The sequence below is a fragment of the Vulpes lagopus genome, chromosome 7, assembly GCF_018345385.1.
Source record: "Vulpes lagopus strain Blue_001 chromosome 7, ASM1834538v1, whole genome shotgun sequence".
Classification (NCBI taxonomy): domain Eukaryota; kingdom Metazoa; phylum Chordata; class Mammalia; order Carnivora; family Canidae; genus Vulpes; species Vulpes lagopus.
Window position 1 is genome coordinate 10,190,328 of NC_054830.1, and position 119,830 is coordinate 10,310,157.

A 119,830-nucleotide genomic window follows, 5' to 3' on the forward strand; every position below is an offset into this window, starting at 1 on the left:
TATTCAAATTTTATTTTCTTATAAGGACACCAGTCATATTGGATTAGGGCCCACCCAACTGACCTCATTTTAATTACCTCTTTAAAGACCTCATGTCCGGGGCAACCCTGGTGGTGCAGCGGTTTAGCGCCGCCTGCAGCCCAGGGCATGATCCTGGAGATCCTGGATTGAGTCCCATGTCAGGCTCTCTGTATGATTCCTGCTTCTCCCTCTGCCTGTGTCTCTGCCTCTCTCTCTCTCTCTCTCTCTCTCTCTCTCTCTCTGTGTGTCTATGAATAAATAAATAAAATCTTTAGAAAAAATAAAGATCTCATGTCCAAATATGTTTGTATTCTGAGGTATTGGGTGTTAATTAGGACTTCATTCTATGAATTTTTTAGAGGGACACAATCAAGCCCATAAAAGCCCCTAGTCATGACAGCTGAAAATGTCTCCAGAAGTTGTGGCTGGTCCCTGCCTGCATCCCTTCCCCGCCAAGATCATATACTGAAGTCCTATTCTCCCATGTGACCGTGTTGGATGGATGCTGGGCCTTTAAGAAAGTGGTTAAGGTTGCACGAGGTCACAAGAGTGGGGTCCCAGTCCCATAGAACTGGTGTCCTTACAAGAAGAGGGAGAAACATCAGAGCTCTCTCTGCCATGTGAGGACACAGTGAAAAGGCTTTTGCATGCAAGCCAGGAAGACAGCTCTCACCAGCTCAACTGTGCTGGCACCCTGCTTTCAGACTTCCAGCCTCCAGAACTGTGAGAAGTAAATTTCTACCATTTGAGCTGCCCTATTGATGGTATTTCGTTATGTAGTGGAGCTGACTGAGATACCAGACTTTGCCACATGTGCCCTGGGGAATGAGTATTGGCTTAGACCCTGATAATTCCTGTATCATTTAGCTTGACAAGGTGTTGAGTTGTTTGGAGAAGGTTTGGGGGGAGGATTTCAGGCCAAGGAATGACATGTGTAAAATTACTCGGGGTGGGAGGCAGGCGGAGAGCCTGGTGTACCCAGGGTGCCCACAGAAGGCTCTTTGAAGGCAGCATAGGGAAGGGGAGAGTGGTGTGAGCTGACTGGAGAGGATTGGGCTCTGAATCATTCAGGGGCTACATGCCTAGGCTTCCAGGAGCCAGGGATGTGTTTGGGTGAGTTGTTCCATGCATCTGCAGTTTTAGTAGAACCCTCCAGCACCTGGGAGGTGGTGGAGCCTCAGGGAGGATCCGAGCATTGGTTGGAAGCAGTGAGGAATAGAGTGGTAGTGGCCTAGGTCAGTGGTGAGTGCAGAGTGGGTGTGGCAGGGTCTCTGAGACCACGACTGGTTGTAGCCATTTGCTAGGACTCTTAGCCTCAGCCCACAGTTGTACTCATGGTGGTGATTTATCACAATGAAGGGGTGCAGAGCTGAGTCCACTGGAGCATTAGGTGAGGTCTGGGGGAGTCCAGGCACAAGCTTTGGAGTCCTCGGCCAATGGAGTCACTCAGGACTTGCTTAATACCCCCAGCAACAAGCTGTGACAACACATGTGAGGTGATGTTTACAGGGAAGCTGAGTAGGGACTTGGTGCCCAGGGTTTTCACTTGGGGGCTGGTCATGTCACCACCCTCTGCCCAGCAAGAACTTGACTCCTGTCAGCATGTACCAGACTCCTGGAAGGAAAGCAAGTGTTCAGCACAAACCACAGTGTTTGTAGAAACAGTTTAAGCAGACTGAGACCCTCTTACCAGTTAGGGTGGTGGGAACCCTTTGGAAATCCTTGTTCCCAGGGGCCAGCAGTCAGGCCTGTTGTGTTAATTCTTGTCTACATGGTAGGGAGCTATGCAGTGATTTAAGACATATGCAGGAGGTTGGTTGAGTTAATTCGGTGAATCCTGTATGCTTTCATTTACCAGACAATCCAGAGCATTCATGTGCCAAGCACAGTGTGGGGTGGGGGTGTGAAAGGGAAGGGACCCAGGCTTGTCCTTCTGAAGCTTCCAATCCCATGAGGGTAGCAGAAGATACACACCCAAGGAAGCCAATAACCATATGATTACAAATAGGTAGGGGCTGTGAGGAGAGGGGGAGGGTCCTTCTAGAGAAAAGGATACTGGGGAGGGGAGGCACTCTGAGGGAGTGACCTTTCTGTAGATTCAAAAGGGGAAGGCCTGGTGTGGCATTAGCGATGGTGGGGACAGGGGTAGGAGGAAGGGGTGTGGCGTGGGAGTGGGGGGGAGGTGGATGTTCCCTGTAGAGATGCCATCATCTCATCATCAGAGTTGGGTTTTTTTTGGATTAATTGTTGGGGTCAGCAGAGTATCAAGGGTGAGATTTCCCATCTGAGGCAGGGATGTTCCTTCCTGAGATCAGAGACATTGGAAGGAGAATAGGCTTTGAGAATGAGATTATGGGAGGTCGGGGGTGGGGGGTCGGGGGTGGAGGGATGAGACAACAGAAATGCGTATCTCACATTTCTAGAGGCCAGAATTCTCAAATCAGGGCATTGGCAGGGCCATGCTTCTGTGAAGCCTGTAAGGAGTCTCCTTCTTTGCATCTGGTGGCAGGTGGCAATCCGTGGTGTTCCTTGGCTTGTAGCTACATCACTTGGATCTCTGACTATTGTCATGTTGCCCCCTGCCCTTGCATTGTCCCTGCTTCTGTCTTTTCTCTTCTTCGGACACCAGTCATACTGGGTTTGGGGCTCATTCCATTCCACTGTGACTTTGTCTTAGCTCATCATATCAGCAAAGACCTTGTTTCCAAATAAGATCACATTTTGAGGTACTGGGGGGTTATGACTTCATAGTTTTTTGGGGGACACAACTCAACCCATTACGCTCTGCCCTCTGGTCCTCCTACCCCCAAATTTGTGTCCTCCCCACATACGAAATACATTCAGATGATCTCGATCCCCCCAAAGTTTTTACCCATTCCAGCATCAGCTGTAAGTCTCAAATCACATCAACTCAAAAGCCCCCAAATCCTCATATGAATCATGTAAATTAGGCATGGTGGAGACTCAGGGTGTGGTCTCTCCCAGGGGCAAAATTCTTCTTTATCTATGAACCTGTGAAATGAGAAAACAAGTCCTCTGCTTCCAAAAGACATTGGTGAGACATGCACAGTGTACACATTCCCTCTCTCAAAGGGAGAGAAGGAAGGGGTCATGTCCCAAGCAATCTTGAAACCCAGCAGGTCAAGTTCAAGGCCTAACAGCAGCCTCTGTCTGCGATGGCAGCCACCCTGCCTCCCAGCTCATGGTGGATGAATCCCCTGGAAAGATGAGTGGGGACATGAGCTGGTGGTGTGGAGGTGGGGCCAGAGTTCAGGGGAGAGAATCAGTCTGGGGGCTTGGGCCTGGTCAGGCTGGGTTGGGAACTGATGCCCAGAGTGGGCGAGATGGCCTGCTAAGGTAGAGGCTGAGGGAACTGAGAAGGGTGAGGGTCTCGTACAGGAGACGGAGCTGGGGGCGTGGTCACTGAAGCCTGGGGAGGGTGGGCTTCAAGGTGGAGGAATTGGATGACCAGAAACATAGACTAGACCCTCATCAGGAATGGGGGTCACTGGTGGCCCAAGTGAGGTGCCTGTCCTTGGAGTGGTGATCGTGAGTGAGCAGGAGGTGAGGAAATAGACAGTGGTTGGTTGCAAATGGACAACCATTTGTACCCCCGCCCCCCCAAACCAGTGGGTAGGGAACAAAAACAGTATGTAGAAGGAAGAGCAGAGTGTTTTGTCTTAAAATGTGGGGCCCCGAAAAGGTATATGTATGTCCTAACCATCAGCACCTGGGACTGGGACCTTACTTAGAATAGGTCTCTGTGGCTGCCATCGTGTTAAGGTGAGGTCGGGATGGGCAGAGGCAGGGGGGCTCATCCAATGTGACTGGTGTCCTGTGAAGAAGAGAAAGTGTCAGGAGGAGATAGGAACAGGCAGGGGAGAAGATGGCCATATGACAATGGACGCAGAGGTTGTAGGGACACAGCTGAGGCCAAGGAGCACCCAGGATTCCGGAATCACCGCCAGAAGCCAGGGAGAGGCGAGGAGGGATTCTGCTCAGTCTCAGAGGGAGCACGGCCCTGCTGACACCTTGGTCTTAGACTTCTGGCCTCTAGAACCGAGAGACAGTCTGTGGCTTTCAGCCTCTCAGTTTGCGGTACTTTGTTACAGCAGTCCCTGGGCAGGAATACGTGGGGTCAGAGATTGGACGTGGTTTAGGTTTTCTTTTTTTATTATCTGCAATTTATTTTATTTATTTGTGTGATATGCATTATATTTTAGTGAGGGTTAATTTCTGACGGGGAGGTTCCCATCATGGGAGGTGAGGGTGCAGGGAGGTAAGGGATGGTGTGTGTGTGCAGGGTCACTTGCTCATCTGTAATAGGCCGGAGCCAGGGGCCCCGTGGGGATGGAGGAGTTGAAGGCAGGAAGGGGAGACAATGCCTTCTCACCGACAGACTTGGGGTGGTGGCAGCTCCTCTGTCCCCTACTTGTGGTACGTCTTGGGGTGCTCCTGGCCCTGCAGAGTGGAGCAGAGGAAGGGGCCAAGCAGCTAGGGAGGAAATGCTGCCCCAGGGCTGAATCAAGGGGCGGGGGGGGGTGCCCCAGAAACTCCAGAGTCTGTTGGTGAATTGAGACTGTGACTCCAGAGATTTGGAATAGAAGAAATATGTGTGTGTGTGTGTGTGTGCGTGCGCGTACCTGTGTATCTGTGTGTCTGTTGCTGTGTGCATGTGCCTGTTTGTATGTGTATGTGCATGCACATGTATGTTTTGTGTCTGTGTGTGGATTCTGTGTGTGTACTTGTGTGTGTGTGCGAACGTGTGCCTAAGCATGTAAGTGCATGTGAATGCGTGTGTGTCTCCCATACATGTGTGGTCCCTGTGAGTATGTGCATATGTGTGTGCATGTGTCACTTGCGCTCGGGGTGGGCAGCACTTGGTCCTGTGAGTATACTCACTAGACCACGTGGCTTCCATCTTCTGTAGTTCTGCTTGCGCAGGACCCCGCCTGGCTCCAGAAGGAGAGCACAGAGGAGGAAGCTGTGGCTCCTGGGGTACTGATCACCTGTCTGCAGGTAAGTAAGAAATCCCTCTTCCTCTTCTTTCTTGCTTGGGCCCATGTCTTCCTCCCTTGGCCTGGATCTTCTCAATCCCACAGGACTGGTCTCCAGGCCTCCAGGCCTCCAGGTACTGGACCTCTTGTAGCAAAGGGGGAGGTGTGTGGGACAATGCAGGCAATGTTCTCACTGTTTCATTCAGACCTTCCCTCATTGTGGAGTGCCTCATTCTGCTGAGTGTCAGGAGGGAAAACAGAGCAAGGATGTGAACCTCCTAGGTAATTGTCCTTACCTCCTAGTCTTCATGGTCTCTCAGGGCAAACAGTTGTCATTTACCAAATACTTCTCTCTTTCCTGTTACATGCTCAGGTCTGCTGGACCCTGGAGCCAGAAGGGAATAAAACTGCCATGGCTTCCTGGCTAGTTGCCTTTGATGCCACACCTCTGGATGCTGTCCCTCAGGGAGAAAAGAGTAGATAGAGGAGAGTTCTAGTTCTGGGGCCTGAGCCAAAGGGAATATTCTGAGAAACCTCAGAACTCCGTCTGAGAATCCATGGGTCTCCTTTCCCTAGGCTGGCTGGCCCCTCTTCAGCCCCTTGACTGTTCGTAGTGGTGGCCACTGGCTGACCCGTAATGGATATGTGTTTCAGGAACCAGTCACCTTTGCAGATGTGGTTGTGTTGTTCACCCCAGAAGAATGGATGTTTCTGGACTCTGCCCAGAGAAACCTGTACAGAGATGTGATGCTGGAGAATTATAGGAACCTGGCCTCTGTGGGTAAGGCCAGGCTCGTTACTTCATCTACACACTCCTGCAGCACCTACAGGTTCCCGGAGTATGCTGGTTTGGGAAATCAAGAGGTGAAAAAAGAGACAAATCCTGCTCTCATGGTGTTTGCAGTCTAGGGGCTTCCCTGTGGAAATGAAGATCTCTCTGCTGCTCTGTTTCTCCATGGTTAAAAGTTTCTGGGATTTTCACATGTGTCTCTGAGTGAGGCCCTGGGTTTTGGGTATTGGAGAATCCCATTGTACTTTGGGACCCAGTGAGGGAGCTTGTACTTCGGTTCCTTAGTGAAAGAGCTCTGCTATGCCTGTGAGAATGTAGGCGTGCTCATTTTGCTCTTCCCATCCCCAGTGGTCCTAAAGACCTAAGAATATTGACCTTGGTTAATGGCAGGCATGGTCTGCTCACATCCTGCATCTTTCCCCATGAGCAGGCGATCAGCTAGGCAAACCTAGTATGTTTTTCCATTTGGAGCCAGGAGAAGAGCTGTGGCCTACTGAGAGAAGAATCTTCCCAGGAACCCATCCAGGTGAGCAGCAGGCAGATCATCTGAGCATCAGCTCGGATGAGTGTTAGGTTTGGAAATTGTCAGTAAGGGAAACACTTTCAGTGCCCTTGATGGAATCTTTCCTGGAGTCCATCTCCTTTCCTTTTTATCTCTAATACTTTACTTTGGCACCCTAGAACGACTTGTCCTACTTACTCTTCATATTTATCATTTCCACGTGCATATTTCATCACATGTGTCTTTTAGATGTACATAGCACGTGTATGCTTTATCCAGGGCCTCCGCACCATATGTTCTTGCTAATACTTTCTCTCAATTTCAGTCTCAATCGTCACAGAACTCTCTCGTAACCTATCTACCATCTCCATTCCTTGTTCCTATGGTTATGTGACTCCTTACATAGCCAAATACCTTAAAATTTCCTTTACTCTTTGATACATTCCTCTTCACAATTTCCTCCCATAGTTAGAACCAGTTTTTATTTATTTATTTTTTTAAAATTGTATTTGTGAGAGAGAGCCCATGTACATGAGTGGGAGGAGGGGCTGAGAGGGAGGGAGAGAGACTCTCATGTAGACTCCCCACTGAGTGCAGAGCCTGATGCAGTGCTTGAAACGGCCCTGAGATCATGACCTGAGTGGAAATCAAGAGTCAGACACTTAACTGACTGAGCCACCCAGGTGCCCCCAGAAACAGTTTTTAAAAAAGAAAACCTACACGTGTCCTGCTTACTTGTTTGGTTGCTTTGACCCCACAGTTACCTTCCCTGTGCACTGAGTTTTTCTTTTCTTATTCATTCCAGAACCTCTAATCCAACCCCAAGATTCAATTTCCAACCAGGATATTTTTGCAGAGATTTCATCCATTGGCATGAAAAGGGTAAGCTGCCCAAGGATTTTTATTGGTCTTCTGTTGTAGGACAAGTCTGGGGTTGCTGTAGTTTAGAAAAGTAGCACAAGAGGTCAGAGAGAGAGAGAGAGAGAGAGAGAGAGATTGATTCAAGGTGAGTAGTGCTCACCCGGGGAAAGCAGGTTCTTGAGTCTGTGAATGTCATGAGTTGGGGAGAACCTTCTACGTAGACAAGGCATGTATCTTCCCAGAGTTCCCCCAAGCAGCCATGTTCATACATGTGAATAGATATCAATTTTTTTTATTGGAGTTCAATTTGCCAACATACAGCATAACACCCAGTGCTCATCCTGCCAAATGCCCCCCTCAGTGCCCATCACCCAGTCACCCCAACCCCCCGCCCACTTCCCCTTCCACTACCCCTTGTTCATTTCCCAGAATTAGGTGTCCCTCGTGTTGTCACCCTCACTGATATTTTCACTCATTTTCTCTCCTTTACCTTTATTCCCTTTCACTAATTTTTATATTCCCCAAATGAATGAGACCATATGTTTGTCCTTTTCCGATTGACTTATTTCACTCAGCACAATACCCTCCAGGTCCCTCCACGTCGAAGCAAATAGTGGGCATTTGTCGTTTCTAATGGCTAATATTCCATTGTATATATATACCACATCTTCTTTATCCATTCATCTTTTGATGGACACCGAGGCTCCTTCCAGTGTGGCTATTGTGGACATTGCTGCTATAAACATTGGGGTGCAAGTGTCCCAGAGTCTCACTGCATCTGTATCTTTGGGGTAAATCCCCAGCAGTGCAATTGCTGGGTGGTAGGGCAGGTCTATTTTTATTTCTTTGAGGAACGTCCGCACAGTTTTCCAGAGTGGCTGTGTACCAGTTCACATTCCCACCAACAGTGCAAGAGGGTTCCCCTTTCTCCACATCCTCTCCAACATTTGTTGTTTCCTGCCTTGTTAATTTTCCCCATTCTCACCAATGGGGATGGTATACCAATGAGGTGGTATCTCATTGTGGTTTTGATTTGTATTTCCCTGGCCAGTGATATCAAATGTTTAAAACTTAATTTGCCCTTAACTCAGCAAAACTCTGCATCTTAGAGACCACATGAAAGTAATGAAAATGAGCTCTTTGTGGGAGAGTGTCCACTTGAAGGGACTCAAGGTAGAAATGATCTAGACTCACTAAAATGGTAAAAGCTTCAGTGACAGAAATGCCCTTTCCCTACCCATAATTCAGCTGGGGGAGAGTGTCCATGAATGTAATAAAGCCTTTGGTCTTCCTTTTTTCCTCAATTGACAGGAGCAACCTCAGACTGGACAAAAACTCTATAAATACAGTGAATTTGGGGAAGCCTTTCATGGCATCAAACCATTCTTCCAGTACCAGAGAATTCACGCTGGGGGAGACCACTATGAATGCCCTGAGAATGGAAAATCCTTCTTCCAGCCCACTCACCTAATCGTGCCTGAGAAAATCCATCGTGGGGACAAAACCTACGCGTGTAACAAATGTGAGAAATCCTTCAGATACAGCTCCGACCTAATCAGGCACGAGAAGACTCACACTGCGGAGAAGTGCTTTGAATGTCAGGAGTGTCGGCAAGCCTTCAAGTATTCCTCCAATCTGCGGCGCCACCTGAGGACTCACACTGGAGAGAAGCCCTTCGAATGTGCCCAGTGTGGGAAAACCTTCACGAGGAATTTTAACCTCATTCTGCACCAGCGAAACCACACTGGTGAGAAGCCCTATGAATGTAAGGACTGTGGGAAAGCATTTAATCAGCCATCGTCTCTGAGGAGTCATGTGAGGACTCACACTGGAGAGAAGCCCTTTGGATGCAGTCAATGTGGGAAAGCCTTCAGGGAGCACTCGTCGCTGAAGACACACCTGCGCACTCACACCAGAGAGAAGCCATATGCGTGTAACCAGTGTGGGAAGCCCTTCCGGACAAGCACTCATCTGAATGTGCACAAGAGGATACACACTGGGGAGAAACTGTATGAGTGTGCTACCTGTGGGCAGGTCTTGAGTCGCCTCTCAACGCTCAAAAGTCACATGCGAACCCACACTGGAGAGAAGCCCTATGTGTGCCAGGAATGCGGGCGTGCCTTCAGTGAACCTTCCTCCCTCAGGAAGCACGCAAGGACCCACACCGGCAAGAAGCCCTATGCCTGTCAGGAGTGTGGGCGAGCCTTTGGTCAGTCTTCACACCTTATTGTGCATGTGAGAACCCACACTGCAGGGAAACCCTATGAATGCAACCAGTGTGAGAAGGCCTTCAGGCACAGCTCTTCACTGACTGTGCATAAAAGGATTCACGCTGGGAGAGAGAAGGTTAGGAATGGTGGCCTGCCTTTAACAGTGTCCCATCCGTTTGATGGGCCTCTTGCTGATTGACTTCCAAGTTTTAAAAATATATACGTTCCAGGCTATAATCATCTGCCATAGTACTTGTTTCACCACATCACATGTTTTGATGTATAATATTTTCATTTTGGTTGAAATCTGAATATTGTCTTAGTTTCTATTATCACTTATTCTTTGGCCCATGAGTTATTTGTAATTAGATTTTAAAATAACAGGACATGAGTATATTTTTATAGAGGTATCATTACTTACAGTGAAGTGCATAAATCTTAAGTATACAGTTGGAGGACTCTGACAGGTGTACATATGTATATGTAGCCAACACGCCACTTAAGATCTAGAAATTTCTATCCTTCTGGAAAGTTCCTGCTTGTATATGTATATGGGTAATTTTTTTTTTTTAGTTACCTTTTTATTGTTGGTTTCTAATTTAATTATATTATGAGCAGAGAATATGGTCTTTATGTTATTGAATGTTAGGTATCTGTTTTGTTTTAGAGCGGCATATCTTCCTAGTTGCCTACCAAAATTGCCCCTCTTCCTTACAAAAGCACTTATGTTTTTTGTTCAGATTGGTAACATGAACTATTAAACCTCTATCTCCTGGTCCTTGCAGCCAGGGGAGGCCATGTCCCCCAGACCTGGCCATTCTAAGTATAAGTCACTGGGTGTGACTCTTTGGGAAGATGTTGCAAAGGAACATTTAGCCAGATCCTCCACTTCTTGCCCTTTGTATAAACAGATATGATGTCCTGTGCTTGAGGAGCCATCCCATGGCCATGAGGGTAAAAGCTACAGGCTAAAGAGAGTGTGGCCAGAAGTCACAACCAACCTGGTTCCCCAGTTGATATTTTTGTGTGGCTGCCCTGGACTGTTTGTTTCTGGACATCTTCTTACATGAAAAAGATGCACTTCTTTTTTTTTTTTAATTTATTTTATTTTTTAATTTATTTTTATTTTTTTTATTTTAATAACAAATGTATTTTTTATTGTTGTTCAGTTTGCCAACATACAGAATAGCACCCAGTGCTCATCCTGTCAAGTGCACCCCTCAGTGCCCGTCACCCAGTCACCCTCACCCCCTGCCCTCCTCCCCTTCCACCACTCCTAGTTCGTTTCCCAGAGTTAGGAGTCTTTATGTTCTGTCTCCCTTTCTGATATTTCCTACCCATTTCTTCTCCCTTCCCTTCTATTCCCTTTCACTATTATTTATATTCTCCAAATGAATGAGAACATATAATGTTTGTCCTTCTCTGATTGACTTATTTCACTCAGCATAATACCCTACATGACATTGCTATTTTGGGGAAGGGGTGGGGGAGGGTAGGGGTTTGGCTTATTATGGCTGAATGCAGTATCTAACTGATGGACTTAGTATAGGGTCAGTTTTCATAAGTGCTTCACTGATGGTTGAAATCAGTGCATTGTATTTTACATATGTCCACTAAATTGAGCATATTATTTGTGTTTCAAAATCTATACATTTATACATATTGATCAATATCTTAATCTGTTTGGGCTGTATAACAAAAATACTGTAGACTGGGGGCTTATAAACAACAGAGACTTTTTCTCATAGTTCTGGAGTCTGGAGTCCAAAATCAAGATGCTGGCAGATTTGATGTCTAGTGAGGCCTGCTTCATGATTTATAGGTGGCCATCATTTTGCCTGTTCCTCATGGCAGAAAGAGAGCAGGGAAACACTGTGAGGTGTCTTTTATAAGGGCACTAATCCCATTCATGAGGGTTCCACCTTTATAACCTAATCACCTTGAAGTCCTTACTTCCTAATACCATCACTGAGTGGGACCTAGGCTTCAGAATGTGAATTCGGGTGGGGGTGGGTGGGAGGCACAAACATTTAGTCCATATCTGTCTTTGACTGTACTGAGACAGCTACGTTAAGCTCTCCCACCATGATTGCTGAATGAATCTTGTAATTCTGTCAATCTTTAAATTTAAATATTTTGAAGCAGTAAATTGAGAGGGTTTTTGATATTTGATGTTTCCAGCAAATTGTCCCTTTTATTCTTAGAGTGACCATCTTTCTCCCTACTGATGAATATTCAACCATTCATTTTCATAACAGCCAGTTGTCATTTGGAGCTCACTGTTACCAAGATAGTAGATGCTACTCTAAGCTTTGAATCTTCTAAGTTACTTATTCCCACAATTTGAGGTAGATACCATTATTATCCCCAGTTTACAGATGAGGACACTGAGGCCCAGCCAGTCAAGGTGAGTTAACCAAGTCACACAGGTGGTAAGTGATGGAGTCTGGCTCCAAAATCCAGGGGCTATACACAGTGCTTTATCCTAGGGGACTTTTCTTCCTTTGTACCTGTTCTCACAGTCTCGCAGGGGTCTGTTTTTGTTTTTTTGGTTTTGGTTTTTGTTTTATAGGAAGAGAGAGAGAGGAAGAGGGAGGAGCAGAAGTACAGGGAGAGAGTTTTAGGCAGGCTCCATATCCAGTGTGGAGCCTGACACAGGGCTTGATCTCACTACCCTGAGATCATGACCTGAGCCAAAATCTAGTCAGATGCTTAGCTAACTTAGCCACCCAGGGGCCCTGTTGTATTTTAGAATTCTAGGGCACCCTGGGTGGTTCAGTTGGTTAAACATCTGCCTTTGGCTCAGGTCATGATCTGAGCATTTTGGGTCCCTGGGGTCCAGCTCTGCATTGGGCTCCCTGCTCAGTGGGTGAGTCTGCTTCTCCCTCTCTCTCTAACCCCCTCCCCTATTTGTGCTCTCTTTCTCTCAAATAAATAAAATCTTTAAAAAATTTAACAAGTATAATTTGTGTAAAAGTTCATAAATCCTAGTGTACATTAGTGAATTTTATATGTCTATATCACCATATCAAGATATTAAATATTTTATCTCCCCAGAAGCTTCCTTTGGGCCCTACCTTGGCCAATAAGCCCCATACGCAGGTAATAAGTATTCTGACTTCTGTCACCATAGATTTGTTTTTTCTTTTCTTTTTTTTTTTTTTTTTGTTTTTTCTATTCATAGAAGTGGAACCACACACTCTGCCCTCTTGTGGCTAGTTTTTCTTTTTCTTTCTATTTTTTTAATAATAAATTTATTTTTTATTGGTGTTCAATTTGCCAACATACAGAATAGCACCCAGTGCTCATCCTGTCAAGTGCCACCCTCAGTGCCCGTCACACATTCACCCCCCCCCGCCCTCCTCCCCTTCCACCACCCTTAGTTTGTTTCCCAGAGTTAGGAGTCTTTATGTTCTGTCTCCCTTTCTGATATTTCCCACACATTTCTTCTCCCTTCTCTTCTATTCCCTTTCACTATTATTTATATTTCCCAAATGAATGAGAACATATAATGTTTGTCCTTTTCTGATTGACTCATTTCACTCAGCATAATACCCTCCAGTTCCATCCACGTTGAAGCAAATGGTGGGTATTTGTCGTTTCTAATGGCTGAGTAATATTGCATTGTATACATAGACCACATCTTTATCCATTCATCTTTCGATGGACACCGAGGCTTCTTCCACAGTTTGGCTATTGTGGACATTGCCTCTAGAAACATCGGGGTGCAAGTGTCCCGGCATTTCATTGCATCTGTATCTTTGGGGTAAATCCCCAGCAGTGCAATTGCTGGGTGGTAGGGCAGATCTATTTTTAACTCTTTGAGGAACCTCTGCACAGTTTTCCAGAGTGGCTGTACCAGTTCACATTCCCACCAACAGTGCAGGAGGGTTCCCTTTTCTCCGCATCCTGTCTAACATTTGTTGTTTCCTGCCTTGTTAATTTTCCCCATTCTCACTGGTGTTAGGTGGTATCTCATTGTTGTTTCTTTTTTTTTTTTTTAAGATTTTATTTACTTTTTCATGAGAGTCACAGAAGGAGACAGAGACACAGGCAGAGGGAGAAGCAGGCTCCATGCAAGGAGCCCGATGCCGGACTCAATCCCGTTACTCCAGAATCATGCCCTGGGCCAAAGACAGGAGCTAAACTGCTGAGCCAATAAGGCATCCCAATCATATGGTTTTACTCATATGGGAACTATAAGAAATAGTGAAAGGGATTATTAGGGAAAGGAGGGGAACTGAGTGGGAAAAATTAGGGAGACCAACCATGAGAGACTCCTAACTCTGGGAAATGAACAAAGGGTAGTGGAAGGGAAGGTGGGCGGGGGGTTGGGGTAACTGGGTGATGAGCACTGAGGAGAGCACTTGATGGAATGAGCACTGGGTGTTATGCTATATGTTGGCAAATCTTACTTCAATAAAAACAAATGAAAAGAAAAAAGAAAAGCAGTCAATCACCATTGTCTTCCTGGTAATTGCCCGCACTCAGTGTTCACCCAGCCTATATCTGAGTGTTTTTATCTCAGGCATGTGACCCTATGTTGCATCTCCATACTTTACAGATTACTGCAGCACACATCTGTGCTGCTTTTCCCTGGGGAGAGAGGAGATGCCTCACCCCAGTTCAGCCTCTTGCTGGGCCTCTGCTTGGAGTTTGGTCGCCTGATGCCTGGGTTTGAGGTTTATGGCCACACCTAGCAGAAAGCCAGAATGGGTTCACTGTTTGCTGCTGGCTTCCCTGATACAATGCCTGGGAACTTTGCTGCACTCAGGCATGTCCATTTTTTTCTTTCTTTATTTTTTTTGTGATCCTAGGGATCGTGAGACCATGCTGTCACACTTGAGACTGCTCTGCTTCACCACCTGAGCATCAGGCAGGGACATCCCCCACTGGAGCAGACTTCTAAAAGTTCTGATTTTGTGCTCTGCTGCTTTTGACACTTTCTGGTACCCAGATTACAGAAGCCCCCTGCCCCTGCGGTTTATCTTCTGATATATCACCTTGGATTCACATCTCCACACCTCCTACCTTGAAAAAAGGTGGTTGCTTTTCTATTTGAAGAATTACAGTAATTCTTTTCTCAGTTCTCTGGTTGATTTTGTAGGTGTTCAGAATGATTTGATAGCTATCTAGCTGAATTCCAGGGACCAGACAAAATTAGGGTCCCCTACTCTTCCACCATCTTAACTCCTCCTGTTAGTTTAATTTTAGCTATGTTAGTGGATGTGTAAGTGGTTTCTTGTGTTTTAGTTTGCATGTGTGTGTGTGTGTGTAATGATGTAGTGGATGATTGCTGCAGTAATTCCTCCTATCCCTCAAGGACTTTGCTGCTCCTCCCATCAAGAGGTTATATTTCTCTACTTCATGAAGATAAGCTGGATTGTGGGACTTTGGCTAATGGAACATTATCAAACATGGCAGGAGCAGATGCTTGAAAAACCCACACTGAGGTTTTCCCTCTTTTAGTTATGGTTAGAGTCTTTTTTTTAAAAAATATTTTTATATATATATAGAGGGAGCAGGAGGGAGAGAGAAAGCACTCTTATGGGAGGGGGAGAGGGAGAGAACCTTAAGCAGTATCTCCATTGACTGTGTAGCCTAACCCAGGGCTTCCTCTCACAACCCTGAGATCATGATCTGAGCTGAAATCAAGAGCCAGGCACTTAACTGACTAAGCCACCCAGTCACTCCAAATTATGGTTAGTCTTAAGAGCAAAATGTGAAGAAGCCTCAGCCAACCTCTCCTCTAGGATGAGAGACCACATGAAGAGGGCCTTGCTGATGGTTGGCACTAATCAGCAGGCATATAAGTGAGGCCATCTAGGACCAGATGGCCCCTTGCAAGCCTCCAGGTGACAGTGGTTGCATGAGTGACTCTAGGTGAGACTATCAGTAGAACTGCCCAGCTGAGTTCAGCCTAGATTGAATTTCACAGAATTATGAGCACATAATGTAATGGACACAGAAGTTAGTATCAGAAATAGGATGCTGCTGTAACAAAAACTTAAAATGTGGAGTTGACTTTGGAATTTGGCAGCAAGAAAGCAGCTGTAGAGAGGTGAAGAAATTTCAGCTGGAAACATGGTGAGAGACCCGGTGCCAGGCATTAGAAAAAGCCTATGTGGTTACATGGTATAAGAACCATTGACAAAAATGTGGTGGTAACTTGGGAGACAAACCATGAACTTGTGGATCTGGTTGAGGAGGAGAGCTTCCCCAATCTCTGTCCCTATCCCCAACCTTCCTCCTGACTGCTTGATGATGGTCCCAGAAGAGAAGTGGGTGAGAAGTCCTTGTGTCCAATGCTCCCAAATTCTCCACCCTCACACCAGCCCACCCTTGCCTTTAGCAATCTGTTAAAACTTCTAGCAGAAATCTCCCCCTCTTGTCTGGTGGCACTGTATTCATCCCATGCTATAGGTGAGCCAGTGCTCTTGTCCATTTCTCTTCTAGATTTCTGGCTAGTGGTTTGCCTGTGACCTCAGCTCTCTGATGGGTTCAAGGAAATTATGTTTTTGTTGTTTATTCAGCCTTTTCTTGTTGCTTTGGTGGCAGCAGTGTCTGGCAGGTTTCTACATCCAAGGCGGAAGCCAGAAACCGGGTTCTTTCCTAAATTGCATGTCTTTTTGGAACTGATCACTTAAGACATTACCTTCCTCTTTTCTGTAAGTTTCCTGAAAGCAAAGATCATGCTGGAGCTTGTTGGGTGTGACTGCTTTTAAACCCAGCACTGCCTTGGGCAGAAAATAAGTCCTTGGCATGCTTGCTGAGTCTGTGAATTCATACTGGAAATACCAGCAGGCTTCAGGATTCTGTGTGGGCTGCTTCCTTTCATCAACACAGAGTCAAAGCTGTGGCCTCTGAAAGTTGCTAACACCCAGCAGTCTCCCGAGGAGTGCAGACAGTGTGGTGCCTAGCATTGGTGGAAAATTTACTATCAGGCATCTGAGTCAGTCTGAGGCTGTATTTGTAAATTTAGGAGATGCTCCCTCCTCAAATCCCTCTCCTATGTGTTGCCAGGCGTCCAGTGAGGCTCTCCATCCAAGTCATTGTCTCTGCACCCTCTCTGGTTACACAAGAGAGTGATTATATGATTTAAGTCATATGTGGAATTTAAGAAATAAAACAGATGAACATAGAGCAAGGGAAAGAAAAATAAAATAAGAGGAAAACAGAGAGTGTAGGAAATCATGAGACTCTCAATTCTAGAGAAAAAAACTGAAAGTTCCTGGAGGAGGGGTGGGTGGGGTGATGGGGTACCTGGGTGATGGGCAATAAGGAGGGCATGTGATGTGATGAACACTCAGTGTAGTATGCAACTGATGAATCACTGAATTCTACCTCTGAAACTAATGCTATCATATATATTAACTAAGTTGAATTTAAATAAAAAATTAAAAAAAAATAAAGAGCGACTTAGTAGAAAGAGCATAGGCTTTGCCAGTAAAGAACCCAGAATGTGTTTCTTGGTCTTGCTCATTCCTGGTTTTGGGATATCACGCATGTTTTCCTCTTGAAAGAGTGGTAGATTGATGCTCATCTCACAGAGTTGTAGGAACCCTTTCATAAGCTAGTCAGGAAGCTTCCTTGTGGGGGCCGTTCTTATATTCTTTGCTCCCTCATCAATAGGAAATCTGAAGCACCACCAAGTGGTCTGACTGTACAGTTGCTGGTAATGCTAAGGAAAGAAAAAAGTAGGGATGCCTGGGTGGCTCAGTGGTTGGGTCTGCCTTTGGGTGAGGGTGTGATCCTGCAGTCCTGGGATCGAGTACTGCATCAGGCTCTCTTCACAGAGCCTGTTTCTTCCTTTGCCTCTGTCTCTGCCTCTCTCTGTGTCTATCATGAAGAAATAAATAAAATCTTTTAAAAAATACATAAACAACTTTTGCTGTATCTTTGCCAATGCCTGTTATTTCTTGTGTTGTTGATTTTAGCCATTCTGACTGGTGTGAAGTGATATCTAATAGTAGTTTTGATTTGTATTTACTTGATGATTGGTGACATTGAGGATCTTTTCATGTGTCTATTGGCCATCTATGTTTTCTTTTTATTTATTTATTTATTTATTTATTATTACTTTATTTTATTTTTTAATAATAAATTTATTTTTTATTGGTGTTCAATTTGCCAACATACAGCATAACACCCAGTGCTCATCCCATCAAGTGCCCCCCTCAGTGCCCGTCACCCAGTCACCCTCACCCCCCGCCCTCCTCCCCTTCCACCACCCCTAGGTCGTTTCCCAGAGTCAGGAGTCTTTATGTTCTGTCTCCCTTTCTGATATTTCCCACACATCTCTTCTCCCTTCTCTTCTATTCCCTTTCACTATTATTTATATTCCCCAAATGAATGAGACCATATAATGTTTGTCCTTCTCCGACTGACTTATTTCACTCAGCATAATACCCTCCAGTTCCATCCATGTTGAAGCAAATGGTGGGTATTTGTCATTTCTAATGGCTGAGTAATATTCCATTGTATACATAAACCACATCTTCTTCTTTTTAATAAATTAATTTTTATTGGTGTTCAATTTACCAACATACAGAATAACACCCAGTGCTCATCCCATCAAGTGTCCCCCTCAGTACCCGTCACACATTCGCCCCCACCCCCTGCCCTCCTCCCCTTCCACCACCCCTAGTTCATTTCCCAGAGTCAGGAGTCTTTATGTTCTGTCTCCCTTTCTGATATTTCCCACACATTTCTTCCCCCTTCCTTTATATTCCCTTTCACTATTATTTATATTCCCCAAATGAATGAGGACATACACTGTTTGTCCTTCTCCGATTGACTTACTGCACTCAGCATAATACCCTCCAGTTCCATCCACGTTGAAGCAAATGGTGGGTATTTGTCGTTTCTAATGGCTGAGGAATATTCCATTGTATACATAAACCACCTCTTCTTTATCCATTCATCTTTCAATGGACACCGAGGCTCCTTCCACAGTTTGGCTATTGTGGACATTGCTTCTATCCATTTTTTTTTTCTGGTTTTGTTTTCTTTTTCTTTTTATTAACTTTTATTGGTGTTCAATTTACCAACATTTTTTATTTTGTATTTTTTGATATATATATTTTTTATTGAAGTTTGATTTGCCAACATATAGTCTAACACCCAGTGCTCATCCTGTCAAGTGCTCCCCTCAGTGTCCATCACCCTGTCACCCCATCCTCCCACCCGCCTCCCCTTCCACTACCCTTTGTTCATTTCCCAGAGTTAGGAGTCTCTCATGGTTTGTCTCTCTCTCTAATTTTTCCCACTCAGTTCCCCTCCTTTCCCTTATAATCCCTTTCACTATTTTTTATATTCCCTGTATGAGTGAAACCATATGTCTTTTTCCAATTGACTTACTTCACTCAGCATAATACCCTCCAGTTCCATCCACATTGAAGGAAATGGTGGGTATTCATCATTTTTAGTGGCTGAGTAATATTACATTGTACATATAGACCACATATTATTTATCCCTTCATCTTTCGATGGACAGGCTATTGTGGACATTGCTGCTATAAACACTGGGGAGCAGGTGTCCCAGTTTTTCACTGCATCTGTATATTTGGGGTAAATCCCCAGTAGTGAAATTGCTAGGTCATAGGGTAGCTCTATTTTTAACTCTTTGAGGAACCTTCACACTGTTTTCCAGAGTGGCTGCACCAGTTCACATTACCATCAACGGTGCAAGAGGGTTCCCCTTTCTCCACATCCTCTCCAACATTTGTTATTTCCTATCTTGTTAACTGTTGGTGGGAATACAGAGTGGTGCCGCCACTCTGGGAGGCAGTATAGAGGTTCCTCAAAAAGTTAAAAATAGAACTACTGTACAATCCAGCAATTGCAGGACCATTTACCAAAAGAATACAAAAATACTAATTCAAAGGGGTATGTGAACCCTGATATTTGTAGCAGCATTATCTACAATAGCCAAATTATGAAAACAGCCTAAATATCCAAGTGAATTGGTAAAGAAGATGTGGAATATACATACAATGGAATATCAGCCATCAAAAAGAATGAAATCTTGCCATTTGCAGTGACATGGGTGGAGCTAGGAAGTCTTATGCTAAGCAAAATAAGTCAGTCTGAGAAAGACAAATACCACAGGATTTCACTGATAAGTGGAATTTAAGAAACAAAACAGGGATCCCTGGGTGGCGCAGCGGTTTGGCGCCTGCCTTTGGCCCAGGGCGCGATCCTGGAGACCCGGGATCGAATCCCACATCAGGCTCCCGGTGCATGGAGCCTGCTTCTCCCTCCGCCTGTGTCTCTGCCTCTCTCTCTCTCTCTGTGACTATCATAAATAAATAAAAAATTAAAAAAAAAAACAAATCATTTGGGGAATATAAATAATAGTGAAAGGGAATAGAAGGGAAGGGAGAAGAAATGGGTAGGAAATATCAGAAAGGGAGACAGAACATAAAGACTCCTAATTCTGGGAAATGAACTAGGGGAGGTGGAAGGGGAGGAGGGCGGGGGGTGGGGGGGAATGGGTGACGGGCACTGAGGGGGCCACTTGACGGGATGAGCACTGGGTGTTATTCTGTATGTTCGCAAATTGAACACCAATAAAAAATAAATTTATTATTAAAAAAAAGAAACAAAACAAATGAGCAAGGAGGGTAAGGGGCAGGGGACAAACTAAGGAGCAGAGTCTTAGCTATAGAGAACAAACTGAGTGTTACCAGAAGAAAGATGAGTGCGTGGCTGGAGGGAGAGTGAAATAGGTGTTGGGGATGAAGGAGTGCACTTGTGAATTATATGTAAGCGCGGAATCACTATATTTTACTCCTCAAACTAATAATATATTGTATGTTAACTAGCCGGAATTTAAATATTTTTTTTAAATTAAAAAAGTTTTACCCTTCAAAAAAATACATAAACACATAAAATATTATCTTTTGCAGGAAGTCAGGTGAAGGATTTCTGTTTATTGTTTTTGAAACTTCCTGTCAACTTACATTTATTTCCAAATAAAGACTTAAACATAAAGATGTCTGTGAATAGATAATAAATAGATAAAAACTGTTCACTCTGAACTACAGACCTCGTAGGGGCCAAGACACCAGGGGATTGAGTCTCCGTGTTTGAGAGGTCTTCCTATTTCACAAAGATGGTAAAACTAACCAAGAGGCTTTAGTAGGAATACTAGTAATATTAAGAAAATACTTAAAAAAGGGATGTGTGAGTGTCAGAGATGTTCTTCTTGGGGGAAGAAGCATCCAGACCAGCAGTTTACTAAGTCAGCTCATCTATATTCAACCAATGATGAAGTATGTTTTAAGTCAGACTTAAAACACAGGAAGTAAAAAAAAAAAAAAACAAAACAAAAACACAGGAAGTGTTTTTAGCACACACGGACCAAGACCAGATGGCATCCCCTGTGGCTGGGCTCACCGGTGTCTGCACTATGAGACATGGGCACCCAAGGTTGCTGCCAGGTAGGCAGATTATCTGCAATCATGATAGACAACTAAAGCTACCCGGGAACTCTAGTTTAATACTTTTTCTGTTCTTTGCTTTATTTCTGGTTTTTGCTTTATTTCTGGTTTTCTCACTACCTCTTTAAGGGAGAACAGGGAGGAATTTAAAGAAAGGTATTAAGTCAGTTTTATTAAGTTTTTACAAGAGAAAGTGGGTGAAAATTTTTTTCTAGGCATGCTTGGGGACTTATCAGAGCGTTCGCATTGTACGGCCTGTTTTAGACCAGGTTCTCCAAAGAAACAGAACCAAGTTTCTGTGTATGTATACGTGTATATGTACGCATATGTATAGAGGTGTAAATTTGTGTGTAGATATATATGTATATGTGTGCGTGTAGAGAGAGAATGTGTTAGTTTAAGAAATTGGTTTATGAGATTGTTAAAGTTGGAAAGTCCAAAGTCTGTAGGACAGGTTGGAAACCCAGGCATGTTTTCAGGGACACTGATGTTGGATCTCGAGTCTGAAGTCAGTCTGGAAGCAGAATTCTCTCTTCTTTGGAGGAGGTCAGTCTTTTTTCCTCCTAAGGTCTGTAACTGAGTGGGTGAGGCCCACCCACATGATGGAGGGTAATCCACTTGACTCAGAGTCTACTAACTTCAGTGTTAATCTCATTTAAAAAACCACCTTCACAGCAACATCATGCCTCCCATGAATGGAAAGACAGACTCTAACAGCTGGCCATGTGATGATTGCCTGTGGGGTAGATTCCTTCCCACCTGCAACGGTTTTCATACCACGAGGCCTGTCCAGTGACCCATTGCTCAGGACCAGCCTGGGAGAGAAAGGGAAAGGCTGTGTCCTCAGTGTGCTGTAGGAGGGCTAGGAGCTCACTAGGAAGGAACCATAGAAGCCATGGGTGCTCCACGTGGAGAGTCCACTTAACCAAGAGATGGTGTCTTGACCTGTCAGTGCAATAGTTCTCTACCCCTCCCCTGTCATTAGCTCCCCTTCTCATGATTTCTGGGCTCCCTCCATTGGGAGAGGCTGGCATTTCTAAGGTATGTCCCGTACGTCAGCTGTCTGCACATAATTTGCCCCCTTTCCTGTAGCACCAAGGCTCCAGAGGAGTGTCCGTTAGTGACTGACTCCTTGAGGAGTCCAGGGGGAGGGAGAGAAGAGGACTGCGTTTACAATCTTCGTAAATGACAAGAGCTTTGGGAGAGCCATGGACTGCAGCATCAGAGCCACCACCCATGACGCAATGGCCATGAGGATAAGGGTTGAAACTGGAGCTCCGTCTCTTCTCTCTGTCACATCTCTGTTTTTTGGTTTTGTTTTTGTTTTTGTTTTTGGTTTTGCCCCAGGACTCTTGATGCTGCTGCTGTTGCCATTGGGAGCTGCAGCCCAGAAAACTAGTGGTGAGTCTGTCCAGCCAGCCCCCCTGATGACATAAGCTGGGGAGTGCATGCTGGGGCCTTGGTACTGCCACCCATAAAGGGGAAGTGGGGGCATATTCTTGAGGTAAGGCTCTGGTCCTCTGGAGAAACTGCTCTACCTCCCCAGATGTCCAGAGCTTTCTGTCTTTTTCCTCTTCCAATGGCAGCTATCCCTCTCTTCTTCCTCCACTTCCCCTCTTCTGCTCCTGGACACCCAGCTGGCAGCAGGCTTCCTCCATTTCTTGAGCTTTCTGACTGTGGTCTCTGTTCCCACACCCTTTGCCCCCACAGGCTGTGCTCGCTGGTGCCCTCCGAAATCCACATGTGTCAATGCCACCACTTGTCGCTGCTCTCCAGGATTCAGTTCTTTGTCTGGGGAGATCTTCAGCAGCCCCTTGGAGAGTTGTAATGGTACAACTTGTGACTTGGGTGGTGGAGGGGCATGGAGATGGTGGCGGGAGGTATTGGGGGGAAGGTGTTCTACTCTATGCCTCATGTTGCTTGTCTGTAAATTGGAGATAATCTTTGTACCTACCCTCCACCAATGGAGTGAGATTTAAAATTTATGTGTGTGAAGAACAGAAAGAGACCACTACAGAGCAGAGTGTCAAATACAAGTTATTATCATAGTCACTGCTGTTATTACTGTGATAATTCTCATAGCACAAGGAAAGGAGAGAGTAGTCGAAGCAACAGAAGGAAAGAAACATCTAGGACCTGGAAGCTCAGGCTCTCATCCTAATGTGAGCTCACCAGGAACACCAGGCCTCTTACTATTATGTTTTCCCACCTGACTTGTCACAGCAATCCCATGAAGCAAGCAGAGCTACATGGTTTTTTAAATGATCAAATTTGGACTCAAAGAGATTGAGTGACTTGTCACTCAATCCTAGGTGGAAGAACCTAGGTCTGGTTTGAAAACAGATTTTATTCTTCACCCATACAGGGTTACAAAAGGAGATTATATTACTTAAAAATAATTAAGGTGGTTAATTTTGTATTATGTGAATTTTACACTAAAAATAAGGAAAAATGAAATTATAGTGTTTTTACACCAATTTCATTAATTAAAATTGTGTTAGATGGATATTTTCTTATAACAAAGGAAAGTATTCCTAATGTTAGAAAAGAAAAAAATACTCTTAAAATTTCCCAGTAGTCTGTGTAGTGTACTTATGGGTGATTTTCTTAGCTTTCATTCTTATTTTACTTTTTCTTTGTTCTTCTAAATATCCGTGTGTCATCTGATATTTGGGGGAAAGTAAATTTTATCATGGAAAAAAAGGTGATGTTACTCTCGCCATGCCCCTCCATGTTGTAGAGGTATCCCTACAGATCCCCCATGTATTTGCATGTGTATCTTGTGGAAACTCTTGGCTGGGTGAGCATGGCAAGGAGACATGGCTGGTGTGATTGGATCCCAGGTCCCTTCTGGGAGCACACCTGTCAGGTTGAGGATTTCTCATCATTGTGTCTTCCCCTCCTGCACACCTTATTCTCACCTGTCTCCCACCCCACCCCACCCCACCCCACCCAACAACCTTGAAGGCAGATGTCCAGCCATTGCCACCATCTGAGAGAAGAGGTCAGTCCCATCCACCAGGTGGGGGTGAACATGAATGTGTCAGGTGTGTCTTCCCACATCCTGCCATGTCCTGGTGTTGACACCCAAGTCTGGACCTGGGACCTTAGAAGGGAAGTCTAGGAGTTCTGGTGGGAAACTGCTCTGGGGGAGACAAGTTGCCTGCCCTGACTCAGCGTGATGCCAGGAGTCCTTTCAGGCTCTGAAAGTCTTTGGTTTCCTGATTGGAACGTACAGAAGAAACATTCTGTCTCTGCATTTTGATACATTCCTGTCTTGTAGATGCTTATTGAACAGTTATTTTTAGCCAGTGATGTGTAGCCCCAGCTCTGTGGGTCCTGAAGCTACTCAAAGAAAACCTTGCTGGAGGGAATCTTTGCTCTCATGTTTAGAGAACAGACAGAGATAAGATTCCAGAAATGCCCACAGTGACTCAGCTGTGAGAACTGCATGCTGCTTCCTCATTTCATGTCTGCCATGCGCTCTGATAAGAGGAACTTCCTCCAGGGTTGGAGGTAGCAAGTCTCCTCCAGAAACGTCCTCAGGCTTCTTGAAAATGTCTGATGTTGAGAGCTTGGGGGAGCAGGTGATGAGTACTCTGAGGTGTACTAAGGTCACCATGAGTAATTGGAGGTGGAAACTATCAACGGGCAGGGGCCTGACCACCTGGCTTTATCTTCAGGTGTGAATGGTAAGTTTTAACAGTCAATGACTCCTTTCACTGACTTAGCATCGAGAGTGGGCTTCAGTGCCACTGTCACCTTGACTGGAGCCCAACTCCACATCCCCAATAGTGTAAGCAGACTTATAGTGCTTTTCATCCACCTCACAAGGCCTGCAGAAGGGGATGCAGACCTCCTCGTAGCTCCCATTCTAAAACAACAGAGTATCTGAATCTAGGTGCCCTCAGACCCAACCAGAGAGTAGAGATGAGCAGAGCAGGTAGCAGGCTTTCTAGAGCAGCTGGCTCCAGCTCAGACCTGCTCCAGGAACGCCACCTGCAAGCTGAGTTCTCTCCAGTCCCTTTGGCAGAGTCAGGCTGGAGGTCAGGCCTCTGCCCTGCAGGAACTCACACCTTTGGGAGGTGACCCTTTGCTCCGTTGTCTTCCAGACATCAATGAGTGTGGACCACCGCCGTTGGTGTCCTGTGGACGGTTAGCAGACTGTCAGAACACAGAGGGGAGCTACCACTGCATGTGCAGCCCGGGATATGCACTTGCTTCTGGGGCAACGACGTTCATGAATGAGAGTGAGAACACATGTCAAGGTAGGAACCTCTCTACATCTTCTATCTCTGCATCCATGAGATTTGGGATCACTCACCCCACTTTCTCCAGGCTCAGAGAACACTCTGGACATCTACTCGGCATAACGTTTTTTCCAAACTCCAAGACTCAGAACCCTCTGCAGAGGGTCACTTCTGTAATTTTGGAATATCCTCCATGCCCACCTGGCATTTTCTTTTTCTTTTTCTTTTTTTTCTTTTCTTTTATCTATTTATTTTCAATTTTCATTTATTTATTTATTTTTTAGAGACTTTATTTATTTATCTATTCATCACACACACACACACACACACACACACACACACACACAGAGGCAGAGATACAGGCAGAGGGAGAAGCAGGCCCCATGCTAGGAGCCTGATATAGGACTCGATCCCGGGACTCCAGGAACACGCCCCTGGCCGAAGGCCAGAGCCAAACCACTGAGTCATCCAGGGATCTTCTATTTTCAAATTTTATTTAAATTCCAGTTAGTTAACATATAGTGTAATAATAATAATTATTATTTTTTAATTTTTATTTATTTATGATAGTCACAGAGAGAGAGAGAGAGAGAGGCAGAGACACAAGCAGAGGGAGAAGCAGGCTCCATGCACCGGAAGCCCGACGTGGGATTCGATCCCAGGTCTCCAGGATCGCGCCCTGGGCCAAAGGCAAGCGCCAAACCGCTACGCCACCCAGGGATCCCTAGTGTAATAATTAGTTTCAGGTATAGAATTTAGTGATTCATCACCTCCATACAACATCCACTGCTCATCAGGACAAGTTCCCTCCTTTGTCCCCATCACCTACTTAGCCCATCGCCCACTCACCTCCTGTCTGGTAACCAGCAGTTTATTTTCTATAGTTAAGAGTCTAATTTCCTGGTTTGCCTCCCTCCACTGCTACTCATCTGTTTTGTTTCTTAAATTCCATATATGAGGGCCATCATATAATATTCGTCTTTCTCTGATTGATATATTTCACTTAGCATAATATGTGGTAGCTCTATCCACATCATTGTTAATGGCAAGATTTCATTATTTTTGATGGCTGAGTAATATTCTATTGGATATGTACACCACATCTTCCTTGATCATTCATTAGCTGATGGACATTTGGGCTCTTTCTGTAGTCTGGCTATTGTTCGTAATACTGCTATAAATACTGGGGTGCATGAATCTCTTTGAATCAGTTTTGTGTCCTTTGAGAAAATATCTAGTTGGCATCTTATTTTCATAAAATAAGCAAAATAAGCTTTATTTTCATAAAGCAAAAGAGAGAGATGGCATCAAGACACTTCACAATTGGAAGCATGTGTGTTCCAACACAATATCCATCTTGTTCACCATCATCAATGACTGCCATGATGAGTCCTGCCCCCACTGTAGTCCACATGGGCTTGGCCACATTAGGAGCCCTGTCATACCCCTGGGCCCTGAAGGATCAGGGATACTGTCCAGAAACATGGGAGGAGGGATATTTGAGTCAATGCTCGTTGTCCCCTGCTGGCCCTGCTCCTGGCCAACAACTCCATCTGGAGAAGAGGCTTCCTGGCATATTGACATGGCTTTTCATGCTTGGCCTATATCTATTACCCCATACAAGGTTCTGTCTGACTGTCCCTAATAATTTCAATTCACTGAACTGTGGCAAATATGATCAGCATCTGGGATGTTGTTGTGTTGGTGGTGGGTAGGGTCATGTGGACCAGCCCTCAATACTCAGAGATTAAAGTGAATGGAAGAGGCTGCCATCTGGACCAAATGGCAAGAGAGGGCATACTGGGGACCACTGCCCCAGACTGATGGTCTTCCAAGGGGGTCAACACAAGTCCCAGGATGACTCAGACCAGTTGGGGACAGAAGATGAAGGCTGAGCCCATTCATAGGGCCCACAGGTCCATGTCCTTTGTAGAGACACAGGGCCAAGAAGACAGAAACATCTTCCACCCCTCACTATCAGCACATGACCCCATTCCAGCTACTCAGCCCCTGCTTAGTGCTGGCCTTACTCAGGTGTGGATTCTCACCACTTCCTGCCAGTCAGGGAAGGTCTTCTTGGGAATCAGAAAAAGTCACCTTCATCACCTGAAGGTCACTTGGCTGAACATAACCTCCTTGTCCACCTCAGCTTGGTGCCCACTGTCTAGGTGGCCCTGGACTGTCTGGCATCATCTTTATTCTCCCTTCCCCTGTAAAAAGTTTTCTTCTGAGGAGCCTGGCCCAGGTTTGGTCTTGGTCCATTTCCACAGAGCTGGAGTCTCAGAGACATAGTGGATGAGGGAGGGCTGTCTTGCTGGGTCACCAGGATTCCAAGGGGAAGTTAGGCAGCAAGAAGTTGCCCTGGAAAATTAGGAAAAAACCATCGCTGGGATCTCAGATAGTCCTGCTTGGGGGACACAGCATTTGCCCTGCACTTGGTTCTGAGGAAGGTCCACCCTGGACTTGTCTAAGTCCTCAAAATGGGACTAGATGGCCATGAGGTCCCTACCTCAGCTGGGAGCTGCCACGAGAGGCCAAGGGAACCAGAGCTGGCAGATAGGGAGGACTTAGGCTGATTCCTGCCACATCTGGACAACAGAACATCAGGGCCAACATACTGGCCCATAGGATGCCTCTGTGTAAATTAGAAAAGGCACACACTCATTGAAGTCAAGAAAGCAGGGGCTTCCAGATGTTTCTATCCCAGAAAACAGGTGTAGGCATCCATCACCCTCTCCTTTCTCCTGAAGATGTGGATGAATGTCAGCTGAAACCCAGAGTGTGTAAAAGCCGTGGCATCTGCACCAACACCAAAGGCAGCTATACCTGCAAGTGCCCGCCTGGCTTTGAGCTCAATCTGGGCGACCTGAATCTGTGCACAGGTAGAGGCCCTGGAAGATGCTGTGAGGCTGTGCTGGAGCTGGGGAGAGGCCGAGGCAGATCCCATAGCCCCAGGAGGAGAGAGAAGACCCTCAGTTTCCAGAAACACCGGGGGTTTGCTCTGCCCAAGGATTCACCTCCCCAGAAGATATCATCACAGAGCAGGGAGGCAGCAGGGCCTTTCAGGCCTGGGGTTCCCTTGTGGAGGCTCCAGAAGCTATTTGGGTCCCCCACTTGCCCCTGTTCATCTGTAACATTCAAGCAGGAAGTATCTCTATATCTCTGAGAAGAGAGCCTCAATTTTGAGCTGAGGAGGAAATGAGTAAGAGCCTTGATTGGGAGGTCCAGTTCCCATGACTCTGTTTCCCTCTTTGCCATAGCTATTGCCTGAAAATGGGGGATGGTGTCCCTGCTGAGCTCATCTTGAAGGAAGCTTCCATGAGGAGGTTTGGCAGTGGAGAGGCAGCCATACTTTCAGGAATGGTGCGTGCTCAGTGCAGGCAGTGAGGAGACAGGAAACCTGGCCTGGGTAGGGCAGGGCTGACCCTCTGGGATATGTTCTAATAAGGACAGGGATGCAGCTTGGGACAGCACTGGTGCCATTCCCGAGCCCCCATCAGTCAACACAAGGGCATCTCAGTGTCACAACCTCCCTGGTTAGAGGCCCATCACAGCCTCCCCCCTTTATCCACCCCCACAATCCGCACCATATGTGAAGAGACTCAGCTCTGTCTGGAATGACACATATTCCTGGTTCTCCCCTGTCTACTTTGCAGGGAAATTATGCAGTTTTTACAGAGGAAAATGCTATCATTACATTTATATTGACAGGCTAGGTGGCTGGTACATGGTGTGTGTGTGTGTGTGTGTGTGTGTGTGTGTGTGTGTGTGTGTGTGTGTGGTATTCTTGATGTAAAGAGCTAAGGAGTCTGAGAGTAGGGAAGGAAGGATGGCCAGCGAGGGGAGGAGACTCTGACCGTCTGGCTTTGTCCTCAGATGTGAATGAATGTACCTCGGGGCAGAACCCATGCCACAACTCCACCCACTGCCTCAACAACATCGGTGGCTATGAGTGCCGCTGCCGCCCTGGATGGAAGCCGGTTCCTGGATCCCCCAATGGCCCAAGCAACACCGTCTGTGAAGGTCCAGAGCTTAGACGCCACATCCTGGAGACCCACACTCAGAACATCTGATCACATATTCAGTGACACCCACACAAACCAAGCAGCATGAACCCTGGGGGCGTCCTGCCCTACCAGGCATTAATTCCTTTGAGGCTGGATGGGAAAAGATCTGGGGTTTCCCGGGGAAGGAGCTGAGGTACCGAGGAGCAGGCTCCTTGGAGACCCCAGGCAGCAGCTAATTACTAACTGGGACAAAGGTATTTCTATATTCACAACCTGCACATCAGTACAGGGATCACATGCTAGGTGTCAGGCTTCTGCACACTTCCCATAAGCCCTGCATCACCAGGATGTGGGGTCAGCAGGTGATATCACCTCCCATCAGTGGGAGACACTAACACAGGAAACAGGAGCAGGGCACGGAGAGGAAAGGTGTTCTGATTCCCATCTTTGTGCCCCCAGATGTGGACGAGTGCAGCTCCGGGAAGCATACGTGCCATTACTCCACCGTCTGCGTCAACACTGTGGGCTCCTACAAGTGCCGCTGCCGCCGGGGCTGGAAGCCCAAACCTGGATTCCAGGATAAGCAACTGAACACCACCTGTGAAGGTACCTGGTCTCACTTGACCCCAGACCCCACCCCGACACAGACACACTCTTTTTTTTTTTTTTAAGATTTATTTATTTATTTATTCGAGAGAGAGAGAGAGAGAGAGAGAGAGAGAGGCAGAGACACAGGCAGAGGGAGAAGCAGGCTCCATGCCGGGAGCCCGACGCGGGACTCGATCCCAGGATCCCATGAACGCGCCCTGGGCCAAAGGCAGGCGCTAAACCGCCGAGCCACCCAGGGATCCCCAGACACACTCTTTTCTCTTGTATATATTTTTTTTTAAATTTTTTTTATTTATTTATGATAGTCACACAGAGAGAGAGAGAGAGAGAGAGAGGCAGAGACACAGGCAGAGGGAGAAGCAGGCTCCATGCACCGGGGGCCCGACGTGGGACTCGATCCCGGGTCTCCAGGACCGCGCCCTGGGCCAAAGGCAGGCGCCAAACCGCTGTGCCACCCAGGGATCCCTCTCTTGTATATTTTTTAATTGAAGTTTGTTTTGCCAACATATGGTATGACACCCAGTGCTCATCCTGTCAAGTGCCCCCTCAGTGCCCGTCACCTAGTCACCGCATCCCCCTGCCCACCTCCCCTTCCACTACCCCTTGTTCATTTCCCAGAGTTAGGAGTCTCTCATGTTCTGTCATCCTCACTGATATTTCCCACTCATTTTGTCTCCTTTCCCCTTTCATCCCTTTCACTGTTTTTTTTATATTCCCCATATGAATGAGACCATATAATGATTGTCCTTCTCCTATTGACTTGTTTCACTCAGCATAATACCCTCCAGTTCCATCCATGTCAAAGCAAATGGTGGGTATTTGTCATTTCTAATGGCTGAGTAATATTCAAATGTATATATACACATCTTCTTAATCCATTCATCTTTCAATGGACACTGAGGCTCTTTCCACATTTTGGCTATTGTGGACATTGCTGCTATAAGCATTGTGGTGAGACAGACACAGACACTCTTACAAGTAATGAAAATCTGTTCTAGTCCCTGCAGAGATGTCCTTCCCCAACTGGAACCCACCCCCTGGAATCAAGAGCCAGGTGAGTGGCCCCAGTAGGGACCAGGAGGCAGGCATCCCTCTGTGCAGCCTGCCTGATCCACCCATTTCCCCCAAGCTCCCACATCCACATGTGAGGATCTCTGACCTCTCTCATCTCTATTCTAGAGACTCTCTAATTTCTTTGAAAGAGTCCAAGAACTGCACAGAGACTTCAAGCCAGCCTTGGCTCAGGAAACCATCCAGGTAAGGGCACACCCCAGGAGAGGCAAGGTGGAGGCATCCCATAGAGGCCTGGGAGCAGGAAGCCCCAACACAATGCCGCCTCTCTGAGGCCCTGTTTCTCCCAGGGTGGATGGGAGGAGCAGACATGCAGACATTGGTACGCATTGTTAACACCCATCTGAGCCCATAAATGACTTTTCTTCCTGCTGTTTGTGGACATTGGGCTAATTTCATTCTTGGTATTTGTGAAAAAGGGTTGACTATGTGTGGCTGGATTGTAGAGGCAAAGACCCAGGGACTCTGAATCAGTAACACCTTTATCTACCAATGAGTCTCCAGGGTCTGTTTCTGGGGTTGAGTGGGCAGGGTCTTCATGGCTCACTAGCTCTGTGTCCTCATTCCTCTAGGACCTAACACAGGAGGTAGATGAGCTGCTGGAGACTCCCGGGGATCTGGAGGCCCTGCCCCACTCAAAGCAGCATTGTGTGGCCACTAACCTGCTTGTTGGCCTGGAAGGTGTCCTCAGAAATGTAAGCCAGGCCCTGCCCAATGGGCCATGGACCTTCAATGCATCTGCAGGCACAGGTAAATTCTGGAGTCTGCCCCAGGCTCCTGCCTGCTCTGTCTGTTCCCCACCTCATTTGTCCCCCGAATTCACTGGAGGGAGTGAATATATGTATCCCTCAGTGTTACATCCATAAACCAGTCAGTAAGAGATTAAATGAATAAAACTAAATCATACACATTTTTATTGTAATATAAGTTAGCAGCAGATGATATAATTATAAAGAATTTAAGATAAAATAGAAACATCTTCATGAGAAGACAATTTGCTAAATTTTTAAGAAAAAATTGATATTATTTGATAACTAAGTATGATTTATTTTATTGAGGTAAAACTCATGTATCATAAAATTCAACATTTTGAACAAAACATACAGTTCAGTTGCACTTGTACACTCACAGAGTTGTACAACTATCACCTCCATTTCTAGAATATTTTCATCACCCCAAAGTAATCAGTGTACCCCTTACACAGTCATTTCTCATCTCTCTGTCACCAGCCCCTGGCAGCCACCAGGCTGTTTTCTGTGTCTGCAGATTTGCCTATTCTGGACATTTCGTATCTATAGAATCTTGTAATAAATTACTTTATAGTTTGGCTTCTTTCACACAGCATCATGGTTTCAAGGTGAATCCATGTTGTAGCATTTGGCAGTATTTCTTTCCTTTTTACAGTTGAATAATATTGTATCATTGTGAATAGAACACCTTTTGTGAATCCATTCGTCTGCTGACTGACCTTTGGGTTGTTGCCAACATTTCATGATTTTTGAATAGTGTTACTATGATATTGGTGGACAAGTTTTTGTTTTAGTAACTGTTCTCAGCTCTTTACATACATACATAGGAGTGGAATTTATTTTCTTTTTTGAAATTTTTTTTATTGGAGTTCAATTTGCCAATATATAGCATGACACCCAGTGCTCATCCCGCCAAGTGCCCACCTCAGTGCCCATCACCCAGTCACCTCAATCCCCCACCCACTTCCCCTTCCACTACTCCTTGTTCATTTCCCAGACTTAGGTGTCTCTCATGTTTTCTCACCCTCACTGGTATTTTCACTCATTGTCTCTCCTTTCCCTTTACTCCCTTTCACTATTTTTTGTATTCCCCAAATGAATGAGACCATATAATGTTTGTCTTTATCCGATTGACTTATTTCACTCAGCATAATACCCTCCAGTTCCATCCACATCAAAGCAAATGGTGGGTATTTGTCGTTTCTAATGGCTGAGTAATATTCCATTGTATACATAAACCACATCTTCTTTATCCATTCATCTTTCGATGGACACCGAGGCTCCTTCCACAGTTTGGCTATTGTGGACATTGCTGCTAGAAACATCAGGGTGCAGGTGTCCCGGCATTTCACTGCATCTGTATCTTTAGGGTAAATCCCCAACAGTGCAATTGCTGGGTCGTAGGGCAGGTCTATTTTTAACTCTTTGAGGAACCTCCACAGAGTTTTCCAGATGGTGCACCATTTCACATTCCCACCAACAGTGTAAGATGGTTCCCTTTTCTCCACATCCTCTCCAACATTTGTGGTTTCCTGCCTTGTTAATTTTCCCCATTCTCACTGGTGACGTGGTATCTCATTGTGGTTTTGATTTGTATTTTCCTGATGGCAAGTGATGCAGAGCATTTTCTCATGTGCGTGTTGGCCATGTCTATGTCTTCCTTTGTGAGATTTCTGTTCATGTCTTTTGCCCATTTTTTTTTTGTGGGATCAATGGTGGAGTTTATTTTGTTATTTTTTATTTTTAACAATACATTTATTTTTTATTGGTGTTCAATTTACCAACATACAGAATAACAAGCAGTGCTCATCCCATCAAGTGCCCCCCTCAGTGCCGGTCACCCACTCACCCCCACCCCCCGCCCTCCTCCCCTTCCACCACCCATAGTTCCTTTCCCAGAGTTAGGAGTCTTTACGTTCTGTCTCCCTTTCTGATATTTCCTACCCATTTCTTCTCCCTTCCCTTCTATTCCCTTTCACTATTATTTATATTCTTAAAGGGGAATTTTAAGAGTCCCCCTCAAAATTTCTTGCAGAGCTGGTTTGGAGGTCACATATTCTTTCAGTTCCTGCCTGTCTTGGAAGCTCTTTATCTCTCCTTCCATTCTGAATGAGAGCCTTGCTGGATAAAGTATTCTTGGTTGTATGTTTTTCTCATTTAGGACCCTGAATATATCCTGCCAGTCCTTTCTGGCCTGCCAGGTCTCTGTGGAGAGGTCTGCTGTTACCCTAATACTCCTCCCCATAAAAGTCAGGGATTTCTTGTCTCTTGCTGCTTTAAGGATCTTCTCTTTATCTTTGGAATTTGCAAGCTTAACTATTAAATGTCGAGGTGTTGAACGGTGCTTATTGTTTTTAGGGGGGATCTCTCTATTTCCTGGATCTGAATCCATGTTTCCCTTCCCTGATTAGGAAAGTTTTCAGCTATGATTTCTTCAAATAGATATTCTGGCCCTCTGTCCCTTTCAGCGCCCTTGGGAACCCCAAGTAAAGTAGGTTTTTCTTCCTCAGGCTGTCGTTTATTTCCCTTAATGTATCCTCATGGTCTTTCAATTGCCTGTCTCTTTTTTCCTCAGTTTCCCTCTTTGCCATCAACTTGTCTTCTATGTCACTCACTCGTTCTTCCACTTCGTTAAGCCTCGTTGTTAGGACTTCTAGTTTGGATTGCATCTCATTCAATTGATTTGTAATTTCTGCCTGATTAGATCTACGTTCTGCAGTCATGAGTCCCTTGAGTCCTATGCTTTTTTCTAGAGCCACCAGGAGCTGTATAATAGTGCTTCTGAATTGGCTTTCTGACATTGAATTGTAATCCAGATTTTGTAACTCTGTGGGAGAGAGGACTGTTTCTGATTCTTTCTTTTGAGGTGAGGTTTTCCTTCTAGTCATTTTGCTCAGTGCAGAGTGGCCAAAAACAAGTTGTATTGGGAAAAGGAGAAAAAGAGAGGAGAGAAAGAAGGAAAGAAAAGAGAAAAAGAAAAAAGAAAAAAGGAAGAAAAAAAGGAAAAAAGAGAAGAAAAAGAGAAAGAAAAAGAAAGGAAAAAAAGGGTGGGGAAAGCAAACAGAAATCAAAAAGCAAAACAAACAAACAAACAAACAAAAAGCAAAAAGGAAAAAACAAAAAACAAAAAAACACGGGGGAGTATCTTCCGATTCTGTATACTTTAAGTCCCTTGACTTTCCCTGGAACTGGTCCGTCTAGCTGGTCTTCTGGGGGAGGGGCCTGTTGTGCTGATTTTCAGGTGTTAGCACTTGGGGGAGCTGCTCTGCCCCCTGCCTGGTGCAGGGCTCAGTGGGGGCTTGTTTACCCCGTGAGGCCCCAGGAGGAACAGCCACAGTGGCGGGGGCAGCTCTGGAAACCTGGAGTCAGCTCCCGCAGTAACTCCGGGGCTCTCCGTCTGCAGGGCCTGGAGGCTCCGGGGCGGGGCCGCTGATCTGCTCAGCTCGGAGCAGGAGCGTGTTTGCGGTCTTGAGCCCTCCGGGCCTCTGCCTGTCCCTGGGGGAGGCCGGATCCTGGGCTGTGTCCCGGCGCCCTGTGCTCTGGGGCCTGCGCTGTTGGATTCGCGCTCCCCGCCGTGCAGACCCCTCCGCGGAGCCGCCCGAGCCCCTGCGAGCTGCTCCCGGGTCAATGTGTGCACGCTGCAGCCCTTCAGGGAGCTCCGCCGCGGGGTGTGGCACACTCTCCCCGGGGCGCAGGTGCCTGTTAGTGTCCCCGGGAGCCCGAGGGCATCCCCGCCCTCCTGGGTCCTGCTCTAACTCCCTGCGAGGCCTTTCCGCCCGGGAAGGTTGGTGCAGCTCCTGCTCCTCCGGGACGGGGCTCTCCTGTCCTGGGGACACTCGCCCCGGCCTCAGCCCGGCTCCTCGCGGGGTCCCTCCCCCTTGGATGCCTTTTGTTTCTTTATTTTTTTTTTCCCCGTCTTCCTACCTTGATAGATGTGTGAACTCTTCTCACTGTAGCATTCCAGCTGGTCTCTCTTTAAATCTCAGGCCAAATTCGTAGATTTTCAGGATGATTTGAAGGTTATCTAGGTAATTTGGTGGGGACAGGTGACTTGGAGACCCTACTCTTCCACCATCTTATTATCTTCTATTATTTTGTAGTTTGTATGTCTCTAGGAATTTTTCACTTTCATCTAGGTTATCCGTTTGTTGGTGTCCAGTTGCTCAAAGTATTTTTGCATAAACCTTTATAAATTCAGTGTGTGTGTTTTCGTGTGTTTGTGTGTATGGAAACACACATATAAAATAATGATATTATAGCAGCTACTATAGGCAGAATTACTAACCTACTTCTCTTATATAACTCCTACGACTCATAGACTTGTCCCTGGAGGTGCAGGAGGAAGGATACAGAAATGTTACTTTGAGTCAGAATCTGGCAAAGATGATGCTGAAATGGGATGTGGTGCACAAATCTGGTGACTCAGGTAATGGCTGAGATGGGAGGAAGGTCACAAGTTGCTCCAGGATGTGACAGGCAGGGAACTGAAGGATAAAGGGAAAGGGGATGTTTAGTAGGCCACAAAGAGTGCATCTGAGGAGGGCTCTGTTGTGCACCCCAAGGTTTCAACATGGTCTTGTCCTTCAGGTCCTTCTGTGGTGGGCCTCCTCTCTACTCCAGGAATGGGCAAGTTGCTGGCGGAGGCTTCCCTGGTCCTGGAGCCTGAGAAGCAGGCAGTTATGCATGGGGCACCCAAAGGCTTGCTGCAGGGAGTCTCCCCTGTCCTGCTCTCAGAGGTCATCTCTGCATTTATGAGCAACAAGGTCACCCAGAAGCTCAGCTCCCCTGTCACTTTCATCTTCTCTCACCATGTGAGTGCTGGTGCATGGGGCTGTGGATATGGAAGGAGCCTGGAAGGAGCCTGGGTCCTGGGCACAGCTTCGCTGCCTAGCTCAACCTTGAGGTTCTGCAGGGAGGTCCCCCATGAGTGCATCATTCCCCCAGGAAAGCCCTTTGCTAGCCAGCTTTGGATAAGCGTTTCTGAGCACCAGAACCACTGGCTCCCACCTATGCTCTTCCTACAGTCAGTGACCCACGAGCCAAAACTAAAGGTGTTCTGTGTCTTCTGGGAGCACACTCAAGATGAATGCGGTCATTGGTCCACCAGAGGCTGCACAATGGTGGACAGTGGAGACACCAGCACCACCTGCCAGTGCACTCACCTCAGCAGCTTTGCCGTCCTCATGGCCCACTATGATGTGCAGGTGAGAGCCCTGAGAGGGACTGCATCCCTTGTCTATTGCTTTGTAACATATTTCCTCCATGTAGGGGCTTTAGAAAAATAGAAATTTATATCCTGTGGTTTCTTCAGAGCAGCAGTCAGGCATGGTGTGGCTCAGTTGCTGTTCAGGGTCTTATAAGCCTGAAATAAGCCAGAGCTGCATTCTCCTCTAAGGCTCAGATTCCTCCTTGAGCTCCCTAGTTACTGGTAGGTTTCAGTTCCTTGCAGTTGTAGGACTGGGGTTCCACTTTCTAGCAATCTCTGAGCAGGAGATCATGCTCAGCAACTAGGGGCTACCTGCATTCCTTCTCTCATGGGCTCTTAGAGTGTATCGGCATTTCTTTTTTTTTTAAATTTTATTTATATTGAATTTAGTTAACATTCACTGTATTTTCAGTTTCAGGGATAGAATTTTTTGATAGTATTTAATTAATTAATTAATTTATTTTTAATAATAAATTTATTTTTTATTGGTGTTCAATTTGCCAACATACAGAATAACACCCAGTGCTCATCCTGTCAAGTGCCCCCCTCAGTGCCCGCCACCCAGTCACCCCCACCCCCCCACCCTCCTCCCCTTCCACCACTCCTAGTTCGTTTCCCAGAGTTAGGAGTCTTTATGTTCTGTCTCCCTTTCTGATATTTCTTACCCATTTCTTCTCCCTTCCCCTCTATTCCCTTTCACTATTATTTATATTCCCCAAATGAATGAGACCATATAATGTTTGTCCTTCTCTGATTGACTTCACTCAGCATAATTCCCTCTAGTTCCATCCACGTTGAAGCAAATGGTGGGTATTTGTAATTTCTAATGGCTGAGTAATATTCCATTGTATACATAAACCACATCTTCTTTATCCATTCATCTTTCGATGGACACTGAGACTCCTTCCACAGTTTGGCTATTGTGGACATTGCTGCTATAAACATCGGGGTGCAGGTCTCCTGGCGTTTCATGATCAGGGTTAGAATTTAGTGATTCATCAACTGTATATAACACCTAGTCCTCATTATATCAAGTGCCCTCCTTAATGCCCATCACTCAGTTACCCCATTCCCTTATACATCTCCCCTCCAGCAACCCTGTTTGTTTCCTATAGTTAAGAGTCTCTTGCTGTTTGCCTCCCTATTTTCCTCTTATTTTATTTTTCCTTCACTTCGCCTATGTTCATCTGTTTTGTATCTTAAATTCCAGATATTAGTGAAATCACATGGTATTGATCTTTCTCTGAGTGACTTATTTTGTTTAGCCTAATACCCTCTAGTTCCCTCTATGTTGTTGCAAATGACAAAATTTCATTCTTTTTGACGGCTGGGTAAACATTACATTGCTTATATAACCCTCCTCTTCCTTATCCATTTATCTGTTGATGGACATCTGGGTTCTTTCCATATTCTGGCTATTTTGGCCATTACTGCTATAACCATTGGGGTGTATGTGACCCTTTGAATCATTATTTTTGTATACTTTTTTTTTAAGATTTATTTATTTATTTATGATAGACATAGAGAGAGAGGCAGAGACACAGGAGGAGGGAGAAGCAGGCTCCATGCTGGGAGCCCGACGCGGGACTCGATCCCGGGACTCCAGGATTGCACCCTGGGCCAAAGTCAGGCACTAAACCACTGAGCCACCCAGGGATCCCCTATTTTTGTATACTTTTGATAATATCTAGAGGTGCCATAGCTGGGTGGTAGTATAACTTTAACTTTTTGAGGAACCTCCACACTGTTTTTGAAAGTGGCTGCACCAATTTCCATAACCACTATAGTGTAAGAGGGTTCCCCCTTCTCCACATCTTTGTCAACATCTGTTGTTTCCTGAGTCGTTAATTGTAGCCATTCTGACAGGCATGAGGTGGTATCTCCTTGTGGTTTTGATTTGTATTTCCTTGATGGCGAGTGATGTGGAACATTTTTTCAGGTGCTTGTTGGCCATATATGTCTTCTTTGGAGAAATGTCTCTTCATGTGTTCTGCCCATTTCTTGACTGGATTGTTTGTTTTTCAGGTGTGGAGTTTGATATGTTCATTATAGATTTTGGATATTAGCCCTCTATCTGAGAAGTCTTTTGCAAATATTTTCTCCCATTCTGTAGGTTGTCTTTTAATTTTGTTGACTGTTTCCTTGGCTGTGCAATAGCTTTTTATTCTGATGAAGTACCAAAGGTTCATTTTTGGTATTTTTTTTCCTCTTGCCTTTGGAGACTGTCTAGCAACAAGTTGCTGCAGCAAGATCCAGGAGGTAGTTTCTTGTGTTTTCTAGAATTGATGGATTCCTGTCTCACATTGAGGTCTTTCATCCTTTTTGAGTTTATTTTTGCATATGGTGTAAGAAAGTGGTCCAGTTTCATTCTCCTGCATGTGGCTATCCATGTATCCCAACACATTTTGTTGAAGAGAATATTTTTTTCCATTGGATATTGTTTCCTGTTTTGTCAAAATAAGTTGGCCATAGAGTCGAGAATCCATTTTTGGGTTCTGTATTCTGTTTCAGCATATTAGCATTTGTAACCTGTAGCCAGGAGGAGAAGCTCTCTCACCTCAAATGCTCTCATACTTTGAGTCTTTTTCTTCAGGAGAGCTCAGAGCTTTTGAGGGCTCACTGATTTGGCCATCCTTCCCAGGATAAAATGCCTCCCTAAAGTCAACTGACATAGGACCCAAATTCCACCTGCAAAATCCTTTCACCACAGGACCCAATCTGGCATTAACTGAAAATCTGGAAGAAAGTGTATGTACACATTCTATCATTCATTGCCAAATTAGAGTTCTGCTTATCACAGGAGACTTTAGGGCTGGAAATCTGTAGACAAGGGCTCTCAGGGGCTGCAGAAGGATGATTTTGTGGTGGCAGAGGTCCAAGGGGGCCAGGAATGCCAGTGAGTGTAGGTGGGTTAGGAACTATGTTTGCCTGCTCCCCTGGTTAGGTAAGCTGGTTACTTCCTCTGGATTACCATAACGAAAGACTTACTTAGGTGATCTGTAAAGTAAAATAAACTGTTGTGAGTTCTGGGGCTTTGTCTTGAGTGAGGACCCTCCTATCCCTCAATTCTTGTAGGCTCTGAATTAATCATGTCAGAATCCCATAGAGTTGTAGCATTCTGAACCCAAAGGAACTACTCTCAATAACATAACAATTTTACCTGGTTCCTCCATTCTTGACGTTGCTATGTCAATAAATAAAATTAAAAATGATGGAAGAGTCATTCCCCCATATAGGGAAAATATAAGTATAATGTCTTCATTGCTTCTCTTGGCTGGGTCCCAGGAAGAGGATCTTGTGCTGCCTGTGATCACCTATGTGGGGCTGGGCCTCTCTCTGCTGTGCCTCCTCCTGGCAGCCCTCACCTTCCTGCTGTGCAAAGCCATCCAGAACACCAGCACCTCCCTCCACCTGCATCTCTCGATCTGCCTCTTCTTAGCCCACCTGCTCTTCCTCATGGCCATCGACCGGACCGAGATCAAGGTAGTGTCATGTTCACAGAGGAGACCCTGTCCCGCCCCAAGGATCGCTCAGTTCACAGTACCATACTATATTGGTACCTTAATAAAATGGCCTTGGGTTCTGGGGAGGTTAGAGGGGGTAAGTAGCCTATTCCACATTGACTAATGAACTAGAAGACAAACCTTCTGCTGAGAACTCTACCATATATAGGAGCACTCACTTCAATGGCAAGGTATGGCACAGGTCCTGGGCCCACCTCCTCTCTGAAAAATCCCTCCTGATGGCACTTTTCTCCTCCCCCAGGTGCTGTGCCTTACACTATCTCTACCTGGCCTCCTTCACCTGGATGCTGCTGGAGGGTCTACACCTCTTCCTCACTGCACGCAACCTGATGGTGGTCAACTACTCCAGTGTGAGCACGCTTATGAAGAAGCTCATGTACCCTGTGGGATACGGAGTCCCAACTTTAATTGTGGCTATTTCTGCTGCATCCAGGCCTCACCTCTATAGAACACCCACCCGGTAAATGCAGATTCTCTATGTGATCATGACCACCACTGGAATCAAAGTAGCACTTTTTATTATGCCAGAGAATAATGCAGAGAAGGCATAGGAAGTAAGAATTCTTAGGAAATCTTTTTAGTGGAAAATGATAAGAGTTAAGGAGAATGTCTTTAAAGCTCTGTCATTTGAATAGCAAAACTGAAGCTGAAAGAAGTGCTTAGGACATCAGTTAAAAAAATTGAATCTACTCTTTGTCCAAATCTTTCAGGATATTACAGTGTTTTTATTTCAAAAGTAGAGTTGATTTAAATAATCATATAATAGATTATATTATAGTTAAGATTTATGAGGTACTTCCTTTATGCCATGCATTTTTCCAACCATTTCTGTATGTGGTAACTATCTTAATCCTTACACTAATACTATGAAGTAGGTACAGTCCTTTGCCCCCTTTTACAGATGAATAAAATGAGCCACAGATAGTTTAATTAAATGCCCCAGGTGCATGGCTAGTAAGTGGCAGAGGTGGGTTTCAAATCTAGAGAGTCAAGCTGTAGAACTTGTACTCTCTTATCTTCACCTTTAACGCTCAGTTTTGTGTTTTTACTCTTATTGACACACACAATAAAATAGACTCTTTATTCTTACTCTTATTGACACACACAATAAAATACTCTTTATTTTTTACTCTTATTTACTCTTATTTACTCTTATTTAGTTTTTACTCTTATTGACACACACAATAAAATAGACTCTTTAGAGGCATACAAGTTAGTGTTTTTAGAATAATCACAGATAGATAGGGAGTGTGCAAGCATGAGTAGCAGTGGGCAGAGGGAGAGAAACAAAGATTCCCAAGCAGGCATCATACTTATTCCAACATGGGGCTCCATCCCATGACCCCAAGATCATGACCTGAGCCAAAATCTAGAGTTGGATACTTAACTGACTGAGCCACATGGTGCCCCTTCCTTTAGTGTTTTAGACATTTAGTGTTTTTAATATATTCACAACAATCGATATAAAGACTTCATCTACAAAGTTTCTAATCAGTGCTTCCTTAGAGACATTTTCTTTTTTTTTTATATTTTCAAAAAGATTTATTCATCCATCTGACAGAGATAGAGAGAGAGCACAAGCAAGGGAATCAGTGGGCCCAATGTGGGGACTGATCTCATGACCGTGGGATCATGACCTGAGCTTAAGGCAGATACTTAACTGATGGAGCCATCCAGGTGCCTCTTGCTTACATTCTTCTTAGCCTATACTTTAGTTGTCCTGAAACGGCCTTTCACACTCTCCATTGTTCTGAAGTGCCTTGCTCACTCTCTACTTTACCGGAATGTTGGATCAAAAGTAGATTCTGTCACTGTGTGTCAGTAATACCTTCAACAATAGACTTAAGATTTTTATACATTAATTACCAATCTGTGATCATAAGAGAACATCTGTTTTGCGCTGTTGTTAAAACTAAATCAAACAACTCAACAACAAAAGACAAATAATTCAGTTTAAAAAAGGGGGTGCTTGGCTGGCTCAGTTGGAGCACATGACTCGTGATATCGGGGTCATGAGTTTGAGCCCCATGTGGGGTGTAGAGATTAAATAAATAAAAAATGAAAAAATGGACAAAATATGTTAGTACCCATTCCTCCAAAGATGATATGTAAATGACTAATAATCACATGAGAAGATGCTCAACAACCATAGTCATCAGGAAAATCAAGTCAAAAACCACAAATAAGATGTTACTTCATACCCATTAGTTAAAATGGTTAAAAAAGACAGGCAGTAAAAAGTGTTTGTAACAATGTGGAAAATTTGGAACACTTATACATTGGTGGTTGGAATGTAAAATGGTGCAGCCACTTTGGAACTTGGTTGGACAGTTTGTCACAGGGTTCAAAGTATAGCTACCACATGCTAGGATATCTACCCAAAACAAATGGAATCGTATGTTCACACAAAAACTTGTACCTGAGCACTGAGGGGGGCACTTGATGGGATGAGCACTGGATGTTATACTATATGTTGGCAAATCAAACTCCAATAAAAAATTTAAGAAATATACAAAAAAACTTGTACCTGAATACTAATAGCATACTCTTCAAAATTGGAAATAATTGGAATGTCCGTGAAGTGAAGAATAGATAACCAAGATGCAGCTGGATATCCATCCAGCAGAATATTATTTAGCTATGAAGAAAAGTCAGGAGTATAACCTATCCATAAAAACGTGCTGCAATTCAGATAACATTGAAAGCATGATGCTAAATGAAAGGATCCAGTCATAAAAGACCACATATTGGATGATACCACTTATGTAAAATGTTCAGAACAGGCAAATCTGTTGAATGAGAAAGCAGAGTAATGGTGCCCTGAGGGGAGGGGAGGAATGGAGTGTGTGGAGGTGGGGAACACATGAAGTGAATGAAGTTTCTCTTTGAAGAGCTGAAATTATCTTAAGGTACTAATCTAACCTGAAGTTAGATTTTGGTGCAGGCACGCAACACTGTGGATATTCTAAAGATGACTGAACTGGATAGTTTAGATGGGTGAACTTATGGTATGTAAAATAATGCCATGAAATAATACAAAACTGAATAATGCCATGAAAAAAATACAAAACTAAGTGGATGGGTTTTGCAGAGGTGGGGTTCAAGGTGGGGCTTTTGCTGATGGAAAAAAATTATATTGAACAGTACAAAAAAGGCCATTAAAACCATGTTAGATTCACAGGACTCTCTAAATCTGTTAACAGGTGTGTGGGCTTCTCCTTGGCTTCAACACTGTTTATCTCAGTGACAGCATTCACTCTTCATATCTCAACCAAAAATATAATTTCCTTATTGAATCATCCTTAGCCATCCTAATCCTTTAGACTTCCATCTAATCATGATGTCCAATGATACATTCTCACAGCCTCACATTTTATTTATTTATTTATTTATTTATTTATTTATTTATTTATTTATTCTATTTTTTATTTTTTTGATTTTTTAAGAATAAATTTATTTTTTATTGGTGTTCAATTTGCCAACATACAGAATAACACCCAGTGCTCATCCTGTCAAGCGCCCCCCCTAAGTGCCCGCCACCGTCACCCCCACTCCCCGCCCTCCTCCCCTTCCACCACCCCTAGTTCGTTTCCCAGAGTTAGGAGTCTCTCATGTTCTGTCTCCCTTTTTGATATTTCCTACCCATTTCTTCTCCCTTCCCTTCTATTCCCTTTCACTATTTTTTATATTCCCCAAATGAATGAGACCATATAATGTTTGTCCTTCTCTGATTGACTTATTTCACTCAGCAAAATACCCTCCAGTTCCATCCATGTCGAAGTAAATGGTGGGTATTTGTCGTTTCTAATGGCTGAGGAATATTCCATTGTATACATAAACACAGCTTCTTTATCCATTCATTTTTTGATGGACACCGAGGCTCCTTCCACAGTTTGGCTATTGTGGACATTACAGCCTCACATTTTTGTTTTATTGTTGCAGTATGTCAAATTGTGTGTCTCTGCTCCATGTGAGATTTGTGGGTTTTAAGACCGTATTTACTTTCTTTATCATGTATCTTCAGAGCTAACCACAGAGCCTGTCACAAAAGAATCACTCAGTATTTGTTGATGAATGAATGAATGTTGGTGAGTGAATGAATTTACATAATAGTTCTACATTCCTAAGGACCAATGCATTTTTGTGCTCTCTTGCTCAGCTGCTGGCTCAACCCAGAAGAGAGATTTATATGGAGCTTCCTTGGGCCAATCTGCACCATCTTCTCTGTGAGTGATGACATCAAAGCATCCTTAATGCTCAGCTGGGGGTCATTAGAGGAGCAGAATTTTAAGGGAGGGTGACAGAGGCAGGCATGTCACTGGATTTGCTTAGTTTTCTAAGACTATTCTTAAAACTACAAACTCTACCATTGATAGTTAATATGAAAATGACTTAAATATGGAACTGATGTTGGACAGGCTAGGATGCAGAGAACAGATCGAAATTTTATTCAGTAAACCTTCTGTGGTTTTCTGAAGGTCAATTTAGGTTTCTTTCTGATGACCCTCTGGATTTTGAAAAGCAAGCTGTCTTCCCTCAACAGCGAAGTATCTACCCTCCAGAACACAAGGTAAGATGGAGAAGAGAGTGACAATCCAAGAGACATGTGCGATCCTAAGGGCAAAGCTGTGTACCTCAGCAGTCCCTGATGCTTCTTCTCAGGGTCTTCTGAGGGGACCTGAGTAGAGAGATGAAGCTATTCTTCTATGGAAGATAGCTCAGATTCACTGGTGTGATGCTGACAACCTGGGCAAATGTGCTATGCTTTTTCTTTTCAGAGAGAGAGAGAGAGAGAGAGAGAGAGAGAGAGAGGTGGAGGGGATAGAAGAGGGAAAGGGAGGGGGAGAATCTTTTGCAGGCTCCACATTCAGTGGGAAGCTTGACTTGGGGATCCATCCCAAGACCCTAAGATCATGATCTAGCTGAAATCAAGAGTCAGACATGTAACTGACTGAGTCACCAAGTTGCCTCTGTTCTATTTCTAACCCCAGTTTGTGACTCCCTCAGAAACAGGAAGAATTGGCATTTGTTAATAAACATTCTTTGGACTTTTGCCATCAGTCCTATGACTAATGTGCAGAGACCATTTATTTTTCTATGAAGCACTTAGAAAAGCCTGTGACTAATTCCACATCCTAGCTTACACTTCCACACCCCACCCTCGATTCAGGCTCCTACTGACCCCTCTTCCATTCCTCTCTCTGGAGAAAATCCTATTCCATGTCAAATCTTCTGGGAGGCTTGGGCAGTCCTTTGCTCCAGCAACGTTTGTGCAAATTTAATGTTGTTCTTTCATTTTCCTATCATTATCCTTTCCAAATGAAAATAGAAATATTGCCTTTGTTATTTTTAATGCCCAGGTCCCAGCACAGAACCTGATGCAAAATGCCTTCTCCATAGTGTTGGATGAAATTCAGGATCTCTATATAGCATCATAAAACCTTTGAAAATTACTTTAGGAAATGTCCCTCTCCTCCCAATCCAAATCAAAATGCCATCCTTGTCAAAGTGGCATGTTTTATAGGAAATCATTGATAATGAATTTCAAGCTGATCACCAGTCAGAGAACTCATCACCAGCAGGGGAAGACAAAGCATCGATGAACTGAAGACGTGAGAAATGGCTTTCATTGTGTTGCCCTGGGTGAATCATGAACCTTCTTTCTCTTCCTACCCAGGATGCTGACATTTAAAGCCATAGCTCAGCTCCTCATCCTGGGCTGCACGTGGTGCCTGGGCATCCTGCAGGTGGGTCCAGCTGCCCACGTCATGGCTTACCTGTTCACCATCATCAACAGCCTGCAGGGTGTCTTCATCTTCCTGGTGTACTGCCTCCTCAGCCAGCAGGTACTACTGCCCAGCTCCCACCTGGGATGCTTCCTATCCTCACTCATCTCAGTGAACTGATCCAGAGCATACTTTGCCTCTGCAGGTGCGGGAGGAATATGGAAAATGGTTCAAAGGAATCAGGAAAACAAGAGCTGAGTCAGAGAAATACACACTTTCCAGCAAGGCCATGTCTGGTGTCAACAAACCCATGATGGTAAGTAAGATCAGGCATTGCTCCCAGAGCACTTCATTAAGTGATCTGCTTGAGTACCATATGCTCACTCCACTTAGCAATGTTAGTGTGCAGCAAAATATGCCTTAGAGTGCTCTCACTTACTTTGTTTTTGACTCATTAACTATTTTAAAAAATTTTTATTTATTGCTTTTTAATTTGAATTCAATTAGCCAATATATGGTGACTCATAAACTGTTAACAATGACATATTTTTAAAGGGTTGTTTTAGACAAATACCCACTATTTGCTTCGATGTGGATGGAACTGGAGGTTATTATGCTGAGTGAAATAAGTCAATTGGAGAAGGACAAACATTATATGGTGTCATTCATTTGGGGAATATAAAAATTAGTGAAGGAGAATAAAGGGAAAGGAGAGAAAATGAGTGAAAATATCAGTGAGGGTGACAAAACATGAGAGACACCTAACTCTGGGAAATGAACAAGAGGTAGTGGAAGGGGAAGTGGGTAGGGGATTGGGGTGCCTGGGTGATGGGCACTGAGGGAGGCACTTGGTGGGATGAGCACTGGGTGTTATGCTATATGTTAGCAAATTAAACTCCAATAAAAAATTAAAAAAAGATAAAAGGATTGATTATATGTTGGACCACAAGCTAGTCTTAATAAATTTAAAAAGATTAAAATTAAAAAAATAAAGGGTTGTTTTAGAATATTTTTTGTTCTTAGGGAGCTGTGTTCATGTTAACACTTACACATCAACACTCTAATGAAGCACCTGCTGTATGCCAGACATGCCCACTCGGTAAACAAGACTCAGTGATCTGAAGCAGTGACGCACATTCTACTTAAAGCCATGTTATCCTATCCTTTTTCTCTACCTCCACCTATATCTCTTTTTTTTTCTCCACCTATATCTCACTGAGCAGCAAGTCACATAAATGCAAGCATGGGGGAAGTTGATGTACATATTTATAAATTAAACAGAAAAAGTGTTATCTGGCATTTTGAAACCTTGTCAGAGAGCTTGATATTTTCAGTACCCTGTGGCCACCAGGAAAGCAGGAAGATAAACAATAATACCATAGGATAATTCATGGCTATGGTTATTAGGAACCAACACTTACTAGTTTAGATTTAACTGAGTATTTACCTATTGTTTCTGAACTCTTCTATTGTCTGTAAAAGACTCCCATGAGTCTCCCTTCCCATCTAAAGGAACTTACTCTCCTGCCAGGAAGTCTTCCTGTATTTCTCTCATTACCTTGTTCTCCCAGCCTCCACTGGCACTGGTTCTGCCGCTGAATCTTCTGTCTCCTCCCCCTTCCTCAGTAAATGTCTTACCACCTATTTCATAGAGAATTCAGAGTCATCTGATGACACCCGGTGAAGTCTATGTCGTTGGCCATACCAACCAAACGTCAGCATGCATCCTGTCCACAGTCCCTTATCATTGGTGCAATTTCTCTCCACCTCTACGTCGAGTGCTTCCACCTACTCTTTAATCCCATTCTTCATGGCTTAAAGGTAATTATCTTTAAGTTATTCTTCACACATTCTCCCTCTCTCTTGCTCTCCTTATGTCACAGTCTTAAAGTATTCTTTCACAGTTCTGCAAACATGTTTGGTTCTGTCCCATCTTAAAATCATGCACTACTTGTTTCCTTTTTAGCTATCAGCCAAGAGTTGACTTCTTTCTCTGTCTCCATTTCCTTGCCTTATACTCACTTCCTCCTCCTGCACCTCTTGCAAATATGGTTTCTTTACCCTATCATGCCACCCAAACAAACATCTCTTAGATCTACAATGATCTCCATGTTCCTAAAAAGTTTTTTCAGAAACTTGGGACAATATTCATCTTTTCTTTTCTTTTTTTAAAAAATATTTTATTTATTTATCCATCACACACACACATACACACACACACACACACACACACACAGAGAGAGAGAGAGAGAGAGAGAGAGAGAGAGAGAGCCAGAGACACAGGCAGAGGGAGAAGCAGGCTCCACCCAGGGAGCCCGATGCGGGACTCCACCCCGGGACTCCAGGATCGCGCCCCCGGCCAAAGGCAGGTGCTAAACCGCTGAGCCACCCAGGGATCCCCTGCCCTCATCTTTTCTGATGAAACACTCCATCATTATCTCCTCTAGATTCTACTCACATACATTTATTTCTATGTCTTTCTTCCATTCTCCCTACCTTTTACCTCTTTGTTCCGTTTATGGCTCCATCCAATGGATCAGTTCCAGAATGACTTCAGGTCTCACTAGGTCCTTTCCACCTAGACAATAGCATCTATTTTTTAGGTTCAGTTACCACCTAGATACAAATGACAGCAATATATATTTCTCCATTTGATCTCTGAGATCTAGATGAGTATTTATAGCTTATTTCCTATATCGTGAAGACACCTCTAACTCAGTTTTATTAACTCTCTTCTTCTGTTTGGTGTAAGTTTTATTTGCTGTTCTTTCTTCCAGTTCCTTTAGGTGCCAGGTTAGCTTGTGTATTTGAGTTTTTTCCAGTTTTGTGAGGGATGCTTGTATTGCGAGGTATTTCCCTCTTAGGACTCCTTTTGCTGTATCCCAAAGATTTTGAGTGGTTGCATTTTCATTTTCATTAGTTTCCATGAATCTTTTTTTAAAAAATAAATTTATTTTTATTGGTGTTCAATTTGTCAACATACAGAATAACACCCAGTGCTCATCCCGTCAAGTGCTCACCTCAGTGCCCACCACCCAGTCACCCCCACCCCCCGCCCACCTCCCCTTCCACCACCCCTAGTTCATTTCCCAGAGTTAGGAGTCTTTCGTGTTCTGTACCCCTTTCTGATATTTCCCATTTATTTTTTCTCCTTTCCCCTTTATTCCCTTTCACTATTTTTTATATTCCCCAAATGAATGAGACCATATAATGTTTGTCCTTCTCCAACTGACTTATTTCACTCAGCATAATACCCTCCAGTTCCATCCACGTCGAAGCAAATGGTGGGTATCTGTCGTTTCTAATGGCTGAGTAATATTCCATTGTATACATAAACCACATCTTCTTTATCCATTCATCTTTCATTTTTTTTGCCATTCATCTTTTGATGGACACCAAGGCTCCTTCCACAGTTTGGCTATTGTGGACATTGCTGCTATACACATTGGGGTGCAGGTATCCTGGCGTTTCATTGCATCTGTATCTTTGGGGTAAATCCCCAGCAGTGCAATTGCTGGATCATAGGGCAGGTCTATTTTTAACTCTTTGAGGAACCTCCACACAGTTTTCCAGAGTGGCTGCACCAGTTCACATTCCCACCAATAGCGTAAGAGGGTTCCCCTTTCTCCGCATCCTCTCCAACATTTGTGGTTTCCTGCCTTGTTAATTTTCACCATTCTCACTGGTGTGAGGTGGTATCTAATTGTGGTTTTGATTTGTATTTCCCTGATGGCAAGTGATGCAGAGCATTTTCTCATGTGTGTGTTGGCCATGTCTATGTCTTCCTCTGTGAGATTTCTGTTCATGTCTTTTGCCCATTTCATGACTGGATTGTTTGTTTCTTTGCTGTTGAGTTTAATAAGTTCTTTATAGATTTGGAAACTAGCCCTTTATAGTTTCCATGAATCTTTTCAATTCTTCTCTTATTTCCTTTTAATTACCCATTCACCAAAGCAGGATGCTCTTTAACCTCCACATGTTTGCGTTTTTCCAAATTTCTTCCTGTGATTGAGTTCTAGTTTCAAAGCATTATGTTCTAAAAATATGCAGGGGACAATACCAATCTTTTGGTATCAGTTGAGACCTGATTTGTGACCCATTATGTGGTCTATTCTGGAGAAAGTTCCCTGTGTGCTTGAGAAGAATGTGTATTCAGTTGCGTTTGGATGCAAAGTTCTGTAAATATCTGTGAAATCCATCTGGTCCAGTGTATCATTTAAAAGCTCTTGTTTTGGGCAGTCTGGGTGGCTCAGCAGTTTAGCACAACCTTAAGCTCAGGGTGTGATCCTGGAGACCCTGGATCGAGTCCCATGTCGGGCTCCCTGCGTGGGGCCTGCTTCTCCCTCTGCCTGTGTCTCTGCCTCTCTCTCTCTCTCTGTATGTGTGTGTGTGTCTCATGAATAAATAAATAAAATCTTAAAAAAAACAAAGCTCTTGTTTCTTTGCTGATGTTGTGCTTAGAATATCTGTCATTTGCAGAAAAGGCAGTGTTGAAGTCTCCTACTATTAGTATATTATTATCTAAGTATGTCTTAACTTCGGTTATTAATTGATACACTTGGCAGCTCCCACATTAGGGGCATAAATATTCATGATTATTAGGTCTTCTTGTTGGATAGACCCTTTGAGTATGATATAGTGTCCCTCTTCATCTCTTACTACAGTCTTTGGGACAAACTTTAATTTATCTGATATGAGGACTGCTACCCCAGCTTTCTTTTGAGGACCATTTGAATGATAAATGGTTCTATAACCTTTCATTTTCAGGCTGTAGTTGTCCTTAGGTCTCAAATGAGTCTCTTATAGACAGCAAATAGATGGGTCTTGCTTTTTTATTCAGTTCGAAACCCTGCACCTTTTGATGAGATCATTAAGCCTATTCACGTTTAGAGTTACTATTGAAAGATATGAATTTAGTGTCATTGTAATACCTATTCAGTCCCTGTTTTTGTGGATTATTTCTTTGGGCTTCCTCTTTCTTTACAAGGTCCTCCTTAATATTTCATGCAGAGCTGGTTTGGTGGTCACATATTCTTTCAGTTTCTGCCTATCTTGGAAGCTCTTTATGTCTCCTTCTATTCTGAATGAGAGCCTTGTTGGATAGAGTATTCTTGGCTGCATGTTCTTCTCATTTGCGACCTTGAATATAACCTGCCAGCCCTTTCTGGCCTGCCAGGTCTCTGAGGAGAGGTCTGCTGTTAATCTAATATTTCTCCCCATTTAAGTTAGGGATTTATTGTCTCTTGCTGCTTTAAGGATTTTCTCTTTATCTTTGGAATTTGCAAGTTTCACTATTAAATGTTGAGGTGCTGAATGGTTTTTACTAATTTTTTTTTGGGAAACCTCTCTATCTCCTGGGTCTTGTTCAGGCATTCATGCCTGTTATCTTCCTCAATTTAGGGAGGTTCTCATCTATGATTTGTTCAAATATGCTTTCTGGCCCTCTGTACCTTTCAGCGCCCTTGGGAACCCCAATTAAATGTAGATTTTTCCTTCTGAGACTATCATTTATTTCCCTTAACCTTTCTTCATGGTCTTTTAATTGTTTTTCTTTTTTTCCCTCAGCTTCCTTCCTTGCCATCAACTTGCCTTCTATGTCACTCACTCTTTCTTCCATCTCATTAGCCCTCATCATTAGGACCTCCAGTTTGGATTGCATCTCATTTAATGGATTTTTAATTTCATCCTGATTAGATCTAAATTCTGCAGTCATGAAGTCTCTTGAATCCTTTATGCTTTTTTTCCAGAGCCACCAGTAGCTTGATAATTGTACTTCTGAATTGGCTTTCTGACATGGAATTGTAATCCAAATTCTGTAACTCTGTGGCAGAGAGAACTGTTTCTGATTCTTTCTTTTGTGGTGAGTTCTTCCTTCTAGTCATTTTGCTCAGTACAGAGTGGTTGTATGAGCGGGCTGAGTCCAGAATATCAAACACAATCTAATAAATTTCACCCCAGATTATTCTGACAAGGTCAGAGACCAGAAATTGAAAACAAATATCGGACTGAAATAAAACAAAAGGACCACTAAAGAAAAACAAATTTTAAAACAAAGTCATAAAAGGTGAAAGATTTATATGATCTGAAGAGAAACAAGAGGGGTAGTGGAAAGGGAGGTGGGTGGGCGGTTGGGGTGACTGGGGGACGGGCAGTGAGGGGGGCACTTGACAGGATGAGCACTGGGTGATATGCTATATGTTGGCAAATTGAACTCCAATAAAAAAATTAACATCAGAATTCCACAAATTCTTTTTTTTTTTTACTGTTTTTTAAGCATTTGGTGCTAAAAAAATTATTGTTCAGATCAACTTTTACAATCCACTCCGTTTTTCTTTCCCTTTCACTTCATACACAAAAGTTCATCATTTAGTTTATAAAGCATTATTTTGAAGTGAGCCATCTTGATTTGATCATGGCACATGGAAAAGGTAGACCAAGGGTGGATAACCTCACCAAAGATATTCGTCTCCTGGTACAAAACCAGAGATTTATTTTATTAACTCATACAATGACAATGCCAAGAATACCTTTAGATAGACAGTAAAGATATGTCTCTAATGTTACTGATTAAAAATAAACATAGCAGTAGTGAGAATATGGAGAAATGAAAATTCTCATACCTTGTTGATTGGAGCATAAAATGGTACAGTATCTTTTGAAAACAGTTTGGTAGTTCTTCAAAATGTTAAGCAAAGAGCTACATGACCCAGTAATTCTATTCTTAGGTACAACCATACCTTGTTTTATTTCATGCCACTTTATTGCCTTTCTCAGATACTGTGTTTTTTTCAGACTGAAGGTTTGTGGCAACCCTATGTCAAAAAAATCTATTGCTGCCATTTTTCTAATAGCACTTACTCACTTCGTGTCTCTGTGCCACATTTTTGTAATTCTTACAATATTTTAATTTTTCAATTATTATTTTATTTGTTACAGTGATCTGTGATCAGTGATTACAATTCACTGAAATCTCAGATCATGGCTAACATTTTTTAGTAATGAAATATTTTTAAATCAAAAAGTAAGTAAATAAAGCATTTGTTATGAGAAGTGATCCATGTTATGAGAAATGATTTCCCAGACAGAACATGAAAGACTCCTAACTCTGGGAAACGAACTAGGGGTGGTGGAAGGGGAGGTGGGCAGGGGTTGGGGGTGACTGGGTGACGGGCACCGAGGTGGGCACTTGACAGGATGAGCACTGGGTGTTATTCTATATGCTGGCAAATTGAACACCAATAAAAATAAATTTATATATATAAAAATAAAGCTGCTTGTGGAATTGAAATAAAAAGAAATGATTTCCCAGAAATAAGGAAAAGTTATTTGCATAGATGAGGTAAACAATATGTAGAATTCCACAAATTCTTAAAGCGAATTATGAAGTTAGTTTTTATAAAAATCCTTCTTCATTTGTTATATGTAATTATATTTTTGTAGTAACAGATCTTAAATGCTACAGAACTAAAAATTGCTAAATATTTAATAATATTTAATGTCATATAAAATATCTTAAGTACTTCATTAATATTAAAGTTGCCAATTAATACATCTAAAAAATAAAACAAAGTAGTAAAAAAAGGCCAAGAATCCCAAAGAAGAAGAAAAAAAAAAAAAGAAAAGAGAAAAAAGAAGAGAAAAAAACAAATGTAAAGAGAAAAAATAAGAAAAAAATAATGAGAAGGAAAAAAGGGGGGACTGGGAGATGGTGGTAGTGACAAAGTTGTAGTGGAGGGAGAATGTAGTCTCCCTGAGGGGTCCTAGAGGGTGATCCTCTTGGTTCTGAGTATATTAAGTTCTGTATGTTAGAAGATGCCCAGTCCCAAATTTATATAAACCAGAAACACTTGTAGAAAGCCCCAACATTGACCACCAAAACATAAATAAGATAAAACGGGGGGGGGGGGGCAGAATGGGAATGAGGAATCTCACAGAATGAACCAGTATGGTATACCACTTGATTCTGGGTGCATGCTGGCCTTGTTTTAGAAGGTATTAACTTCTGCCATTGTAGAACAAAATGAGGCAGAGAAAATAAAAAACACAAAATAACAACAACAACAACAACAACAACAACAACAAAATATCTCCCCAAAATAAGTTGAATATGTTGAAGGGAATCTAGAAGTGAAAATATATCTAAAACCTGTAATTGTAGAAGTATGAAAGTCAAAAAGGAAGAAACTTAAAAATGAAAAGGTGGTAAAATATTGTAGTTAAGGTGGGAAAAGAAAAAAATATTGGAAATTTATAGTCTGATATAAAAATGAGTTGTACTGGAAAAATGAAAAAAAATAGGAGTACCCTCTAGTTCTTTGTACTGTAAATCCCTCGACTTCCCCTGAAGCTTTCCAGGGCTGCTTGGTCAAGAATTTGCTCTTCCCCTGTCCTTCTAGCGGGTCTTCTGGGGGAGGGTCCTGCTGTGCTGATTCTCAGGTGTGTGCACCTGGGGGAGCTGCTCCGCCCCCCGCCGGGTGCTGGGCTCAGTGGGAGCTGTTTACCCTGTGAGGCCTCTGTTCCTTGGAGGCCCCGCCCCTCTCAGGCACAGGTGACACAAGGAGGAATAACAACACTGGTGGCAGCCAGGTCTCCAGCTCTGGCAGGGTCAGCTCCCCCCCCAGTAACTACTGCAGTCTCCCAGTCCGCACTGGCCTAGATGCTCCCAGAGCGGGGGTGCTGATCTGCACAGTTTGGGGGCGCCAGGTGTCAGAGGGTCCTTGCTGCCCTGTGCCCTCCCCACCTCCACCTGTGCCAGGGGGAGTGCAGGATTATCACTTTGTCCACTGGGCACCTGGGATCCGGGACCTGTGTTGCTGGAATTGCCCTCCTGGGCCGTGGCTCCCGACAGCAGCAGGGTACAGACCCCTCCGTCTGGAGCTCCCGCCTGACCCACTGGCTTCTACCCGAGGCCCCGCTGGGTGCGGGCTCCAGCCCTTAACCGAGATTGGCCCGCGGTGTGCGTTGCGCTCTCCCCCTGGCGCACTTCCTCTGTTAGTGACTCTGGGAGAATGGAGGCTCCACTGCCCCTCCTGCGATTCTGCTTGATTTCCCTGCTAAGCAATTTTCCCTCTTTCAATTTTTTAAATTCACTATCCCTCTTTGGTACAAAGGCTTTGCACATATTCCTTGTCCTTGAAACACTCTTGTTTTCCTTGATTCAAAAGTATGCCAGCCTTCACATCTCAGTTCACGTGTCCATTCCTCCAAGAAGCCTTCTCTTCCTGCTAAGGTTAAGTCAGGTTCTCTTATTTTTCATTCTGACGGCCCCTGTGCCTTTTCTGCAGAGCATTTGTCAGAGTCATTTTAGTATTGGTTTTTACTATTTGATTGTGTCTGTCTTCCCTGTAGATTTCAGGCCCAACAGGTGCCATGTTGGTTTTTCCCTCTAATGTATCCCCAGCATTTCACATGGTGCCAGGCACATAGAAATGCTCGATACATAACTGCTGCATGATTGTTTAAATTAAATGAACAAAGTGCAGCTGCAGAAGGTGCAGGAACTGTCTTGCTCATCAGTCTCTTTCTAATTTTCCCAGTGCTCATTAATGGTCTAGAGAGCCAACAAGTGAAGGAATAAATAATGGAATGAATTGCCTGACCAGGAGGGTAATAAGACAGGAGAATAAACTACTGATTTGGTAATGATGCCCCCTTTTCTTGCAAATTTCAAGTTACTTCTCAGCCTTGTGTTTTTTTTTAAAGATTTTATTTATTTATTCATGAGAGACAGAGAGACAGAGAGACAGAGAGACAGAGAGAGACAGAGAGAGAGAGAGAGGCAGAGACACAGGCAGAGGGAGAAGCAGACTCCATGCAGGGAGCCCAATGTGGGACTCAATCCAGTGCCTCCAGGATCCCGCCCTGGGCTAAAGGCAGGCACTAAACCGCTGAGCCACCCAGGCTTCCCATCAGCCTTGTGGTTTTATTAATGACCTTCACATCTACTTATTAAGACCCAAGTATTTCTTTATGATCCAAGAGCATTGTGTAGATATACTGACTGAAACAGGTCTGGACTGAAAGACCGGACCAGACCTGAAAGGATATACATAGAGGGAGAAGCAGGCTCTCTGTGGGGAGCCTGATGCTGGACTTGATCCCAGAACCCCAGGATCATGACCTGAGGCAAAGACAAACACTCAACCATAGCACCCGGCATCATTCTCCTATTTCTGTCATTGTATCTTCTTTCCTGTATTTCCTCCTCTCCTGTCTCCCTCTTTCTCTTATGAAGACTGTAGTCTTTACATTCTCACACCCCATCTAAGATACTTAATTTTTTTCTACAAAGTCCATTTTTTTCCCATGTAATGTTACATATTCACAGGATCCAGAGATTAGAACGTAGGCATCTTTGGGGGAATCATTATTTTGTCTACCATAACTACTGTACATAGGTTTGGTTTGCTTATTGTAGAACCACCAAAATCTGCCTCATGATAGATGGTATTTGAGTAAGTATCACTCCCTCCTCCTGAGATGATATACACATTATAGGAACATACTCTCTGTGAGAAAAATACACACACATAGCCAAGGAAGGTATCTAAAGTGTGAATCATCTGATCAACTCTTTCATATACATTCTGTACACAAAAGGCCAAGGAAAGGAAATCCATTCCTTAATGTGGTGTGTCCTCTCCTGTCTCCTCAAATTTGTGTGTCTGGTGTTTAAAGATATTAGTGTCTCCCCACCCCCCCCGCCCGATCCTGTCATGTCCTCTGTGGCTTCCTGAAGCCTTGGTCAAGAAAAGCACAATATTTGCTCTTGTGTTTAGTTCTGAATATTTCCACGAGGCACAAGTTTTGTAAGCTTATTGTGTAAAGATAAGCATGTGAAGCTGCCTAACTCAAACATCAGAAATCGCACTATGGACCCGGAAACAACTACCTCATATTGGAAATGGAAAGGATAAGGCATAACAAGGAGAATTTTGTGTTTTTCTCCTTTACATCATTGGTGATTGAAAACAGGTGATGTGTCCCACCTTGTGTTAACTTACCACCGACCTCCTTTATTTCTCTATGTGTAAAGCAATATTTCACAAATCGCAGAGGAATTAGGGTGGGTATATATATATATATATATATATATATATATATATATATAATCTTGATACCTTGAAACAGATCATTTTTTCTGTCACACATTCCATTGCTCTTACCTTCTGTATTTTGGGGATTAGGAAGTATAGAGTAAAAGAAGACCAGGGTGTTGCAAAATGTAATCTGATGTGGCTTTTTGTTTTAATCTGAAATATCCATCTGGCAAGGAAACATTGTGATTGAGATCTTCTTAAATGTGATTTGATCACATGACTCTGAGATTAAGACCCTAGCCAAAGCCAAGAGTCAGGTGCTCAACTGACTGAGCCACCCAGGTCCACCAAAGGAAAATATAACATTCTCTTTCTGTAGTCTCGTATTTCATTTCTAAAATATTATTTTTTTCTAGGTTAATTAAAATATCTGTTAAATTATATCCTCTTATCCCATGGAAAATTGGAACTGTTAATCTCTGAGCCCTTGAAAGAGGATAAACAAGACTTCATTGTGTGTGTATTTCAAGAAATTCACCATGTCAACAGTGTGAAAGAAGTCAATCTTGCTTGATACACAATGCCTGCAAAATCTGGAATTTGTGTGCTTAGAAAACTCTCAACATGTAAAGAGCCATCTGTGGACCAATTTCTTGGTCACTTTGTTTACAACCTTTTCTGAAGCCTCTTCTTCCTACAAAGATGCTTCTAGATGCTGAACGTCTATGAGCAGGAAAACCTACCTCAATGGATTTTCCTAACCACAGCAACCATGAGAATGGACATGTTCACCCCAGAGTCTGGATTTTGAAATTTCTTTGTTCTGTGTTCTGTGGGCTTAATTATTCATGCTTTCAAAGATATTGATTTCTCACTAGGTCCAAGGGAGTGATCATGAGAGACATAGGTTTAACCTTCATTGAGATTTCAGGAGAAAATAAGTGATTTTTGGAGCTATAGTGGACTCAGAGACTGAAAGATTCCTACAAATCTTGTCTCTAAACCTGGATAACTGAAGCATAGACCATTTCAGTCACCATCTTGTTTTATCCTCATAGATGATATAAATGGAAAACTCTGATCATGAAATGTATATTTTGGGTTTGTGGGCTAGTGTATTAGTCACATTAGACATTAGTCAAGGTTATCCAGAGAAATAGAACCAACAGGACACGCGTGTTTTTATGAAGGGATTTATAATGAGGTATTGGCTCACATGATTATGGATTTAAGTCCCATAGTCTGTTGTCTGCAACCTGGAGACCCAGGAAAGTTAGTGGTTTAGTTTAAAGGCCTGAGAGCCTGAGAACTGATGGTGTAGATTCCACACTGTGTCTGAAGTCCTGAGATTTGAGTCTGTTGATTGTAGAAGATGTATGTCCCAGTCAATTTACCAGACTGAATTAACTCAAACTTCCTCCACATTTTAAAAAGGATTTAGGGGATCCTTGGGTGGCTCAGGAGTTCAGTGCCTGCCTTTGGCGCTGTAGTCCCAGGATCAAGTCCCACGTTGGGCTCCCGTCATGGAGCTTGCTTCTTCTGCCTGTATCTCTGCCTCTCTCTCTCTCTCTCTCTCTCTCTCTATCATGAGTAAATAAATAAAATCTTAAAAAAATAAAAATAAAAAAATTTATTCAGGCCTTCAAGGGATTGGATGATAGCCATCCACATTGGAGAGGGGCTTCTGTTTTATCTAGTCCACGGAAATGGTAATCCTTTCTTGAAAACCTGTACAGATGCACCCAAAATTCATGTTAACCAGCTATCTGGCAACTTTTGGCCTAGTTGGGTTGACATATAAAATTAACCATCTCTGCTACGATCTGTAGCAACAATTTAACTGCCATTGTAGCATGAAAACTGCCGTAGACACTCAGAAATGACGATCATGACTGTGTTTTAATAAAACTTTATTTTTAGACACTGAATTTAAATTTCATGGAATGTTCATATAACACAAAATATCATTCTTCTTTTGATTTTTTTTGCCTGTTAAAATGTATACTCCAGGAGGAGGGGGCAAGATGGGGAAGAGTAGGGTCCCCAAGTCACTTGTCCCCACCAAATTACCTAGATAACTTTCAAATCATCCTGAAAACCTATGAATTCAGCCTGAGATATAAAGAGAGAACAGCTGGAATGCTAGAGTGAGAAGAGTTTGCGCTTCTTTCAAGGTAGGAAAAAAAATAAAGAAATAAAAAGCATCCGAGGGGGAGGGGCCCCGCCAGGAGCCTGGCTGAGGCCCCCAGCGAGTGCCCCCAGGACAGGAAAGCCCAGGCCCAGAGAAGCAGGAGCTTCACCAATCATCCCAGAAGGAAAGGCCCACTTGCAGGGAGCTCGGGCAGGACCCAGGAGGGGCGGGGATGCCCTCAGAGTCCCAGGGGCACTAACAGAGCACCTGTGCCCCAGGGGAGAGCACGCCACACCCCACAGCCGAGCTCCCTAAAGGGCTGCAGCTAGCGCATGGCTGGACCCGGGAGCAGCTCAGAGGCGGCTCCGGCGGTGGCCCTGCAGAGGGGGCTGTGCGACCCGGGAGCCCGATTCCAGCGGTGCAAGCCCTGGAGCCCAGGGTGCTGGGGGACATGGCGCAGGATCCGGCACTCCCCCTGGGACAGGCAGAGGCTGGGAGGACACAGGAGAGCAAGGACGCTCCTGCCCTGGCGGCCGAACTGTTCAGATCAGCAGCCCCCGCCCCCGGGAGCATCCAGGCCCCTGCAGACTGAGAGCTGCGGTAGTTACTGCTAGAGCTAACTCCAGGGCTGGAGAGCTGGCCACCGCCACTGTTGTGGTTCCTCCTGGGGCCTCACAGGATAAACAACCCCCCATTGAGCCTCACAGTGGCCTCATAGGATAAACAGGATAAACAACTCCCACTGAGCTGTGCACCAGGCAGGGGGGTGAGCAGCTCCCCGAGGTGCTCACACCTGAGAATCAGCACAGCAGGCCCCTCCCACAGAAGACCAGCTAGACAGACGGGAAAAGCAAGTTGTTGACCAAGCAGCACTGGAAAGTTCCATGGGAAGTCGAGGGATTTACAGTATATAGAATCAGAGGATATTCCCCCTTGTTTTTTATTTTCTGTTTGCTTCCCCCCTTTCTCTCTCTCTCTCTCTCTCTCTCTCTTCTTCTTCTTCTTCTTCTTCTTCTTCTTCTTCTTCTTCTTCTTCTTTCTTCTTTTTAAATTAATTTCTATTGGTGTTCAATTTACCAACATACCGAAAAACACCCAGTGCTCATCCCGTCAAGTGTCCACCTCAGTGCCCGTCACCCATTCCCCTCCAACACCCGCCCTCCTCCCCTTCCACCACCCCTAGTTCGTTTCCCCGAGTTAGGAGTCTTTATGTTCTGTCTCCCTTCCTGATATTTCCCAACATTTCTTTTCCCTTCCTTTATATTCCCTTTCACTATTATTTATATTCCCCAAATGAATGAGAACATACACTGTTTGTCCTTCTCCGATTGACTTATTTCACTCAGCATAATACCCTCCAGTTCCATCCATGTTGAAGCAAATGGTGGGTATTTGTCGTTTCTCCTCCTCCTCCTCCTTCTTTCTTCTTCTTCTTCTTCTTCTTCTTCTTCTTCTTCTTCTTCTTCTTCTTCTTCTTCTTCTTCTTCTTCCTTCTTCTTCATCTCCTCCTCCTCCTCCTTCTTCTTTTCTTTTTTCTTTTCTCTCTTTTTCTCCTTTTCCCAATACAACTTGTTTTTGGCCACTCTGCACTGAACAAACTGACTAGAAGGAAAAACTCACCTCAAAGGAAGAATCAGAAACAGTCCTCTCTCCCACAGAGTTACAAAATTTGGATTACAATTCAATGTCAGAAAGCCAATTCAGAAGCACAATTATAAAGTTACTGGTGGCTCTAGAAAAAAGCATAAAGGATTCAAGAGACTTCATGACTGCAGAATTTAGATCTCATCAGGCAGAAATTAAAAATCAATTAAATGAGATGCAATCCAATCTAGAGGTCCTAAAGACGAGGGTTAACGAGGTAGAAGAACGAGTGAGTGACATAGTAGACAAGTTGATGGCAAGGAAGGAAACTGAGGAAAAAAAGAGAAAAACAATGAAAAGATCATGAGGAAAGGTTAAGGGAAATAAATGACACCCTCAGAAGGAAAAATCTATGTTTAATTGGGGTTCCGAGGATGCCGAAAGGGACAGAGGTCCAGAATATGTATTTGAACAAATCATAGCTGAGAACTTTCCTAACTTGAGAAGACAAACAGACATTCAGATCCAGGAGATGGAGAGATCCCCCCCCCCTGAAATCAATAAAAACCGCTCAACACCTTGACATTTAATAGTGAAACTTGCAAATTCCAGAGATAAAGAGAAGATCCTTAAAGCAGCAAGAGACAAGAAGACCATCGACAGGTTTCTAAGCACAACATCTCCAAAGAAACAAGAGCTTTATTTATTTATTTATTTTTTAATAACAAATTTATTTTTTATTGGTGTTCAATTTTCCAACATACAGAATAACACCCAGTGCTCATCCCGTCAAGTGTCCCCTTCAGCGCCCGACACCCATTCACCCCCAGCCCCCGCCCTCCTCCCCTTCCACCACCCCTAGTTCATTTCCCAGAGTTAGGAGTCTTTATGTTCTGTCTCCCTTTCTGATATTTCCTACCCATTTCTTCTCCCTTCCCTTCTATTCCCTTTCACTATTATTTATATTCCCCAAATGAATGAGAACATATAATGTTTGTCTTTCTCCGATTGACTTATTTCACTCAGCATAATACCCTCCAGTTCCATCCTCGTTGAAGCAAATGGTGGGTATTTGTCATTTCTAATGGCTGAGTAATATTCTATTGTATACATAAACCACATCTTCTTTATCCATTCATCTTTCGATGGACACCAAGGCTCCTTCCACCACTTGGCTATTGTGGACATTGCTGCTATAAACATCGGGGTGCAGGTGTCCCGGCATTTCATTGCATCTGTATCTTTGGGGTAAATCCCCAACAGTGCAATTGCTGGGTCATAGGGCAGGTCCAATTTTAACTCTTTGAGGCACCTCCACACAGTTTTCCAGAGTGGCTGCACTAGTTCACATTCCCACCAACAGTGTAAGAGGGTTCCCTTTTCTCCGCATCCGCTCCAACATTTGTTGTTTCCTGCCTTGTTAATTTTACCCATTCTCACTGGTGTGAGGTGGTATCTCATTGTGGTTTTGATTTGTATTTTCCTGATGGCAAGTGATGCGGAGCATTTTCTCATGTGCATGTTGGCCATGTCCATGTCTTCCTCTGTGAGATTTCTCTTCATGTCTTTTGCCCATTTCATGATTGGATTGTTTGTTTCTTTGGTGTTGAGTTTATTTTTTTTTTTATTTTTTTTTATTTTTTTTTTTTTTGGTGTTGAGTTTAATAAGTCTTTATAGATTTTGGAAACTAGCCCTTTATCTGATATGTCATTTGCAAATATCTTCTCCCATTCTGTAGGTTGTCTTTTAGTTTTGTTGACTGTATCCTTTGCTGTGCAAAAACTTCTTATCTTGATGAAGTCCCAATAGTTCATTTTTGCTTTTGTTTCTTTTGCCTTTGTGGATATATCTTGCAAGAAGTTACCGTGGCCAAGTTCAAAAAGGGTGTTGCCTGTGTTCTCCTCTAGGATTTTGATGGACTCTTGTCTCACATTTAGATCTCTCATCCATTTTGAGTTTATCTTTGTGTCTGGTGCAAGAGAGTGGTCCAGTTTCATTCTTCTGCATGTGGATGTCCAATTTTCCCAACACCATTTATTGAAGAGACTGTCTTTCTTCCAATGGATAGTCTTTCCTCCTTTATCGAATATTAGTTGACCATAAAGTTCAGGGTCCACTTCTGGATTCTCTATTCTGTTCCATTGACCTATGTGTCTGTTTTTGTGCCAGTAGCACACTGTTTTGATGACCACAACTTTGTAGTACAACCTGAAATCTGGCATTGTGATGCCCCCAGCTATGGTTTTCTTTTTTAAAATTCCCCTGGCTATTCGGAGTCTTTTCTGATTCCACACACATATTAAAATAATTTGTTCTAACTCTCTGAAGAAAGTCCATGGTATTTTGATAGGGATTGCATTAAATGTGTAAATTGCCCTGGGTAATATTCACATTTTCACAATATTAATTCTGCCAATCCACGAGCATGGAATATTTTTCCATCTCTTTGTGTCTTCCTCAATTTCTTTCAGAAGTGTTCTATCGTTTTTAGGGTATAGATCCTTTACCTCTTTGGTTAGGTATATTCCTAGGTGTCTTATACTTTTGGGTGCAATTGTAAATGGGATTGACTCCTTAACATTTCTCAACATCTTAATTGTGACGGGCACTGAGGGGGGCACTTGACAGGATGAGCACTGGGTGTTATTCTGTATGTTGGCAAATTGAGCACCAATAAAAATAAATTTATTATAAAAATATAAAAATAATAAAAAGATAAAGAAGATGTGGTCTATGTATTCAATGGAATATTACTCAGCCATTAGAAACGACAAATACCCACCTTTGCTTCGTCATGGATGGAACTGGAGGGTATTATGCTGAGTGAAATGAGTTAATCGGATAAGGACAAATATTATATGTTCTCATTCATTTGGGGAATATAAATAATAGTGAAAGGGAATATAGGGGAGGGGAGAAGAAATGGGTAGGAAATATCAGAAAGGGAGACGGAACACGAGAGACTCCTAACTATTGGAACCGAACTAGGGGTGGTGGAAGGGGGGTGGGTTGACTGGGTGGTGAGCACTGAGGGGTCACTTGACGGGATGAGCACTGGGTGTTATTCTATATGTTGGTAAATTGAACACCAATAAAAGTTAATTAAAAAAAAAAAACCACAATGAGATACCGCCCTACACCAATGAGAATGGTGAAAATGAACAAGACGGGTGGCCACAAATGTTGAAGAGCATGTGGAGAAAGGGGAACCCTCTTGCACTCCTGGTGGGAATGTGAACTGGTGCAGCCACTCTGGAAAACTGTGTGGAGGTTCCTCAAAGAGTTAAAAATAGAACTACCCTATGACCCTGCAATTGCACTACTGTATGCTATACAGATACAGATACAGTAAAACGGTAGGTCACCTTCACTCCAATGTTTATAGCATCAATGTCCACAATAGTCAAACTGTGGAAGGAGACTCAGTGTCCATTGAAAGATGAATGGATAAAGAAGATGTGGTTTATGTATACAATGGAATATTACTCAGCCTTTAGAAATTTCAAATACCCACCATTTGCTTCAACGTGAATACAACTTGAGGGTATTATGCTGAGTGAAGTAAGTCAATCAGAGAAGGACAAACATTATATGGTCTCATTCTTTTGGGGAATATAAAAAATAGTGAAAGGGAATAAAGGGCAAAGGAGAGAAAATGAGTGGGAAATATCAGTGAGGGTGACAGAACATGAGAGATTCCTAACTCTGGGAAATGAACAGGGGGCAGTGGGAGGGGAGGTGGGCAGGGGGATGAGGTAACTGGGTGTTTGGAACTGAGGGGGTCACTTGACAGGATGAGCACTAGGTGTTATTCTATATGTTGGCAAATCGAACTCCAATAAAAAATATACAAAAAAGAAATACGAATCTCAGTCTGTGTTGAGTTTTGCTGAAGAGCAAAAACATCTTGTTTCTAGGTCAGACAGGGCTTAGGGATCTTGGGGTCACATGAGAAGGAGCTTTGTGTTGACAGGATACTTATCTACTTTATTGCAGTGACAGTTACAGGAATCTACACATGTGATAAAATGCCACAGAAGAGTACATGTGTATCATGCTGTTGTCAAGTTTTTTCTCCCCATTTTATCAGAATTTTATTTTATTTAAAATTTTTTTTATTGGAGTTCAATTTGCCAACATACAGCATAACACCCTGTGCTCATCCCGCCAAGTGCCCCCTTCAGTGCCCATCACCCAGTCACCCCAACCCCCCGCCCACTTCCCCTTCCACTACCCCTTGTTCATGATTTAGATATTTGAGTATCATTACAAAAATACATATATATTTAAAATGTATCTTTTTCAGGAAACCAGGTGAAGGACCTCTGGTTATAGTTTTTGAAACTTCTTGTCAACTTACACTTATTTCAAAATAAAGACTTAAAGACATCTGTGAATAGACAATAAATAGATAAAAAAACAAACCTTGTAGGGGCAAAGACACTAGTGGAATGAGTCTTCATGTATGAGAGGTCTTCCTATATCAAAAAGATAGAACAGCCATCAAGGAAGCTTTCTACGTGAATATTGGTAATGCGAAGGAAATACTTAAAAAGAGAAGTATGAGTTTCAGAGATGTTCATCATGAGGAAACAGGGGAAAGAAACCTCCAGACCAGCAGTTTACTAAGTCAGTTCATCTAGCGCACAAGTAAACAGAAGTCTTTTTAGCACACACAGACCAAGTCCAGATGGCATCCTCTGTGGCTGTGCTCACTGGTGTCTGCACCAAGAGAAATGGGCATCCAAGGTTGCTACCAGGTAGGCAGAATTACAATTGGCATAAGGCAACTAAAGCAACCCAGAACTCTATGCAGCATGAGAATTTTCTCTGTTCTTTGCTTTATTTCTGGTTTTTGCTCTATTTTTCACTGTTTGTTTCTACTATCTCTGTAAGGGAGAACAGGGATAAAATTTGAGGAATGGTATTAATTTAATTATACTAAGTTCTCAAGGAAGGAAGTTGGTGAAATTTTTTTCTAGGTACGCTCGGATACTTTTCAGACCTTTCTCATTGTACGGCCTGTATTAAACCAGGTTCTCCAAATAAACAGAACCAAGTTTTGGTCTATCTATATGTGTATATGTGCGCATATGTATAGAGATGTAAATGTGTGTGTAGATATATATGTATGTGTGTGTGTGTATGTAGGGAGAGAGAGATGAGAGAGAATGTGTTAGTTATGAGATTGTTAAAGTTGGAAAGTCTAAAATCTGTAGGGCAGCCCGGAAACCCAGGCATATTTTCAGGGATGCTGATGTTGCATCTCGAGTTTGAAGTCAGTCTGGAAGCAGAATTCTCTCTTCTTTGGAGGAGGTCAGTCTTTTTCCTCCTAAGGTCTGTAACTGATTGGGCGAGGCCCACTCACATGATGGAGGGTAATCCACTTGACTCAGAGTCTACTGACTTCAGTGTTACTCTTATTTAAAAAACCCACCTTCACAGCAACATCATGCCTCCCATGAATGGAAAGACAGACTCTAACAGCTGGCCATGTGATGATTGCCTGTGGGGTAGATTCCTTCCTACCTGCAACGGTTTTCATACCATGAGGACTGTCCGGTGACCCATTGCTCAGGACCAGCCTGGGAGAGAAAGGGAAAGGCTGTGTCCTCAGTGTGCTGTAGGAGGGCTAGGAGCTCACTAGGAAGGAACCATAGAAGCCATGGGTGCTCCACGTGGAGAGGCCACTTAACCAGGAGATTGTGTCTTGACCTGCCAGTGGTATAGTTATCACCCCTTACCTGTCATCAATTCCCCGTCTCGCGACTCCAGGCTTTCTGCCTGGCCAAAACCACTATGAGCTGGGACTCAGACTTGGGGCTGTCTGATCCTCCAACCCACACTCTTCTGGTGTTCCCTGAAATATGTATATTAAGTAGGGGGGATTGATCCTGGAAGAGAAATGCTCAGGGTAGATTTCTGCCATTGCCAGAGAACCAAGAACTTGGGTATGGGCATAACACAACAATCTGAGTAGTTTGTGCTTCAAGGTGTACTGCCTCCATTGGGAGAAGCTGGAACTTCTCTCTCTCTCTCTCTCCCTCTCCCTCTCTTTTTAAAATGGTTTATATACTTGAGTGGGAAGGAGGGTTAGAAGAGGAGGGAAAGAATCCCAGTCAGACTCCCCACTGAGCAGAGAGCCTGATGCAGGGCTTGATCTCCCAAGGCATGAGATCATGACCTGAACTGAAAGTGAAAGTTGGACATTAAACCTAGTGACCCACCCACGTGTCCCTGGGAGAGGCTGGAATTTCTAAGTTGTGTCCTTGATATCATCTGTGTTTATTCTGTCCCTTTACTTTTAGCATGGAGGTTCCATAGGCATGGTGTCTGTTGGTGACTGACTCCTTGCAGAATCTGGGGAGAGGGAGGGTAGAGAACTGGTCCTGAAATCTTCATAAATTACAAGAGCCTTGGAAGAGACATAGGCTGCAGCATCAGAGCCACCAACCATAATGCAATGACCATGCGGACATGAACTGAAATTGGAGCTCCACTCCTCTTTTTGTCATCTTTCTGTTTTTTTCTGCTCTAGGACTCTTGCTGCTGCTGCTGTTGGCATTGGGTGTTGGAGCCCAAATAAATAGTGGTAAGTCATCCTAGCCAGCCCCACTGAGGCTCTGGCGTTTCGCAGATAACAGAAATTGTTTCTATTTTCTCAAATGTCCAGAGTTGTCTGTCTTTTCCTCTTCCAGTAGCAGCTATCCCTCTTCTTCCTCCACTCACCTTCCCCTGCTCTTGGACCCCCAGCTGGCAGCTAGTTCCCTCCATTTATTGAGGCTTCTGACCGTGTCTCTGTCCCCACACCCTCTGCCTCCACAGACTCTGTTCGCCACTGCCCTCCGAAATCCACTATTTTCAAGGGTGATGCTTGTCTCTGCTTTCCGGGATTCAGTTCTTCGTCTGGGCAGATTTTGCGTGGCCGGGGGAGTTGTGATGGTAAAGGGGCCTGGAGTGTTGGAGGGGGATGGAGATGGTGGAGGGAGGTGATGGGGGGAAGGTGTTCTCCTCTCTATGCCTCAGTTTGCTTGCCTGTAAGTTGGGGATAATCATTGTACCTACCCCCCATGGATGGAATCAGATTTAAAATTTATGTGTGAGAAGGACAGGTAAAGACTAGTACAGAGCAGACTGTTAAACACAAGTTATTATCATGGTCACTGCTGTTATTAATTTATGATTCTCATAGCACAAGGAAAGGCGAGAGGTTGTGAAAGTAAGGAGAGGGAAGAAACTGCCAAGGCCTGGAAGCTCAGGCTCTCCTCCTAGCATGAACTTGTGTGGAACACGTGCCTCCCTCTCACAGTCAAGATTTTCCACCTTCCTCCTCACAGTAGACCAATGAGAGAAGCAAAGCTACGTGGTTTTTTAAATGATCAAATTTGGACTCAAAGAGATTGATCTGTCCAAGGTCCCATAGTTAGTCAGGTGGTAGAACTAGATCTGGGTTGAAAACAGATTTTATTCTTCAACAACACAAATTATAAAAGGAGATTAATACTAAAAATGGTTAAGGTGATAAATTGTATGTTATGTGAACTTTACAATAAAAATGGGGGAAAAGCAAATTGCACTGTATTTATACAAAAAATACTCTTCATTAATTAAAATGATCTTGGATGCATACGTATTAATAACAAAGGAAAATGGCTGGTGTGATTGGATCCCAGGTCTTTTCTGGGAGCACACCTGTCAGGTTGAGGGTTTCTCATCATTGTGTCTTCCCCTCCTGCACACCTCATTCTCACCTGTCTCCCACTCCACCCCAACCCACCCAACAACCTTGAAGGCAGATGTCCAGCCATTGCCACCATCTGAGAGGAGAAGAGGTCAGTCTCATTCCCCAGGTGGGGGTGAACATGAATGTGTCAGGTGTGTCTTCCAACATCCTGCCATGTCCTGGTGTTGACACTCAAGCCTGGACCTGGGACCTTAGAAGGGAAGTCTAGGAGTTCTGGTGGGAAACTGCTCTGGGGGAGACAAGTTGCCTGCCCTGACTCAGCGTGATGCCAGGAGTCCTTTCAGGCTCTGAAAGTCTTTGGTTTCCTGATTGGAACGTACAGAAGAAACATTCTGTCTCTGCATTTTGATACATTCCTGTCTTGTAGATTCTTATAGAACAGTTATTTTTAGCCAGTGATGTGTAGCCCCAGCTCTGTGGGTCCTGAAGCTACTCAAAGAAAACCTTGCTGGAGGGAATCTTTGCTCTCATGTTTAGAGAACAGACAGAGATAAGATTCCAGAAATGCCCACAGTGACTCAGCTGTGAGAACTGCATGCTGCTTCCTCATTTCATATCTGCGATGGGCTCTGATAAGAAGAACTTCCTCCAGGGTTGGAGGTAGCAAGTCTCCTCCAGAAACGTCCTCAGGCTTCTTGAAAATGTCTGATGTTGAGAGCTTGGGGGAGCAGGTGATGAGTACTCTGAGGTGTACTAAGGTCACCATGAGTAATTGGAGGTGGAAACTATCAATGGGCAGGGGCCTGACCACCTGGCTTCATCCTCAGGTTGAATGATGTGTACCACCCAGCCAGGGTTCCCTTCACTGACTTAGCATTGATAGTGGGCTTCAGTGCCACTGTTACCCTGACTGGAGCCCAACTCCACATCCCCAATAGTGTAAGCAGACTTATAGTGCTTTTCATCCACTTCACAAGGCCTGCAGAAGGGGATGCAGACCTCCTCGTAGCTCCCATTCTAAAACAACAGAGTATCTGAATCTAGGTGCCCTCAGACCCAACCAGAGAGTAGAGATGAGCAGAGCAGGTAGCAGGCTTTCTAGAGCAGCTGGCTCAGCTCAGATCTGCTCCAGGAATGCCACCTGCAAGCTGAGTTTTCTCCAGTCCCGTTGGCAGAGTCAGGCTGGAGGTCAGGCCTCTGCCCTGCATGAACTCACACCTTTGGGAGGTGACCCTTTCCCCTGTTGTGTTCCAGACATCAATGAGTGTGGACCACCCCTGTTGGTGTCCTGTGGACGGTTAGCAGACTGTCAGAACACAGAGGGGAGCTACTACTGCATGTGCAGCCTGGGATATGAGCTTGCTTCTGGGGCAACGACGTTCATGAATGAGAGTGAGAACACATGTCGAGGTAGGAACCACCCACACCTTCCATCTGCCCATCAGTGAGGTTTGGATCACTCACTCCACTTTCTCCAGGCATCAGAGAACATCCTGGGCATCTACCTGGTATAATGTCCCTTTCCAAATTCCCAGAGTCAGTACTTTCTCGAGAGGGTCACTCCTGTAATTTTTAAATATCCTCCTTGCCACTTGGCATCTTCTTTTCTTTTCTTCCCTCTTATTTAATTAATTAATTGTTTTTAAATTTTCAAGTTTTAATTTAAATTCCTTTTAGTCAACATACTAGTATATTAGTTTCAGGTATGGAATTTAGTGATTCATCACATCCATACAACACCCAGTGCTCATTAGGATACATGCCTGGGGATCCCTGGGTGGCGCAGCGGTTTGGCGCCTGCCTTTGGCCCAGGGCGCGATCCTGGAGACCCGGGATCGAATCCCACGTCAGGCTCCCGGTGCATGGAGCCTGCTTCTCCCTCTGCCTGTGTCTCTGCCTCTCTCTCTCTCTCACTGTGTGCCTATCATAAATAAATAAAATAAAATTAAAAAAAAAAAAGGATACATGCCTGTCTTCATGCCCATCACCTATTTAGCTCATCCTCCCATTCACATCCCACCTGGAGGGACACAACCAGAGGATTGTGTTCTATATTTATGAGTCTGTTTTCTCTCTTTTCCCCCCTAATGTTCATCTGTTTTGTTTTTTAAATTCCATATATCAGGGAAATCATATGATATTTGTCTCTCTCTGATTGACTTATTTCAGTTAGCATCATATACTCTTGCTTCATCCACATCACTGCAATGGCAAGAATTCATTCTTTTTTATGGCTGAGTAATATTCCATTGATATATACACCACATCTTCCTTAATCATTCATTAGTTGATGGACATTTGGACTCTTGTATAGTTTGGCTATTGTTGATAATGCTGCTATAAACGCCAAGGTGCATGCATCCCTTTGAATCATGTTTTTGTATCCTTTGTGCAAATATCTAGTTGGCATTTTATTTTCATAAAGCAAAAGAGAGATGGCATTAAGGTACTTCACAATCTGAGAGCATGTATGTTCCAACATAATGTCCCTGCTGAGCCCATCTTAAAGGAAGCTTCCATGAGGAGGTTTGGCAGTGGAGAGGCAGCCATACTTTCAGGAATGGTGCGTGCTCAGTGCAGGCAGTGAGGAGACAGGAAACCTGGCCTGGGTAGGGCAGGGCTGACCCTCTGGGATATGTTCTAATAAGGACAGGGATGCAGCTTGGGACAGCATTGGTGCCATTCCTGAGCCCCCATCAGTCAACACAAGGGCATCTCAGTGTCACAACCTCCCACAACCTCCCATCACAGCCTCCCCCCTTTATCTACCCCCACAATCTGCACCATATGTGAAGAGACTCAGCTTTGTCTGGAATGACACATATTCCTGGTTGTCCCATGTCCACTTTGCAAGGAAATTATGGAGTTTTTACAGAGGAAAATGCTATCATTACATTTATATTGACAGGCTAGGTGGCTGGTACGTGTGTGTGGTATTCTTGATGTGAAGTGCTAAAGAGTCTGAAAGAAGGACAGGAAGGATGGGTTCAGTGAGGGGAGGACACTATGACCCTCTGGCTTTCCTCAGATGTGAATGAATGTACCTCGGGGCAGAACCCATGCCACAACTCCACCCACTGCCTCAACAACATCAGTGGTTATGAGTGCCGCTGCCACCTGGGATGGAAGCCGGTTCCTGGATCCCCCAATGGCCCAAGCAACACCGTCTGTGAAGGTCCAGAGCTCAGATGCCACATCCTGGAATCCCACACTGAGAACATCTGATCACATATTCAGTGACACCCACACAAACCAATCAGCATGAACCCTGGGGGCGTCCTGCCCTACCAGGCATTAATTCCTTTGAGGCTGGATGGGAAAAGATCTGGGGTTTCCCAGGGAAGGAGCTGGGGTACCGAAGAGCAGGCTCCTTGGAGACCCCAGGCAGCAGCTAATTACTAACTGGGACAAAGGTATTTCTATATTCACAACCTGCACATCAGTACAAGGATCACATGCTAGGTGTCAGGCTTCCACACACTTCCCATAAGCCCTGCATCACCAGGATGTGGGGTCAGCAGGTGATATCACCTCCCATCAATGGGAGACACTAACACAGGAAACAGGAGCAGGGCATGGAGAGGAAAGGTGTTCTGTTTCCCATCTTTGTGCCCCCAGATGTGGACGAGTGCAGCTCCGGGAAGCATACGTGCCATTACTCCACCGTCTGCGTCAACACTGTGGGCTCCTACCAGTGCCACTGCCGCCGGGGCTGGGAGCCCAAACCTGGATTCCAGGATAAGCAACTGAACACTACCTGTGAAGGTACCTGGTCTCACCTGCCCCTGATACAGACATAAACACAGACACTCTCACACCTAATGAACATCTGTTCTATCCCCTGCAGAGATATCCTTCCCCACCTGGACCCCACCCCCTGGAATCAAGAGCCATGTGAGTGGCCCCAGTAGGGACCAGGAGGCAGGCATCCCTCTGTGCAGCCCATCTGATTCACCCATTTCCCCTAGGCTCCCACATCCACACGTGAGGATCTCTGACCTCTCTCATCTCTATTCTAGAGACTCTCTAATTTCTTTGAAAGAGTCCAAGAGCTGCGCAGAGACTTCAAGCCAGCCTTGGCTCAGCAAACCATCCAGGTAAGGGTACACCTCAGGAGAGGCAAGGTGGAGGCATCCCATAGAGGCCTGGGAGCAGGAAGCCCCAACAAAATGCTGCCTCTCTGAGGCCTCGTCTCTCCCAGAGTGGGTGGGAAGAGCAGACATGCAGACATTGGTACTCATTGTTAACACTCCCCTGCGCCCATAAATGGCTTTTCTTCCTGCTGTTTGTGAACATTGGGCTAATTTAATTCTTGGAATTTGTGAGAAAGGGTTGACTGTGTGTGGCTGGATTGCAGGGGCAAGGACCCAGGGAATCTGATCCAGTACCACCTTTGTCTACCAATGAATCTCCAGGGTCTGCTCTTGGGCTGAGTGGGCAGGGTCTTCATGGCTCACTGTGTCCCCATCCCCTAGAAACTCATATGGGGGGTGGATGAGCTGCTGAAGACTCCGGGAGATCTGGAGGCCCTGCCTCGCTCAAAACAGCACTATGTGGCCACTAACCTGCTGGCTGGCCTGGAAGATGTCCTGAGAGATATAAGCCAGGCCCTGCCCAATGGGCTGTTGACCTTCAATTCATCTGCAGGCACAGGTAAGTGCTGGGGTCTGCCTCAGGCTCCTGCTCTGCCTGTTCCCCACCTCATTTGTCCCCCAACCTCACTGGAGGGAGTGAACATGTGTATAGCATTATAAACCAATTAAGAGGTTAAAAAGAAATGAATAAACCTTGAATCATGTACATTTTCATTTTATTTTTTGAAATTTAAAGACATTTTTATTTATTTTATTTTATTTTTTTAATAATAAATTTATTTTTTATTGGTGTTAAATTTGCCAACATACAGAATAACACCCAGTGCTCATCCTGTCAAGTGCCTACCTCAGTGTCCGTCACCCATTCACCCCCACCCCTGCCCTCCTCCCCTTCCACCACCCCTAGTTCGTTTCCCAGAGTTAGGAGTCTTTATGTTCTGTCTCCCTTTCTGGTATTTCCTACTCATTTCTTCTCCTTTCCCTTCTATTCCCTTTCACTATTATTTATATTCCCCAAATGAATGAGACCATATAATGTTTGTCCTTCTCCAATTGACTTATTTCACTCAGCATAATACCCTCCAGTTGTATCCACATTGAAGCAAATGGTGGGTATTTGTCATATTACTCAGCCATTAGAAATGACAAATACATTTTCATTTTAATGTAAATTATCAGCAGATGAAATAATTATATTGAGGAATTTAAGATAACCAAAGAGAAATATCTTCAAAAGGAGATAATTAAAAAATTTTAAGAATATACATTTGCTATTATTTGATATTTAAGTATGACTTATTTTATTGAGGTAAATTCATGTAACATAAAATTCACCATTTTGAACAAAGTGTACAATTTAGTTGTACTTCATACACCTAGAGTTGTACAATCATCACCTCCATCGAAAATATTTTCATCACCCGAAATGTAAATAGTGTATCCACTATGCAGTCCCTTCTCATCTCTCCTCCATCAGCCCCTGACAGCCACCAGTCTGTTTTCTATGTATATGGATTTGCCTTTTTTGGGCATTTCATATCTATATGAAAGAATCAAAGTTTCTTTCACACAGCATCATGGCTTCAAGGTGAATCCATGTTGTAGCATGTGGCAGTATTTCTTTCCTTTTTATGGTCGAATAATATTCCAGCATTGTGGATACAGCACCTTTTGTATATCCATTCATCCACTGACGGACTTTTGTATTGTTGTTACCATTTGATTATTTTGAATAGTGTTACTATGAATATTGGTGGACAAGGTTTTTTTGAATAACTATTCTCAGCATTTTGCATATATACATAGGAGTGGAATTTCTCAGCATTGAGGTCACTCTGTGTTCGACCAACTTTTTGAGGAACCACCAAATTCTTTCCAAAATGGAGGCACCATTTCACATCCCCACCTAGAACACACAGAGTTCCAATATCCACATTCTCAGCAACACTTGGTACTTAACATTTTTTTCTTATAGCCTTTATAGTGTATGTCTATACACTATTATGGTTATGGTTATGATTTGCATTTTTCAAATGACTAATGATATTTAACATCTTTTAATGTGATTGTTGAATATCAGTATTTTTTTTTGAGAAATGTCTATTCAAGTCCTTTGCCTTTATAAAATAATTCTTTGTTTTACTTTTGGTTTTAAGCTGTAAGAATTCTTTATATATTCTATAGTAGACTGTATGAGACATGTGATTTGCTAATTTTTTTCATTTCATAGGTTGTCTTTCTACTTTATGATGGTCTTTTTGCTCTAATGAACAAATGCTTCTGTTTTGATGAAGTCCTTTTTGTTGCATGTGCATTTGGGGTCTTCTGTAAGAATCCATTGCCAAATCCAAGGCCATGGAGATTTACATCTGCATTTTTTTTCCTAACTGTTCTAGTTTTAGCTCATAAATTTAGGTCTTTGATACATTTTTTTTTACATTTTTAAATTTAAATTCAATTTTCCAACGTACAGTATAACACCCAGTGCTCATTCCATCAAGTGCCTTTGATACATTTTGAGTTAATGTTTGTGTGTTGTGCGAGGTAGAGTTCCAGCTTCCTTCTACTGCAAGTGGATATCCACATGTGCCAACACCATTTGATGAAGAGAGTTTTCTTTTCCCATTGAAGAGTCTTGGTATCCTTTGTTGAAAATCAATTGATCGGGGCACCTGGGTGACAGTGGTTGAATGTCTGCTTTTGGTTCAGGTCATGATCCCAGAGTCCTGGAATCGAGTCCCACATTGGGCTCTCCACAGGGAGCCTGCTTCTTCCTCTTTCTCTGCCTCTTTGTGCCTCTCATGAATAAATAAATAAAATATTCTTTTAAAAAGAAAATCAATTGATTACAGAAGTATGGGTTTATTTTTGGATATTCAATTTCATTTTATTGCTCTATATGGGTTTTTTGGCATTTTTTATTGGAGTTCAATTTGCCAACATATAGTATAACACCCAGTGCTCATCCTGTCAAGTGCCCCCCTCAGTGCCCATCACCCAGTCACCCCATCCCCCTGCCCACCTCCCATTCCACTACCCCTTGTTAATTTCCCAGAGTTAGGAGTCTCTCATGTCTGTTCCCTCTCTGATATTCCCCACTCATTTTCTCTCCTATATGTTCATCCTTATGTCAGTAACCTACTGTTCTGATTATTATAGGTTAGTAGTCAATTTTGAAATCAGGAGGTGTAAGTATTCCAATTTTGGTTTTCATTTTCAGGATTGTTTTAGGTATTTGGGCCCCTTGGAATGTCCTGTGAATTTTAGGATAGACTTGTCCATTTCTTTTTTTTTAAAAGATTTTATTTATTCATAGAGACACACACACACACAGAGGCAGAGACACAGGCAGAGGGAGAAGCAGGCCCCTTGCAGGGAGCCTGACATGGGACTCGATCCTGGGTCTCTGGGATCATGCCCTGGACTGAAGGCAATGCTAAACCTCTGAGCCATCCGGGCTGCCCTGACTTGTCCATTTGTAAAGAAATTATTTTTGGAGAATATTCAATAAAGGAGGAAAGACTATCCACTGGAAAAAAGACAGTCTCTTCAATAAATGGTGCTGGGAAAATTGGACATCCACATGCAGAAGAATGAAACTAGACCACTTTCTTTCACCATACACAAAGATAAACTCAAAATGGAGGAAACATCTAAATGTGAGACAAGATTCCATCAAAATCCTAGAGGAGAAGACAGGCAACACCCTTTTTGAACTCGGCCACAGTAACTTCTTGCAAGATACATCCACAAAGGCAAAAGAAACAAAAGCAAAAATGAACTATTGGGACTTCATCAAGATAAGAAGCTTTTGCACAGCAAAGGATACAGTCAACAAAACTAAAAGACAACCTACAGAATGGGAGAAGATATTTGCAAATGACGTATTAGATAAAGGGCTAGTTTCCAAGATCTATAAAGAACTTATTAAACTCAACAGCAAAGAAACAAACAATCCAATCATGAAATGGGCAAAAGACATGAAGAGAAATCTCACAGAGGAAGACATAGACATGGCCAACGCGCACATGAGAAAATGCTCTGGATCAATTGTCATCAGGGAAATACAAATCCAAACCACAATGAGATACCACCTCACACCAGTGAGAATAGGGAAAATTAACAAGGCAGGAAACCACAAATGTTGGAGAGGATGCAGAGTAAAGGGAACCCTCTTGCACTGTTGGTGGGAATGTGAACTGGTGCAGCCACTCTGGAAAACTGTGTGGAGGTTCATGAAAGAGTTAAAAATAGATCTGCCCTACGACCCAGTAATTGCACTGCTGGGGATTTACCCCAAAGATACAGATGCAATGAAACACCGGGACACCTGCACCCCAATATTTCTAGCAGCAATGTCCACAATAGCCAAACTGTGGAAAGGGCCTCGGTGTCCATCGAAAGATGAATGGATAAAGAAGATGTGGTCTATGTATACAATGGAATATTACTCAGCCATTAGAAATGACAAATACCCACCATTTGCTTCAACGTGGATGGAACTGGAGGGTATTATGCTGAGCGAAATAAGTCAATCAGAGAAGGACAAACATTATATGGTCTTATTCATTTGGGGAATATAAATAATAGTGAAAGGAAATAGAAGGGAAGGGAGAAGAAATGGGTAGGAAATACCAGAAAGGGACACAGAACACGAAAGACTCCTAACTCTGGGAAATGAACTAAGGGTGGTGGAAGGGGAAGTGGGGGGGGGGTGGGGGTGACTGGGTGACGGGCACTGAGGGGGGCACTTGACGGGATGAGCACTGGCTGTTATTCTATATGTTGGCAAATTGAACACCAATAAAACATAAATTTATTAAAAAAAAGGAAACACACTAAAAAAAAGAAATTATTGTTGGAATATTGATATAAATTGTATTTAATCTGTAGAGCTCATTGGGAAATATTGCTATCTTAATAATATTAAACCTTTTAATCTATGAATAATGAATGTTTTCCCAGTTACTTAGGGTATTTCACTTCTAATTTTTTTTTTGTAGTTTTCTGTGTACAAGTCTTGACCCCCCTTGGGTTAAATTATTCCTAATGTTTTGCTAATTTTTTACATTTGCGACAGGCAGTGAGGGGGACACTTGATAGGATGAGCACTGGGTATTATACTATATGTTGGCAAATCAAACTGGCATATAAAATATATAAAAATTCATTTATGTTCATAAGAAATATTGGTCTGTAATTTTCTTATAACGAATTTATCTGGTTTTGTTATCATGGTTATGGTGGCTTCATAAGATTATTTAGGTATCATTCCTTCCCTTTCTATTTTTGGAAGAATTTACAAAGGATTCTTGTTAATTCTTACTTAAATAGTTGGGAGAATTCAGCAGTAAAGCCATCTGGTCTAAGCTTTTTATTTTGGGGAATTTTTATCTGTTCCATTATCTTTGCCCATGATGGGTCTGTTCAACTTTATTCTTCTATTACTTTTGTAGTTTGTATGTCTCTAGGAATTTGTCACTTTCATCTAGGTTATCCATCCATTTGTTGGTGTCCAAATGCTCATAGTATTTTCTCATAAACCTTTGTAAATTGTGTGTATGTGTAAACACATATATAAAATAATGGTGTTATAGCAACCATTCCAGGCAGAATTACTAACCTAACTTCCTTATATAACTCCTACAACTTGTAGATCTGTCCCTGGAGGTGCAGGAGCAAGGACATAGTAATGTCACTTTGAGTCAGAATCAGGCAAAGATGCTGTTGAAATGGGATGTGGCGCATGAATCTGGTGACTCAGGTAATGGCTGAGATGGGAGGAAGGCCATGAGATGCCTAAGGATGTGACAAACAGGGAACTGAAGATTAAAGGGAAGGGGGGATATAGTGGGACCACAAAGAATCCATCTGAAGAGAAAGGGGCCCTGTTGGGCTTCCCAAGGTATCAACATTGGTCTTTCCCTGCAGGTCCTTCTGTGGTGGGCCTCATCACCACTCCGGGTATGGGCAAGTTGCTGGCTGAAGCCCCTCTGGTCCTGGAGCCTGAGAAGCAGGCTGTTCTGCATGGGGCACACAAAAGCTTGTTGCAAGGAGTCTCCCCTGTTCTGCTCTCAGATGTTATCTCGGCCTTTATGAGCAACAAGAAGCTCAGCTCCCCCATCACCTACATCTTATCCCACCATGTGAGTGCTGGTGGCATGGGGCTGTGGATGTGGAAGAGCCTGGGTCCTGAGTACAGCCTCACTGCCTACCTCAGCCTTGAGGTTCTGGAGGGCTCCCCCACGAGTACGTCATTACCCCAGGAAAGCTCTTTGCAAGCCAGCTTTGGATAAGCATTTCTGAGCACCAGAACCACCAGCTCCCACCTATGTTTTTCCTACAGTCAGTGACCCCTGGGCCAACAAAAAAGGTGTTCTGTGTCTTTTGGGAGCACAGTCAGAATGGATCTGGTCATTGGTCCACCAGAGGCTGTACCTTGGTGAATAGTGGAGATACCAGCACCACCTGCCAGTGCACCCACCTCAGCAGCTTTGCTGTCCTCTTGGCCCACCACGATGTGCAGGTGAGAGGGGCTGCATCCCATGTCTATTTCTCAGTAACACATTTCCCCACATGTAGGAGCTTAAAAAACAGAAATCTGTGTCTTGTGGTTTCTTTAGGGAAGCAGTCAGGCATGGTATGGCTGAATTGCTATTCAGGATCTTCACAAGCCTGAAATCCTTGAATATGCTAGGGCTGCATTCTCTTCTGAGGCTCAGGATCCTCCTGTGAGCTCCCTGGTTACTGGCAGGATTCAGTTCCTTTCAGTCATAAGACTGGGGTTCTACTTTCTAGCTAGCTGTGAGCAGGGGACTGTGCTCAGCTCCTAGGGGGTACCTCCATTCCTTCTCTCTCAGACCCTCACACAGATATCAGCATTCCTTTTTCTTCTCTAATTTTTAAACTTAAATTGAGTTTAGTCAATGTGTCTGTATTTTTAGTTTCAAGGGCAGGATTTAGTGATTCTTCAGTTGCACATATCACACCTAGTGCTCATTACATCAAGTGCCCTGTGTAATGCCCATCACTCAGTTACCTCATTCCCCTATGCACTGCCCCCCCCAGCAACCCTGTTTGTTTCCTAGAGTTAAGAATCTCTTACAGTTTGTATCCCTTTCTATTTTCATCTTATTTTGTTTTTCCATCCTTTCCCCTATTTTCATATTTTGTTTCTTGAAGTCCATATATGAATGAAATCATATGGTATTTATTTTTCTTTGATTAGCTTATTTTGCTTAGGATTATACCCTCTATTCCCAATCAGATTATTGAAGATGACAAGATTTCATTCTTTTTGAGGGCTGCCTAATATTCCATTTTTTGATGGTTGAGTAATAATCTATATCTATCTATATCTATATCTATATCTATATCTATCTCACATCATCTTTTTTATTTTATTTTTATTTTTTTATTGGAGTTCAATTTGCCAACATATAGCATAACACCCAGTGCTCATCCCATCAAGTGCCCCCCTCCGTGCTTGTCACCCAGTCACCCCCACACCCCGCCCACCTCCCTTTCCACCACCCTTTGTTCGTTTCCCAGAGTTAGGAGTCTCTCATGTTCTGTCTCCCTTTCTGATATTTCCCACTCATTTTTTCTCCTTTCCCTTTTATTCCCTTTCACTATTTTTTACATTTCCCAAAAGAATGAGACCATATAATGTTTGTCCTTCTCTGATTGACTTACTTCACTCAGCATAATACCCTCCAGTTGTATCCACGTTGAAGCAAATGGTTGGTATTCATCGTTTCTAATGGCTGAGTAATATTCCATTTTATATGTATACCACATCTTCTTTATCCATTCATTTGTCAAAGGACATCAAGGCTCCTTCCACAGTTTGGCTGTTGTAGAAATTGCTGCTATAAACATTGAGGTGCAGGTATAGGATCTGAATTCCATCTGAAAAATCCCTTCACAGCAGCACCTAAAATGGCATTTAACTGAAAATTTGGAAGAAAGTGTGTGTGCATGTTCATCATTCATTGCCAAATTAGAATTCTGCTTATTACAGGAGTCATCAGGACTAGAAGGCTGTAGGCAGGGGCTCTCAAGGACTGTAGAAAGGAAGATTTGGTGGTGGCAGAGGTCAAAGGGGGCCAGGAAAGCCAGTGAGTGCAGGGGGGTTAGGAACTGTTTGACTTCTCCCCAGCCATGTGAGCTCGTTACTTCCTCTGGATCACCACTCCAAAGACTTAGGCGATCTGTAAAGTAAAACAAATCCCTGTAAGCTCCAGGGCTTTGTCTTGAATAAGGACTTTCTTATCCAGAAGATGTGGCTTATGTAAACAATGGAATATTACTCAGCCATTAGAAACGACAAATACTCACCATTTGCTTCAACGTGGATGGAACTGGAGGGTATTATGCTGAGTGAAATGAGTCAATCAGAGAAGGACAAACATTATATGTTCTCATTCATTTGGGGAATATAAATAATAGTAAAAGGGAATAGAAGGGAAGGGAGAACACTTGACGGGATGAGCACTGGGTGTTTTTCTGTATGTTGGTAAATTGAACACCAATAAAAATTAATTAAAAAAAAATAAAAAAAAAAAGGGAAGGGAGAAGAAATGTGTGGGAAATATCAGAAAGGGAGACAGAACATAAAGACTCCTAACTCTGGGAAATGATCTAAGGGTGGTGGAAGGGGAGGAGGGCGGGGGGCGGGTGGGGGTGAATGGGTGACGGGCACTGAGGTGGGCACTTGATGGGATGAGCACTGGGTGTTATTCTGTATGTTGGTAAATTGAACACCAATAAAAAATAAATTTATTAAAAAAAAAGAAATGACAAATACCCACCATTTGCTTCAACGTGGATGGAACTAGAGGGTATTATGCTGAGTGAAATGAGTCAATCGGAGAAGGACAAACATATATTCTCATTCATTTGTGGAATATAAATAATAGTGAAAGGGAATAGAAGGGAAGGGAGAAGAAATGGGTAGGAAATATCAGAAAGGGAGACAGAACATAAAGACTCCTAACTCTGGGAAACGAACTAGGGGTGGTGGAAGGGGAGGAGGGTGGGGGTGGGGGTGAATGGGTGATGGGCACTGAGGGGGGCACTTGACGTGATGAGCACTGTATGTTACTCTGTATTTTGGCAAATTGAACACCAATTAAAAATAAATTTATTATTAAAAAAGGACTTTTTTCCCCCTCAATTCTTACAGGATCTGAACTAATCAGATCAGAATTCCAAAAATTATAGTATTCTGAACCTGGAGGAACATACCCAACAACAGAGTAAATTTACCTGGTTCCTATATTCTTGATGTTACTATGTCAATAAATAAAATTATAAATGATGAAAGAGTCACTACCCCAGAGCAGGAAAATGTGACTTCGATGTATTCTTTGCTTCTCTTGGCTGGGTCCCAGGATGATGATCCCGTGCTGGTTATGATCACGTATGTGGGGCTGGGCCTTTCTCTGATGTGCCTCCTCCTGGCAGCCCTCACCTTCCTGCTGTGCAAAGCCATCCAGAACACCAGCACCTCCCTCCACCTGCAGCTCTCAATCTGTTTGTTCCTGGCTCACCTGCTCTTCCTCGTGGCCATTGACCGGACTGAAATCAAGGTACTGACATGTCACAGAGATACCCCTGCCCTGCAATAGGGGATCCTCAGTTTATGGACCTGTGCTACATTGGTACCTTAATAAAATGGCCTTGGGTCCCAAAGAAGTTTTTAATGATATGTAGCCTATTTCACATTGACACAACTAGATAAAAACCCTCTTTTGACAAGTCCTTTATTATACACATGAGAGTTCACTCCAATGGCGAGATATGGGACAGGTCCTGGGGCCACCTCCTCTCTGAAAATCCCTCCTTGTGGCACCCCCCAGGTGCTGTGTTCCATCATTGCAGGTGCCTTACACTATCTCTACCTGGCTTCCTTTACCTGGATGCTGCTGGAGGGTCTACACCTCTTCCTCACTGCACGCAACCTGAAGGTGGTCAACTACTCCAGTGTGAACAGGTTAATGAAGAAGCTCATGTTCCCTGTGGGATATGGAGTCCCAGCCATAATTATGGCTATTTCTGCTGCATCCAGGCCTCACCTTTATGGAACACCCACCCGGTAAGTGCAAGTTCTCTACACGATCATGGCCATGACTAGAACCAGAGTAGCAGTTTTTAATTATGCCAGAACGTAATGCAAAGAAGGCACAGGAAGTAAGAATTCTTAGAACATCTTTCTGGTGGAAAATTATAATCAAGCAGAATGTCTTTAAAGCTCTGTTCTCTGAATAGTAAAACTGAAGCCAAAATAAGTGCTTGGAACATCATTTTGAAAAAAATGTAATCTACTTTGTCAAAATCCTTTAGGATGTTCCAATATTTTTATTTGGAAAAAGAGAGTTGATTTAAATAAATAATCAAGTAATAGGTTCCATCATAGTTTTCGTGGTACCTACTTTATGCCATGCATTTCTACCCATTTCTATATGTGTTAACTCACTTAATCCACTTTTATATGCAATTCCAATGCATATAAAAATAGTGAAAGGGATCATAGGGGAAAGGAGAGAAAATGAGTGGCGAAAAATCAGAGAAGGTGACAAAACACGAGAGACCCCTAACTCTGGGAAATGAACAAGGGGTAGTGGAAGGGGAGGTGGGCAGGGAATGGGATGACTCGGTAATGGGCACTGAGGGGGGGCACTTGACAGGATGAGCATTGGGTGTTATACTATATGTTGGAAAATCAAACTCCAATAAAAGAATATACCAAAAAAAAACCCATAAAAAAGAGATACCACCTCACACCAGATTGAGCAGTTTTTCTTGTGTTTATGGACTATCTGGAGTTCTTAGGAAAATGCCTTTGGAGGGGCAGAGAGAAAGAGAGATGGATCTTAAGCAGGCTCTGTGCTCAGCACGGAGCCCACCTGGGGCTTGATCTCATGACCCCGAGATCATGACCTGAACTGAAATCAAGGGTTGGATGCCTTTTTTTTTAAAAAAAGATTTTATTTATTTATTCATCAGAGACACACACACACACAGAGGCAGAGACACAGGCAGAGGGGGAAGCAGGCTCCATACAGGGAGCCCAACGTGGGACTCGATCCTGGGTCTCCAGGATCACGCCCTAGGCTATAGGCAGCGCTAAAGCGCTGAGCCACTGGGGCTGCCCAAGGGTTGGATGCTTAAATGACTCTGCCACCCAGATGTATCTTTTGCAACAGGAAAACCACAAACAAAAACATACTTACAGTGTCTTTCCTTATACCTACCTAGGTACTTTTACTGGTGCTCTTTATTTCTTTGGAGTCACATTACCATCTAGTGTCCTTTCCTTTTTTTTTTTTTTGGTGTCCTTTCCTATTAGCCTGAAGGACTCATTGAGTATTTCCCTTAGGACTGTTCAGCAAGCAAGAATTATCTTATTTTTGTTTATCTTGAAGTGCCTTAATTTCTTCAGTTTTCTTTTTTTTTTTTAAAGATTTATTTTTATTTATTTATGATAGAGAGAGAGAGAGAGAGAGAGGCAGAGACACAGGCAGAGGGAAAAGCAGGCTTCTCCCTGCTTCGGGAGCCCGACGCGGCACTCGATCCTGGGACTCCAGGATCACGCCCTGGGCCAAAGGCAGGCGCGAAACCGCTGAGCCACCGAGGGGTCCCTCTTCAGTTTTCAAGGGGAATTTAACTAGATATGGAGGTCTTGGTTGACCATATATATTTTTGGACACTTTGGAGATGTTATTCCACTGCTTTTTGACCTCCATGATCTCAGACAAGGAATCACTCCTTAATCTTATTGAGATCTTTTGACACAAAAATAAGTTTTCTCTTGCCACTTTAAAGATTTTGTCTTTTGTTAGAAGGTCTATGAGATGTTTCAGTGTTTCAGGATCTACTTGAATTTATTCTAGTTGTAGTTCATTGAGCTTCTTAGATGCTTAGCTCAATATTTTTATTAAAATTTGGGAAGTTTTTAGCCTTTCATTCTTCTTTTAGGCTTATTCTGTTCTTTTGCTTTGCCTTATTCTGGGATTCTAATTATGTGTATGTTGGTGCACTTGGTCCTGTGCCATAAGTCTCTGAGGTCTGTATATTTTTCTTCATTCTATTTTCTTTTGTTCCTCAGATGGCATAATTTCTATTGACCTACATTCAAATTTATCAATTTTTTCTTTTACCAGTTACAATCTTTTTTTTCAGTTTAAATATTTATTTTATTTTATTTTTTTATAAATTTATTTTTTATTGGTGTTCAATTTGTCAACATATAGATTAACACCCAGTGCTCATCCTGTCAAGTGCCCACCTCAGAGCCCATCACCCAGTTTCTCCCACCTTCCGCCCTCCTCCCCTTCCACCACCCTTAGTTCATTTCCCAGAGTTAGGAGTCTCTCATGTTCTGTCTCCCTTTCTGGTATTTCCTACCCATTTCTTCTCCCTTCCCTTCTATTTCCTTTCACTATTATTTATAATCCCCAAATGAATGAGACCATACAATGTTTGTCCTTCTCTGATTGCCTTATTTCACTCAGCATAATACCCTCCAGTTCCATCCATTTTGAAGCAAATGGTGGGTATTTGTTGTTTCTAATGGCTGAGTAATATTCCATTGTATACATAAACCACATCTTCTTTATCCATTCATCTTTCGATGGACACTGAGGTTCCTTCCACAGTTTGGCTATTGTGGACATTGCTGCTACTCCACCCCAAGATTGCTAGAACTCAAACAGCAATTTGGCAGTGTGGCAGGATACAAAATCAATGCCCAGAAGTCAGTGGCATTTCTATACACTAACAATGAGACTGAAGAAAGAGAAATTAAGGAGTCAATCCCATTTACAATTGCACCCAAAAGCATAAGATACCTAGGAATAAACCTAACCAAAGAGGTAAAGGATCTATACCCTGAAAACTATACCCTGAAAACTTCACTTGTGAAAGAAATTGAGGAAGACACAGAGATGGAAAAATATTCCATACTCATGGATTAGAAGAATTAATATTGTGAAAATGTCAATGTTACCCAGGGCAATTGACACGTTTAATGCAATCACTATCAAAATACCATGGACTTTCTTCAGAGAGTTAGAACAAATTATTTTAAGATTTGTGTGGAATCGGAAAAGGCCCCGAATAGCCAGGGGAATTTTAAAAAAGAAAACCATAGCTGGGGGCATCACAATGCCAGATTTCAGGTTGTACTACAAAGCTGTGGTCATCAAGACAGTGTGGTACTGGCACAAAAACAGACACATAGATCAATGGAACAGAATAGAGAACCCAGAAGTGGACCCTGAACTTTATGGTCAACTAATATTCGACAAAGGAGGAAAGACTATCCACTGGAAGAAAGACAGTCTCTTCAATAAATGGTGCTGGGAAAATTGGGCATCCACATGCAGAAGAATGAAACTGGACCACTCTCTTGCACCATACACAAAGATAAACTCAAAATGGATGAAAGATGTAAATGTGAGATAAGATTCCATCAAAATCCTAGAGGGGAACACAGGCAACACCCTTTTGGAACTCGGCCATAGTAACATCTTGCAAGATACATCCACGAAGGCAAGAGAAACAAAAGCAAAAATGAACTATTGTGACTTCATCAAGATAAGAAGCTTTGCACAGCAAAGGATACAGTCAACAAAACTAACAGACAACCTACAGAATGGGAGAAGATATTTGCAAATTACATTTCAGATAAAGGGCTAGTTTCTGAGATCTATAAAGAACTTACTAAACTCAACACCAAAGAAACAAAATCCAATCATGAAATGGGCAAAAGACATGAACAGAAATCTCACAGAGGAAGACATAGACGTAGCCAACAAGCATATGAGAAAATGCTCCACATCATTTGCCATCAGGGAAATACAAATCCAAACCACAATGAGATACCACCTCACACCAGTGAGAATAGGGAAAATTAACAAAGCAGGAAACCACAAATGTTGGAGAGGATGTGGAGAAAGGGGAATCCTCTTGCACTGTTGGTGGGAATGTGAACTGCTACACAGCCACTCTGGAAAACTGTGTGGCGGTTCCTCAAAGAAATAAAAATAGACCTGCCCTATGACCCAGTAATTGCACTGCTGGGGATTTATACCAGTTACAATCTACTGTTGAGACCTTCTGGTGAATCTTTATTTCAGTTATTGTACTTCTCAACTTTAGGATTACTGTTTGGTTCCCTACATCATATCTACTGCTTTATCTAGATTATTTATTTGGTGAGATATTTTTGTCATATTTTCCTTTAAGTTTTTTATACATGGTTTAGTGTTTTCATATATATATGTATATATATTTTTGTTTAAATATATGTATATATTTAAATATATACATATATTTGTATATTTATTTGTATATATTTGTATATATACATATATAAATATATGTATATATTTAAATATATACATATATATGTAAATATATGCATATATATTTTTGATTTAAAGACTTTATCTACAGAGCTTGAAATCTGTGCCTTCTCAGAGACATTTTCTTTTGACTGATTTTTTTTTTGCCTGTGTATGTTACACATTTTCCTGTCTTTGGCTAGATCATAAATTATTGGTTAAAACTCAACATTTAAGATAATATATTGTGACACTTCTGTTTTCAGACTTGTCTATCCTCCAAGATAATGTGTTGTTTCTGATTTTTGGTGTTTTTGTTTGTTTGTAGGAAGTTTTTTGGGCTAATTCTGTTGATTCCTTGTAGTGTGTGACCTCTGAGTTCTCTGTTAGTTTTATTAAGGTTCTTATTTTTTTTAAATTTTTATTTATTTATGATAGTCACAGAGAGAGAGAGAGAGAGGCAGAGACAAAGGAGGCTCCATGCACCAGAAGCAGGCTCCATGCACCAGAAGCCTGATGTGGGATTCGATCCCGGTTCTCCAGGATCGCGCCCTGGGCCAAAGGCAGGCGCCAAACCGCTGCGCCACCCAGGGATCCCTAAGGTTCTTATTTTTATCCCTAGTTCTGGGTTGTTAGGGTTTTGGTCACATCTGGGTCAGTATAATTTAATGATTACCCAATGTTTGTTCAGATTTCCTTAGTGCTTTGCCTATATGCTTTGCATTCTTTTTCAAAGGTATCTGTGTGAGAAGGCACACCTCCAAACTTTGGGTAGTTTACATAATAGTCTTAGCTTTTACTTTCTGATTGCACAAAGCCTCAAGGTCAGTCAGAGGTGAGAAACTAGTGCTTTTTTTCCCCCATGCCTTTCTATTTTAAAAAAATTTATATTGAATTGAATTAAAATGTAGTGTATTATTAGTTTCAGAGGTAAAATTTAGTGATTCATTAGTTGTAAGTAACACCCAGTGTTATTGCATCAAATGCCCTCCTTAATGCCATCACCCAGTTACCCTATCTCCCCATCCACTTCCCTCCAGCAACCCTGCGCTGAGTGTCTCTTTTGGTTCCTTTCCCTTTTTGATTTTGTCTTATTTTATTTTTCCTTACCTTCCCCAATATTCATCTGTTTTGTTTCTTAAATTATGCATATGAGTGAAATCACCTGAGATTTGTCTTTCACTGACTTACTTATTTCACTTAGCATAGTACTCTCTATTTCCATCCATGTCATATCAAATTATAAGATTTCTTTCTTTTTGATGGCTGAGTAATATTCCATTGTGTGTATATGCCACATCTTCTTTATCCATTCATCTGTCAATGGACATCTGAGATCTTTTCATATTTTTGTTATTGTGGACATTGTTGCTATAAACATTGGGGTACAGGGATCCCTGGGTGGCGCAGCAGTTTGGCGCCTGCCTTTGGCCCAGGGCACGATCCTGGAGACCTGGGATCGAGTCCCACATCGGGAACCCGGTGCATGGAGCCTGCTTCTCCCTCTGCCTGTGTCTCTGCCTCTCTCTCTCTCTCTCTCTCTCTCTCTGTGACTATCATAAATAAATTAAAATTAAAAATAACAAAACATTGGAGTACATCCTCATGCCTTTTTTGAATGAGGCATATCCTCATACATCCTTATACTTACAGGAGTATTTCAGAGATTTTCAAAATTTGTTATGATCCTTTGGTTCTACAATATTTCCTTTATTTTTTTTAAGATTTTATTTATTTACTTGAGAGAGAGGGATACAGAGAGAGGGAGAGCATGAGTATGTATAAGAGGGAAAAACAGTCTCCCTTCTCAGCAGGGGCTGAAAAAAAATTTAAAAAAGGACAACACAGGGGTGCCTGGCTGGCTCAGTCAGAAGAGTATGAGACTCTTGATCTCAGGGTTCGAGTTCAAGCTCCATGTGGGGTGTAGAGATTACTTAAATAAATAAAATAATTTAAAAAGTGGACAAAATATTTTAATAGACATTTCTCCAAAGAAGATATGTAAATAACCAATAAGCACATGGAAAGGTGCCCAACAACCTTAGTAATTAGGAAAACACAAGTCAAAAACCATGAATGAGATATTACTTTATACCCATTAATTGAAATGGCTAAAAAATACAGGCAATAAAAAGTGCATGGAAGAGTGTGGAAAATTTGGAACACTCATATTTTGCTGGTTTGAATGTAAAATGATGCAACTGCTTTGGAACGCAGTTGGACAGTTTGTCACAAAGTTCAGTATATAGCTACTGCATGCTGGTATATACCCCAAACAAATGGAAACATATGTTCACACAAAACTTGTACCTGAATGCTTGTAGCAGCATTATTCAAAATTGGAAATAACTAGAATGTCCATCAAGTGATAAATGGATAAACAAATGCAACATATCCATCCAGCAGAATATTATTTGGCCATGGAAAAGAGTAGGATTATTACTCATCCATAAAAACATGCTGCAGTGTGGATGAACTTTGAAAGCATGATGCTAAATGAAAGAATCCTGTCATGAAAGACCACATATCACATAATACCACTTATGTAAAATGTTCAGAATAGGCGAATCTGTCATGTGGGAAAGCAGAGTAATGGTGTCCTGGGGGAAGAGGAGGAGTGGAGTGTGTCGAAGTGGGAACACATGACTGCTAGTGTGAATGAAATTTCTCTTTGTGGGGTTGAAAATATCTTAAAGTTAGATTTTAGTGCTGGTGCACAACTCTTGGGAATATTCTATTTTTTAAATAATAAATTTATTTTTTATTGGTGTTAAATTTGCCAACATACAGAATAACACCCAGTGCTCATCCCGTCAAGTGCCCACCTCAGTGCCCGCCACCCAGTCCCCCACACCCCACACCCACCTCCCCTTCCACCACCCCTAGTTCGTTTCCCAGAGTTAGGAGTTGTCCATATTCTGTCTCCCTTTCTGATATTTCCCACTGATTTTTCTCCTTTCCCCTTTATTCCCTTTCACTATTATTTATATTCCCCAAATGAATGAGACCATATAATGTTTGTCCTTCTCCAATTGACTTACTTCACTCAGCATAATACCCTCTAGTTCCATCCACGTCGAAGCAAATGGTGGGTATTTGTCGTTTCTAATGGCTAATATTCCATTGTATACATAAACCACATCTTTATCCATTCATCTTTCGATGGACACCGAGGCTCCTTCCACAGTTTGGCTATTGTGGACATTGCTGCTATAAACAGCAGGGTGCAGGTGTCTCTTGGGAATATTCTAAAGATTACTGGACTATATAGTTTAGATGGGTGGATTTTATAGTCTGTAAAATATATCTGAATAATGCCATGAAACAATGTGAGACCAAGTGGATGGGTTGTGAAGCCGATGGAAAAAAAAATAAATTGAACAGTGCAAGAAAGGCCCCTAACCATGTTAGTTTCCCAGGATTCTGAAAAGTTGTTAACATGTGTGTGGGCTTCTCCTTTGCTTCAACACCATTTATCTCAGTAACATTATTCACTGTTAATATCTCAGCTAAAAATATAATTTCTTTAGAGAACCTTCCTTAACCATCCTAATCCCTCTGATTCCAAAGTAAGCATGACAACCAATGATACAGCTCATTGACTCCCATTTTTGTTTTATTGTTACCATATATTTGTGTGTATCCTACTCCAGGTGAGATATGTGGTTTTAAAACTATGTTTACTTTCTTTTTAACGTTATCTTCAGACCCAATCACAAAGCCTATCACAAAAGAGTCACTCATTATTTGTTGATGAATGAATGAATGATTTAATGATTTATAGAATAGTTTTTTCTATATTCTTAAGAACCAATGAATTTTTTGCTTTCTCTCTTGTTCAGCTGCTGGCTCAACCAAGAAAAGAGATTTATATGGAGCTTCCTTGGGCCAGTCTGTGCCATCTTCTCTGTGAGTGATGACATCAGAGTATCCTTTTTTTTAATTTTTTTAAAATTTTTATTTATTTATGATAGTCACAGAGAGAGAGAAAGAGAGGCAGAGACACAGGCAGAGGGAGAAGCAGGCTCCATGCACCGGGAGCCCGACGTGGGATTCTATCCCGGGTCTCCAGGATCGCGCCCTGGGCCAAAGGCAGGCGCCAAACCGCTGCGCCACCCAGGGATCCCACATCAGAGTATCCTTAATGCTCAGCTGGGGGTCACTAGAAGAGAAGAATTTTAAGCAGGGTGACAGTGGCAGGCATGTCACTGGATTGTCATGGTTTTGTTTAGTTTTCTAAACCTGCTCCTAAAACTATAAACTCCACTGTTATTTAATATGAAGATGACTTAAATGTGGAATTGATGTTGGACAGGCTAGGATGCAGGGAACAGATTGAAATTTTATTTAGTAAGTCTTCTGTGGCTTCCCAAAGGTCAATTTAGCTTTCTTTCTGATGACCCTCTGGATTTTGAAAAGCAAGCTGTCTTCCCTCAACAGCGAAGTATCTACCCTCCAGAACACAAGGTAAGATGGAGAAGAGAGTGACCAACCCCATAGACTAGATCCTAAGGACAAAGCCATGTGCCTCAGCAGTCCCTGATGCTTCTTCTCGGGGTCTTTTTAGGGAACCTGAGTAGAGAGAGGCAGCTACTCTTCTATGGCAGCTGGCTCAGATTCAGTAGGTGCAGCTAACAACTTGGCCAAATTTTCTGTTGATCCTTTTTTTTCCAGAGAGAGTGAGAGCATCGGGGAGGGGAGTGCAGAGGGAGAGGGAGAGAGGGAATTTTATGCTGGCTCCACATTCAGTGGGGAGCCTGATTTGGGGCTTGATCCCAGGATCCTGAGACCATGATCTGAGCTGAAATCAAGAGTCAGATGCATAAATGACTGAGCCACCCAGATGCTCCTGTTCTATTCCTAACCCAAGTTTGTGACTCCCCCAGCAACAGGAAGAATTGACATTGGTTAATAAACATTCTTTGGACTTTTTCCATCAGTCCTCTGACAAATGTGCAGGGAATCTTTATGTTTCCACAAAACACTTAGAAAAACCTGTGAATTTTCCCACAACCCAGCCTACACTTCCATACTCCATGTCAGCTCAGGTTTCTACTGATACCTCGTGCATTCTTCTCCTAGTCCATGTCAAATCTTCTGGGAGGCTTGGATGGTCCTTTGCTCTAGCAACCTTTGTGCAAATTTAATGCTGTTTCTTCCATGTTCTTATCATTATCCTTTCCAAATGAAAATAGAAATCTTGCCTTTGTTATTTTTTAAAGAGTTATTTATTTATTTATTTATTTATTTATTTATTTACTTATTAATGAGAGAGAGAGAGAAGAGGAGAGGAGAGGAAGAGACATAGACAGGGGGAAAAGCTCCCTGCAAGGAGCATGATGGCAGGACTCGATCCCTGGACCCTGGGATCATGCCCTGAACCAAAGGCAGATGCTCAACTGCTGAGCCACCCACGGGTCCCTCCTTTGTTATTTTTAATGCCCAGATCCCAGCACAGAGCCTGATGCAAAATGCCTCCTCAGTAGTGCTGGATGAAATTCAGGGTCTCCAAGGAGCATCATAAAATTTTTGAAACTTACATTGTGAAATATCACTGTCCTCCTCAATCCAAATCAAGATGCCATCGTGGTCCAAGTGGCGTCTGTACTGTAGGAAATCATTGAGAGTAAAGATCAAAGTTGATCACCAGTCAGCTTGAGAACTCATCACCATCAGGGGAAGACAGGAGCTTCCATGGCTAGAGATGAGAATGGCTTTCATTGTGTTGTCCTGGGTGAATCATGAGCCCTCTTTCTCTTCCTACCCAGGATGCTGGCATTTAAAGCCACAGCTCAGCTCCTCATCTTGGGCTGCACATGGTGCCTGGGCATTCTGCAGGTGGGCCCAGCTGCCCACGTCATGGCTTACCTGTTCACCATCATCAACAGCCTGCAGGGTGTCTTCATCTTCCTGGTGTACTGCCTCCTCAGCCAGCAGGTACTACTGCCCAGCTCCCACCTGGGATGCTTCCTATCCTCACTCATCTCAGTGAACTGATTCAGAGCATACTTTGCCTTTGCAGGTGCGGGAGCAATATAGGAAATGGTTCAAAGGGATCAGGAGGACAGGAGCTGAGTCAGAGAAATACACAGTGTCCAGCAGGGCCACCTCTGATGTCTCCAAATAAAGCATGGTAAGATCAGGCATTGCTCCCAGAGCACTTCATTAAGTGATCTGCTTAAGTACCATATGCTTACCCCATTGAGCACATTAGTGTGCAACAGAATAGGCCCTTCAGTGGCTCACACTTGATTTGCTTTTTTTTGTATATTTTTTTATTGGAGTTCAATTTGCCAACATATACTATAACATCCAGTGCTCATCCTGTCAAGTGCCCCCTTAAATGCCCATCTTTTATCTATTAATTTAATGTTAACAATTTAGTTATTAATTAATTATTAACTTTCTGACTCCTCTATAAAGACGGTGCTTCCACCTGTTCTTTGGATCCCATCTTCATGCCTTATCCATTATTTTTAACTGTTAGCAATAGTCTCTTTTTAAAGGTTTGTTTAAGACTATATTTTGCTCCTTAGGGTATTGTGTTCCTCTTACACATCAACATCTTTTTTTAAATAATAAATTTACTTTTTATTGGTGTTCAATTTGCCAACATTTAGCATAACACCCAGTGCTCATCCCGTCAAGTGCCCCCCTCAGTGCCTGCCAACCAGTCACCCACACCCCCTGCCCACCTCCCCTTCCACCACCCCTAGATCGTTTCCCAGAGTTAGGAGACTTTCATGTTCTGTCTCCCTTTCTGATATTTCCGACTCATTTTTTCTCCTTTCCCCTTTATTCCCTTTCACAATTATTTATATTCCCCAAATGAATGAGACCATATAATGTTTGTCCTTCTCCGATTGACTTATTTCACTCAGCATAATACCCTCCAGTTCCATCCACGTCGAAGTCAATGGTGGATATTTGTCCTTTCTTTTTAAATTTAATTTAACTTAAATTTTTATTATAAATTTATTTTTTATTAGTGTGCAATTAGCCAACACATAGAATAACACCCAGTGCCCATCCCGTCAAGTGCCCACCTCAGTGCCCATCACCCAGTCACCCCCACCCCCCGCCCTCCTCCCCTTCCACCACCCCTAGTTCATTTCCCAGCATTAGGAGTCTTTATGTTCTGTCTCCCTTTCTGATATTTCCCAGTCATTATTTCTCCTTTCCCCTTTATTCCCTTTCACTATTATTTATATTCCCCAAATGAATGAGACCATATAATGTTTGTTCTTCTCCAATTGACTTATTTCACTCAGCATAATATCCTCCAGTTCCATCCACGTTGAAGCAAATGGTGGGTATTTGCCGTTTCTAATGGCTCAGTAATATTCCATTGTATACATAAACCACATCTTCTTTATCCATTCATCTTTCGATGGACACTGAGGCTCCTTCCGCAGTTTGGCTATTGCGGACATTGCTGCTAGAAACATCAGGGTGCAGGTGTCCCTGCGTTTCATTGCATCTGTATCTTTGGGGTAAATCCACAGCGGTGCAATTGCTGGGTCATAGGGCAGATGTATTTTTAACTCTTTGAGGAACTTCCACACAGTTTTCCAGAGGGGCTGCACCAGTTCACATTCCCACCAACAGTGCAAGAGGATTCCCCTTTTTCCACATCCTCTCCAACATTTGTGGTTTCCTGCCTTGTTAATTTTCACCATTCTCACTGGTGTGAGGTGGTATCTCACTGTGGTTTTGAATTGTATTTCCCTGATGGCAAGTGATGCAGAACATTTTCTCATGTGCTTGCTGGCCATGTCTATGTCTTCCTCTGTGAGATTTCTGTTCATGTCTTTTGCCCATTTCATGATTGGATGCTTGTTTCTTTGCTGTTGAGTTTAAGAAGTTCTGTTTTTCTTTGATTATTAATTTTTATTATAATTTTTATTATTTTTTTAAAATAAATTTGTTTTTTTTTTTGGTGCTCAATTTGTCAACATAGAGAATAACACCCAATGCTCATCCTGTCAAGTGCCCACCTCAGCGCCCGCCACCCAGTCATCCCCACCCCCTGCCCACCTCTTCTTCCACCACTCCTAGTTCATTTCCCAGAGATAGGAGAGTTTAAAGAGTTATTTATAGATATTGGATACTAGCCCTTTATCTGATATGTAATTTGCAAATATCTTCTCCCATTCTGTAGGTTGTCTTTGAGTTTTTTATCTTTGGCTGTGCAAAAGCTCCACATCTTGATGAGGTCCCAATAGTTCATTTTTGCTTTTGTTTCTCTTGCCTTCATGGATGGATCTTGCAAGAAGTTGCTGTGGCAAAGTTCAAAAAGGATGTTGCCCGTGTTCTCAAGGATTTTGATGGAATCTTGCCTCACATTTATCTTTCATCCATTTTGAGTTTATCTTTGTGTATGGTGCAAGAGAGTGGTCCAGTTTCATTCTTCTGCATGTGGATGTCCAATTTTCCCAGCACCATTTATTGAAGAGACTGTCTTTCTTCCAGTGGATAGTCTTTCCTCCTTTGTCGAATATTAGTTGACCATAAAGTTCAGGGTCTACTCCTGGGTTCTCTATTCTGTTCCATTGATCTATGTGTCTGTTTTTGTGCCAGTACCACACTGTCTTGATGACCACAGCTTTGTAGTACAACCTGAAATCTGGCATTGTGATGCCCCCAGATATGGTTTTCTTTTTTAAATTTCTCCTGGCTATTTGGGGTCTTTTCTGATTCCACACAAATATTAAAATAATTTGTTCCAACTCTCTGAAGAAAGTCCATGGTATTTTGATAGCGATTGCATTAAACGTGTCAATTGCCTGGGTAACGTTGGCATTTTAACAATATCAATTCTTCTAATCCATGAGTATGGAATATTTTTCCATCTCTTTGTGTCTTCCTCAATTTCTTTCAGAAGTGTCTGTAGTTTTTAGGGTATAGATCCTTTACCTCTTTGGTAGGTTTATTCCTAGGTATCTGATGCTTTTGGGTGCAATGGGATTGACTCCTTCATTTCTCTTTCTTCAGTCTCATTTTTAGCATATAGAAATGCTATCTTGGGGTGGAGGCTTTTGAGTTTTCTATGTAGAGTATCATGTCATCGGCGAAGAGGGAGAGTTTGACTTCTTCTTTTCCATTTTGAATGCCTTTAATGTCTTTTTGTTGTCTGATTGCTGAGGCGAGGACTTCCAGTACTATGTTGAATAGCAGTGGTGAGAGTGGACATCCCTGTCTTGTTCCTGATCTTAGTGGAAAGGCTCCCAGTGTTTTCCCATGGAGAATGATATTTGCTGTGGGCATTTCATAGATGGTTTTTAAGATGCTGAGGAATGTTCCCTCTATCCCAACACTCTGAAGATTTGACCAAGAATGGATGCTGTATTTTGTCAAATGCTTTCTCTGCATCTAATGAGAGGATCATATGGTTCTTGGTTTTTCTCTTGCTGATATGATGAATCACATTGATTGTTTTACGAGTGTTGAACTAGCCTTGTGTCCCGGGGATAAATCCTACTTGGTCATGGTGAATAATTTTCTTAATGTGTTGTTGGATCCTATTGGCTGGTTGAGAATTTTTGTCTTATCTTGTTGAGAATTTTTGCATCCATGTTCATCAGGGATATTGGTCTATAATTTTCCTTTATGGTGAGGTCTTTGTCCAGTTTTGGAATTAAGTTGATGCTGGCCCCGTAGAATGAATTTGGCAGTACTCCATCTCTTTCTATCTTTCCAAACAGCTTCAGTAGAATACATATGGTTTCTTCTTTCAACGTTTGATAGAATTCCCCTGGGAAGCCATCTGACCCTGGACTTTTGTATCTTGGGAGGTTAATGATGACTGCTTCAATTTCCTCCCTGGTTATTGGCCTGTTCAGGTTTTCTATTTCTACCTGATCCAGTTTTGGTAGTTTGTGGTTTTCCAGAAATGCTTCCATTTCTTCTAGATTGCCTAATTTATTGGCACATAGCTGCTCATAATATTTTTAAAAAATTGATTGTATTTCCTTGGTGTTGGTAGTGCTCTCTCCTTTCTCATTCATGATTTTATTAATTTGAGTCTTCTCTCTCTTCTTTTTAAATAGGTTGGCTAATGGTTTATCTATCTTATTAATTCTTTCAAAGAACCAACTCCTGGATCTGTTGATCTGTTCCACAGTTCTTTTGGTCTCGATTTAATTGAGTTCTGCTCGAATTTTAATTAAGTCTCTTCTTCTGCTGGGTGTGGGGTCCATTAGCTGCTTTTTCTCTAGCTCCTTTATGTGTAAGGTGAGCTTTTGTATTTGAGTTCTTTCCAGTTTTTGAATGGATGCTTCTATTGCGATGTATTTCCCCCTCAGGGCTGCTTTTGCGGCATCCCAAAGATTTTGAACGGTTGTATCTTCATTCTCATTAGTTTCCATGAATCTTTTTAATTCTTCCTTAATTTCCTGGTTGACCCTTTCATCTTTTAGCAGGATGGTCCTTAACCTCCACGTGTTTGAGGTCCTTCCAAACTTCTTGTTGTGATTTAGTTCTAGTTTCAAGGCATTATGGTCTGAGAAAATACAGGGGACTGTCCCGATCTTTTGGTATCGGTTCAGACCCAATTTGTGACCCAGTATGTGGTCTATTCTGGAGAAAGTTCCATGTGCAGTCGAGAAGAATGTGTATTCAGTTGATTTTCGATGTAAAGTTCTGTAGATATCTGTGAAATCCATCTGGTCCAGTGTATCATTTAAAGCTCTCGTTTCTTTGGAGATGTGTGCTTAGAAGACCTAGCGAGTATAGAAAGAGCTACATTGAAGTCACCAAGTATAAGTGTATTATTATCTAAGTATTTCTTCAGTTTGGTTATTAATTGGTTTAAATATTTGGCAGCTCCCACATTCGGGGCGTATATATTGAGGATTGTTAAGTCCTCTTGTTGGATAGATCCTTTGAGTATGAGATAGTGTCCCTCTTCATCTCTCACTACAGTCTTCGGGGTAAATTTTAGTTTATCTGATATGAGGATGGCTACCCCTGCTTTCTTTTGAGGACCATTTGTTTTTTTTTTTTTTTTTAATTAACTTTTATTGGTGTTTAATTTACCAACATACAGAAAAACACCCAGTGCTCATCCCGTTTTGAGGACCATTTGAATGGTAAATGGTTCTCCAACCTTTTATTTTCAGGTTGTAGGTATCCTTCTGTCTAAAATGAGTCTCTTGTAGACAGAAAATAGATGGGTCCTGCTTTTTTATCCAGTCTGAAACCCTGCGCCTTTTGATGGGGTCATTAAGCCCGTTCACATTCAGAGTTACTATTGATAGATATGAGTTTAGTGTCATCATGATATCTATTCAGTTCTTGTTTTTGTGGATTGTTCCACTGAACTTCTTCTTAAAGGGGAGTTTTAAGAGTCCCCCTTAACATTTCTTGCAGAGCTGGTTTGGAGGTCACATATTCTTTCAGTTCCTGCCTGTCTTGGAAGCTCTTTATCTCTCCTTCCATTTTGAATGAGAGCCTTGCTGGATAAAGTATTCTTGGTTGCATGTTCTTCTCATTTAGGACCCTGAATATATCCTGCCAGCCCTTTCTGGCCTGCCTGGTCTCTGTGGAGAGGTCTACTGTTACCCTAATACTCCTCCCCATAAAAGTCATAGATCTCTTGTCTCTTGCTGCTTTAAGGATCTTCTCTTTATCTTTGGAATTTGCAAGCTTCACTATTAAATGTCGAGGTGTTGAATGGTTTTTATTGATTTTAGTGGGGGGGGGATCTCTCTATTTCCTGGATATGAATGCTTATTTCCCTTTCCAGATTTTCAGGAATATTTTCAGCTAGGATTTGTTCAAATACATATTCTGGCCCTCTGTCCCTTTTGGCGCCCTCGGGAACCCCATTTAAATGTAGGTTTTTCTTCCTCAGGCTGTCATTTATTTCCCTTAATCTATCCTCATGGTCTTTTAATTGTTTGTCTATTTTTTTCTCAGTTTCCCTCTTTGCCATCAACTTGTCTTCTGTCACTCACTCTTTCTTCTTCCTCATTAACCCTCATTGTTAGGACCTCTTGTTTGGATTGCATCTCATTCAATTGATTTTTAATTTCTGCCCTATTAGATCTAAATTCTGCAGTCATGAAGTATCCTGAATCCTTTTTGTTTTTTACTAGAGCCACCAGTAGCTTTATAATAGTGCTTCTGAATTGGCTTTCTGACATTGAATTTAATCCAAATTTTGCAACCCTGTGGGAGAGAGGACTGTTTCTGTTTCTTTCTTTTGATGTGAGGTTTTCCTTCTAGTGATTTTGCTCAGTGCAGAGTGGCCATAAGGAAGTTGTATTGGGAAAAGGGGAAAAAGCGAGAAAGGAAAAAATAAAGAAAAAGAAAAAAAAGAAGAATAAAAAAGAGAAGAAAAGAAAAGAAAGAAGGGGAGAAGTGGAAGCAAACAGAAACCAAAAAACAAGGGGGAGTATCGTCTGAGTGTATATATTGTAAATCCTTCGACTTCCCCCTGGAACTTTCCAGTGCTGCTTGGTCAATAACTTGCTTTTCCCCTGTCCTTCTAGCTGGTGTTCTGGGGGAGGGGCTTGCTGTGCTGATTCTGAGGTGTGAGCACTTGGGGGAGCTCAGTGGAGTTGTTTTTCTGTTTATTCTGTGGGGCCACTGTGAGGCTCAGTGGGGGTTGTTTATCCTGTGAGGACCCAGGAGGAACAACAACAGTGGCAGCGGCCAGCTCTCCAGCCCTGGTGTCAACTCCTGCAGTAACTCTGGAGCTCTCAGTCTGCAGGGGCCTGGATGCTCTGGGGGCGGGCTGCTGATCTGCACAGATCGGTGCCGCTCATGGGCAGGAGCATCCTGGCTGTCCTGGGCTCTCCCGGCCTCTGCCTGTCTGGATCTTGGGCTGTGTCCCCCCGCACCCTGGGCTCCCAGGCCTGCGCTGCTGGAATCGCACTCCTGGGCCGCAGCCCCCTCTGCGCGGAGCCGCCGCCTCCGAGCTGCTCCCGGGTTTAGCCCGGCATGTGCTGCACCCTTTCCGGAGCTCGGCTGCGGGGTGTGGCATGCTCTCCCCCGGGGCGCAGGTCCTCTGTTAGTGTCCCAGGGAGCCTGAGGGCATCCCCGCCCTCCTGGGGTCCTGTTCGAGCTCCCTGCGAGTGCCTTTCCCTCTGGGAAGATTGGTAAAGCTCCTGCTTCTCCGGGCCTGGGCTTTCCTGTCCTGGGGGCACTCGGGGCAGCCTTAGCCCGGCTTCTCGCGGGGGCCCCTCCCCCTTGGATGCCTTTTTTTTCTTTATTTTTTTTAGTCTTCCTACAGAATTGCGAACTCTTCTCACTGTAGCATGGCACCTGTTGTCTCTTCAAATCTCAGGCTGAATTGGTAGGTTTTCAGGATGATTTGAAAGTTATCTAGGTAATTTGGTGGGGACAGTGACTTGGGGACCCTACTCTTCCACCATCCTGCTCCCTCTGGTTCTCTTCTGTGTTAAAAAAACGTGTGCGACTTGCCCCACTTTTAGCTACCAGACAAGTGTTGACTTCTCTCTGCTTAAACGTACTCCCTACTTCCCCAACCTTTGCAAGTGTGGTTTCTTTCCCTTATCATGCCACCCAAACAAACATCTCTTAGACCTACAATGATCTCCATGTCCCTAAAAGTTTTCTCAGAAACTGGGGACACTATTCATCTTTTCTGATGGAACACTCCATCCTTATCTCCTCTAGATTCTACTCATACAGACTTCTACGTCTTTCTTCCACTCTCTATAGCGTTTTTCTCTTTGTTTCATTTATAGCTCCATCCAATGGATCAGTTCCAGAAGCACTTCAGTTCTCATTAAGTTCTTTCCTCCTAGACAATAGCATCTATCCTTTAGGTTCAATTACCATCTAAATACAAATGACAGCCATGTACATTTCTCTCTCTGATCTCTGAGATCTAGATGAATATTTCCAGTTTCTTATTTCTCATATCTAGAACTAACTCAGCCTTCTAGTAAAAGACTTGCAATCTTTACCCCAATTTAGTCCTTTCCCATGATGTCTTTCTCTCTCTGGATGTACTACATTCAGCTTGTGGCACAAGTTTGGACTCTTTACAAGTTATCCTCAGTAATGATCTTATTTCCCAGCACAGCCTATCCATTATACAATCCTTGTTTTATGTTCTCAATATGTTCCCAGTGTGTCCAGCAGGCTCAATCTTCATCACCCCTCCTTAGGACACTGCTATCTTTACTTGCCTAAATAGCTGCAGTATCCACCTAACTGACCACCCCTTTCTAGTCTTGTCACCTTCCTGTGCACCTTTACATACAAATCAGAGGGATCTTTTCAAAACACAAATAAAATCGTGTCACCCCTTTGTTAAACTCATTACATGTAGGATCAAACCTCAAATCTGTAAATCAATGAGGACCTGCTTGGATTGTCTCCTGCTCACCTCTCCAGCTTCATCTATTATGAATGTACCATCATTCTGGCCAGATCAGATTTCTTTCAATTTTTTAAATTCACTGTGCTTCTTTGGTACAAAGGCTTTGCACATATTCCTTGTCCTTGAAACACTCTTTTGTTTTCCTTGACTCAAAAGTATGTCAGCCTTCACATCTCAGTTCACGTGTTCATTCCTCCAAGAAGCCTTCTCTTCCTGCTTAGGTTAGGTCGGGTTCTCTTGTTTTTCACCCTGATGGCCCCTGTGCCTTTCCTGCAGAGCATTTGTCAGAGTCATTTTAGTCTTGGTTTTCACTATTTGCTTTGTATCTGTCTTCCCTGTAGATTTCAGACCCAACAGGTGCCATGTTGGTTTTTCCCTCTAATGTATCCGCAGCATTTCACATGATGCCAGGCACATAGAAATGCTTGATACAACTGCTGCATGACTATTTAAATTAAATTCACAGAGTGCAGCTGCAGAAGGTGCAGGAACTGTCTTGCTCATCAATCTCTTTCTAACTTTCCCAGTGCTCATTAATGGTCTAGAGAGCAAATAAGTGAAGGGATAAATAATAGAATGAATTGCCTGACCAGGAGGGTAATAAGACAGTAGAATAAACTAATGATTCGGTAATGATGCCCCCTTTCTCGCAAATTTCAAGTTTTTTTCTCAGCCTTGTGGTTTTATTAGTGACCTTCACATCTACTTATTAAGACCCAAGTATTTCCTTATGATCCAAGAGCATTGTGTAGATACACTGATTGAAACAGGTCTGGACTGAAACAGGTCTGGAATGAAATCCCACTCTCCCAAGTGCTTGCTATGTGAACTGGGTCAAATTGCCACACATTTTATATCTTCCGTTGCCTCCTCTTTCTCTTCCTTACACATGAGACAGTTGTCTTAGAATCACTGAATTGGAGCTAATTGCTGGATTCCTTATGTAGGCTTTCAGGTGGGTCATGCATTGGTGGGAGGGGGGCTGAATATCTCCCACATACACTGTAGATGTTGATTCAGCCAAGGATGGGGAATGTAACCATATCCACCTAACTGGGAGCTAATGCAACATCCCTTAGTACAACTGATGCCATCACATAAGGGGCAGGTCACACAGATCTGAGATGTTCCATTCTGGCTGTATCACAGCCTTGTCCCACTGGGAGCTTGCAGTTATTCAGCAAGAATGTAACGGATAGTCCACATCTTTCTGTTTAGGGAATGCTAATAGTACTTAACCCTCCATGTTTTTGGTGTCAGCCAGTCCTCAGCAAGGCCAATCTTCATTCCTGGAAGCTAATCCCTAGGAGTCCCTAAATAGTATCTGAGCTTCTCTCACTCTGGAATTCCAGTAAATGGGTATTTCCACATGGATTCTTTGTATTAGTTTCCTATTGCTATTGTAACAAGTTATCACAGACCTACTGCTAAAAACAACATAAACATTAAAGGTGCCTAGGTGGCTCAGTTGGTTAAGCATCTGACTCTTGATTTCAATTCAGGTCATGAACTCAGCATCCTGAGATCAAGCCCCACATCAGGCTCTGTGCTCAGCATTGAGTATGCTTGAGATTCTCTCTCCTTCTTCCCCTCCCACTGTACTCCCTCTCTCTCTAAAACAAACATTATATGGTCTCATTCATTTGGGTAATATAAATAATAGTGAAAGGGAATAGAGGGAAAGGGAGAAGAAATGGGTGGAAATATCAGAAAGGGAGACAGAACATGAAGACTCCTAACTCTGGGAAACGAACTAGGGGTGGAGGAGGGCGGGGGTTGGGGATGACTGGGTGGCGGGCACTGAGGGGGGCACTTGATGGGATGAGCACTGGGTGTTATTCTGTATGTTGGCAAATTGAACACCAATAAAAATAAATTTATTATTAAAAATAAAAGAAATTAGTAAATCTTTAAAAAAACAGAAACATTTATCTTACATATCTAGAAGTTTAAAGTTTCAAATGGGTCTTATGGGAGTAAAATCAAGGTGTCAGCATAGCTGAGTTCCCTCTGGAGACTTGAGGAAAGTTTTAATTCTTGTTTTCTTCCAGCACCTAGAGGCTGGCTGCATACCGTAGCTAGTAGCCCCTCACTCTATTCGCCTTTCAAAGCCTACAGTGCAGCATCTTCAACTGTATCTCTCTCTCTCTCTCTCTCTCACACACACACACACACACACTCATTCTCTCTCCCTTACTTCTGTCATTGTATCTCCCTTGCTCTCTTCGACTTTCCTGCCTTCCTCTTTCCCTTAAAAAGACCTTTTTCATTACACTGCCTCACTTTCCATTTACAATACTTAATTTTATCTGGAAAGTCCATTTTTTTCTGTGTAAAATGAAATATTCACAGGATCCAGAGATTAGAATGTGGGCATCTTTTTGGAATCCTTACTTTGTGTACCACACTATGGTAGGATGTCTACTGTACATAGGTTTGGTTTGCCTATTGTAGAGCCACCAAAATCTGCCTCAGGTTATAGTATTTGAGTAAATATCAACCCCCACCCCCTGTGATGATCTATACAGTGAAGAAACATACTTTCTGTGAGAAAAATAGCACCTCAAAGCCAAGGAATGTATTAAAATTTGAGTAATCTTATCACTGTTTCTACTGTCTTTGGGAAAAGGACTAAGCAAATTCATTCCTTTACGTATTTGTATCTTCTACTGTCTCCTAAAATTTGGTGCCTCTGGTGTTTAAAGATATAAGGAATGTTTCCCTCTCATCTTGTTATCTTTTCTGTGGTGTCCTGTAGTCTTGTTCAAGAAAAGCACTTGTGTTCAGTTCTAAGTAATTTCATGATGCATACTTTTAATAAACTCATTGTGTAGAGATAAGCATGTGAAGTTGCCTAACTCAAAAACCAGAAATCACACTAAAGTTCCTATAGACACAGGAACAAATAACTCATATTGGGAATGACAAGGATAAGTGGGAAAAGAAGAATTCACTGTTTTTTCCTTTACATCTTAGCTGATTGACAACAGGTAACATTTCATTTTTTTATAAATTTATTTTTTATTGGTATTCAATTTGTCAACATATAGAATAATACCCAGTGGTCATCCTGTCAAGTGCCCACCTCAGTGCCCATACGTTTCTGACCTTGTGTTAATTTATCACTTACTGAAACGCCTAGGTGTCTAGCAGTTGACCATCTGCCTTTGGCCTAGGGCGAGATCCTGGAGTCCCAGGATTGAGTCCCACATCAGGCTCCCTGCATGGAGCCTGCCTCTCCCTCTGCTTAAGTCTCTGACTCTCTGTGTCTCTCATGAATAAATAAATAAAATTTTTTAAAAATTTCCCACCTACCTTTTTAGTTCCTATATATGTAGAGTAGCATTTCACAAACCTTGTAGCAGAGCGATTAGGACATACATCTTGAAACAGATAATATTTTTCTATCGCACATTTCATTACTCTTATCTTCTGTAACTTAGGGGTTAAGAAATATAGGGAGATGGGACTTCTGGTAAAGATGTTACAAATATCTGATATTTTACTCTGACATATTCACTTGGCAAGGGGATTTTGTGATTGAAAGCTTCTTAAATTTCCTATATCTTTTTTTTCAAAGGAAACTTTTAAAAAAGATTGTTGATTAATTTTGAGAGAGAGAGGCGGAGAGGGAGGGACAGAAGGAGAGGGAGAGAGAATCTCAAGCAGACTGTGCACTGAGTGTGGAGCCCAACATGGGGTTCGATATCATGGCTTTCATCATGACTTGAGCTGAATCCAAGAGTCAGATGTGTAACTGACTCAGCCACCCAGATGCTTCAAAGGAATTTTTTGAATTATCTTTCTGTAGTCTTGTATATCATTTCTAAATATTGTTTTTCTAGGTAAATTAAAAAATCTGATGAATTATATCCCCATCTCCCAAGGAAAATTGGAACTGTTAATCTCTGAGCCCTTGAGAGAGGATAAACAAGACTTCATTGTGTGTATATTTCAAGAAATTCACCATGTCAACAGTGTGAAAGAAGTCAACCTTGCTTGATACTCAATGCCTGCAAAATCTGGAATTTGTCTGTGCCCTTCAGTGTGCTTAGAAAACTCTCAACATGTAAAGAGCCATCTGTGGACCAATTTCTTGGTCACTTTGATTTACAACCTTTTCTGAAGCCTCTCCTTCCTACAAAGATGCTTCTAGATGCTGAACGTCTATGAGCAGGAAAACCTGCCTCAATGGATTTTCCTACCTACAGCAACCATGAGAGTGGACATGTTCACCCCAGAGTCTGGATTTTGAAATTTATTTGTTCGTGTTCTGTGAGCTTAATTATTCATACTTTCAAAGATATCAGTTTCTCACTAGGTCCAAGGGAGTGATCACAAGAGACACAGGTTTAACCTTCATTGAGATTTCAGGGGGAAATAAAGTGATTTTTGCAGCTATGGTTGACTCAGAGGCTGAAAGATTCCAGTAAATCATATCTCTATAGCTGGACAACTGAAACATGAACCATTTCAGTCATCGCTGTCTTGTTTCATCATCACCTGATGATACAGATAGTTGGAAAACTCTGATCATGATATGTATGTTTCAGGCTTTGTGGGCTAGCGTATTAGTCAGGGTTGTCCAGAGAAATAGAACCAACAGAACGCACACACACACACACACACACACACACACACGTTTTTATGAAGGGATTTTATATATATATAAAATATATTTGTATATTTTTATTGGGGTCTGATTTGCCAACATTTAGTATAACATCCAGTGCTCATCCCATCCAGTGCCCCCCTCAGTGCCCGTCACCCAGCCACCCCATCCCCCTACCTAACTCCCATGAAGGGATTTACAATGAAGTATTGGCTCATGTGATTATGGAGCTGAGTCCCACAGTCTGCTTTCTGCAAGCTGGAGACCCAGGAAAGATGGTGGTTTAGTTTAAAGGCCTGAGATCCTGGGAGCTGATGGTATAGATTCCATACTGTGTCTGAAGGCTTGAGATTTGAGCCTGTTGATTGTAGAAGATGTACGTCCCAGTCAATTTACCAGACTGAATTCATTCAACCTTCCTCCACTTAAAAAATTTTTATTTAGGCTCTCAAGGGATTCGATGATGCCTATCCACATTGGAGAGGACCTTCTGCTTTACCCAGTCCATTGAAATGCTAATCTCTTCTGGAAACACCCTTACAGATACACCTAGAAATCATGTTTAACCAGCTATCTGGCATCCTGGGGCCCAGTCAAGTTGACACATGAAATTAGCCATCACTGCTAGAATCTATAGCAACAATATGACTCTGCCATTGTAGCATGAAAACTGCTATAGACATTCATAAATTGATGGTTATGACTGTTTTAATAAATCTTTATTTTTAGACACTGAATTTGAATTTCATGAAATGTTCATATGACACAAAATATCATTCTTCTTTTGATTTTTTTCACATGTTTAAAAATATAAGTACTGTTCTTACCTTGTATGAATGGGCACCTGCAACTCAATGGTGCATAGACCTGGTGGTGAGCCAGATTTTGCACATGGGCTGTTGTTGGCTGACCTGTATCCTAGGATGTTTGGGGGAACTCTTCATCCACACCAATTTATTCAGGCACTTTTCAAATATTTGTTGAGTACTTACTCTTTAAGGCACGATGTTAAATTGAAAGAAATGGAAATGGCACTTGACAGGATGAGCACTGGGTGTTATTCTGTATGTTGGCAAATTGAACACCAATAAAAAATTAATTTATTATTAAAAAAAAGAAATGGAAATGAAGAAGGTAGACATGCTTCCCCTGTCCAGGAATCCTGAGGACCTTGTATTAGCTTAGACTTCTGTAACAAAATACCATAGACTGAGGGCTGAAACAACAGAAATTTATTTTGTCCCAAATGTGGAGGCTGGGAAGTCCAAATCTAGTTTTGACAGTGTTTGGTATTTGGTGAGAGCACTCTTCCTGTGTACCTTCTCACTGTGCTCTCTCTCTCTCTCTCTCACACACACACACACACAATCATTCTATAGGCATCTATTGTTTACAGTTTTGATCTATCCTTATTATCATTATTTCTGTACATGTGCATATGTATTTATGTATCTCCATACATGTTATAGAAATGGATTCATGCTGTGTGGATAAAATTGTGGAATTTATTTTTTATACACAGCTTTTACACAGTTATAGAGTAGTCCCTAGTATGGCTATATCGTGTTTAACTGCTTCTTATTAATGTACATTTGGGTTACCTCCTGGCAGTGAAAATTCTGAATATAGAAGTTGCATATTTGATATTTTGATGGACATCTGTGTCAGAAACTACTGTTCTGGATACCACACTTATAATGGAAGGGGATGAGGCCTGGGATCCTTCACCTACTACACCAGAGGTCAGTAAACCTTCTTTACTGGTCCAGATAGGAAATATTTTCAGCTTTGTGAGCCATATGGCCTCTTACAAGGCCTCAACTCAACTCTGTGGTTGTTCCCCCAAAACAATTATGTAGACAATACATCAATGAATGGGAATGACTATGTGCCAATAAAACTTTATATACAGACTCAGGCAGCCAGCCCATGAGCTGTTGTTTGCCAACCTCTATAATAAACAGAAGTAAGTCCTAGGGTCAGAGTCAGAATTCAGGGACCTGCACATCTGAGAAGACAGAGGAGAAATTGAATGGGATAAGACAGAGTGTTCATATGTAAGTGGCTCTCCTTGCAGCCCTGACTACATCAGCACAGTCCCGCCCTGAAGCTGGATCTGCTGGATGTGATGGCACACCTGATTCAGTGCATCCACGTGTTCCAACTGTTACTTCCTGTTAACAGTACACTGTCCTCTGCCTGCAGTTGTTTCTGATAAGAGGTCAATGAAAACTTATGTTGTGGTTTCTCCTCATCTAAGGTGTCATTTTTCTTTGTTTTTTAGGATTTTGATTAGGATGTCTGTAGGTGTGCCTTTCTTTGTATTTGTCCTGCTTAGGGTTTACAGGCCTTCGTGAATCAATAAATTATGTCTTTCAACAAATTTGGGGAATTCTTAGCCATTATTTAAATATTTTCTGCTCCATTTCTGTCCTCTCCTTTTTTTTTTTTAAAGATTTCATTTATTTACGAGAGAGACTCATTCCTGGGACTCCTAGATCATGCCTTGAGCCGAAGGCAGACACTCAAACACTGACCCACCCAGGCGTCCCCTTTTCTCTCCTTTCCTTGAAATTCAGATACAGAGAGTCCTCAGAAAACTGTATAAAACATTACTTTAAATGTAGAATATGTTTTTCTTTGTGAAATAGATTATTTGTAATTGACTAATTCATAATGAAAATGAAAGGCTATCAATGTACACTCATAAATACCCATAAAGGGCTTATGTTTTTGTATTGGATGACAGTCCTTTGGATGTATTCTCCTGACCCACTGGTGATCTTAAAACCAATGTAAGGATGACCATGTTAGAGCATTACTTACAGGGACATCTTAGGAGGAAGGGGAGCAAGTGGGAAACAACAAGAAATTTGGGACTAGGTGAAGGGCACTGAGGGGGCACTTGATGGGATGAGCACTACTGGATTTTTTTTTTAAATAATAAATTTATTTTTTATTGGTGTTCAATTTGCCAACATACAGAATAACACCCAGTGCTCATCCCGTCAAGTGCCCCCCTCAGTGCCTATCACCCATTCACCCCCACCCCCCGGCCTCCTCCCCTTCCACCACCCCTAGTTCGGTTCCCAGAGTTAGGAGTCTTCATGTTCTGTCTCCCTTTCTGATATTTCCTATTTCTTCTCCCTTCTATTCTATTTCCTTTCACTATTATTTATATTCCCCAAATGAATGAGACCATATGTTTGTCCTTCTCCGATTGACTTATTTCACTCAGCATAATACCCTCCAGTTCCATCCACATTGAAGCAAATGGTGGGTATTTGTCATTTCTAATGGCTGAGTAATATTCCATTGTATACATAAACCACATCTTCTTTATCCATTCATCTTTCGATGGACACCGAGGCTCCTTCCACAGTTTGGCTATTGTGGACATTGCTGCTATAAACATCGGGATGCAGGTGTCCCAGCGTTTCATTGCATCTGCATCTTTGGGGTAAATATCCAGCAGAGCACTGGGTGTTATACTATATGTTGGCAAATTGAACTCCAATAATATATATACCATAGTCCATAGTTTACATTATGGTTCACGCTTGGCATTGTGCATTCTATTGCTTGCATAGTTTTCAATACTTCACTCTTGCAAAATGGATTTTTTAAAAAAACCTCAGCCATTAGAAATGACAAATACCCACCATTTGCTTCAACGTGGATGGAACTGGAGGGTATTATGCTGAGTGAAATAGGTCAATCGGAGGACAAACATTATATGTTCTCATTTATTTGTGGAATATAAATAATAGTGAAAGGGAATAGAAGGGAAGGGAGAAGAAATGGGTAGGAAATATCAGAAAGGGAGACAGAACATAAAGACTCCTAACTCTGGGAACTAAAGTAGGGTGGTGGAAGGGGAGGAGGGTGGGGGATCAGGGTGAATGGATGATGGGCACTGAGTGGGGGACTTGACGGGATGAGCACTGGGTGTTATTCTGTATGTTGGCAAATTGAACACCAATAAAAATAAATTTATTATTAATAAAAACCTTCTTGTAAATATCTTCCTATGAATATGGTAGTGTTTCTCTGAGGTAAGAACAAAGGAAGTGGGATTCCTGGGTATGTGGGTGTGTGGGTATGTGCATCTTAAACTTTCCTTGCTAATAACAAATTGATGAATAAAGTGTTTATATCAATTTACCCTAATGCCATAAAGCAATAACCATTTCATCCTGGTCTAACCCATATTGAATGCTGTCCAGTTTTGAGGATTTTTTAAAAATATCTTATTTATTTATTCATAAGAGACAGAGAGAGGCAGAGACATAGGTAGAAGGAGAAGCAGGTTCACTATGGGGAGCTTGATGTGGGAATTGATCCCAGGACCCTGGGCCATGACCTGAGCCAAAGGCAGATGCTCAAGCACTGAGCCACCCACGTACCCCTTGATGATTATTTTTTTCAATCTAATGCATGATAAAATTAGCTTCTTCTATTAGCTTCCTTGATTACTATGTATTTTTTAGTAATTTGTTTTTTTTCTTTCTGTTAATTACCGATTTATTTTAAAATATTTTATGAACCTTTTTATTATAGAATTTTAGAAGTTCTCTGTAAATGATAGATATCAGTCTCATATGAACATAGCAAATATTTTATCTGGTCTTTAGGCTTTGTTAACGTTGCCTTCTATCATCCCAAAACAATTATTTAAGTAATAAAGCCATCTACAAAAAACCACAGCAAATATCATTCTCAATGGGGAAGCACTGGGAGCCTTTCCGCTAAGATCAGGAACAAGACAGGGATGTCCACTCTCACCACTGCTATTCAACATAGTACTGGAAGTCCTAGCCTCAGCAATCAGACAACAAAAAGGCATTAAAGGCATTCAAATTGGAAAAGAAGAAGTCAAACTCTCTCTCTTTGCCCATGACATGATACTCTACGTAGAAAACCCAAAAGACTCCACCCCAAGATTGCTAGAACTCATACAGCTATTTGGCAGTGTGGCAGGATACAAAATAAATGCCCAGAAGTTAGTGGCATTTCTATACACTAACAATGAGACTGAAGAAAGAGAAATTAAGGAGTCAATCCCATTTACAATTGCACCCAAAAGTATAAGATACCTAGGAATAAACCTGACCAAAGAGGTGAAGGATCTATACACTAAAAACCATAGAATACTTCTGAAAGAAATTGAGGAAGACACAAAGAGATGGAAAAATATTCCATGCTCATGGATTGGAATATTTAATATAGTGAAAATGTCAATGTTTACCAGGGCAATTGACACATTTAATGCAATCCCTATCAAAATACCATGGACTTTCTTCAGAGTTGGAACAAATTATTTTAAGATTTGTCTGGAATCAGAAAATACTCCGAATAGCCAGGGGAATATTAAAAAAGAAAACCATATCTGGGGGCATCACAATGCCAGATTTCAGGTTGTACTACAAAGCTGTGGTCATCAAGACAGTGTGGTACTAGCACAAAAACACACATAGATCAATGGAACAGAATAGAGAATCCAGAAGTGGACCCTCAACTTTATGGTCAACTAATATTTGATAAAGGAGGAAAGACTATCCATTGGAAGAAAGACAGTCTCTTCAATAAATGGTGCTGGGAAATTGGGCATCCACGTGCAGAAAAATGAAACTGGACCACTCTCTTGCACCATGCACAAAGATAAACTCAAAATGGATGAAAGATCTAAATGTGAGACAAGATTCCATCAAAATCCTAGAGGAGAACACAGGCAACACCCTTTTTGAACTTGGCCACAGTAACTTCTTACAAGATACATCCACGAAGGCAAAAGAAACAAAAGCAAAAATGAACTATTGGGACTTCATCAAGATAAGAAGCTTTTGCACAGCAAAGGATACAGTCAACAAAACTAAAGGACAACCTACAGAATAGGAGAAGATATTTGCAAATGACGTATCAGATAAAGGGCTAGTTTCCAAGGTGTATAAAGAACTTATTAAACTCAACACCAAAGAAACAAACAATCCAATCATGAAATGGGCAAAAGACATGAAGAGAAATCTCACAGAGGGAAACATGGCCATGGCCAACATGCACCTGAGAAAATGCTCCGCATCACTTGCCATCAGGGAAATACAAATCAAAACCACAATGAGATACCACCTCACACCAGTGAGAATGGGGAAAATTAACAAGGCAGGAAACCACAAATGTTGGAAAGGATGCGAAGAAAAGGGAATCCTCCTGCACTGTTGGTGGGAATGTGAACTGGTGCAGCCACTCTGGAAAACTGTGTGGAGGTTCCTCAAAGAGTTAAAAATAGACCTGCCCTACGACCCAGCGATTGCACTGTTGGGGATTTACCCCAAAGATTCAGATGCAATGAAATGCCAGGACACCTGCACCCCGATGTTTCTAGCAGCAATGTCCACAATAGCTAAACTGTGGAAGGAGCTTCAGTGTCCATTGAAAGATGAATGGATAAAGATGTGGTTTATGTATACAATGGAATATTACTCAGCCATTAGAAACGACAAATACCTACCATTTGCTTCAACGTGGATGGAACTGGAGGGTATTATGCTGAGTGAAATAAGTCAATCGGAGAAGGACAAACAGGGTATGTTCTCATTCATTTGGGGAATATAAATAATAGTGAAAGGGAATAGAAGGGAAGGGAGAAGAAATGGGTAGGAAATATCAGGAAGGGAGACAGAACATAAGGAGTCCTAGCTCTGGGAAATGAACTAGGGGTGGTGGAAGGGAAGGAGGGCGGGGGGTGGGGGTGAATGGGTGATGGGCACTGAGGGGGGCATTTGACAGGATGAGCACTGGGTGTTATTCTGTATGTTGGCAATTTGAACACCAATAAAAAATTCATTATTAAGAAAATAATAAAAAAATAAAGTTTACCTCCCCCTCCAAGCCTTTGACTTTTGATTAAAAGGATATTATTAATGAAGTTTTAAATTGTGGCCTGTAGTTTCTTTGAAATTTTCTATAAATTCATAGTATCATCTCCTTTTCCCAGTGGAACAGGATTTCTTAACTTTGGGCATAACAGAAGAGGACATGAAATTTTCTGTTAACAAATAGTTTCTCTTTACACGTATATGTTGCTGTAGAAATTTTCTTGTTTCTAATGGAGGATAGGAAAACACCTGTTTATAGCCACTATATAATGTACGGGAGTTCCAGCAGTTTCTCAAGCTCAGCATTATTAACATGGGGTGGGGAAGGTGAGGGCTGGATAATTCTTTTTGTCTGGAGCTGTCCTTTGTATTGTACAACTTTGAGTAGAATCTCTTTCCTTTGTTCACTAAATGTGAGTAGGTACCCCTCCAGCTGTGAAACCACAGATATCTCTAGATATTGCCAAATATTCCCTGGGGCAAAAGTGTCTCCCAGGTAAGAACTACTGCACTAGAGCCTTTGAAATGTGAAGGAGGGTTATTTTAAACTTCCCTTGCTGCTAGTTTTCTTTAAGTCTGGTTCGGTTGACTTCTACATGGGCTGTTTTACTTGTGTTTAATAACTTTTGATTCAATACTGCACAATGTGTGTAGAACAGCAGACACTGAGGCATATGCTATTTATTACTGGAAATAGGCACACTTATTCTTCTGCTAGGCTACTTTTGAGGGAGCTTGAGTCTAATCAGGAGTCTTTGCACTCCGGGCTTCAATTTATTCTGGTGTTACCTTTTTATTTGTACTTACCGTCTGTTTTGCCAGAAGATTTTTTTCTCATTGTTCTTTCATCTGTAGACCTTCCTTGTGTGGCTGCATCTAAGAGAGTCTCTCCACATTTTTGCCACTCTCTTTAGTGGCACTTTCTATACTCTCATGATTGTCTACACTTGGGCCTGAGCAATTCATTCAGAAATGTAAGTTCTCTCTAAGTCTTTCTATGGTACCCAGATGACTTCTTTTTGTCCTTTGCCATAGGTCAGCCAGGACTCTTGATGGTCTCTCTGTGGATGATCCTGTCTTCCCTTAGACTTTAGGCTACTTTGTTGTTTTTACCTCCCCTCTATTATAGGTTCAAGAAAATGAATGATTTTGTAGTTTATGTGGATTTTTCTTATTGTTAGGTTGAAAGCAATACCTGTTTCCATTTTTTATTTTCTTTATTTTCCAAAGATTTTATTTATTTATTCATGAGAGACACACAGAGAAAGGGAGAGAGAGAGAGAGAGAGAGAGAGAGAGAGAGAGAGAGAGAGAGAGAGAGAGAGAAGCAGAGACACAGGCAGGGGGGAAGCAGGCTCCATGGAGGGAGCCCAAGGTGGGACTCAATCCCGGGTCTCCAGGATCACTGGATCCCTGGGCCAAAGGCAGATGCTCAACCGCTGAGCCACCTAGGCATCCCACATTTTTTATTTTCTAGGCAGAAGTGAAGATTCCCTCTATTTTCTTATATTTTAATGATTTTGTTTTACTTTTAATTTTTATTTATAAATTAATTTTTATTGGTGTTCAATTTACCAACATACAGAATAACACCCAGTGCTCATCCAGTCAAGTGTCCCCCTCAGTGCCTGTCACCCATTCAGCCCCACCCCCCTGACCTCCTCCCCTTCCACCACCCCTAGTTCGTTTCCCAGAGTTAGGAGTCTTTATGTTCTGTCTCCCTTCCTGATATTTCCCACACATTTTTTTCTCCCTTCCCTTCTATTCCCTTTCACTATTATTTATATTCCCCAAATGAATGAGAACATACACTGTTTGTCCTTCTCCGATTGACTTACTTCACTCAGCATAATACCCTCCAGCTCCATCCACGGTGAAGCAAATGGTGGGTATTTGTCATTTCTAATGGCTGAGTAATATTCCATTGTATACATAAACCACATCTTTATCCATTCATCTTTTGATGGACACCGAGGCTCCTTTCACAGTTTGGCTATTGTGGACACTGCTGCTATAAACATCGGGGTGCAGGTGTCTGAGCTCCTCCTACTTGATCATAAAACTTGATCATACAAGCGTTCAAAATCTTTGGGATGCAGCAAAAGCAGTCCTGAGGGGGAAATACATCGCAATAAAAGCATCCATTCAAAAACTGGAAAGAACTCAAATACAAAAGCTCACCTTACACATAAAGGAGCTAGAGAAAAATCAGCAAATGGACTCCACCCCTGGCAGAAGAAGAGAGTTAATTAAAATTTGAGCAGAACTAAATGAAATCGAGACCAAAAGAACTGTGGAACAGATCAACAGAACCAGGAGTTGGTTCTTTGAAAGCATCCCAAAGATTTTGAACGGTTGTATCTTCATTCTCATTATTTTCCATGAATCTTTTAATTCTTCCTTAATTTCCTGGTTGACCCTTTCATCTTTTAGCAGGATGGTCCTTAACCTCCATGTGTTTGTGGTCCTTCCAAACTTCTTGTTGTGATTTAGTTCTAATTTCAAGGCATTATGGTCTGAGAATATACAGGGGACTATCCCGATCTTTTGGTATCGGTTCAAACCCAATTTGTGACCCAGTATGTGGTCTATTCTGGAGAAAGTTCCATGTGCACTTGAGAAGAATGTGTATTCAGTTGAGTTTGGATGTAAAGTTCTGTAGATATCTGTGAAATCCATCTGGTCCAGTGTATCATTTAAAGCTCTCGTTTCTTTGGAGATGTTGTGCTTAGAAGACCTATCGAGGGTAGAAAGAGCTAGATTGAAGTCACCAAGTATAAGTGTATTATTATCTAAGTATTTCTTCAGTTTGGTTATTAATTGGTTTAAATATTTGGCAGCTCCCACATTCGGGGCATATATATTGAGGATTGTTAAGTCCTCTTGTTGGATAGATCCTTTGAGTATGAGATAGTGTCCCTCTTCATCTCTCACTACAGTCTTCGGGGTAAATTTTAGTTTATCTGATATGAGGATGGCTACCCCTGCTTTCTTTTGAGGACCATTTGAATGGTAAATGGTTCTCCAACCTTTTATTTTCAGGTTGTAGGTGTCCTTCTGTCTAAAATGAGTCTCTTGTAGACAGCAAAGAGATGGGTCCTGCTTCTTTATCCAGTCTGAAACTCTGCGCCTTTTGATGGGGTCATTAAGCCCGTTCATGTTCAGAGTTACTATTGACAGATATGAGTTTAGTGTCATCATGATATCTATTCAGTCCTTGTTTTTGTGGATTGTTCTTCTGAACTTTTTCTTAAAGGGGAATTTTAAGAGTCCCCCTTAACATTTCTTGCAGAGCTGGTTTGGAGGTCACATATTCTTTCAGTTATTGCCTGTCTTGGAAGCTCTTTATCTCTCCTTCCATTCTGAATGAGAGCCTTGCTGGATAAAGTATTCTTGGTTGCATGTTCTTCTCATTTAGGACCGTGAATATATCCTGCCAGCCCTTTCTGGCCTGCCAGGTCTCTGTGGAGAGGTCTTCTGTTACCCTAATATTCCTCCCCATAAAAGTCAGGGACTTTTTTTCTCTTGCTGCTTTAAGGATCTTCTCTTTATCTTTGGAATTTGAAAGCTTCACTATTAAATGTCGAGGTGCTGAATGGTTTTTATTGATTTTAGGGGGGGGATCTCTCTATTTCCTGGATCTGAATGCCTGTTTCCCTTCCCAGATTCGGGAAGTTTTCAGCTAGGATTTGTTCAAATACATATTCTGGCCCTCTGTCCCTTTCGGCGCCCTCGGGAACCCCAATTAAACGTAGGTTTTTCTTCCTCAGGCTGTCGTTTATTTCCCTTAATCTGTCTTCATGGTCTCTTAATTGTCTGTCTCTTTTTACCTCAGTTTCCCTCTTTGCCATCAACTTGTCTTCTATGTCACTCACTCGTTCTTCCATCTCGTTAACTCTTGTCGTTAAGACTTCTAGTTTGGAAAAAAAAAAGACTTCTAGTTTGGAAAAAAAAAAGACTTCTAGTTTGAATTGCATCTCATTCAATTGATTTTTAATTTCTGCCTGATTGGATCTAAGTTCTGCAGTCATGAAGTCTCTTGAGTCCTTTATGCTTTTTTCTAGAGCCACCAGGAGCTGTATAATAGTGCTTCTGAATTGGCTTTCTGACATTGAATTGTAATCCAGATTTTGTAACTCTGTGGGAGAGAGGACTGTTTCTGATTCTTTCTTTTGAGGTGAGGTTTTCCTTCTAGTCATTTTGCTCAGTGCAGAGTGGCCAAAAACAAGTTGTATTGGGAAAAGGAAAAAAAGAGAGAGAGAGAAGGAAAGAAAAGAGAAAAATAAAAAAGAGAAAGAAGAAAAAAAAGGAAAAAAGAGAAGAAAAAGAGAAAGAAAAAGAAACGGTGAAAAAAAAGGGGTGGGGGAAGCAATCGGAAATCAAAAAGAAAGAAAACAAAACAAAACAAAACAAAAAACCATAAAAAAACCCAAAAACCACCTGGGAGTATCTTCTGATTCTGTATACTTTAAGTCCCTTGACTTCCCCTGGAACTGGTCCTTCTCGCTGGTCTTCTGGGGGAGGGGCCTGCTGTGCTGATTCTCAGGTGTTAGCACTTGGGGGAGCTGCTCTGCCCCTGCCTGGTGCAGAGCTCATTGGGGTTGTTTACCAGGCCCCAGGAGGAACAGTCACAGTGTTGGGGCCAGCTCTGGAGCCCTGGATTCAGCCCCCCCAGTAACTCCGGGGCTCTCTGTTTGCAGGGCCTGGGGACTCCCGGGCGGGGCCGCTGATCTGCTCAGCTCGGGGCAGGAGCGTCCTTGCTGTCCTGGGCCCTCCCGGCCTCTGCCTGTCCCGGGGGAGGCCGGATCCTGGGCTGTGTCCCGGCGCCCTGTGCTCCGGGGCTGCGCTGTTGGATTCGCGCTCCCGCCCCGCAGACCCCTCCGCGGAGCCGCCGCCCGAGCCCCTCCGAGCTGTTCCCGGAGCCGCGCCGCCCCCTCCGCGCGGAGCTTCTTCCTCCGCCCGAGCCGCCGCCGCCGAGCTGTTCCCGGAGCCGCGCAGCCCCCTCCGCGGAGCCGCCGCCCGAGCCCCTCCGAGCTGCTCCGGGTCCCGCCGTGCGCGCTGCAGCCCTTAGGGAGTTCGGCACACTCTCCCCCGGGTGCAGGTGCCTGTTAGTGTCCCCGGGAGCCCGAGGGCATCCCCGCCCTCCTGGGTCCTGCTCTAACTCCCTGCGAGCCCCTTTCCGCCCGGGAAGGTCGGTGCAGCTCCTGCTCCTCCGGGCCGGGGCTCTCCTGTCCTGGGGACACTCGCCCCGGCCTCAGCCCGGCTCCTCGCGGGGTCCCTACCCCTTGGAGGCCTTTTGTTCCTTTATTTCTTTTTTCCCGTCTTCCTACCTTGATAGAAGCGCGAACTCTTCTCACTGTAGCGTTCCAACTGTTCTCTCTTTAAATCTCAGGCCGAATTCGTAGATTTTCAGGATGATTTGAAGGTTTTCTAGGTAATTTGTTGGGGACAGGTGACTTGGGGACCCTACTCTTCTGCCATCTTGCCTACTTTTAATTTTTGATTTTAAATCCACCACCATTAGTCATGAAAATTCTTAGTTTTAGAAAATATCTATTCTGGGGCACGGGGATGGCTCATTTGGTTAAGCTGCCGACTCTTGATTTCAGCTCAGGCAGTTCATGATCTCAGGGTCATAGGATCAAGCCCTGAGTAGGCTCTAAGCTCAGTGTGGAGTCTGCTTGTCCCTCTCCCTCTGCTCTTTCCCCTACCCTCCTTGCTAGCAAGCTTTATCTCTCTCTCAAATAAATAAATAAAATATTTAAAAAATCCATTCACAAAGTTAGTTTTGTGCAGAGGAAAGGGCATTTTATCTGGACATATAGGAATTTACAAGGGTATATATCTTTAATGAATTAATAGCTAATCAGTATATTACTTACTTTTCTGACACCTTAAAATTTTATTTATTTATTTATTTATTTATTTATTTATTTATTTAGGGGGCTTTTTACATATTTTTTTTTAAGTTGGAGTTCAATTTGCCAACAAAAAGCATAACACCCGGTGCTCCTACCATCAAGTGACCCCCTCAGTGCCCATCACCCAGACTGACACCTTTTATTTACTATTTTAAACTTAGAATTTGGAAAAAAGTGATATAATTAATACTCATATACTCTCCATCCAGAGTCAGTAATTGTTAACACAGTGCCACATTAAAACATTTTTCTCAATGTATTTCCACACATGGATAAATTTTCTTGCTAAAACAGATGATAGTCAGTGGCAGACATCATGACACTTCATTCGTCAATACTTCTTCCACAAGTAGTTGTGAATTCAAGGAATGCTCTCTACATAACCACAATGCTATCATTATACCTAAGAAAGTTAGCAACGATTTCAAAATAACTTTCAACGTCTGATACATATTCAAATTATCCTAATTGCCTCCAAAAAGTCGTGGACAGCTGTATATCTGAACCAGAGTGCCACTAAAATTGACTCTGAATTTGTTATGTCACTTTCATTTCTTTTAATTTAGAGTAACATCTAGTCACTTTAAAAAATAATATTGGTTTTAGAAGAGGCCAGGCCAATTGTCTTGTTGAATGCTTATGCTCAGGATTTGCCTGATGGTTTCTTCATGATGTCACTTAAATTGTTTTGTCTCCTGCATTACCTATATATTGAAAGTTACCTAAAAGGATATGTACCAGTAAGTTTCTTCTATAAGGGCCAGGCAGCAAATATTTTTGTTTTTGTGGCCTTACAGCCTCTGTCACAACTCAACTCTGACATTATAGCATGAAAGCAGCCATAGACAATACATCGATGAATGGGTGTGGCTGTGTTCCAATAAAACTTTATTTTTTTTTGATCTAATAAATTAATTTTTATTGGTGTTCAATTTACCAACATACAGAATAACACCCAGTGCTCATCCCGTCAAGTGTCCCCCTCAGTGCCTGTCACCCATTCACCCTCACCCCCTGCCCTCCTCCTCTTCCATCACCCCTAGTTCATTTGCGTGAGTTAGGAGTCTTTATGTTCTGTCTCCCTTTCTGATATTCACCATAGTCTAAAGGCTGGATTAGATCTCAGTTAGACTGATTTGTTAATAATTCTTTATTGACTAAAAATGGGATGTTGCAAATTCATGACATATCAGGAGACACATAGGTCAGTTTGCCC

The 119,830-nt window shown here is 42.7% G+C and overlaps 4 protein-coding genes across 6 annotated transcripts in view; all 4 read left to right on the forward strand.

Annotated features, from left to right (window-relative positions):
• Positions 1-10,576, forward strand: part of ZNF333 (zinc finger protein 333) — a 22,603-nt gene extending 12,027 nt beyond the window's left edge. The window contains 5 exon segments of the mRNA XM_041760774.1: positions 4,952-5,040; positions 5,673-5,799; positions 6,239-6,334; positions 7,116-7,192; positions 8,483-10,576. Coding sequence (XP_041616708.1) covers positions 4,952-5,040; positions 5,673-5,799; positions 6,239-6,334; positions 7,116-7,192; positions 8,483-9,580 — 1,487 coding nt within the window. The 3' untranslated portion in view covers positions 9,581-10,576.
• A 10,169-nt stretch (positions 10,577-20,745) lies between these two features.
• On the forward strand, positions 20,746-67,337 carry LOC121494395 (adhesion G protein-coupled receptor E2). 3 transcript variants are annotated; one of them, XM_041760770.1, is made up of 20 exons: positions 20,751-20,825; positions 22,173-22,226; positions 22,536-22,655; positions 24,938-25,093; positions 27,826-27,957; positions 28,952-29,098; positions 29,542-29,688; positions 30,690-30,745; positions 30,871-30,948; positions 31,335-31,512; positions 35,830-35,937; positions 36,099-36,322; positions 36,536-36,715; positions 40,003-40,205; positions 40,483-40,701; positions 44,401-44,467; positions 44,720-44,811; positions 45,919-46,087; positions 46,173-46,283; positions 67,261-67,337. In XM_041760770.1, the coding sequence occupies exons 1-20, from the start codon at positions 20,756-20,758 to the stop codon at positions 67,306-67,308; spliced, it is 2,559 nt and encodes an 852-aa protein (XP_041616704.1). In that variant the 5' UTR covers positions 20,751-20,755; the 3' UTR covers positions 67,309-67,337. The 3 variants fall into 3 exon arrangements, 1 of the variants encoding a protein (XP_041616704.1); XR_005988802.1 differs by lacking the exons at positions 27,826-27,957; positions 45,919-46,087; positions 46,173-46,283; positions 67,261-67,337 and having other exon boundaries at positions 20,746-20,825; positions 36,099-36,715; positions 40,003-40,200; positions 44,720-44,789; XR_005988803.1 differs by lacking the exons at positions 20,751-20,825; positions 27,826-27,957; positions 45,919-46,087; positions 46,173-46,283; positions 67,261-67,337 and adding an exon at positions 21,323-21,371 and having other exon boundaries at positions 36,099-36,715; positions 40,003-40,200; positions 44,720-44,789.
• Positions 67,338-71,257: 3,920 nt separating this feature from the next.
• On the forward strand, positions 71,258-73,160 carry LOC121495059 (adhesion G protein-coupled receptor E2-like). Its single transcript, XM_041762358.1, has 5 exons — positions 71,258-71,581; positions 72,025-72,171; positions 72,254-72,300; positions 72,426-72,503; positions 72,882-73,160. Exons 1-5 carry the CDS (start codon positions 71,413-71,415, stop codon positions 73,158-73,160), a joined length of 720 nt encoding a protein of 239 aa, XP_041618292.1. The 5' UTR covers positions 71,258-71,412.
• A 4,757-nt stretch (positions 73,161-77,917) lies between these two features.
• On the forward strand, positions 77,918-105,791 carry LOC121495060 (adhesion G protein-coupled receptor E2-like). Its single transcript, XM_041762359.1, has 11 exons — positions 77,918-77,921; positions 78,157-78,264; positions 78,432-78,646; positions 78,847-79,026; positions 81,896-82,093; positions 82,364-82,599; positions 90,694-90,760; positions 91,227-91,318; positions 92,620-92,788; positions 92,874-92,984; positions 105,053-105,791. Exons 1-10 carry the CDS (start codon positions 77,918-77,920, stop codon positions 92,976-92,978), a joined length of 1,374 nt encoding a protein of 457 aa, XP_041618293.1. The 3' UTR covers positions 92,979-92,984; positions 105,053-105,791.
• The last annotated feature ends 14,039 nt before the right edge of the window (positions 105,792-119,830 follow it).

What these genes read in the sequence shown, in the direction of transcription:
- LOC121494395 (XM_041760770.1), top strand. Translation starts at nt 20,756, where the DNA reads ATGGCATCCCCTGTGGCTGGGCTCACCGGTGTCTGCACTATGAGACAT. An exon ending in TGGCTCAGGAAACCATCCAG is followed by an intron (nt 30,949 to 31,334) that starts GTAAGGGCACAC and finishes TCATTCCTCTAG; the next exon opens with GACCTAACACAGGAGGTAGA. An exon ending in ACTGCCTCCTCAGCCAGCAG is followed by an intron (nt 46,088 to 46,172) that starts GTACTACTGCCC and finishes TTGCCTCTGCAG; the next exon opens with GTGCGGGAGGAATATGGAAA.
- LOC121495060 (XM_041762359.1), top strand. An exon ending in TTGACCGGACTGAAATCAAG is followed by an intron (nt 82,094 to 82,363) that starts GTACTGACATGT and finishes GGCACCCCCCAG; the next exon opens with GTGCTGTGTTCCATCATTGC. An exon ending in CAGTCTGTGCCATCTTCTCT is followed by an intron (nt 90,761 to 91,226) that starts GTGAGTGATGAC and finishes GGCTTCCCAAAG; the next exon opens with GTCAATTTAGCTTTCTTTCT.
- LOC121495059 (XM_041762358.1), top strand. Translation starts at nt 71,413, where the DNA reads ATGACCCTCTGGCTTTCCTCAGATGTGAATGAATGTACCTCGGGGCAG. An exon ending in AAGCAACACCGTCTGTGAAG is followed by an intron (nt 71,582 to 72,024) that starts GTCCAGAGCTCA and finishes TTGTGCCCCCAG; the next exon opens with ATGTGGACGAGTGCAGCTCC. An exon ending in CCCCTGGAATCAAGAGCCAT is followed by an intron (nt 72,301 to 72,425) that starts GTGAGTGGCCCC and finishes TCTCTATTCTAG; the next exon opens with AGACTCTCTAATTTCTTTGA.